The sequence below is a fragment of the Ranitomeya imitator genome, chromosome 5 (assembly GCF_032444005.1).
Source record: "Ranitomeya imitator isolate aRanImi1 chromosome 5, aRanImi1.pri, whole genome shotgun sequence".
Taxonomy (NCBI): domain Eukaryota; kingdom Metazoa; phylum Chordata; class Amphibia; order Anura; family Dendrobatidae; genus Ranitomeya; species Ranitomeya imitator.
The window spans coordinates 82,281,554-82,394,034 of record NC_091286.1 but is presented as its reverse complement, the minus strand read 5'-3'; the positions used below and the strand labels follow the sequence as shown (position 1 = coordinate 82,394,034).

The 112,481-nt window shown below is 45.3% G+C and overlaps 3 protein-coding genes across 3 annotated transcripts; 1 reads left to right on the top strand and 2 right to left on the bottom strand.

Annotated features, from left to right (window-relative positions):
• Nucleotides 1-2,113: 2,113 nt before the first annotated feature.
• On the bottom strand, nt 2,114-31,013 carry FAM161A (FAM161 centrosomal protein A). The gene is made up of 6 exons (XM_069768882.1): nt 30,756-31,013; nt 24,690-24,928; nt 22,395-23,555; nt 20,157-20,256; nt 3,582-3,736; nt 2,114-2,448 (listed from the first exon to the last, which is right to left on the bottom strand). The coding sequence occupies exons 1-6, from the start codon at nt 30,900-30,902 to the stop codon at nt 2,316-2,318; spliced, it is 1,935 nt and encodes a 644-aa protein (XP_069624983.1). The 5' UTR covers nt 30,903-31,013; the 3' UTR covers nt 2,114-2,315.
• Nucleotides 31,014-31,236: 223 nt separating this feature from the next.
• Nucleotides 31,237-80,386, top strand: ERLEC1 (endoplasmic reticulum lectin 1). Its single transcript, XM_069768881.1, has 14 exons — nt 31,237-31,540; nt 43,549-43,653; nt 52,431-52,511; nt 53,244-53,321; nt 60,230-60,290; nt 61,917-61,957; nt 62,342-62,565; nt 62,685-62,811; nt 74,834-74,992; nt 76,815-76,874; nt 76,992-77,116; nt 78,909-78,986; nt 79,071-79,146; nt 80,182-80,386. Exons 1-14 carry the CDS (start codon nt 31,388-31,390, stop codon nt 80,251-80,253), a joined length of 1,440 nt encoding a protein of 479 aa, XP_069624982.1. The 5' UTR covers nt 31,237-31,387; the 3' UTR covers nt 80,254-80,386.
• A 20,617-nt stretch (nt 80,387-101,003) lies between these two features.
• Nucleotides 101,004-103,884, bottom strand: GPR75 (G protein-coupled receptor 75). The gene is made up of 2 exons (XM_069768880.1): nt 103,758-103,884; nt 101,004-103,480 (listed from the first exon to the last, which is right to left on the bottom strand). The coding sequence occupies exon 2, from the start codon at nt 103,217-103,219 to the stop codon at nt 101,606-101,608; it is 1,614 nt and encodes a 537-aa protein (XP_069624981.1). The 5' UTR covers nt 103,220-103,480; nt 103,758-103,884; the 3' UTR covers nt 101,004-101,605.
• Between the last annotated feature and the right edge of the window lie 8,597 nt (nt 103,885-112,481).

Genomic DNA, 112,481 nt, shown 5'->3' with positions numbered 1-112,481 from the left:
TTATAAAATCAGGAACTAAGGCAAGGTATGTGGCCCGTCATCTTCACCATTAGAAGTAATCCGGGGAACAGGGAGAGCTAGGGCGCCCCTAGGGTTAAGGACAGGGAAGGAGTCCCTAGTCCCGGGACATCTAACAACAGAGTCGTAACAGACTGAACAAAAGCCGTCATTCTGTGCTGAAATGCATAGCGCCTTTAACCCCTTTACTACCCGGTAATTTTCAGTTTTTGTTTTTTCCTCCCCTACTTCTAACAGCCTTACCTTCTTTTTATTTGTATGGCTATATACCTATATGAGGCTTGTTTCTTGCAGGACTAGTTGTACTTTTGAGTGACACAGTTCATTTCACCATATAGTGTTCTGGGAAAGGGGAAAAAAGTTACAAGTGCGTTAAAATTAAAAAAAAAAAAATGTAATTCCACAATAGTTTTGGGGTATTTTATTTACCATGTTCACTATACGGTAAAACTGACCTGGCAATATGATTCACCAGGTAAATAAGAGTACGCAGATATCAAACTTGTATAGGTTTTTGTTTATTCAGGTGGTGAAAAAAAAATTCAGAAATTTTATAAAGAAAATAATTTTGCTTTTTTTTGCCGTTTTCCGAGACCCATAATGTCTTAATTTTTGGGGATATGGGGCTGGGTGAGTGCTTATTTGTTACGTCTTGAACTGACATTTTTAGTGACACCATTTGGGGTAGATATGATGTTTAGATCACCTCTTATTGCATTTTACTGTAATGTTGAGGTTGTCAAAAAAAGTAATTCTGTTTTTTTCTTATTATGCTGTTTACTGATCGGATTCATTTAATTTTTATTTTCATAGATTGGACATTTCTGCACACAGATATACCAAATCTGTTTTTACTTTTTTGAATTGTTTTATTTTAAATTGGTCAAAAGGGAGGTGATTTGAACCTTTGTGGGGTTTTTTCATATTTTTAAAAACATTTCCTGAAAGATTCTGGAGTGCCCGTGATAGTCGCCCCTGACTTGAAAATCTCTGGTGAGTTTTTGAAGAAGGCATTGCAACCGACAAACCCAAGAATACTAGTTACACCATATGGAATGGGCTAAGATCCCTGAGGAACGTTTTCAGAAGCTGGTGTCTGGCTGTACATCATGTTGGCAGCAGGTCATAACAACCAGAGATGCTCTACTAAGTACTAAATACGCTTGTGATGAAGGGGGATGAGTGATTCTGAGACTGCAGCATCTGCATAGTTTGACATTTTACATTTGGAGAAACCACTTGTTTTGTTCGTTGTTTGTAAATTTTGCTAATAGATTTAATTTGCCATATGGGTTGAATTATTTTGATGCAATCCCTATGGCCAGCTGATATTTTTCTATTCAAGAGAATGCAGCCATTTTGCTCATTCCAGTCAATTCAGAACAAAGTAGATTACCAGACTGCTGTGTGGCTTCATCCAGATATTCAACATGGGATTTAATCCTGTTTACTGGTCATGATTAGTGTTGAGCGATACCGTCCGATACTTGAAAGTATCGGTATCGGATAGTATCGGCCGATACCCGAAAAATATCGGATATCGCCGATACCGATATCCGATACCAATACAAGTCAATGGGACATCAAGTATCGGAAGGTATTCTCATGGTTCCCAGGGTCTGAAGGAGAGGAAACTCTCCTTCAGGCCCTGGGATCCATAGGGATGTGTAAAATAAAGAATTAAAATAAAAAATATTGATATGCTCACCTCTCCGGCGGCCCCTGGACTTCACACTGCTAACAGGGAGGCTTCTTTGTTTAAAAAGCGCGCCTTTCGGACCTGTGAATGACGTCCCGGCTTCTGATTGGTCGCGTGCCGCCCATGTGACCGGCACGCGACCAATCAGAGGCCGCGACGTCATTCGCAGGTCCTCAATTCCTATAATTAGCAGTTTTGTGAATGAGAATGACGTCGCGGCTTCTGATTGGCCGCGTGCCGGTCACATGGGCGGCACGCGACCAATCAGAAGCCGGAACGTCATTCACTGGTCCGAAAGGCGCGCTTTTTAAACAAAGAAGCCTCCCGGATAGCAGCGTGAAGTCCAGGGGCCGCCGGAGAGGTGAGCATATCAATATTTTTTATTTTAATTCTTTATTTTCCACATCCCTATTGATTCGATACCGATACCCGATATCACAAAAATATCGGATCTCGGTATCGGAATTCCGATACCGCAAATATCGGCCGATACCCGATACTTGCGGTATCGGAATGCTCAACACTAGTCATGATTAAATGCTTATGGAGTGATCATACACACAATTTGGTAACAGGCTCTGCACCAGATACGTTGTATCTAGTTCTCTTCAACATGGTCTTCATCGGTACTGTACTCTCCATACGTCTCTTCCCCAGAATGATTTCTCTGGATCTCATCATCTTCGCCATATTCTTGTAAATCTGCTATTTCCAATGTTCCTTCAGAGCTCCTTTAAAGATAAAGAGGCAGAACCTATTAATAAAGTAAAAGATCTTTGCCATTTCCTATTTCCTTTGTATCCATGTCTTAAGGTACTGTCACACTAGACGATATCGCTAGCGATCCGTGACGTTGCAGCGTCCTCGCTAGCGATATCGTCCAGTGTGACAGGCAGCAGCAATCAGGCCCCTGCTGTGCTGTTGCTGGTCGGGGAAGAAAGTCCAGAACTTTATTTCGTCGCTGGACTCCCCGTAGACATCGCTGAATCGGCGTGTGTGACACCGATTCAGCGATGTCTTCACTGGTAACCAGGGTAAACATCGGGTAACTAAGCGCAGGGCCGCGCTTAGTAACCTGATGTTTACCCTGGTTACCATCCTAAAAAGTAAAAAAACAAACAGTACATACTTACCTACAGCCGTCTGTCCTCCAGCGCTGTGCTCTGCTCTCCTCCTGCTCTGGCTGTGAGCGTCGGTCAGCCGGAAAGCAGAGCGGTGACGTCACCGCTCTGCTTTCTGGCTGCCCGGCGCTCACAGCCAGACCAGAGAAGCAGAGCGCCGAGGACAGACAGCGATAGGTAAGTATGTAGCGTTTGTTTTTTTACTTTTTAGGATGGTAACCAGGGTAAACATCGGGTTACTAAGCGCGGCCCTGCGCTTAGTTACCCGATGTTTACCCTGGTTACTGGGGACCTCGGGATCGTTGGTCGCTGGAGAGCTGTCTGTGTGACAGCTCTCCAGCGACCAAACAGCGACGCTGCAGCGATCCGGATCGTTGTCGGTATCGCTGCAGCGTCGCTATGTGTGACGGTACCTTTATGCATATAGCTCTTTGATGGACATGGAGCTGCTTAACCTGTCAATTAATTCAGTATACAATAAAACATAGTGAAAGTCTATCAGCAGAATACAAACTGTATTTTGTAACTATACAATGAATGGGGTTGTGCACATGGATGTAAGCGGAGTAGTAATAGAGAGGTACATCGGGCTTCTACTGATCCAATGACTTTTATTTCCGAGTCATGGGGAGGTACTGAATGGCAAAATCAGAGTTCTACCATGCAAACATTGCTCTGTATTAAGGAGATTTATGGCCTCTATGCAGGCAACTGTAGACAGGACTTTTCCTAAGAAGTATTACCTCTCTTCATCATCTACCCTGAGCATGTCCTCCTTCGAATGCTCAAGGCCTCGGAGAGCTGCATTTTGCCCTTTCACTGAGACAAAATCATCACATAAACCGAGATTTCTAAGCACAGTAGAGTAATGTTTCTCAGCACACAGACGAGCATTTTTCTGTAAAATAAAAAAAAGGTATGTGATCGAAACTGCTTGAAAACCATTAACGATATCCAAATCCATAAATCAATGTCTCCAACAGTACTGGCTGTTCTACAGAGTTTATCCTATTGAAGAGGAACTCCCAGTTTTTTTTTCTATCCCTGCATTGCCCACCAGGTTGACTATTACACTCGGCACTTCTCTCATCCTTGCATCCATGTAATTCAGCCTTCTCTTCATGGTTCTTGCTTTCAGTCTGAATGTTATTCCTATAGGCTCTGTTACTGACCCCACCATTCATCAGCACAGCATCACATGGACAGCTAGAGCTAGTCCTATCTCTGCATGGTGTGGGGACAGTGTGATTATCAACACTTCGATATTCTCCTTAATCAAAGTAATATATAAGTCAGGGAAGCTAAACTGGCATTTTCTATATTATACATGTGTGGCAAGAGCTGTGCAGTCATGATCAGTAACATTGATAGGGGCGGCTTCTGTCTTCCCCCTGTGGTACTGTCTATGCAATTTCATAGTATAGTAAGCTCTAGTTACTGTGATGGTGATCTCCTTCAGATAACAAAGACAAGTAATTCCCAAGGATGCACCATAAGATCACTTGACCTAACTGTCAAGAAGTATACCATTAAAATCACAGAATCGATAAGCATGTTAATGATAACCAGATGGTGACAAAAAATAAAAACACATTTTTCTAAATATCTCAATTTATTCAGTATCGAGTATGCACAGAAAAACGCTTACTTATGTGCCTTAGCATGCTATTAATTAGGTTATTAATGGTTGTCTGAGGAGTTTTCAAGGTGGCCTGTGCCGTCTTGTTCAAAATCAGCTGAATGGACACTTTTGAGAAATGGCTGTACCACCGATTGAACAACCAAATCAACGTAACGCAGACCTGTTAGTGTATCTAGAATGAAGACTAGAGGGGTCTGGCTAGAGTACATTATGTGCCTGTAATGCTGATGGATAGGACCCACTGCGCAGGCTGGGCTTACAATGGGGGGCATGACTAAGTGGCTACCTGGACTTCACTAGCGCCTCTGATGGTGAGGATACACTTGGGCCATTGGATAGCCACCAGGCTACTCCAGGGCAGTTTCTGGACCTGCAGCAGATGACCCACTGGTCAAAGCATGTATTCGAGGTACTGAGGGGTGAGACAGAAGCGTAATCAAACGGTCTGGGGTCGGAGCAGGCAGCACAGGTTCAGGATATGTAGCCAAGGTCTGAAGCAGAGAGAATAGGCAGGATGACAAGACAAGCTGGGTCAATAACGGGAGGAATAAACAACAAAACAACTTGACTGGGAACTAGATGCTATCAGTAAACCGGAACATAATCTCAGGCAAGATGTGGAGGGCGGAGCTGTCTGATATAGCACCTGTTTATTGGTGACTGGCTGGGGAATCCAAACCCTCCAGGACACAGCAGGGCTACATTTCTGCAGGATCTGTCCGCTCCCCATTATATCCATGTAGATACAGCAGGGATATGCAGTAGAGTTGGAAGTGCTGCATGGACTCAACGCGGTGGCCAGACACGAGGATAAGTAGAGTGCCGGACGCAGTGAGTAGCACAATGGCGAGAACGCATGCGAGTTTCTGTGACAGTACCCCTTCTTTTTTGGCCAGACCGACAGAGACTCTTCTCAAGAATGGCAGGGGTGCAGATGTGCTTTGCAGACTCCCAAGAATACTTTTCAGAGCCAAAGTTCTTCACTTCAAACACATCCAAGAGAACTACAGGGACAGGAGGCAGAAGGGACCCAGAAGGCTTGATTCTGTAGGATTTGAGTATGCCCACATGGCGTAGCAGCTTAGATTTTTGTCCCCCGACAGACTTCTCCTCCTAGCCGAAGAAACAAAAATTTTACCAGGAGGAATGTCTCAATGAAGGACAGGAGTCTCTAGCTGGCTAGAAGATGTGTTATGGTTTCACCTCCGAATTAGTTATATCCAGGGATCGGAACAAGACACAAGTCTCAGGAAGGGACAGAGAAAACACCCAACCACGGAGTGGCGTGGAAAGGCCCGAAACAACAGAAGGAGGAATCTTGCGCATGACCTTGACAAGACATTTTGTAGCTCAATACAATCCCCACTGAAGCACCTGGCCTGTGGACTGTCGATGCAACCATGGTGTTGAGGAGAGCCATAAGATCAAATACTTAATTAACCTCAAGACATAAGAGGTTGAGAGAAGCAACCCATAATGTGTATTGTTTGATCTTACATAAGTTTTTTTAGATGAAAGTAATACACTAAAGATGGCTGCCATTTCCTGTATCAGAGAGCCATGTGGCTGCCTGGCTGGTATCCAAGATGACACCCACCCTGATGACCTCATGGATCCACCCACAGTGATGCCCACCTTGATGACCTCATGGACCAACCCACCCTGATGACCTCATGGATCCTCCCATGGACTTGCTCACTGCCCAACCCACTAACCAATGGAATGCATCCGATCACTCCCATTTTAAAGCTAACCGAGCCCCCCTTACAGGGGATATGTAACCATGTGTTCTGACTGAATAAAGTTCCTTTTTCCCTTGGATCTGGGCCATAGATTGATCATGGAGAGTTTACATATGACTGTGTGTTGTTATATGTTTATTTCTTTGGTGCGCACCTGATCAATATCCATTAGGCCAGGAGTAGGCAACTTAAGTGAAGTGAACATTTTATTATTATTTGTTCAACCTAACAAATTTGGCTGCCCAACGTGGGCCCAGCAGAGGAAGAGCCCTGAGGACCGGCGACTGGAATGGCAAGACGTGCTGAATACCCCGAACCTGGAGACTGATCACCTCCTTATCAGAACACGGTAAGTCTGCTGATTTTTATAATCTGTAGTCTTTACCTTGTGTCCTTCGGGGTATCCTGTGCAGATTGCCTGACCGTGTCCGGTTTTCTTGGTATCTGTAAGACGGCAGAAGGGTCTCTCCGCTGCTGGTCATTTAATTGCAAGAACCGTCACATGTTTTAGTTGCCTACTGCCTGTTACATGTTGTGAAGAGGGGAGATGACTGGTAGTTAAGGGAAGCAAGTGTTAAAACAGGAAAAGCAAGTTTTAGAGAAGGAGAAGCAAGTGTTAAAACAGGAAAAGCAAGTTTTAGAGAAGGAGAAGCAAGTGTTAAAACAGGAAAAGCAAGTTTTAGAGAAGGAGAAGCAAGTGTTAGAACAGGAAAAGCAAGTTTTTAGAAAAGAAAAGCAAGCAAGTGTAAGAAAAAAAAATAAATTTAATTTTTGTCTGTGGTACAGTACATGGTTGTCGCCTGTGATAAGATTTTCAGTTCTGTATAAGAGAGACTTTGAGTGAGGGACCTTGAGTGAATTGACTTGGCCTAGGGGGGCCCGGTAAAACTTGGAGTGAGATGACTCAGTTCGGCGCCTAATAAATTGTGTAGCGGCTCATTAAAACTTGGAGTGAGATGACTCAGTTTGAGCCAAATAAATAAATTTATAGTTTTTTTGCCTCGTGACATCGAGTGAGTTGACTCTGCACAGGGACTGGTAAGTTAGGGAGCAATTTGACTAAGTAGGGAATAATTGGTTTGTAAAGTACGGAACACGGAAGTCAGACAGGGACCACGTGACAAGAAGGAATAGGAACTGAGTACTGCAGACTCAGTTCTCTTTAGAATCTCAGGTTTGAGTCATCTCCCCCGTCTTATTGTTTGTTTGGTGTTTGTTATCTTGATAGAGATATAGATATCTATAGAAAGATGGAGAAATTAATGCAGTTCTGCCGTATTGGCACTAAGCCAAATTCAGATGGCAAGATAGACCCGTGTACATTAGTAACGACTCGTGAAGGGAAGAGTCATGTTAAACAATGTAAAAAGCTTATGAAGTTGTGTGGAATGCCAGAAGGGGGGAGGTTACGGCCCCTGGAGTGGAAGATTGTCTTGAAAGAAAGGAAAGGTATCCTAGAAGATTGTTGTCTATTGCTAGGGCAGGGGAAAAAGTCTCTGAAGGTTTGTATAAAGAAAATTGGGTAAAAAAAAAAAAAAAAAAAAAAAGAATAAAAAAGAAAAGAGTTTTGAGTTGTGTATTACAAAAATATATCCTGTGAGCGGCCACCGCCGTATAATGGTAGCCCAGAGCCATGTGCTTACTCTGATAGCAGCCATTTTGTGGATGGTAAATTTGTTAATGCTGGTAGCAGCCATTTTGTGGATGGTAAAATTTGTTAATGCTGGTAGCGGCCATTTTGTGGATGGTAAATTTGTTAATGCTGGTAGCAGCCATTTTGTGGATGGTAAAATTTGTTAATGCTGGTAGTGGCCATTTTGTGGATGGCAAATGTAATTCTGACGGCGGCCATTTTGTGGATGGCAAAAGTGTTAATTCTAATGGTGGCCATTTTGTGGATAACAAATGTAATTCTGATGGCGGCCATTTTGTGGATGGCAAAAGTGTTAATTCTAATGGTGGCCATTTTGTGGATGGCAAATGTAATTCTGGCGGCGGCCATTTTGTGGATGGCAAAAGTGTTAATTCTAATGGTGGCCATTTTGTGGATGGCAAATGTAATTCTGGCGGCGGCCATTTTGTGGATGGCAAAAGTGTTAATTCTAATGGTGGCCATTTTGTGGATGGCAAATGTAATTCTGGCAGTAGCCATTTTGTGGATGGCAAATGTGCTGCTCCTGGTGGTGAACATCTTAGACTAAGGCTAAACACCACATCACCAAATCTTTGTTACCCAGTAATGACCACTAACGGCCAATACTATTTTCCTTTGGGAAGTGAACAGGCTTTACCCATGTTTTCTGTCTCAGTGGTTTCCAATGGGGCACCGACCCTTTCCCCTATCTAGCAATCCTCCCGCCTGGATCATCCTCGGCACCGACCCTTTCTACTGTCACTTCCACTGCCAATTTAGCCGCACACCCACACAAGATGCTCCAAGCAACGGCCTCTCCTCCCAACGCTTCCACTACAACAGCACTCTCACACAGTCTACCTAACCCTATACCCGGTACCTCACAGGCTCTCTTGCAGCCAAGTGCTGTATGGGACGGTGGCAACTGTATCAAGGGAGGATCAATCTGGGAGGGGGATGCCAATAGCACAGGAAGCACAAAGGGGAGGGAATGTTGGCAACTTGTTTTCAAAAAAGAACTTCCTGAGGGACCCTTGTTAGTGGTGGGAAAGGGTGACATAATGACAATGGAAAGACGCTATTGTTAATGCTGCCAATTCTCGGTTAGAGCATAATGAAGGTGTAGCTAAATCTATAGTGTAAGCAGGAGGGGCGACTATTCAAGCTGACAGTCAAATCATTGTTGAGTCACGTGGTCAGATAGCTGTTGGGGACATAGTGGTGACTAAAGCTGGTAATCTTCCGTGTAGAATGATCATACACTCTGTGACCCATACTTTTGACCCTATTCATCCAGACGTTAGTGCTCAACAACTTCGTGCAGCAATAACTCGCATTTTAGAGTATGCGAATATTAGTGAGCAAATTGAGACCTCGACAATTCCGGTGCCATCTCTACTCCCGCCTCAGGTGTCACCACCAACAGTGCCAATGCTCATGTCTGAGGAGCCCACCCTCTACGTCAAGTTTACACCCCAGCAAGCTGCTACTCTGTTGTACCAAGCTCCAGATCCAGAAAAACAGCCGATGCCTTTCTACAGAAGCATGCTTCAAATCCAAAGTACTTACCCAGCTACGTGGCAAGATCTAATTTCCCTGGCAAATCTTAAAGCAGTCGATGCATATTGGCCTGTTATGGATATCGTGTTCAATGATGACGCACTTGCCAGTGACAAGACATGGTGTTGAGTTCTGCCAAGAACCCAAGACATGGGCCTCGGATGAGCTGGCTGACCTATCACTTATTGTCGCCAAAGGATTCCAGATGCCTCAAAGCTGATGCAGCCATTGTACGAAGACCTCAAGACGTCAGCGTTTCCACTATGTACCAAATCCGTGGAAGCTTTCTACGCTCTTAAACAGGCCATACAGTCTGCACCAGCTTTTGGAATCCCAAATTCTGATATCATCTGAGGACATCCAGTTCTCTTAATGGCTCCACACGACATAATTGCTATTCCTGCAACCCTAAACATCTGTTGGTGCAGCGTCATATGAGACTAGAATATTCGCTGTTGGTTCCGGATAATGTCACTCTTGTCCGCTGCAGCATCCTCAAACTGTCCATGCTGCTTCCTCTTTCCAGGGGGGATGTGGATGATGATGCTGATGCTCTCGGAGAAGATGCCTCTACACACTCAAAGGAGGATCATGACTGTCTTGAACAAATGCAGGAAGAAGTAGCATCCAAGAAAAACGTGTCTGAAGACCCATTCCCACATGCTGACCTGACGTTCTTCACTGATGGTTCCAGATTTGCAGATGAAACGGGAAGGTTCCATACGGGATATGCCATGGTTACACATGACCAGGTCATCTCAGATGGATCACTACCACCGCACATGTCTGCACAAGAAGCGGAACTTAAAGCTTTGACGTTGGCTTGTCAGGAAGCAACGGAGAAGGTGGTCAACCTCTACACGGATTCAAGATATGCTTTCGGAGTGGCTCATGACTTCGGCAGTATCTGGGCAGCCAGAGGATACCTAACGTCCAGTGGAACTCCTGTAAAACATGCTGCTACCATACAAGAACTTGTGGCCGCTCTTGATCTACTTTCGGAGGTTGCAGTGATCAAGATCAAAGCGCACGGAAGATTGGATTCTCCAGAAGCAAGGAGGAACTTCTTTGCTGACAAAACAGCAAAAACCTATGCTGCGGATCCATTGGGAAAGAGAAAGCAGCGGTGTACGTGTCACAAAACACTGAAGAAGGGACTAAAGGCTCTCTTATGAGGATTATCCATCTACATCAAGACAAGACATCGGATGATGAAAAGAAGCCATGGCAAGAAGGAGGAGCTAAAAAAGGATGAAGATGGAGTCTGGAGGGTGAACAAAAAGCTCTGTCTACCCCGTAATCTGTACTCCACGGAGACAGAATGGGCACACGGTATCGCCCAGAGGCAGGAATCAGATGATTGACCTGATTTGGAAGACTTACATGGCACTTGGGATCTCTACTGTCACCCAAAAATACTGCAATTCCTGCCTTGTGTGTGCAACATGCAATCCAGCACCGCCCCAGAAAGTTACTTAGAAACATTGGCTAAACCACTCTATCCCTTTCGGAGGATTCAGATTGATCACATTCAAATGCCAAAAGTAGGGAAGTACGAGTATGTACTGGTAGTGACTGACATGTTCTCAGGATGGCCCGAAGCCTATCCAGTAACAAACATGACTGCCAGAGTGACTGTTAAGAGACTGATGACTGAAGTAGTATGCAGATATGGGGTCCCAGAGGTAATTGAGAGTGACCAAGTACCCACATTCATTGCAGCACTGACTAAGGAACTATGGACATTGGTGGGAGCTGATTTGGGTTTACATACTCCATATCACCCACAGAGCGGTGGGAAAGTAGAAACACTGAATAGCACCTTGAAAAATAAAATACTGAAAGCCAGTTAGGAGGTCAGACATGGACAGACATTTTGCCGATTGCCTTATACTCAGTCAGAAACACTCCAAGGGGTCCCACCAAACTCACACCACACGAGATTCTTTTTGGGGGGGCCTCCAAGGTTGGGTCAATATTTTCCACAACAACTAGCCTTAGGAAGTGATACTCTTGTATATTATGTAATTGTCCTTACTAAAAGAACTGTCAGTAACACGTGTACAAGTTTTATCATCCATTCCAGATCCAGATTCCAGTGAAGGTACCCATGATTTCCAACCTGGTGACTACGTGCTGGTAAAGAAGTTCATCAGAAAGACATCCCTGGAGTCGAGATTTGAGGGTTCCTACCAAGTGCTCCTGACTACTCCTACTTCAGTCAGGATTGCTGAGCGCCTCCTGGATCCATCACACACATTGTAAACCTGTTAGACAGTTAGGGACAGAATAGGATCTGACCTGCTTGTCAAAGTCCAGCTACAAAGGGAGGTTTTCCACAAGGGAAAACTTGTCTCAAACTGGTGAAAACTCCAATTTCCTCTCCCAGGCGAGACGGTCAGATCTAGGATGTGTTACATCAGGGTGAGTCACATATGTATTTTATGTAACCATGGAGACGGGAGATTGGAGAGTAATAGATCCAGCAGGTAGGAAAGTCCCGAGGACACGGGTAGCGCTCCGATATACCTCCTGATATATAAATGATTGGTCACACATTCTCTGGTGTCTATAGCATCCGTATTGTCATGAAGCCTCTGATGTCATAGTGACACTTAACACTGGTCGGTTAGGGAACCACCGTGGGATCAAGATAAAAAAAGGGTTAATAAAGTATTTAGGGGGGACTGTTGAGGAGAGCCATAAGATCAAATACTTAATTAACCTCAAGACATAAGAGGTTGAGAGAAGCAACCCATAATGTGTATTGTTTGATCTTACATAAGTTTTTTTTAGATGAAAGTAAGACACTAAAGATGGCTGCCATTTCCTGTATCAGAGAGCCATGTGGCTGCCTGGCTGGTATCCAAGATGACACCCACCCTGATGACCTCATGGATCCACCCACAGTGATGCCCACCTTGATGACCTCATGGACCAACCCACCCTGATGACCTCATGGATCCTCCCATGGACTTGCTCACTGCCCAACCCACTAACCAATGGAATGCATCCGATCACTCCCATTTTAAAGCTAACCGAGCCCCCCTTACAGGGAATATGTAACCATGTGTTCTGACTGAATAAAGTTCCTTTTTCCCTTGGAGCTGGGCCATAGATTGATCATGGAGAGTTTACATATGACTGTGTGTTGTTATATGTTTATTTCTTTGGTGCGCACCTGATCAATATCCATTAGGCCAGGAGTAGGCAACTTAAGTGAAGTGAACATTTTATTATTATTTGTTCAACCTAACAATGGGAGATCTAGAAGAACCGAATTTACAGGTACAACGTAGAAAGAAGTTTTTTGAAATGCTGAGTTCCAATCTGCAGGGTAATTTGCAACGTGATATAATGACTAGGTTCTGACAGGAGTTGTCCTTCAATAGAGGCAATAGAGAGGGGATAATTCAGCTGTTTTGTAGGGAGTTAAAATTGACAGACCAGATCCAGATAAATGAAGTTGCACAAGGAACTGGAATCCAGATAAGCAGCCGCAGAGAGGGACCTCTCCTGCTAGGCAGGGTAACTTCAATCATCAGTTTTGGAGAGCAATCACTCTTACCTAGTGTCAAAGCTCTGACCAACCATAGTAGTGGAGGTTCTCTGGGCCTTACACATAATGGCCTTTGCCACCACAGTACATAAACATGTTGTCATGATACCTTCACTGTCACTCTTGTACAGTGAGTTTGGCTTGCTCTACCTGCATTGGCTCTATAGCAGGAGGTGGAGTTTGTAGCAGCAAGGGGTACTAAAAGGTTGGAACCAACCTGGGAGGTTCCCTGAAAACAGAAGGCACTTGAGCCTGTTCCAAAGCATGATCATGGAAACGGAGATCAATCCTAGTAGCGAGGTGTATAAGGGAATCCAGAGAGGATGATAGATCTCATCCTTAATTTAACTGGACAGACCCTGCCAGAACTTCACCACCAAGGCCTCTTCATTCCAGGCTAGCTCTGCTGCCAGGGTTCAGAAGAGTACAGCATACTAAGCCATGGTATCCGTGCCATGTCTTAGAGTCAATAGGGACAAGGCGGAAGATGAGGTGCTGTCAGGTTCCTTGAATACTTCCCAAAACATCTCCAAGAATCTCCGAGAGTTGCGAGTCTTAGGACCACCATGCTCCCAAATGGGGTTTGCCAAAGCCAGGGCTCTTCCGGACTGCAGAGCGACCATGAGTGAAATCTTGGCATGGTCTGAAGGAAAAAGATGACCATGGAGAGTGAAGTGGATCTGGCACAGGTTTATGAAGCTGCAGCTTTTTTGGGGGTTTCCATCAAAGTGGGACAAAAGTGGAAGCTGAAGATAAATTGCTCCACCAGACACTGGAACTTCAGGCAGTACTCCTGAAGACGGACCTGTTGTGGTTGAGGTGCAGGAAAGGGTGGACACAAAAGTGGACAAATAATGCAGCTGAGTTGCCATCACATTAATTGCCTGCATCAGCTGGTCTTATCAATCACGTTGAGAACGAATTTCCTCGTACAGTACTTTTACACTAGACTTGGGTTCCCTAGGTCCCGATTTGTCAGAGGGGCCCATGGCCTGAGATTACCGTAATGCTGGTGGGTGTGGACAAATGGTGCTGATAGCTGAGCTTACACTGGAGGGATGTGAATAAGTGCCTGTCCTTCACTAGCGCCTCTGATTGTGAGGATAGGCTTGTGCCACAGGATAGCCACCAGGTGCTACTCCAGGGCACTTTCTGGACCTATAAACCGAAAAAAACTTTACGGTAATGGATCAATCATATGACTGAAGGTTATAACACGTCAAATATGAAAGTCCACACCAATATGAGTCCACACCAAACGGGAGTAAGCATTAAATATATAATTTATTAGAAAAAACGTATTCTTTAATTAAATCGTACAAAGGAGACAACAGTAAAAAGTGAGCAGTAACAGCTGAAAAGATCAGCGCATCAGATGTTACAAAAAATGCGCTGCAAGACAGCACAAAAAATATCACTGCTGCAAAGCCCGCAAAACCTGAAGCGTCGGTGCCATAGATATAACCAGCATAATATCAGTGAAACCTCATAGAGAGTGACAGATAAAAAACTAACTAATAATGATCACACTGAATATCCAGTGTACTGGATTGCTGCACCATAAGATATAATACAAGGTAGACCTAATAAAAGTTATGCCGAGCCTGGCTAAGTACTAGTGCCTTGCGACATCGTGGCAGCAGGGAGCGGGCGTGCAAGCAGGAAAACGGGGAGCCTCGACGCGCGTTTCACCGCCTTGGCTTCATCGAGGCTCCCCGTTTTAGTACTTAGCCAGGCTTGATCCATTACCGTAAAGTTTTTTTCGGTTTATATGTATTGGCTCACGGGGGATGCCCTCTGGTAGCTCTGAGGATTTCTTTGTAGGTTCATCACTTTCTGGACCTGCAGCAGCTGACCCACTGGTCAGAGCAGGTTTGCGAGGTACTGAGGGGCGAGACAGAAGTATTGTCAGACGGTCCGGGGTGGAGGCAGGCAGCACAGGTTCAGAATATGTAGCCAAAGTCAGGAATGGAGAGAACAAATAGGACGTGAAGACAAGCCGGGTCAGTAACAGGAGATATAAGCAAAACACTTTGACTGGGAACTAGATGCTAACAGCAAACTGGAACCTTATCTCAGACACGGTGTGGATGGCGGTGCTGCCTGATACAGCACCTGCTGGTTGGTAATTTGCTGGGAATTCCAAACCCTGCATGACACAGCAGGGTTAAATTCCTGCAGTACCTGGCCATGCCCCATTATAGACTTGTGGAACATAAGGGATATGCAGCAGAGTTGGACGTGCTTAATTCGACTTAGCGCAGCTGTCAGACATGAGGATAAGTAGAGTGGTGAATCTCACGGCAACGGGAATGCATGTGAGTTACTGCCATGACAGCACCCCACACCATTATCCTGGGAGTAGGACCAGTGTGATGTTTACTCGTTAAGGCTTCTTCATGGTGTCGTCTATGTGGGCTACTCAAATTCTAAGAATGGCACATAGTGATCCATTCGATCCATTCTGTACTGCAAGTAAAATTAGGTGTCACAAACCAATCCTAAGGTGTCAATCTGTGGCTACAAAAGAAGGCGTATACACGACACTGTGCTGTTAGCCAGACAGCCAGCTCCAGGTGTTCCATTGACCTCAAGCCACTGCTCTCAAAGGCCAACATAGTATATGGTGGCTATAGAGGCTTGAATGGAGGTCTATCCTCTTCAAAGATGAATCCCACTTTTGTCTTATACACTAAAAAAAGCCAGCAACCACTTTGCCAACACCATCAAATGACTTTCACAAGGGAACATAAAAGTGTCACAGGAACAGTTTTTGAACATGAAACTCTAGGCTGCATGTTGCTCGTGATACTGTGAGCATCGTGTTGGTGTAAATGTGCTACTATGCCAGCAGTGGATTTTGATGATTTGCATGCCCAAAGGAATATACTGTAAGTGCATGTATTTCTTTGCGTGGCGCTCAATGCCTAATAAATCACGATGTTTTGAAAATGTTGTTTCTATTTTTTCATCATTTTCAAATCATTAATATGTCTATCTATCCTGTGATTTTCTCACTCCCACCATCCTTCTTGATGTTGCAATTTCATTGTTCAGAGAATAAGGGTATGTTCACACGTTCCTGATTTCCATCCTTTTTTTTTCAGGACTGTTTTTTAAAAAACTGCAGCTCTTGGCAGAAAACGCAGGTCCTTTTTTTGGTCCTTTTTTGATGCGTTTTTTGATCCTTTTTTTGATCCTTTTTTTTATGCAGTTTTCTATGCAGAGTCTGTGTGTTTTCTAGGAAGTTTTTTAGGGTTAAAATGGCTGAAAATACCCTAACCCTACCCCTAACCCTACCCCTAACCCTAACCCTACCCCTAACCCTATTCTAACCTTAGTGGAAAAAAAAAAAAATTCTTAATTTTTTTTTATTGTCCCTACCTATGGGGGTGACAAAGGGGGGGGGGTGTCATTTACTATTTTTTTTTATTTTGATCACTGAGATAGATTATATCTCAGTGATCAAAATGCACTTTGGAACGAATCTGCCGGCCGGCAGATTCGGCGGGCGCACTGCGCATGCGCCCGCCATTTTGCAAGATGGCGGCGCCCAGGGAGAAGACGGACGGACGGACGGACACCGGGTAAGTATAAGGGGGGGAGATTAGGGCACGGGGGGGGGGGGGAGGGCATCGGAGCACTGGGGGGGGCATCGGAGCACGGGGCGGTGGGATTGGAGCACGGGGGGGCGGGATCGGAGCACGGGGGGGCAGCCACACTCCGCCCACGCACTTCCGCCCGCTTCCCCGCACTTCCTGCTGCAGCAGTTCTGCACCACAAACCGCAGTAAAACCCGCAGATATTTTTTTCATCTGCGGGTTTTACTGCGGGTTTGACCTCACAATGGAGGTCAATGGGTGCAGAACCGCTGCGGCTCCGAAAAAAGAAGTGACATGGTACTTCTTTTTTCCCGCAGCTATTCAGCGCGGCTTTTTTTTTTATTTTCCGCATTGTCGGCACAGCAGTTCCTGTTTTCCATAGGGTACAATGTAATGTACCCTGCATGGAAAACAGCTGCGGACCCGCAGCGGGAAAATCGCGGCAATTCCGCATGAAAAAAAGGATCGTGTGAACATGGCCTAAGAGATAGGAATAAAAAAAACAAAAACAGACAAACCTGGAGTGACAATTTCAGAACAAGGCACGTGATGAAAGATAGTTTACAGTTGTTCAACCTTCTCATTTATTAAAAAACATGACTGAAAAATACCCCTGGAGCATAAGCTTCTCAGGCTCAATCCTCATCATTCATTGTCAAAGTCCATGCCAAAATAAAAATATAGCTCACAGTACCTTTTATTTTTCTCCTCCTTCCAGAATAACATTACAAAAACCACACTCGGGGGGTACTTATTCCTTGTGGAGATTCAGCTAGTGTACAAAGTCTTTAAAAATATGCAAACAAGCTCTGGTCCAACAGAAAGAAAACTATCCCTCTAGTGCAGTGGTCCCCAACCTTTCTGATCTTGAGAGCCACATTAAGCTTAGAGAGAGGGTCGCGAGCCACATCCAGCTCCCCCCCCTTTTCATAGTGGCAACCAAAGTCCTCATTACAGGTATAATGATAACCAAAGCTTTTCCACAGAAATCACTCCAGAGCCGTACACTGAGATCCAGGGGTTCCCACAATACCCCCATTCAGTATTCTCTTAACACACTGTCACATCCAGCTTTGAGCACCTCCTCTAACAGGTAGTACCAACCTCCAGCGTACCTAAAACATCTCGAAACCCCTAAGACCAGTAAATGTACATCCAGATCTGCAATTCTGTGCAGGGCTACTCACAAAAATTCACCATTTTGAGATGTGGTCTTGATACCTGTTTGCTAGAACTATACCTAATGCATCAAGCTGGCAGACAGTCACAAGCCACAATTCATGGGGCCGAGAGCCATATGTGGCTCCCGAGCTACAGGTTGGGGAGCCCTGCTCTAGTGCAACCTTTAGATAGATAGCATAAAAGAAAATATCCACCTCATAAAACAGATCTAGGAATATGAGCTAAACTCGACACCCAGGGCAAAAGCTCCAAAACAGCATCCTACAGATGGGTATCTGGTAAGCTAAAATCCTTAATTGTGTTTAAAAGCTCATTTTTTGGTCATGGCAGGAGGTACAGTGCCTTGCGAAAGTATTCGGCCCCCTGGAACGGTTCAACCTTTTCCCACATATCATGCTTCAAACACTAAGATACCAAATGTAAATTTTTGGTGAAGAATCAATAACAAGTGGAACACAATTGTGAAGTTGAATGAAATTCATAGGTTATTTTAAATTTTTGTGGAAATTCAAAAACTGAAAAGTGGGGCGTGCAATATTATTCGGCACCTTTAACTTAATAGTTTGTTGCGCCACCTGTTGCTGCGATTACAGCTGCAAGTCGCTTGGGGTATGTCTCTATCAGTTTTGTACATCGAGAGACTGAAATTCTTGCCCATTCTTCCCTGGCAAACAGCTCGAGCTCAGTGAGGTTTGATGGAGATCGTTTGTGAACTGCACTTTTCAGCTCTTTCCAGAGATTCTCGATTGGATTGAGGTCTGGACTTTGACTTGGCCATTCTAACACCTGGATACATTTATATGTGAACCATTCCATTGTAGATTTTGCTTTATGTTTGGGATCATTGTCTTGTTGGAAGACAAATCTCTGTCCCAGTCTCAGGTCTTCTGCAGACTCCAACAGGTTTTCTTCAAGAATGGTCCTGTATTTGGCTCCATCCATCTTCCCATCAATTTTAACCATCTTCCCTGTCCCTGCTGAAGAAAAGCAGGCCCAAACCATGATGCTGCCACCACCATGTTTGACAGTGGAGATGGTGTGTTCAGGGTGATGAGCTGTGTTGCCTTTACGCCAAACATATCGTTTGGCATTGTTGCCAAAAAGTTCGATTTTGGTTTCATCTGACCAGAGCACCTTCTTCCACATATTTGGTGTGTCTCCCAGATGGCTTGCTTCAAACATTAAACAACACTTTTTATGGATATCTTTGAGAAATGGCTTTCTTCTTGCCACTCTACCATAAAGGCCAGATTGGTGCAGTGTACGACTAATTGTTGTCTTATGGACAGACTGTCCCACCTCAGCTGTAGATCTCTGCAGTACATCCAGAGTGATCATGGTCCTCTTGGCTGCATCTCTGATCAGTCTTCTCCTTGTTTGAGATGAAAGTTTAGAGGGACGGCCGGGTCTTGGTAGATTTGCAGTGGTATGATGCTCCTTCCATTTCAATATGATCGCTTGCACAGTGCTCCTTGGGATGTTTAAAGTTTTGGAAATCATTTTGTATCTAAATCCAGCTTTAAACTTCTCCACAACAGTATCACGGACCTGCCTTTTGTGTTCCTTGGTCTTCATGATGATCTCTGTGCTTCAAACAGAACCCTGAGACTGTCACAGAGCAGGTGCATTTATACGGAGACTTGATTACACACAGGTGGATTATATTTATCATCATTAGGCATTTAGGACAACATTGGATCATTCAGAATCTACAATGAACTTCTGGAGTGAGTTTGCTGCGCTGAAAGTAAAGGGGCCGAATAATATTGCACGCCCCACTTTTCAGTTTTTGAATTTCCACCAATATTTTAAATAATCAATAAATTTCCTTCAGCTTCACAATTGTGTTCCACATATTGTTGATTCTTCACCAAAAATTTACATTTGGTATCTTTATATTTGAAGCATGATATGTGGGAAAAGGTTGAAAAGTTCCAGGGGGCCGAGTACTCTCGCAAGGCACTGTATCTGACTAGTGAGGCGGATGAGGCTTACATCATATTTTCAGAAGCCTTACCTTAGGCCTTTGTGGTATTTGGGAGTCTTACCCCATTAATAGACACAACAATGAGATAACTACTGAAAAGTAATCCTTACAAAACAGCGTTAACCTATTTTAAGGCTCAGTGGCCAGAGTAAAAACTGCAAGATTTCAAGATTATTTCAATGGATAGCGACATGGGAAAAAATATGTTTAACATGAATACTTGATTTAAACAACAGTTAATGTTCTCATGACAAATGCCCTTTACCTTGAGTAATGATCAAATACAAGTAACACCCTTAAAACATTCACTTTTAAAGATCTTGTTCTGTGTTTCCGTTTTTGATTTTCTTAGGATGACAAGCAAACCCTCCCTGATAGACAAGTATATCTAAAAAAGGACAAAGTACAAACCTGAGAGGCCCTCTCCAATAAGAGCGGTGTCAGGGAGACCCTTTCTTTCATTGCACCCAGCTCTTCCATGTACTCTTTTGTTTGCCGTTTTTCACTTTTCCTGTTGTATTAATGTAAAGATAGCAATGATTAATATTCACACTTCATCATAATTGTCAGTGGTTTCATTGTATCTCAGAGGATCTGTCACTTAGGTTCTTCTTTACACATTTTTCTGACCTTCAGTGGTATTTTCAGAAGCAGCAACTGTGAGATTTCTGATGGTATTGTTATGTCCCCCATATGCATAAAAGTTCTCCAAACCCACTGAGTTTAGCGGCACCAGACGGCCATCTGTTTTATATGGGGCTTCTACTCTGACAGATTATGTTGGGTGAGAGTCAGATCAGTCTGGTTAAATTTACATATCCCATTCTTTTGTTTTTAGGGGCGATAAGCTGCTGCTTATCAGCGGGCTTAGCAGCCGGTTCTACCTTATTTCTTATGAAAACACATGAATGCTTGCCAAAAATGTATGGGTATGGTTGAGTCAGAAGACCTCCATGTCACAGCTATCTCCTGTGTAGAGGTACCTTTCCTTTTATCTACTCAATATGTTTTTGCTAAGTAGAGGTAAGGCTACTTTCACACTAGCGTCGGCCCGTCGCAGTGCGTCGGGCCGACGCATCCTGTGATTGCGCCACACAACGCTGCCCCATTGTGAGTTGCGGGGAGGAGGGGGTGGAGTTCCGGCCGCGCATGCGCGGTCGGAAATGGCAGACACAACGCACCAAAAAAACGTTACAACCAACTTTTTTTGTCCCGACGGTTGTTGCACGACGGTTGCGATGTGTGGCAATGCGTCGCTAATACAAGCCTATGGAGAAAAAACGCATCCTGCAAACAACTTTGCAGGATGCGTTTTTTCTGCAAAACGACGCATTGCGACGTGTGTCGTACGACGCTAGTGTGAAAGGAGCCTTAGATGGAAAAGAGTATGATTTTAGAATCAGACTACACAGGGTTTATTGTCATCTGTTACCAGGGTGACCTATGGGTCTGCATTGATGCTGCAGACACAAAACAATAGGATTTTTTTTATCTATTTATGAAGTTGCCTAGTTTTCAGCATTGAAACAATAGCAGAAATGGCCGCAAAGGCATACCTATCAAGGTTATAGAACGTTTCATTCTAAAATAATAAACTTTACAGAAAAAAAGGGAAATCCAAAGTTAATTATAGTGACAGATTTAATTTTCTAATTTAGTCCATCTTTCCAGATAACTCCGTGGTCTAGAAAACGAGGCATAAAACTACATATTCTAAACTAGGAAATTTTACCTCAATTCTTTTAATTTACTATGTGTCTTTTGGGTTTGGTCTGGGTGAATAGCTCTAGCTTTCCTACTTATATGTTTCTTCAAGGTTTTCTCTTTCTCCCTCCTTCTTGTTTGACTCTTTTTCTTGTCTTCTTCCTGTTTTAATTTGCCTTCAAGAGACTTCCTGGGTGGGGACACAAAAGTACTGAAATGTTTGGAATCTCCAAGGTCGAGTTCTGTTAGAGCCACAGAGGGAGAGGAATCTTAGGCCCCTTTCACACATCAGTTTTTGGCCGTCAGTCACAATCCGTTGGCTCGACGGATCCGTCACAGATTACGAAAAACTGATGCGACGGATCCATTTTTTGGATGGATCCAACTAGCGGTTCTGGCTAATTGGATCAGAGCATGCTCAGTTAAAAAAAAAACGGAATCCGTCGCTGGATTCCATCATTTGATGGATCTGTCACTGTCTGTTTTTTCGACGTTCACAAAAAACGCTACTTTGTCCGTTGTCTCCGGCCGCCAGACAAACAATTGTCAACGGATCTGGTGAACGTCGGATGAAACGTGAGGCCATCCATCGCTAATACAAGTCTATGAGAAAAAAAACGTATCCGGCGAAAAAACTGATGTGTGAAAGGGGTCTAAGAGGGATGGAAGAGATCCTTATGTCTAATCTAAGGCTATTCTATCAAAGGGAGGGCAATGGGTGTGTATTCTAAAGATGCATGGAATTGGAAGTTTGGTCTGAATGAATGACCTATGGCAAGTTTCAGCCATGTGAGAGATTTAAGGCTTATCGGATTTATGTTATGGACAATTGTTTGATCCCATTTTGCATGGTGTCCTGTCAAATCACTTGTAAAACATAGATCTGGATTTATATATATTGATTCAATGCATCTCTTAATTATCTTATAAGAATGTGTCCATTACCTAATAGCCTGCTCTCTCCTTTTAGAAGATTCTGTGGACCTTGGAGTGACAACTGTATCATCTTCAAGAGGTAATAATCCTGCAGAACTTTTCCACAATTGGTTCCTAGGAGACTTATATGGCCAACGAGACTCCTTGAGGATTTCTTCATCAGCTTCAATGTCTTTCAGGATTTTACCCTTGTTTGATGCCAAATTTGAGGTACGTAATTGAAAGGGATCACAAATGGTTACATGCTTTGTGTCTTTATTTTTTAAGAAGCGTTTTTCGTGATTTTCATGTAGAACCCTAAAATTGGGTATCTGCGTATTGATTTTTGGTTTATGACTTTCTTTCGTTTTAGGTTGTTGACATCTACTTTTTGGACTAGTCCGACAGGCTAGTGTGCTGGTAGGATAGGAAGAGCTGTGCAGAAGTTCTTGGGATCTCATCTGTATCCTAATCTGCCTATACAGTTCTTCTTCTTTTAGCCTTTCATTAACCGATGTTCCATAGATGGATTTTGGAACCGGCTTTGCTTTGAAATGCTTGAAGGTATGGACTGAATCTGGAAGATCCTCAAGCTGCATCTCCTTTTTCTGTTTCTTGCGCTCCTCTCGTTCAGTAAATAAGAAAGGTCTCTGAGATGCTTGAAGTATCTCCTTGCTTCTATCTTTCACAAAATTGCGTCTTTCCTCATTTCTTTCCACTATCTCGTGGTACAGAGGGAGGTAAACTGAAGCAGGCACAGGGTTTGCTCGAAATTTCTTTTGGCATTCTGCTTCTTCCTCGAGTCTCTTCTTCAACAAATTGTTCTCCATCTCAATTTCTGATTTTGACTTGACATTCATCTCCTTTTTCTTCGACTCCCGAATTGTCATATCAAATGGTTGTGGGATAGTTACTTTGTGTGACCATTCTTTACATTTACTTTTTTTAACCTTTTGTTTCGACTGATGTATTACAAAATCTGTTTTCTTGATGTAATCTTCAACTGTAAATCCATTCCACATTTGGCCAATTTTCTCTGCAACAGATATAGAGTCATTTGTGTCACTGTCATCTTCTCCTTCAGACAGTTCATCCAGGGACGACTCTGACAAGCCAGATGAGCTGACGTTGTGCTTCAGAAAGCAGCATTCACATTCGGTGGGCTCAGAAGACTTCTGCTCCCACTCTGACCTATAAATTAAGAAAACATATTAAAAACATCTTACTGGGCAAAGATGTAATATGAGAAAAGCTTACTAGATGACTAATAAAATACTAATTTCCCACGGCTGCCGTTTACTCTGCGCTACATCTAATTGTGCCCATACAAGTTACGTGAAAGCCAATCCTACAATAGGGAGCGTTTAGTCACTGTACTTTCAAAAAACTTGATCTCATTTGACAGATATTGCGATAAATAGACAATCTGCAAATCACTTTGCTTAAAAATCATGTTTTCTTTCCACCGAAAAATTACTCCAAAGTGCCAGCTACTGAGGGTTTTCCTTCTCTCTAAGTTCTGGCCCCCTACCTATTATCAAGTGTAATCCGTCTGTAGCAGCAGAGACATTGAGATGGATTACAGGGGGTCAGGATGGGTCTACCTCTTTCTGCCTCAGATCTCCAATCTGTTAAACTGCAAACAGACAATACAGTGAGGTGGGATTTCAGTTCAGGTCAACCAAGCCATTGGACAACGGCAGTTGCAATGCATGCTGGGAAAGGAAATGTCAGCAACTATAGTGCTTACAAAATGCTGGCGAGGAGGAACTGCCCGAAGTAGGTGGCTAATTACAGAGCATGAGAATCTGCACATATAATGGACTTATTAGACTACTGTGGAGGCCCATATTACATGGTTAACTTTCAGGATAGTCCTGGTAGTGAATCTCAAGAATGGAGTCATTATTTTAGGCAATAGTAAGGAGCAATCTAAGTTCTTCGATCTCATAAAATGTTGGCACAATGCTAGCATAGAGTTGTCCAAGGACTGCAGCACCTTTGCAGGCCTTCCTTGAACAGCAGTGCTCCAGGCCGCTTACAGCACAGCTCTGTTAGGCTATGTTCACTAGTTGTTTTCTTTGCTACTTTTTTCTTCAGTCAAAACCTGAACTCTTGGCAGTAAAAATATGCAGATAAAAAGTTGCTGCTTTTTTGCTGCATTATTCAGGATCCCAAAGTTCAGCTTTTCTTCCACCATACATGAACAATGAAAAGTGTTAGGCGAGCAATGAGAAAAATATGTGAAACAATTTTTGGAAAAAATGTAATGCAGCCCCCAACCACTCTATAAATGATTACACGCGCCTTATGACACCTACTCACCAGTAATCTGCGTTGGCTGAAGGTTGTGTGTTCTGGACTCCGTGTAGATGTAGTTTATGGTCGTACATCTTCTCCAGCTGTCCCATATTTACTACATGGGCGTTTTTTAATCTCTCAAGCTGCATGTAATACTCCCTGTCTGAGTGATGGAGTTTTGAGATGTCCAGCATCCAATCTTTGCAGGTCACCATTTTGCAGGATTGCTCTTCGTCAGAATCAGAATCGGAGTCAAAATCATCCTGTCAAATGTGACAAAGCAAATGTTTGTATACGGCCATTAGTGATGAATGAAGGACTAAAATAGCTGAAAAAGGGAAAAAGAAGCTGAAACTCATTAGCTTCGTATGTGGTAGAATGGGGTTACAGGTGCCTATAGTATGGGGTCAAATATCCTTATAAAAGCGTTATTGCTCATATGTAAGGTCTTATACAATTGTTGGGATACATGCTGTGGACGGATGAAATCCTATTTTACAACCTCTATGAGGTTCTAGATGACCCACCATAGGGGATGGAGAGTACTTTATGTTCAACCTAGGGCAGAGCAAAACATGTGGGTAAAGATATCATGGACCTGGATACATAAGGGGCTCTCACTCATTTGAGGGCTGCCACCCACCCTCTCCCTACCAGTCACTGCATAGCAGCTTCGAGGTTTTACTAAAAACCAAAGGGTAAAGATGGGCCAATTTGGTTCCCAACATGGTGCCTTTTATGCAAGTGTGAATGTACAGGCCTCCATTGTAGTTGCCTGTTCACCTCTCTCATGAAATAACTTTTTAGGTTCCCCAGAGTCTATGCAATAGGAAATAAGATGGTGGTTGATTAAATAATAGGGAGTTCAAGAGGTCCTGACTATTTGCTCACATGCTATTTGCTGGTAGGAGGTGGTGTTCTGTGGAGGTAGGAGTGGGGCAATGCTGTGGGCCCCAGGCTGGTAGGAGGTGGTGTTCTGCAGAGCTAGGAGTGGGGCGATGCTGTGAGCCCCAGGCTGGTAGGAGGTGGTGTTCTGCGGAGGTAGGAGTGGGGCAATGCTGTGGGCCTCAGGCTGGTAGGAGGTGGTGTTCTGCTGAGGTAGGAGTGGGGCGATGCTGTGGGCCCTGGGCTGGTAGGAGGTGGTGTTCTGTGGAGGTAGGAGTGGGGTAATGCTGTGGGCCCCAGGCTGGTAGGATGTGGTGTTCTGCTGAGGTAGGAGTGGGGCGATGCTGTGGGCCCCAGGCTGGTAGGAGGTGGTGTTCTGCGGAGGTTGGAGTGGGGCGATGCTGTGGGCCCCAGGCTGGTAGGAGGTGGTGTTCTGCGGAGGCAGGAATGGGGCGATGCTGTGGGCCCCAGGCTGGTAGGAGGTGGTGTTCTGCGGAGGTTGGAGTGGGGCGATGCTGTGGGCCTCAGGCTGGTAGGAGGTGGTGTTCTGCTGAGGTAGGAGTGGGGCGATGCTGTGGGCCCTGGGCTGGTAGGAGGTGGTGTTCTGTGGAGGTAGGAGTGGGGCAATGCTGTGGGCCCCAGGCTGGTAGGAGGTGGTGTTCTGCTGAGGTAGGAGTGGGGCGATGCTGTGGGCCCCAGGCTGGTAGGAGGTGGTGTTCTGCGGAGGTTGGAGTGGGGCGATGCTGTGGGCCCCAGGCTGGTAGGAGGTGGTGTTCTGCGGAGGCAGGAATGGGGCGATGCTGTGGGCCTCAGGCTGGTAGGAGGTGGTGTTCTGCGGAGGTTGGAGTGGGGCGATGCTGTGGGCCCCAGGCTGGTAGGAGGTGGTGTTCTGCAGAGCTAGGAGTGGGGCGGTGCTGTGGAACCCAGGCTGGTAGGAGGTGGTGTTCGACGGAGGTAGGAGTGGGGCAATGCTGTGGGCCCCAGGCTGGTAGGAGGTGGTGTTCTGCTGAGGTAGGAGTGGGGCGATGCTGTGGGCCCCAGGCTGGTAGGAGGTGGTGTTCTGCGGAGGCAGGAGTGGGGCGATGCTGTGGGCCTCAGGCTGGTAGGAGGTGGTGTTCGGTGTTGGTAGGAGTGGGGCGATGCTATGGGCCCTGGGCTGGTAGGAGGTGGTGTTTTGTGGTTCAGGGGCTCCGCCGACATTTTATGACAGCCCGGAGCCCCTGCACTTTCCATGCTTTTCAATGCTGTGGACTTCAGGTAAATGCCCGCCGAAGGCAGCACACGTGCAATTGAGATCTTGGCAGATGAGATCTTAGTGCCGAGATCTCAATCTGCACATGTACATCTGAACATTTTCCTAAAGTCCACCGCATTGAAAAGCGTGCAAAGTGAAGGGGCTCCGGGCTGTCATAAAATGTTGGCAAAGCCCCTGCACTACTGAACTACCCCTCCTACGAGCCAGGGACCTGCAGCATCGCCCCACTCCTGCCGCCCCCGGAAGTTTCCTGCAGCAGCAACCCAGGGACAGTACTCCACCGCAGCTGGTAAGCTACATAAGGATTATAAGACACACCCCATTTCCCCCCCCAAAATTTTTTGGGGAAAAGTGCGTCTTATAATCTAAAAAATACAGTATTCCACAACTTTCACGTGCAGTTGTTCACAGATTGGTGACCTCTGACCATCTTTCTGCTTCTCTAACATGCCATTTTTGTACAGTCATGTGACGTGGTTTAACATTGACCCTCCGGCTGTATTTTGTTAGTAGCATTTACATTTCCAGCCTCTTGTTAACCCTGTCCCAACTTTTTTGATTTGAGTTGCTGCCATCAATTACCAAATGAGTTACTGATACATTTTTCCAAATCAAAAGGAAAAGTGTCCATCTTTCAACTTCTGATCTGTGTTTTATGTTCGGTTGTGAATAAAATATGGTACATGAGACTTCTAAATTATTGGATTCTTGTCTTTGTTACATTTGACACAGCGCCCCAACTTGGGAATTGGGGTTGTATGAATGTCCCTCCTGTTAACACATCAGTGGTCACTTGCCTGTGTAATCATACAATTGTAATAGCAAATATGGACTAAAGGGTGTAATTCTGCTTCTGACCATTCACCTGGTCGTTTGGTCAACCATCATATTCCACTTATGGTAGGTGATAATTAGTGGATTGGCGAGGGTCTGACCGCTGAGATCCCCACTGACTGTTACAATATGGATATGTCCCTGCTATGAATGGAGCAACGCTCACACATGTGGCCGGACCCTCCATTGAAAGATGTATTCGGTTATCTCCACATTTCTATAGATAATGGAGCAGCGCACGTACACAACCGCCGCACCAGTTCTGGCCATCAGTGAGTGTTCCACAACTTGACTCTCGTCAACGTGGTAACCAGGAATTGTATTGTGGTATTGTATGACCAGCCATCAATATAATAAATAGGGTATTCACATAACGCTGCATGAACCGGTCACCAGACAGTGTGTGCACAAGTACAGATACAAAGTGCTATTACGTGCTTGGAGGGTGGGTAATCATATTATACGGAGGTCCTCATTTTGAAGTAAATTTTGTATGGGCAAAAGGGACAAAGTTAGATAAGTGAGGTCATGCGATAGGCCTGTCTAAAGAAATGTGTTTTTAGGTCATGCTTAAAACTGTGGGTATTGGGATTTACCGTATTTTTCGGACTATAAGACGCACTTTTCCCCCAAAAAAATTGTGAGGAAAATGGGGGGTGCGTCTTATAGTTGGAATGCAGGCTTACTGGTTGGTTGTGGCAGTAGTGTGGCGGCAGCAGAGGTGCGGGGATGATGAGGCGCGGTGAGTGGTATGGCATGAGCAGAGTCCCTTCCACAGGTGAGGTGACGCCACGGCCCGATATTCAAGGCGAGTAGCAGAGCCGGGTGAATCACGGCTTTCTCGGTGGCGGCGAAATGGATCATGCGCACTGGCGCAATGGGTCCGTTAGGCTTTAATGACAGGGTGGATATGTCAGTGTTTTTGCATTGAATAAACCTGGCAGATGTTCAGGTATATGTAAGTATGTTCGGTCCTAGGTTTCTGTTATAGGACATTTGGATTAGTGGGAATCGGTTGGGACCCCTTTTTTGAGCACGAAAAAGTATGATATGTAAAGAAGGTAAGAAAACCCCTTTGTGGTTTGATTAGTCAGAAGCGGGCTTAATATCCCTGTTCAAGTGCTATCTCAATTGTTCAATGATATTATTATGTGCAATGATATTGTTTTTAATTTGTGCAATTTTAATGTTTTGTATTTCTTAGGCTACTTTCACACTAGCGTTTTTTTTAAATCCATCACAATGCGTTGTTTTGCAGAAAAAACGCATCCTGCAAAAGTGCTTGCAGGATGCGTTTTTTCCCCATACACTTCTATTGACGACGCATTTGCGACGGATTTGCACACTTCGCATCCGTCTTGCGACGAATGCGTTGTGCTTCGGCGGACCGTCGGGAGAAAAAAACCCTACATGTAACGTTTTTTTCTCCCGACGGACCGCTTTTTCCGACCGCGCATGCACGGCCGGAACTCCGCCCCCACCTCCCCGCACCTTACAATGGGGCAGCGGATGCGCCGGAAAAATGCATCCGCTGCCTCCATTGTGCAATGCAGCAAACGCTAGCGTCGGAATCTCTCCCCGACGCATTGCGACGGGGAGATTCCGACGCTAGTGTGAAAGGAGCCTTAGTGTGTGGGAGAAGTTTGCCGCGGGGGTGGGGGGGGAGTGGGGGGGGGAGGGTATTGTGGCCGGTATATCTCTCCCTCCGTCATTTCCACAAACATACTGACCCGTAGAAACGCAAGCACAGCGCGAAACGGCCGTTGTTTGTTCCTGCTCACAGCAGCTCCTTTTCTCACCCTCCCGACCATGGAATTTTAATGAAGATTGAGTAAAAATTGGGATTTCAAGATCAGTGAGTGCCTTCTCTGCTTTTCCGTATATGACAATGACTTTGTTCAATTTTTCTGAAGACCACCCGTGATCGTTATGTGAGGCTGAGGCACCTGGGTTCTAGAGTGGCAACACCTCATTTTTTCCAGGCAGTACCGTTTAGTTTTTTTGGCTTTTTGGTATTCACCTGTGGAAGGGACTCTGCTCACGCCATACCGCTCACCGCACCTCATCATCCTCAGGAAGATGGCCGCGTCCACCGAGAAACCAGTGATTAACCCGGCTCTGCTGCTCGCCTTGGATACCGGGCCGCGGCGTCACCTCACCTGAGGAGGTGACCGCACCTCTGCCGCCTCCACTCCACTGCCGCAACCCCTCACATGGATGCCAGGCGGGCGGCGTCGCCCACCTAAGCAGGAAGGGACCCTGTTCAGGTGCACGCCGTACCGACCACTGCACCTCAGCGTCACCTCACCTCTGCCGCCACCATGCCTCCTATGACCCTGCTCTGCCACCGCCAGCCCTCAGGTAGGATACCTTAAATTCGGACAATAAGACGGACCCCATCTGATAAAAAAATATAAATACGGTACTCGAATTGTCTTGGGTAGTGCATTCCAAAGAATTGGCACAGCACATAAAAAGTCTTGGAGACGGGAGTGAGAGGTTCGGATTATTGAAGTCTTCGGTCATTAGCAGAACGGAGGGGCACGGGGAGGAGATGTTGGAGGGTGCTGAACTATGGACAGCTTGTTGGTCAGAGAAATAAGTTTATATTGGACTCTGTACCGGATGGGTAACCAGTGCAACAACTGGCACAGGGTGGAGGCATCGGTGTAGAGGTTGGAAAGGAATATGACCCTGGCTGTTGCATTCAGGACAGATTGGAGAAGGGAGAGTTTGGAGAGGAGAGAGGAGAGAGAGAGAGAGAGAGAGGTATTTTGGCCGATTCCGTCACTGTGCGTTTTTTTCCGGCGCTAATACAACTCTATGGGAAAAAAATGGATCCGGCGTAAAAAAAAAGGATCAGTTTTTTACAAAAATTGCCGGATTGTGCCTGAAACAAAAAACCTGATGTGTGAAAGCAGCATTTCCTCCGTTTTTTGCCGGATCCGTCCAAAATTATTTTTCCGGCGGCCGGAAAAAACGCACAGCGATGGATCCAGTGAAAAACATAGGAAACGTGAAGTGAAATGATGGATCCGGCGACCCTTTCCGTTTTAGTAAAGAAATCCTGCATTTTCCATTCTCTCTCTCAGCCCCGGCGGGCACCACTTCCTCACCAGTCCCGGCTCCTCGGTGCGGCCCCGCAGCTTCTCCTCCTCCTCCTCCTGCCTCTCGTACAGAGTGCGGGGACCTCTGGTGCGGGGGTTCACAGGGGTGCGGACACACGATGCGGCCAGCACCGCGTCCTGGTGAGAGCTCGCCATCACAACCGCACGGAGAGTCGCTGCACTGTTACCTAGCAACCGCTGACGCTACGGGGTGAGAGAGGGGACAGAAAGCGGAAAAGAAGATCAGCGGCTTGGAGACAAAAGCCTCAGCAGATGGCGATAATCCGATCACACCATCTGCTGGAGGAGCCTGAGCTGACGGCGACAGACCGCGGGGATGAGCGGAGACGCACGGGAGCCTCCATACACTGCGCTGCTGGAAGCTGCATCCTCCACAGTGTGTACACACCTACATGCGGAGCGCTAGACACATGGAAATGTTATGTGTAATAACGATGGAGGACTAATAAAGTTTATTAAAAAAAAAACCATCTCCTGCCCCGGAAGTGCAGAGCTGTGGCCGCTGCGGGCCGGCTCCACTGATGCCGGAAGAGACGTGGCGTCCCCGCTGTGTGCGCTGTGCCGCTATATGATTGGCTGTGGGCAGTGTCCGGAGAGCGGTGCCCGCAGCTGGGGAGAGGATGCACCGGGGAGAGCGGGCTGTCCGTGCGTGTGCCCCGGCCCTGCTGCTCCTGTACGGGCTGCTCAGGGAGTGCAGCGGGGGCAGGACACTGCCAGCAATCAGCGATGACATCCCATTCCGCCTCAACTGGCCGGGGCCGGACTTCTCTCTGGTCAGTCACCCGGGAACAACGCACTGTGCTGGGGCAGGCGGCTGCTGAGGGTGGGCTCCGACAGCGCAGGGGGTGGGCTCCGACAGCACGGGGGGCGGGCTCCGACAGCGCGGGGGGTGGGCTCCGACAGCGCGGGGGGTGGGCTCCGACAGCGCGGGGGGTGGGCTCCGACAGCGCGGGGGGTGGGCTCCGACAGCGCGGGGGGTGGGCTCCGACAGCACGGGGGGTGGGCTCCGACAGCGCAGGGGGGTGGGCTCCGACAGCACGGGGGGTGGGCTCCGACAGCGCGGGGGGTGGGCTCCGACAGCGCAGGGGGGTGGGCTCCGACAGCGCAAGGGGTGGGCTCCGACAGCGCGGGGGGTGGGCTCCGACAGCGCGGGGGGTGGGCTCCGACAGCACGGGGGGCGGGCTCCGACAGCGCGGGGGGTGGGCTCCGACAGCGCGGGGGGTGGGCTCCGACAGCGCGGGGGGTGGGCTCCGACAGCACGGGGGGTGGGCTCCGACAGCGCAGGGGGGTGGGCTCCGACAGCACGGGGGGTGGGCTCCGACAGCGCGGGGGGTGGGCTCCGACAGCGCAGGGGGGTGGGCTCCGACAGCGCAAGGGGTGGGCTCCGACAGCGCAGGGGGTGGGCTCCGACAGCACGGGGGGTGGGCTCCGACAGCGCAAGGGGTGGGCTCCGACAGCGCGGGGGGTGGGCTCCGACAGCACGGGGGGTGGGCTCCGACAGCGCAAGGGGTGGGCTCCGACAGCGCGGGGGGTGGGCTCCGACAGCGCGGGGGGTGGGCTCCGACAGCACGGGGGGTGGGCTCCGACAGCGCAGGGGGGTGGGCTCCGACAGCGCAGGGGGGTGGGCTCCGACAGCGCAAGGGGTGGGCTCCGACAGCGCGGGGGGTGGGCTCCGACAGCGCAGGGGGGTGGGCTCCGACAGCGCAGGGGGGTGGGCTCCGACAGCGCGGGGGGTGGGCTCCGACAGCGCAGGGGGTGGGCTCCGACAGCGCAGGGGGGTGGGCTCCGACAGCGCAGGGGGGTGGGCTCCGACAGCGCAAGGGGTGGGCTCCGACAGCGCAGGGGGTGGGCTCCGACAGCGCAGGGGGTGGGCTCCGACAGCGCAGGGGGTGGGCTCCGACAGCGCAAGGGGTGGGCTCCGACAGCGCAGGGGGTGGGCTCTGACAGCGCAAGGGGTGGGCTCCGACAGCACTGGGGGCGGGCTCCGACAGCGCTGGGGGCGGGCTCCGACAGCACAGGTGGAGTTTTCAGGGCTACGTGATATTACTGGTACAATACGAGGTTCCTGTTCTAAGTCTACACATGGCAGTATTGGGCAGGGTATAGTGATATCAGGGTCAGAGAGAGGGGTACAGACCCCTCAGCACATACATGATGCACCGGTGCTCAGGAAGGATATAATGGAACTAGAGAGAGTACAAAGGAGGGCAACAAAATTAATAAAGGGGATGGGAGAACTACATTACCCAGATAGATTAGCGAAATTAGGATTATTTAGTCTAGAAAAAAGACGACTGAGGGGCGATCTAATAACCATGTATAAGTATATAAGGGGACAATACAAATATCTCGCTGAGGATCTGTTTATACCAAGGAAGGTGACGGGCACAAGGGGGCATTCTTTGCGTCTGGAGGAGAGAAGGTTTTTCCACCAACATAGAAGAGGATTCTTTACTGTTAGGGCGGTGAGAATCTGGAATTGCTTGCCTGAGGAGGTGGTGATGGCGAACTCAGTCGAGGGGTTCAAGAGAGGCCTGGATGTCTTCCTGGAGCAGAACAATATTGTATCATACAATTATTAGGTTCTGTAGAAGGACGTAGATCTGGGTATTTATTATGATGGAATATAGGCTGAACTGGATGGACAAATGTCTTTTTTCGGCCTTACTAACTATGTTACTATGTTACTATGATGGCACAGCGTCTGCTTCTGGAGATGCAGATGTTGGGGGATCTGTTTGTGAATTGTGTATCTATACAGGACTGTGCAAAAGGTTTAGGTAATTGTGGAAATAATCCTGTGCAGTGAGGGTATGTGCCCACTGTCAGGAACTGCTGTGGGTGGGACGCTGCATATTTATACAGTGTCAAACCAGCAGCGGCCAGATGATACAGCATAGTGAATAGGATTTAACCCCTTCCCGACCTTTGACGCAGCGTATGTCATGAAAACCTGTGCCAATCCGACCTGTGACGCAGCATATGCGTCATGGTGGGATTGCGTCCGTGCAGGCCAGGTGAAAGGGTTAACTCCAATTTCACCCGACCTGCAGGGACAAGGGGAGTGGTACTACAGCCCGTGGAGTTGGTTTGCCCCCCCCCCCCCCCCCCCCGGGGCTACGATCGCTCTGATTGGTTGTTTCACTTTTAACAGCCAATCTGTAATATTCCACCTATGAAAATTGGTGAAATATTACAATCCAGCCATGGCCGATGCTGCAATAGCATCGGCCATGGCTGGAGACCCCGTTCTGGCCCCCCCCCACCGACTGACGGCGGCGATCTGCAGCCGCCGTCAGTGTTCCGTACCCCTCCGTCCTGTCCTAAGCACCTTCCTCTCCCCTCCAGCCCCCCCCCCCGCTGTCCGATCGCACCCCCCAATACTTACCTAGTCCCGGTGTCCTCGGTCTTCTCGCATGGGTGCCACCATCTTGAACAGATGGCGGGCGCATGCGTAGTGCGCCCGTCGAATCTGCCGGCAGGCAGATTCGTTCCCTGTACATTTTGATCGCTGTGATAGAACCTATCACAGCGATCAAAATGAAAAAATAGTAAATAAACCCCCCCCAATTATCCCCCCATAGGTAGGGAACATAATAAAATACAGAAAATATATTTATTTTTTTTTTTTCGGTTAGGGATAGGGTTGCACTTAGGGATAGGGTTGCACTTAGGGATAGGGTTGCACTTAGGGATAGGGTTGCACTTAGGGATAGGGTTGCACTTAGGGATAGGGTTGCACTTAGGGATAGGGTTGCACTTAGGGATAGGGTTGCACTTAGGGATAGGGTTAGAATTGGGTTAGAATTAGGCTATGTGCACACGGTGCGGATTTGGCTGCGGATCCGCAGCGGATTGGTCGCTGCGGATTCGTAGCAGTTTTCCATCGCGTTTACAGTACCACGTAAAACTATGGAAAACCAAATCCGCTGTGCCCATGGTGCGGAAAATACAGCGCGGAAACGCTGCGTTGTATTTTCCGCAGCATGTCAATTCTTTGTGCGGATTCCGCAGCGTTTTACACCTGCTCCATAATAGGAATCCGCAGGTGAAATCCACACAAAAAACACTGGAAATCCGCAGGTAAAGCGCAGTGCGTTTTACCTGCAGATTTTACAAAGACGGTGTGGAAGAATCCGCACACAAATCCGCAACGTGGGCACATAGCCTTAGGGTTAGGGCTGGAATTAGAGTTCGGGTTGGAATTAGGGTTAAGGCTAGGGTTAGGGGTGTGTTGGTGTTAGGGTTGTGGTTAGGATTGGGATTAGGGTTAGGGGTGTGTTGGTGGTAGAATTGAGGGGTTTCAACTGTTTAGGCACATCAGGGGGTCTCCAAACGCGACATGGCACCACCATTGATTCCAGCCAATCTTGCGTTTGAAAACGTCAAATGGTGCTCCCTCCCTTCCGAGCCCCCACGTGTGCCCAAACAGTGGTTTACCCCCACATAAGGGGTATCGGCGTACTCAGGAGAAACTGGACAACAACTTTTGGGGTCCAATTTCTCCTGTTACCCTTGGGAAAATAAAAAATTGCGGGCTAAAAATTATTTTTGAGGAAAGAAAAATGATTTTTTATTTTCACGGCTCTGCGTTATAAACTTCTGTAAAGCACCTGGGGGTTTAAAGTGCTCACTATGCATCTAGATAAGTTCCTTGGGGGGGGGGTCTAGTTTCCAAAATGGGGTCACTTGTGGGGGAGCTCCAATGTTTAGGCACACAGGGGCTCTCCAAACGCGACATGGTGTCCGCTAACGATAGGAGCTAATTTTCCATTCAAAAAGTCAAATGGCGCGCCTTCCCTTCCGAGCCCTGCTGTGCGCCCAAACAGTGGTTTACCCCCACATATGAGGTACCGGTGTACTCAGGACAAGTTGTACAACAACTTTCATGGTCCAGTTTCTCCTTTTACCCTTGGGAAATAAAAAAAATTGTTGCTTAAAGATCATTTGTGTGACTAAAAAGTTAAATGTTCATTTTTTCCTTCCATGTTGCTTCTGCTGCTGTGAAGCACCTGAAGGGTTAATAAACTTCTTGAATGTGGTTGAGGGGTGCAGTTTTTAGAATGGTGTCACTTTTGGGTATTTTCAGCCATATAGACCCCTCAAACTGACTTCAAATGTGAGGTGATCCCTAAAAAAAATGGTTTTGTAAATTTCGTTGTAAAAATGAGAAATCGCTGGTCAAATTTTAACCCTTATAACTTCCTAACAAAAAAAAATTTTGCTTCCAAAATTGTGCTGATGTAAAGTAGACATGTGGGAAATGTTATTTATTAACTATTTTGTGTCACATAACTTTCTGGTTTAACAGAATAAAAATTCAAAATGTGAAAATTGTGAAATTTTCTAAATTTTCGCCAAATTTCCGTTTTTTTTTCACAAATAAACGCAGAAATTATCGACCTAAATTTACCACTAACATGAAGCCCAATATGTCACAAAAAACAGTCTCAGAATCGCTAGGATCCGTTGAAGCGTTCCTGAGTTATTACTTCATAAAGGGACACTGGTCAGAATTGCAAAAAATGGCCAGGTCATTAAGGACAAAATAGGCTGGGTCATGAAGGGGTGCCTCCACTGTGCCTCCAGAGACCTCTGCAGAGACATGCAGCGCGTCTCTCCAGACTGCAGCAAGTCTATTTATCTTTCCGAGACGTTAGTCTCCACAAGAGAAATTTCACCGATAGAAATGTATGAGATACAGTTCAGTGAACACATGCGGATTTACCTGCGTTCGGTAGACGGCAGCAATTTGAACATATACTGCAGAGTGCTGCTACTTCCGGACTCTGGGCAACTGGCCTAAGAGAACTATGAAAAGCAGAGGGTTAATAGTTTGTCTCAATTTAACAAAATGAACAAAAGAGAAGTCTATATGAAACCAGTCTTTGGTGTGACTGCACTTTGCCTTCAAAACGGCGTCCGTTCTAGGTAACTTGCACTCTTCCTCTGGATAACGTCGGGTTGTATAAATCCTTCTAGCAATTCATCTAATCCAACACAGACTGGATGATGTTGAGATTCCGGCTCTGTGGGGCCTTACATAAGGCTATGTTCACACAGGGTTTTCTGCAGTAAAACCTGATCTCTCGGCAGTAAATATGCTGCAGCCAAAACGTAGATTTTTTTTTGTGTATTATTGCGGCTTTTCTTACTGCGGTTTTTCGGGTCCCAAAGTTCAGCTTTGCTTCCACCTTGCAAGCATGAATAATACAAGGTGTTGGACCACCAAGGCAAGACATATGTGAGACCATGAAAGATTTTAGAAAGAAACGGTAATATGATCAAATTATTTAGGGGAAAAAGTGTTTGTCTGAAAAAAAATGTCTGTTCTGAACAAAGAAGCACAGCTGTTTACGAAGATTGAGTTCATGCAAAAGTACACATTTACCAATGTAAACACAGTGGGAGAAACAGAATTGGTTGGCATCGTTTACCTTATCACGTCGCTAATTTAATTATTACCAATTTAATTAAACTGTAATTGGAGCCAGGAAAAATAAAATCACAAAAATAAATGGGTGTCACATACTCCTGTACCTGCAATTCATTTCACCAAAAACGCAGCAAAACCTGAGGGCAGCGGGATTTTTTTGCTGTGGCTTTGCACTTATTGCTTTCTGTGGGTGAATACAACGCTGAAAGAAGTGACATGCTACAGTTTTCAAAAACGCAGAAGTTTTCCAATTCAGGCAGAATAAAAAGCGTGTGAATGAGGTTTCTGAAATCTCATAGCTTTTGCTGGTACTGTAACAATCATCTTTAATTTCCTTTTAAAAAAAAAACAAAAAAAAACGCAGCAAAAAAACACACCAGGTAAACAGATTTCTCATCGCTTCCAGGACCTTTTTATTCTTTCTTTCTTCAAAATCCGTTTTCTTACTTTGCAGCATTTTTTCCACATCTACAAAAACCTTTGCCCCATTTTGCCTATATCCTAATAACAGGTCTGGATCGCCCCGTTGGGCAATGCCGATTTTTAGATGTGACCCATGTATAAGTGATCATCTTCTATCTTCCCTATATTTTATAATGATTGCCTTTACATAGTGATGCCAAGCACTGATCTGCTGTGTCATGAGGGAGAGTGGGATCATAATCGTTATCCCCTCAATCAAGGACTGAGATCTGTCCATATATTATTCCCTTGTGTATCCCAGAGACATGTAGAAAAGATATCTGTAAAGAAATATTTTTTGAAGTGTGGCATCATCCAATATAAAATCCTATTCTTATTTTTTTATACCCACGTTAAAAGCAGCAAATTGGTATATCATTTCAATAAGTTATTTCTCCCTTTCCCTCCCCCACCAAAAATCTTTGGTTTCTTAACAAAATTTACAAACTTTCTGTTTTCACTAAACCAAAGAGGATCAAATGAAAGGGCTCAACACAAATAATGTAACAAGTGGTTTCTCCAAATTCAAAGCAGAATATCATTATTACTGACTTCTGCAGTCTCAGAATGATTCACCCCCTTCATGATGAGCAACTAAAGTACTTAGAGTGTTTGGCTGTTATGACCTGTTGCACACGTGATGCAGACACCAGTTTCTGGCAATGTTCCTGAATGATCTTAGCTCATTCCACATGGGGAATGGCCTTCAACTCACTAATATTCTTGGATTTCTGTGCTGCAACCGCCTTCTCCAAACCCCACCAAAGATTTTGTATGTGGTTCAAGTCAGGTGACTGTGAGGACGGTCGCTCCAGAGTCCTCCAGGACTATTTCTAAAATTTTTAATTTGAGGTATGGTAGGATCATTGTCTTGTTGGCAGCTCCTATAATGCCCAAGCTTCAGCTTCCTCACAGATGCCAGTGACAGATGTAGGAAATTAGTCCCTGAGCATCGTTGAGGCACCGCCGCGCTGCTCTGTAGGCATGGCTGAGGCACTGCCGCGCTGCTCTGTGGGCATGGCTGAGGCACCGCCACGCTGCTCTGTGGGCATGGCCGAGGCGCTGCTCTGTGGGCATGGCCGAGGCGCTGCTCTGTGGGCATGGCCGAGGCGCTGCTCTGTGGGCATGGCCGAGGCGCTGCTCTGTGGGCATGGCCGAGGCGCTGCTCTGTGGGCATGGCCGAGGCGCTGCTCTGTGGGCATGGCCGAGGCGCTGCTCTGTGGGCATGGCCGAGGCGCTGCTCTGTGGGCATGGCCGAGGCGCTGCTCTGTGGGCATGGCCGAGGCGCAGCTCTGTGGGCATGGCCGAGGCGCAGGCGTCACTGAGCCCATTTGACACAACATTTCTTGTGCTTTTGGGTCAGTAGAGGTGAATCTTACTGTGCAAATTGAAACCTAATTGTCTGCTCTCACCAATTCCTTGTGCAGTCACACAAGATTTTTTGACCACATGGCTGCTCAGGAATTTGGTGACAGCTACCGGTCTGCGATCTCCAGGCAGTGTAGGCACCGATTCTTTAACATTGAACTTGTGAACTATGCTTCCAATAGTATCTATAATGATCTCTTAAAGGGCTTGTTCAGTACTATAATATTGATAGCCTATCCTTCGGATAGGTCTTAAGGGGACTCTGTCACCTTAATTTGGAGGGAACAATTTTCAGCCATAGAGGCGGGGGTTTCGGATGTTTGATTCACCCTTTCCTTACCCACTGCCTGCAATATTGGATTGAAGTTCATTCTCTGTCCTCCGTAGTATATGCCTGCACAAGGCAATCTTGCAATCCAATATTGCAGCCAGCGGGTAAGGAAAGGGTGAATCAAACACCCGAAAACCCGGCCTCCATGACTGAAGATTGTTCCCTCCAAATTCAGGTGACAGAGTCCCTTTAAATACCAGATTGGTGAGGGTGCGACATCCGGCTTCGCCCATGCCCGACTTGATCAGTGGTTTCCAGTGCCATTGGTGTTCGGATGTGCTGAGTGCTGAATGAATATGGGGCTATTCCACTACTAAGCACATCTGGCCACTGCCGATACTAGGACCAGGTGATCGTCAGGTGTGCTGTCACACCCCCAGTGATTTGGTATTGATAAGTATAAGCTATCGCTATCAAATTTCTGAGCAATCCCTTTAACCTTTTACATGACAGCCAAAGAATGTTAATGACCTGGAGGCCATTGCCCATGAGGCTAGGCTCCTCAGGAATGCTGCCAGATGCTGGTTTCTTGCTATCCGTCAAATTTGCAACAGGTCACAACAGCCAGGCGTGCTCTACGGAGGACTAAAGCTGCGTGTTATGATGGGGATGAATAATTCTGAGACTGTAGCTGTCACTAAGAGAAACCACTTGTATCAGTTGTGTTTATCTATTAAATTTGTTCTCGTTTGACAGCATTACTGCAGTTTGCAATAAACCAATGTAAATGTTGCCAATAATCCTAATCTGCTCTGGGGAGTGAGTAATTTTGATTGCAACTGTTTATATTGTATTTCGTAGGAAATAAAAAAAAAAAACCCTGATTCTGCTGACACATTTTAGATCCATGTGATAGTTTTTGTGTAGTTTTTTTTTTTTTTACTCAATTCTTTACAAGTGGTGTCTGGGTATATAGAATATAGATTACAGGTCCCATTGTGTGGGCTTCTCAGATAGGAAAGACAGACGTAACAAGAGTGGTGGCCTAGTGTCTCTGACATTATGGATGATGTTCTGTACATTCAGTCCCAGGGGATGATGTCAAATGCATAAAAAAAAATCTGCAAAACTATTAGAGCTTCATAGTTGTCATCTCATCACCCACCGCAGATTTAGATAACATAAAATGCTGCATATTTCTGGTGCACATGTGACTGTATGAAATGGCCAAAGGTCCACGGTGTTCCAATAGCTATCCTGTATATGGTAATTATATAGAGCCGCCCTATAGCCCAGAAATACTCCATGCAAAATGTGGAGTAGCCAGCGTGGCCACCACTGGTAAATTGCAGCAGTAGTCATTACTAGAGCTGAGCGAATATGTTTTGAATTGGTCACCAAATCTGAATTTGCCATATTTGTACCCTATTCTTGCCAAATATGTTTGATGATCGGTTCCGAACATATTCTATCATGCACAAACAATATTTGCCGTTGATCATAATCGGAACCGAATTTTGAAAAATTTACTCAACTCCAGTCAATACCATAGGCTAAGGAGGATATGCAAAGAGAGGGACACAGGGTGGAGAGCTGGGCAAATATAAAAAATGGTACACTTTTGATACATGAATTTATTTGGAAAATTATTATATTTCCACTATCCATAATGTTATTGACTCTGACTTTAGGATCATTCACGTGTCACTTTTTCTCATACAAGTTCTGCCTATAATTTTCTCAGATAGCACTCTTACCTGTGATAGTATACCAGGCTGTGGTGCCTGGAAAATCCTGATGATATATAATAAAAATAATAAATTTTTATTTATATAGAGCCAACATCTTCCGCAGCATTTTACATTATAGAGGGGACTTGTACAGACAATAGACATTACAGCATAACAATAAACGCAGATACCAGGAGGAATGAGGGCCCTGCTCGCAAGCTTACAATCTATAGGAAAAAGGGAGACACGAGAGGTGGATGGTAACAATTGCTTTAGTTATTCGGACCAGCCATAGTGTAAGGCTCGGGTGTTCATGTAAAGCTGCATGAACCAGTTAACTGCCTAAGTATGTAGCAGAACAGACACAGAGGGCTAATAACTGCATAAAGTGTATGAGAACATGATGCGAGGAACCTGTTTATGGTTTAAGTTTTTTGAATGGGCCACACAGGGATAGTTAGGTTAAAGCATTGAGGCGGTAGGCCAATCTGAACAAATACATTTTTAAGGCACGCTTAAAATTGGGGATTAATCGTATTAACCTGGGTAGTGCATTCCAAAGAATCGGCGCAGCATGTGAAAAGTCTTGGAGATGGGAGTGGGAGGTTCTGATTATTGAGGATGCTAACCTCAGGTCATTAGCAGAACGGAGGGCACGGGTAGGGTGGTAGACTGAGACCAGAGAGGAGATGTAGGGTGGAGCTGAGCCATGGAGTGCTTTGTGGATGAGGGTAGTAGTTTTGTACTAGATTCTGGAGTGGATGGGTAGCCAGTGTAATGACTGGCACAAGGTAGAGGCATCGGTGTAACGGTTGGTGAGGAATATGATCCTGACTGCAGCATTCAGGACAGATTGGAGCAGGGAGAGTTTGGTAACAGGGAGGCCGATTAGTAGAGAGTTACAATAGTCCAGACGAGAATGAATAAGAGCAACAGTGAGAGTTGCAGAGTCGAACGTAAGAAAAGGGCGAATTCTAGAAATGTTTTTGAGATGCAGATAACAAGAGCGAGCCAGTGATCGGATGTGGGGGGTGAATGAAAGCTCGTATGTCCGATGTTGATCCGAGTGTAGGATCAAACTTGGCAAAGAAAGTCTGAGTCCATGAAAAAGTCAGATCGCACTCTGATCCCATCTGTTTTCCATGGACTGATGGAGAAATACTGAGGAAAAGGTCTCATTCACATGTCTGTTCTTCACCTACGTGTCCTTTAAGTGATATTCATGGATAGAACACAAATTTACTACAACCTATGGGGTTGACAAACGGGTTTTTTCGGGACTGTGCAATAATCATATACTTGTCATTTTTTTTTACTGACATCACAGTTGAAAAGTCTCATACAAGTCTATGGGTCTGTGAAAGACACGAATCCATGTGCTGTCTGTGATTGACACTGTAATGGAGAGGAGAAGCTTTGTGATTTATCCATTGGAAAAACTGACGAAACTCTGATCCAGGACACAATGACCTTTTTTTTTTTTTTTTTTTTTTTTTTTTTGCGTATGTGGAAATTCATTGACATCTGAATGTGGCAAAACACTGATGAAACTTGCGTGTGCATGAGCCCTTAGTGATGACCTTTAGTGGAGGAGACACTTTGTAACAGGACAGGTTAATTACTATGAGCGATGCAAATGGTCACCACTTATGATCTACTAGATAGTCCTAGGTCCACACCCTGTTGGAGGGGGACACGTCATTTCTCTAGCGGGTGTATGAATTGGGCGCATGCGGTGCTTTAAATATACAGCTCTTGCAAAATGTTCAGTTTGTCGGATTTTTCTCTTTATAGATATATTTTTGACTAAAATGTAAATTGTTCATTTATTCCATAAACTTCTGACATGTCTCTGAATTTCCAAGCAATACATTTTGTATATTTTTTCTGCTAAAGAAAAATGGTCAAAATAAAAAAAAAAAAAAAACCCCACTGCTTTCTGACCTCAAATAATGCAAAGAAAACAAGTTCATAATCATTTAGAAACAAGAATACTAATGTTTTAACTCAGTAAGAGTTCAGAAATCAATATTTTGTGGAATAACCATGATTTTTAGTCACAGCTTTCAAGCGTCTTGGCATGCTTTAACACCAGTCTTTAACACCGCTTCTGGCGCAAAAATGTGAGCAGTTCTTCTTTGTTTGATGGCTTGTGACTATCCATCATCCTCTTGATTACATTCCAGAGGTTTTCAATGGGGTTCAGGTCTGGAGATTGGGCTGCCCATGACAGGGTTTTGATGTGGTCGTCTCTTAATTTTTGCCAGAGCTGTATACGGTAATTAAAGCCTTGGTGATAATTTGGTGTAGTTTATTGGAGTAAGGGTCATTTTGCTTTGCAACACTGAGAATCCCTATCCTTCAGATATCAGGTGTAGGGATGTGAAATCCAGCATCTACCTTGGATGCGGGTCATTGACCGACGGCGGCTCGTCACTCGCTGTATAATACTAATGTCACAGCATTGATCTCGCCATCTTGTATGGGATGTAAATATAATTATTGTTCTTGCAGCCGACTACAGGGATACCGTACAAAGAAGACAATTACATTATTATGACTACGGCCGACAAAGAGATATACAAGTGTCTACTTCCAATTACTGCCGGGGATCACCAGGTATTACTTATTACTGGTTATCCTAATATGCTGTGCTTTTATTAATAAATTACATTTATCTCATCTATATGGACATATATCTTTAGCAATGAGCCACAGGCTGAACTGCTAAGTATAGAAAGATTTTCTCTGCCTAAAGATCTAAACTGTATTCTTCTTCTTTACAGGCATATTGTATTGGTACATAGAGATACCTCGCTATATACCAGTACATAGAGATACCTCGCTATATACCAGTACTAGGGTTGAGCGACTTTTACTTTTTTAAGGTCGAGTCGGGTTTTGCGAAACCCGACTTTCTCAGAAGTCGAGTCGAGTGAAATCAGCCGATTATCGCGAAAAGTCGGGGATCGACCGAAACACGAAACCTAATGCAAGTCAATGGAAAATTGTAATCAGTACTGCGAGATTTTCTCGCAGGCTTGCAAAACCGACATACGGACATACAATGGATCCATGTGCTCAAAAAATCATAAAAACATATGTACTGTGTGTGTGTATATGTATGTATGTATATGTGTATAAATAATATATATATATATATATATATATATATATATATATATATATATATATATATATTTTTTTTTTTTTTCAGCACGATATAGCAGAAAAGCCGGTAATTCAATTGCCGGCTTTTCATTTCTCCTTCCTAAACCCGACATGATATGAGACATGGTTTACATACAGTAAACCATGTCATATTCCCATTTTTTTTGCATATTGCACACTACTAATGTTAGTAGTGTGTATGTGCAAAATTTGGGCGCTGTAGCTATTAAATTTAAAGGTTAAATCGCGGAAAAAATTGGCGTGGGCTCCCGTGCAATTTTCTCCGCCAGAGTGGTAAAGCCAGTGACTGAGGGCAGATATTAATAGCCTAGAGAGGGTCCACGGTTATTGGCCCCCCCTGGCTAAAAACATCTGCCCCCAGCCACCCCAGAAAAGGCACATCCGGAAGATGCGCCTATTCTGGCACTTGGCCACTCTCTTCTCACTCCCGTGTAGGGGTGGGATATGGGGTAATGAAGGGTTAATGTCATCTTGCTATTGTATGACACCTATCCATTATTAATCCAATAGTATGAAATGGTTAAAAACACACACACACACACACACACACACACACACACACACACACACACACACACTATTGCAAAGTATTTTAATGAAATAAACACACAGGTTGTTGTAATATTTTATTCCATTCTCAATCCACCTGAAGACCCTCAACCTGTAACAAATTAAAAATAATAAGCCAACAATATCCCATACCTTCCGATGATCTGTCATGTCCCACGATGTAATATATATATATATATATATATATATATATATATATATATATATATATATATATATATATATATATATATATATTCGCTGAACGCGTCATAAGAAACCCGACTTTGGTGCGAAGATCGCCGACTTTGCCAAAAGTCGGCGACTTTTGAAATTGTCCGATCCGTTTCGCTCAACCCTAACCAGTACATTTCTATATAGCTGTATAAGTATGTAAAATAAGTCGTTTTTTTTTCTCTCCCTATAAAATTACTAAAAATCAATGAACAATTATAATAATCACATTTTTAAATACACTTTTGTGATGCATGTTTTTATAATCTGCAAATAACATGGACATATTTCATATCCCCGTCTTCGTAACCACTGATACACTACAGTGAACAGATAATATATGGTGATCCGTAAATGGCATTAATAAATGGTGTGATTGTTTATTTTCTTCTTCAATAAACACGTAAAAAGTTTATACAAATGTAACGCTTACAGATGTTGTTGGCAAAACAGCACTAAAAATTACAGATGGTCTTGTATAAAAAAAAAAAAAAAAGTTAGGACTCTTACAACTACAAAAGAATGAACAAGAAAAAAAAATCTTCTGGTCATCTAAACACGTGCATTACAAAAATGTCACTGTGTCTATGATGTGTATATACGTCTCTTAAATGCTTGTGTACATGTTTGTACTATGTATATGTAATGTCAGTATAATGTATTAATATGTGTATTTCTCCTACGCCTCATTGGTGGACACAGGACCATGGGTGTTATGCTGCTGCCACTAGGAGGACACTAAGTTAACACAGAATAACTCCACCCCTGCAGTATACACCCTCTCACTGGGCAATATTCAACCAGTTCTTGCTTAGTGTCTGTAGGAGGCACTTGGGTCTGTTTCAGACCCCAACGTTTTTATTTTCCTTTTTGATTTTCTGTAAATTTTTATTTTTTAATTAACGGAGTGAAGGGGGCGACGGATCCTTTCAAAGGTCCGCTCTCCCCCGAACCATCAACAGGCGAGCACGGCGAGTATACCTCCCCGTATCCTCTCCTGCGACAAATGGGGCGTGCCTAATCTACGCCAGGGCGACTGTTCCTATACGGTTCCAATCTCCCCCCTCTAAGATGGCGAGCACATAGAGTTCTGGCTCTTATGTGCCCCTCCTGGGCTCCACCACATTTCAAGGCCCTCACCTGATGGCGTCATGTTGTCCCCACGATAGCCGTAAGTCCCCTGTGGCAGGCACAGATGAAGATGAATGGAGGGTCCTCTCCACCCCCCTGCAAAGGGAGGAAGGATTGAGCGCATACCCTCGTAACGGAGGCTGCATTACTACTCGGTGGCGGTGAGTAGTCCCCTTCCTCTCGCTGCCTGCGTGGGAAGGTGCGGTTCTGGTCCCCGGGGAGAGCGGTCAGTCGACGCTGTGTCGCGGCCTGCCGGCCCGCTCCGGAAATTTAGTCCCCGGCTTTTCAGCCAGACTAGGACGCAAGGTTAATTCCCCGCCCACCGCCGGAGCCCCGCCCACTATCCAGGCACTTCTCGTTTGGAACGAGTAGCGCTCTACAAATCTCGGGGGCCATCTTGGGACTTCACTTCTGTGGGGAAAACCGGACGAATACCCTGACCTGACTGCTCCGATCTTCTCCTATTCTTCCCTGGGGACACAGGCACAGGACCGGGGACACAGGGTAAGCTGTACAGCAGAGCTTAACCCTTTCCCTGCCAGCGCATACCCTGCATATCTGGCCCTTGTCTCTAAAAGCACACTATGTCTCACCCTAAAGAGGCCAAAAAGGGTTAACAAAAAAGCACACTGTATTTTTTATATCATGTGCCACTTGTCATACTGCCTTGCCTCGAGCTCACAAATCTGGCCTGTGTGCAGTCGCCTCTCGCCGCCATCAACGCCGCCTCTGACCCTGCGGAGCCTAGTCCCCCTGAGTGGGCCGCTTCCCTGTCACGTTTTATGACTTCACTGGCCAAGGCAATAGATTCCCTCCGGGGTCCCTCTCTAAGTCAGAACACCTTGTTGTCTACCACAGAGGACTCTGGCGACAGTACGGATCCGTTCACCAGCAGGGGGTGCTCCCTGTCACTAAGGGCTCAGGGTGCCAAAAAACGGACCCATGTCGCGTCCCCTGTTCACGGCCATGCTTGTGCTTCAGCCTCCGCAAGTTCAATGTCTCGTTCCCCTCCTCCTGAGAACCACAATGCACATGACTCTGAATATGAGTCCGATGCATCTTTAGTTCAGGATTCCTCGACTTCTGAAGAGACGCTTGATTCTCTTATTGAGGCGGTCAACAAGACCCTTAAGGTGGACGAGGAATCAGTTTCCACTCAGGAACACGTGATGTCTTTCAAAAAGTCAAAACGTGTCCAAAGGGTATTTGTCACTCATCCTGAATTTAAGGGCATTGTCCAGAAACACAGGGACCGGCCCGATAAACGCTTCACGGGTCAAAAGCTGATTGAGTCCAAATACCCCTTCGCTCAGGAACTAAGGAAGGACTGGCTGCAGTCTCCTTCAATGGACCCTGCAGTAGCGCATCTCGCCTCCAAGACGCTCCTTTCCTTGTCTGACGGTTCTTCAGTCAAAAATCCCTCTGACCGCCAAATTGACTACCTGGCTCGATCTGTCTTTGAGGCAACAGGGGCGTCGCTCTTTCAATTTTTCGCTGCTACTTGGGTGGCTAAGGCTATGGTCGCTTGGGCTGAGGTTCTGACCACAACCATCCACGACAGTTATCTCCCCTCCCCCCCCCAGAGGTGATCAACCTGGCCAACCAGATCGCTCAAGCCGGGGACTTCTTAGTTAATGCCTCAATAGACACGGTTACTTGCGCTGCACAAGCAGCCGCAAATGCAGTCTCTATCAGAAGAGCCCTGTGGCTCAGAGATTGGAGCGCAGATTTGGCTTCCAAAAAAAAAAAAATCTTTGATATCTCTGCCATACCAAGCGGGTCGCTTATTTGGAGACCAAATTATCTCTGACGTCACTGGAGGAAAGAGTAAATTTCTTCCCCAACAAAAGCCTACCCGGCCGTTTCGGTATCAACAACCTCGATTTCGGACCTTTCGCATCCTCCAGATCAGGACGAGCTTTGCGTGGAGACAGAGGCTCCCAGGTCTCATACAGACCTAACCGGAGCTGGAAACCCAGACCGAGGTCATCTGTATCTAAGCGACCTAGATCCCTTAGACCTTCCACTCAATGTCTCGTTGCAACATCCGGGGGACATCGACCAAGTAGGCGGCCGTTTACTTTTGTTCCACCAAGCCTGACTCTCGGTCGTCTACGACGAGTGGGTCAGAGAACTGGTTTCCTCCAGATACAAAGTAGTTTTTTCCATTCCCCCCCACTCCCCCCCTCCACGGTTCTTTCAGTCATGTCCCCCCGAAACAAAGACAATTGCTTTTCTCCAGGCCATAAGAGCTCTACAAAGGGACGGAGTCATTCCGATTCCCCTAGACCAAGGGGTTTTACCCGAACCTATTCGGGTCCCAAAGAAGGACGGATCACTACGACAGATACTGGACCCAAAGCTTCTGAACCGCTTCGTGAAAATTTGCCGCTTCAGAATGGAATCCCTCCGCTCTGTCATCGCATCCATGGAAAAAGCATCCATAGACATCAAGAATGCTTACCTCCACATCCCAATTTTCCCCACTCATCAACAGTTCCTTTGCTTCGCCTTTCGCGATGAACACTTCCAGTTTGTGGCCTTACCTTTTGGCCTTGCCACCGCTCCCAGAGTTTCCACCAAAGTCATGGCAGCCGTCATGGCTATCCTTCATGCTCGGCGAGTGGTGGTACTTCTGTACCTGGACGACTTGCTGATAAAAGGCCCGTCATCCAGCCTGCGAGGAGTCCATCGACATCACGGTGGATACTCTTTCTCGCCTGGGTTGGAAGATAAACTTCAAAAAATCTTCCCCGGTTCCAGCTCAGCGGATTTCCTTCTGGGGAATGACCCTGGACACTTTCTGCGGCTTGGTCATTCTCCCTCCAGGAAAGGCCTCGGCCTTGCAGCAGGGAGCACGGCGTCTCTCCCGACCAGTCTCTCACTCCATTCGGTTCAGCATGCGCATTCTCTGCAAAATGGAAGCGGTTACGTTCGCGCAGTTCCATCTCCGTCCCTTACAACATACGCTGCTATTGACTTGGAACGGGAACCCGTATTTTCTTGACCGTCGCTACCGTCTGTCTTGGCAGGTCAGGCAGACCCTCAGGTGGTGGACGCTGAAATCCTATCTTTCTCCCAGTGTGCTGGCTGGTGGTGACCACCGATGCCAGCCTTTTGGGCTGGGGTACAGTCTTCAGCCACCACACAGCTCAGGGGCGGTGGTCCACTCTAGAGTCGCGCCTCCCCATCAATATCCTGGAAATACGAGCGATCAGACTAGTTTTGCTCAGTTTTCACCATCTCCTCGCAGGTCGACCCATCAGGATCCAGTCCGACAACGCCACAGCGGTGGCGTACATCAACAGCCAAGGGGAAACCCGCAGCAAGATGACCATGCTCGAATTCACCCACATCTTCCGCTGGGCCGAGCGCAACCATTCGCCGATCTCGGCGATCCACATACCAGGTGTGGAGAATTGGGTGGTGGACGTCCTCAGATTTGCCATCGCTGGGGGAACCTGGATGTGGACCTCATGGCCTCAAAGCTCAACAACAAGGTCCCCCAGTTCATTACCCGATCACTCGATCCACGTGCCATCGGAGCAGATGCCTTGGTTCTACCGTGGCATCATTTCCGCCTTCCGTACATTTTTCTTCCTCTCCCCCTGTTACCGAGGGTCATCAAGAAGATCAGGACAGAGGGGGTACCAGTACTCTTAATTGCGCCAGACTGGCCATGCCGGGCATGGTATGCTGTACTTGTTCAGCTGGTCGCCGACGTTCCCTGGCGGCTTCCAGATCGCACGGATCTTCTCTCACAGGGCCCGATTTACCACCAGAACTCCGGGGCCCTGTCTTTGATGGCGTGGCTGTTGAATCCTGGATTCTAGCCCAAGCTGGATTCTCCCCTGAGGTGTCCTCCACCATGATTAGTGCTAGAAAGCCCGTGTCCATGCGCATTTATCACCGTACCTGGCGAGTGGTGCAACGCCCGTGGACGATCCCCTCTGGTATTTTCCATCCCTTCCATATTGGAATTTCTCCAATCGGGACTAGAATCTGGTCGCGCACTAAGCTCCCTCACGGGACAGGTGTCAGCACTGTCAGTCCTTTTTCAACTAAAAATTGCCTCCAGATTACCGGTTAAGACGTTCATTCAGGGAGTTTCTCGTGTGGTGCCTTCCTATAAAATGCCTTTGGATCCATGGGATCTTAATTTGGTCTTTGGAGCTCTTCAGGGGGCCCCTTTCGAGCCACTGCAGGACGTCTCTCTAACCTTCCTTTCCTGGAAGGTAGTTTTTCTAGTGGCTATTACGTCGATCGGGCGTGTCTCGGAATTGGCGGCTCTCTCCTGCCAATACCCGTTCCTGATTTTTCACCCGGATAAGGCACTCTTGAGGACTTCTCCCGCTTTTCTACCCAAGGTCGTTTCCTCCTTTCACCTCAATGAAGAGACTATTCTGCCTTCGTTCTGTCCGGCACCAGTCCATCGCTTTGAGACAGCTCTGCACACTCTTGAGGTGGTTAGGGCTTTTCGACGGTACATCTCACGGACAGCCCCCTTCCGCAAGTCAGATGTTCTGTTTGTGCTTCCTGGGGGACAATGGAACGGCTTACCCGCTTCCAAGGCCACTCTAGCCAAGTGGATCCGATCGGCTATTCAGGAATCCTATCATGTCAAGGGTGCTCCTATCCCAGCAGGGATGAAGGCCCACTCTACTCGGTCAGTGAGCACCTCTTGGGCCATTTGGCACCAGGCGTCAGTACAACAGGTCTGCAAAGCTGCGACCTGGTCCAGCTTCCATGCTTTTACAAAACATTATCACATTCATTCTTTTTCCTTGGCAGGCGCAGTCGGCAGTAGTACCTTAGCTATAAATCTATGGTACATGGTGTAATAACAGCTATGTTGTTCCCCACCCAGGGTCTGCTTTAGGACATCCCATGGTCCTGTGTCCCCCAAATAGGCATAGGAGAAATAGGGATTTTTGTGTACTCACCGTAAAATCCTTTTCTCCAAGCCAATCATTGGGGGACACAGCACCCACCCTGTTAGCTTTTTGGCTTGTTGTTACTACTTTGGTTTTGACATAGTTTTATTGTCTTTTGTTTAATACTCCTACTGCTTTTCTACCGAACTGGTTGAATATTGCCCAGTGAGAGGGTGTATACTGCAGTGGAGGAGTTACTCTTTCTGTGTTAACTTGGTGTCCTCCTAGTAGCAGCAGCCTAACACCCATGTTCCTGTGTCCCCCAATGATTGGCTCGGAGAAAAGGATTTTACGGTGAGTACGCAAAAATCCCTATTTTACATATGAGTGTCTAATGTGACTGTGCATGGCAGAGGAGGCCTCGGGGCTTTTCACGGTCAGTGTCCTCCCCTGAGGGACATGAGACATCTTAGAAATTAATTGAAGTTGTCTAGGATACTTAAGCGACGTCTACATTTTGACATTTACAGTGGGATCTTATGTATGACATATTTGACAGTTCTCATTGACTGACTGACCTGTTATCATTATGGAATCTGCACTGTATCTGCGGATGGAATCCGTCATTAAATATTAAACTTCGGTTTAATGCATAGACAGCAGTGCCGCCTCTAAGGCTGTATGCATGTCACATACAGTCCTTTTGTTGGCAATCTACATCTCGAAGAAAAAGTGATCTTCTCATATAATGTGACAAAGTATAATGTAGGGTTTTTTTTGGAAGTGGAAATAAATGAGTTGTCCATGTCTGGGGACATTTTGTAATTTTTTTTTTTTTTTTCTTCAATGCATATATTTGGGACTAAAAAACACTTTTTTGCAATTTGGTTTCTTTAACAATTTATACCGTTTGACTTTTATAGGATCCTTTGTGGTCTATGATCATAAGTCATGTGAGAGGAACTTGGTAAAACAAAAAGATAACAGATAAGAGTTACAAACTTTCTCTTGTCATTACGAGCTCATTGATGGATATATTTTGTGTAAAAGTAAATAAATTGACCACAAAAATGGACAACCTCCTTACTAGTCAGTGGAGATGCTGCTAGAACATGACACGTCCTTATGCCTTAACAGGGCTCTTACAAAGAGGTTGTGCCTAGCAGGAAACCCTTTAAGGCTTAATTTGAGGCAGCTATGTGCCTCATTTCTTTCTGCAGAGGATCTGCTGTCAGAAGTGATCAATATGCCGATGATATTGTTCTATGTTTTAGTTTTGATTTGTCTAAAGGGCTTAATGACCTCTATATACAACAAATCAAATATGGTAGGAAATCTTCTGACTTGACTTCTACAGAAACAATACCATGATCTTTATTTCCAGAAGTATTAAACAATAGTCATTGTTATTTTCAGGAAGAAGAAGGAGAATATAAGGGACCGTCTCCTGGAGAACTTTTAGATCCTCTCTTCAAGCAAACCAGCTGTTCATACAGGGTAACTTGCATTTACTGTTTAAAGGGGCTTTACCAACAGAGATATTTATTACTTAACCAACGGATAGGTGATAAATGTCTGATCTCTGGGCACTATGGTGGTCCATTCATTGTCTGTGAGACAGCCAGAGATGGTGGATCGCTATGACAGTCACGAGAGAGCAGGTTTCCTCTAATGGTAATTTTGACTTGGGCCGCCAATTGCACATCATTGTGGCAGTTGATCTGTGTGCATAGAGTAACATGTTATTGGCACCATATCCTGATTACCCGAGGCGATGTATGATGCTTGCAGGTCAATTTAAAACTAATTGCACCCGAGGAACGAGAGCTTTGCTCGTCCTGTTTAGATGGACCGACAGTCAGGATCACGCGTTCTTACGAAATTTCGTTCCTCGATTATTAGCCTGCCTACATGGGTCTCTAGTGGAAACCTCTGCTATGTGAGTAAACGGTATCTGGATAGAACTTGATCAAAACACATTACAGATAAGAAAATGATTGTACTTCTCTTATACTCCACTTTATTTCAGGTTACTTGAGTATGTAAACTGTAATAAACTTACGGATTACTGAACAATGTATATTAGAAATTATTCTTCCCTTTTTAGTTAAAACTGTAAGTTCCTTATCTGGAACTGTAGAATTTTTTTTAAAGGGTTTTACAATAAGACAAGTAGTTTAATAAGAGAAACTTACTCAACTCATTGTTCCTCTACAAATTATGTTTTAGATTGAGTCGTACTGGACATACGAGGTCTGCCATGGAAAACACATTCGGCAGTACCATGAGGAGAAAGAAGCAGGGCAGGTATGTACATTGTGGATGGATGCAGGACTGGTATACGTTTTAGTTATGGTATGTATATTAGGGTTATGTGTTATCTGCCTTCATGGAACATGGTAGTTTTCGATGATGCACCTCACCCCATATTATGGTCATATCTCAGTCTTTACTAATAACATGTAATGTTTAGGAACATGTAAAAGATTTGAAATAAAAAAAACTTTATTGATAAAGTATAACCCATGATCCAGTGGGAGTCCTAAAATAGGCCACATGCCATAGTGTTGGTATCTGTCCAGGTCACACAGTGATAATCCAGGCACCCAGCTTCTAGTGAGAGCACTCTGATAACTACCGTAAGTGTAGCGATCCCTACTCCTGTGTATCCACAGGGCAAGATTTAGTCATCTGGAACAAAGCTGGTTCCAATTGGGTTACGGCAAGCAGGAAGAATGTATGCAGTACCTGTTTATTCAATGGAGTTCTTTGTTCTTATTGGAATGCGCACATTGTAGATTCAGACTGAAGACCGCAAATCCACGAAGGAACACGCATAGAAACAAGGAGTAAAGAAACACGTGTGAAATAAACCAGAATGTTTTGAATCTGAGGAGTCCTCAAAGTTGCCCCCATTTTTCTCAGACCGCCTAATGCCCTCTTGGCATTCTTTCAAGCGGCTTCATCACGTCATCACCTCGCATGTCTTCCAACAGCCTTGAATGCGTTCCCACAAGTGCTGAGCACGCTTGGCTGCTTTGTCTTCATTTCACTGTTGAACTTATCCCAATTCATCTCAGTTGGGTTGAGGGCTGTGGATTGAGGAAGCCATATCATCTGACACAGCATTCCATCCCACTCAGTCATATAGCCCCCTCATAGCCAGGTGTTTTGTTTTGGGCCATTGTCCTGTTAGAACACAAATGATGGTCCCACCAAGTGCAAGTCAGATGGGAGTAATGTATAGTAGCTGTATACTGTAGTAGCCATGCTGGTAAAGTGAGTCTTGAATTTGGAATAAATCACTGACCATGTCACCAGCAAAGCACACCATCATCACTTTTCCCCTCCATGCTTCATGGTGGGCACCACACGTGTAGAAACCATTTACTCAGCTTTTTTGTATCTTGCAGATATGGTGGTTGGTACCAAAAATCTCTAAATTTTCACTCCTGAAACCACAGTTGAGATTTCAGCTAATCTAATGTCCAGTTTGTGGTCCTCAATAGTGGCTTTTTTTGCAGCAGTTTGTCCGTAAAGGCCTGTTTGTCACAGTCTACTCTTTAAAATTGATGTTGAGATGTCTGCTCCTTTTTTCATAGTTTCATAGATTTTAAGGTTGAAAGTAGACATAAGTACATAGAGTTCAGTTTATAGCCTAACGTGGTTATCCAAGTGCGGTCTGATTTCTTCATCGCTTCTTTGGTGGACACATGTAACCGTGGGTGTATGCTGCTGTCACTAGGAGGCTGACACTAGGCAAAATAGTTGACTCCTCTCGAGCAGTGTACACCCACCGACAGACACAAAGCTTGGCAGTTTTAACTTGGTGTCAGTAGACCTGGATCTGATTCCAGATCCATCATTTTTCCTCAGGTCACCTTGTTGTGTTTTTATTAATTCTTTCCCTTTGTTTTTCAGATTCTTCTCTTCAGGGTAAAAGGTGTAATTCCTTACCGTGTTTTCTCAAAAATAAGCGACACCAATAGCAGTGTGGTGCTGTACCCTCTCTGGTCTGCGGGGCAGGATTTTACTCCTTGACACTTCAAGCATGTCTCAAGGCTATTTGTGGCTGCAGGTCTTTGCCTGTTCCCAGGCCCTCTTCTAGGAGTGGCCCGGAAGGAAGACAGTTGTCTCTTAAGTGACCCTCCCCCCTCATGGTCGTCAAAGTCTTCCCCCAGATCACTCCGTTTCATTCAAACATGCAAAACACCCTCCCCTGGTGCTTGCAAACTACAAGGAATTTGAGGGAATCTTTACCAAACAGTGGGAGCACCCAGAAAAGCACTTCTCAGATAGAAGGCAGTTATATATGTTTTATCTTTTTGCTTCTGATCTCCTCGGCAAATAGTCAAAATCCTCTGCCGTGGACCCGCCAGTCTCACATCTGTTCCTGACGGTTAATCCCTAAAACACTCCATTGACAGACAGATCAAGGCTCTGACCAAGTCCGCCTTTGAGACCTCTGTCCCGCTTTTGCTTCCACATGGGCAGGAAGTCTGTTTCTGTCTGGGCAAGGCTCCTTCAGCAGTGCATCTTATCAGTGGCCTCTCCGACTGAACTGGCTGTTCCTGCGGACCAGATTGCCCACACAGGTAAATATTTGCTCACTGCGTCTCTTGACGCTGCCAGATGTTCTGCCTGTGTTTTTAGCAATATTGTAACCATACGCAGAATTCTCTGCCGCAAGGTCTGGAATGCAGACCCAGTATCCGAAAAGTTGCTTGCCAATCTCCCCATCCCAGAATTATGCCTTATTGGGTCCAAACTGGATCAGCTCATCTCGGATGCCACTGGCGCTAAGACCACCTCTCTTCCCCAGCATAAGGCTAAATGTCTATTCACCAGTAGACGTTTGCTTCAATTTCGCCCCTTTCATCATTTCTCCTCCTCTTGTTACCTCTGCTCAGTGAGACTAGTCTCATGATTAAGGCTGTCAGTTTTTCTATTCAGGTGTCGGGTGATGTCAAGTTTTTATGTCCTCGTATAGTTTCAATAAAGTTTTTTCATTTTTATATCGGCTTCACTGGTTTCATTGCTGGAGGATCCCCTTCCTTTTTTTTTTTCTTTTCACATGGCTGACGTCTGAGACTGAGACAACTCCTTGCGAGTTGACTGCTGAACAAGGTGCTTCTACTATGGTTGAGCTGACAATCTCCTTCCCCTTTCCCTTTGTTCCTCTTTTGCTTTGACTACCAATTCATAGCCCTCCCCTTCAATCTGGCCTCTGCCCCCAAAGTGTTCACAAAGATTATGGCGGCTGTCATGGCCATTCTTCTTCCAAGGGGATAATAATTGTCCCCTACCTGGACAACCTCCTGGTCAAGGGACCGTCCTTCCGAGACTGTTCCAAAAGTCTCCAGGTCACCCTGGACACTCTTGCCTGTCTAGACTGGGTAGTCAACACGGAGAAATCTTCTCTGATCCCGGGTCAGCACCTAGTTTTCCTAGGCATGCTGTTCAATACTGCTCGTTCAAGTCCTTCTTGCAGAGGAAAAGATCTCGGCACTTTGCCAGGGGATTCGTTTGAGTCACCCACACACACACTGTCTTCGACTCTGCATGAGAGTTCTAGGTAAGATGATTGCCGTGATGGAAGCCTTATCTTTCACACAGTTCCATACTCTCCCCTCCCAACTGGCCCTCCTGTCATCCTGGGACAAAAGGATCTAGTCTTTGAATCGTCCCATACTTCTGCCTCTCCATGTGAGGCAGTCTGTCACCCCTCTATTTGGTGCGAGAGATCATTCCTCTCCACTAGCAAGTTACAGTATCATGATGGATGCCAGTCTCCACTAATGGTGATCGTTCTTCCTTCGTCAGACAGTCCAGGGCCGCTGGAACTCTCAGGAAACCTCTCTTCCCATCAACCTTCTGGAAATTGGATCCACCTGCCTCTCTCTCTTCTCCACTGGCAGGACCTTCTAGCGGGCCCACCAATTTGTGTTCATTCCGACAATGACACGGCCGTGGTATACATAAACCACCAGGGCGGGACACGCAGCGAGTCAATCATGTTAAAGGCCTTGCAGATCCTGGCTTGGGTCAAGCCGCACGTTCCAGCAATATCAGCAGTGCACATTCCAGGAGTGGACAATTGGGCGACCGACTTCCTAAGCCATCATGGCCTCTCCTTGGGCAGGTGATCCTTCAACCCTTTTATGTTCAAACAGATCTGTCAAAGATGGGACACTCCCGATGTCAATCTGATGGCATCTCGGATGAATCACAAGGTTCCTCATTTCGTGGCCAGGTCTTACAACCCCTGGCAGTCCTGGTCTTTCCTTGGTCGCAGTTTCAACTTCAGTACCTATGAAGAATATTGGACATATAATTCCATGTCAATCATTTGTATCCTATTTGGCATGGGATTACAAAAACCCATTCAGTGTGCAGTTGTCACAGAACACCAAGCTGGGGAGGTCGAGAGTCAAAGTGCTGTGAGTGACAAAACTTGCGGTGAGTGACAGAACAGCTCAGAGCAGAACAACATGCTTGCTGCCATGTGGAGACCATGCAGTGAAAATTGCTTTAAGGCAGATATGATTAAATAGCTTTTAGGGTCTCAATCTGTTCTAGAACCTAGGGTTATGGAGATACATAGAACAACTACTAGAAGCCAAGTAGTAAAGCTGCATATGGTCTTACCTAGAGTAGAGCAAATTTGTTCGGAATCGGTCGCCGAATCTGAATTTGCCATATTCGTGCCATATTGGTACTCTGTGTCCCGAATGTATGTTTGATGTTCGGTTCCGAACATATTTGATAGTTTCTACTCCCATTGATTCTAATGACGCTTGCTTGTGTTCAACAATATTACAAAATCAATATTCGCCCCCGATTTGTATTCGGAACCAAGACCGAACAAATTTGCTCAACTCTAGTCTTAACGTGTAGCAGGAGCCTGGCTGGATCCAGTGGGACCATAATCGCCACCCTTGGACCGTCCAGAAAGAAGTAATGATCTTTCATAGTTTTTGGAGTTTTGCAGGTGCAGAGGTAAGGGAATAGGATTTAGGTTCAGCCCTGAGAGCAGGAGGAGGGGAGTGATACACAGCAGTTAAATGCTCATGTAGAGCTTGGCCTAGTGCTTTTTCTCTGGGGAGGTCACGACAACATATTGTGTGAGAAGTCCAGGAACAGACGAGGCCACAAGCCTCCCCTGTGATAGCCCCTCCCCTGCAAGTCAGGCCTTTCATCTATTGGTAACTGACCCATATATTCTGCTTATATCTTTTGTCCTACTACTATTGTGTTTACATATATGACTATTATATATGTTTAACCATTGTGTATATAGTGTATTGTCTAGTATGTCCTTAAGGCGATTAAAGGGAACCTGTCACCCCCCCCCCTCAGGCATTTGTAACTAAAAGAGCCACCTTGTGCAGCACAAATGCTGCATTCTGACAAGGTGGCTCTTAGAGTTATGATGGCTGCACACGCTGAAATAAACGTTTATAAAATGTGCTCCCTCATACCCTGAAATGTTCCCGGAGGCGAGTCTTTCCCTCCTAATCAGACGCAGCACAGCCGTCACTCCGGATCTGTGCGCGCCGGGTGCCACCTCCTCTTGCTGCATTATCGTCCCCTATTATTGTACCTTAGTACGCTCAAGAGTCCGGTATCTGCACTCTCAATCCTGTTTCAAGGAAATTTGGCCTCTCATCCCCAGGTCAAGACCTTCAGTCAGGGTGTCGATCACCTAGTGCCACCATATCGTCCCCCAGTGGATCCATGGGACCTTAACCTTGAATTGAGCGTTCTTCAGGGTCTCCCTTCGAACCCATTCAAGACATCACGTCTTTCCTCGAAGGTGGCCTTTTTGGTTGCGATCACTCCCATCAGACGGGTCACAGAATTGGCAGCTCTTGCCACTTTGCTTTCCACGTTTTACACCAGGACAATGTGGTTTTATGAACAGTGCCTTAATTCTTTCCTAAGGGAGTCTTCCCGTTCCACATCAACAAGGATATTGTCCTTCCTTCTTCCCGTCTCCTGTCCATCCCTTGGAAAGGTCTCCACAAGCTGGACCTAGTCAGTCTTGCGTCTCTACATCTCAAGGACAGCATCCTTCAGACCTTTGTATGCCTTTTTTTTCATTCCAGAGGGTAGGTGACTGCCTGCCTCCAAGTCTTCTATCGCCTGCTGGATCCATTTGGCTATACTGGAAGCTTATCGAGTTAAGGATAAACTGCCCCTGGGAGTGATTAGTTAGACAGCATGAAAATAACCAAGTTTGCAATATACTTTTTTTTTCTTAATCTGCTGCCATTCTCGTGCTGAGAGCGTTTTTATATTAGATGGTGTACAGCTGGCTGCTATGGGGCTCGGCCACAAGTGTCTGCCCAGTAGCTACATTCCAGGAGTCTGGTTAATTCCTACTATACCAGTCAGTTCTCTCCAGCCCATGATTTCTATGCAACAGTCAGGTGCTCATTTCAATCACCCCCCCCCCCTCTGCTCCTGACAGGCTGCTGTTTTTAGTCCTGTGTAACGTCCCCCAAATGCCTTGTGATCACTATATGTAAATATAGTAAAAATAATGTAGAACCAGAACAAACCACTGATGGCTAAATGTGTTACAGAAGAAATTGTGTTGAGCTTTATAATTCGAATACTACAGTTCTGGTCCTCACTAGAACTGTCACTCAAGGAAGAAATCCCACCTTAATAGAAACCAGGAAGTGAAAGAGGCTGGAAGGCTGTGTGCTGCTCAAGAGACCAACTTGTGAATAACCCTTTAAACAGAACATCTCTAATAGTGATGGGTGAACGTGCTCGGATAAGGTGTTGTCCAAGCACACTCGTGTTCTATTCGAGTATCTTCGGTGTGCTCGAATACTATGTTCGAGTCACCGTGGTTGCATGTCGTGCGTCTGTTCAAAAACCACAACACATTGCATGGATTGCCTAGCCCCTACGTGAGTATAATCTAACCTCTTTTTCTCCTCTTTCAGGATACATTGGGGGCTTATCTACACCATTACAGTATGCTGTAGATAAGCCCCTGATGCCGGTGGGCTTAGCTCATCTTCGATTTTGGGGCTGACAGGTTCCCTTTAACCCAATTGGTTATTTATTCGATATATATAATCTGTGTATTTTACTGGGTAATTAGAGGAACAAACTCTGACTACAGAATGCTTTGTGCTAAGCTATATTTTTGAAAGGAAACTTTACACGTAGACATGTATTTTGTTCTTCTTTCTCAGCAAACCAATATTCAAGAGTATTTCCTGGGGAACATGGTGAAAAAAAGCTCATCTGACACAGGTTTGTTAACAATGGTGCATGCATAGCTTTTATTACATTTAGGGCTCTGTGTTCAAGGATCTTTGTTGGAGGTTTCTACCTTGAGGATTTTCTGATACCTCTGGCAGAAGACTCCGTTGTATGGGCGTAAGTCACGCCTTGACTTCACTTGTAAGGAGAAACATATGCTGTATGGTGGCCACTGTTTTGGAGTGGGTCTCTGTGTAGGTAAACATGTTCTATTGCTCTTTTCTATAAACTAAAAATTTATACCTACCTGTTTGAGCCCGACATAGGCCATAAGGACATATTTGGCCTTTTTCAGGTGAATACAGCCAAGCTGATACATTTGTCGTATCCGCCAAGGGCTCTCAGCGTATATTCCAAGCATAGTACTTTTAGTTTGTTTCCACGTTCAGTTTTGGCAGCACTGCCGACTTTTGTACGTGCTCTGATTCTGGATGTGTTCATTGAACACAGGTGGAATCACAGCATCCTATACATAGACTGTGATATTTATCTTGCGGAGACTGAGCATCTCCGCAAGATAAATAGACATGTTGCAGTCTAGAAAGATGCGCCACATGTCTGTTTACGCCGGAGGCGTCCCTGCACACATAATGGAGATGGGATTTCATAAAATCCCATCCACTATGCTGTAACATTTGGCCGCTGCGGATTGGACGCGGCGGCTGTACGCAGCGTCCAATCCGCAGCGAATACTGACCTTGGAAACATACCCTTAAAGTGGTGTTCTCAAGTTTGAAAGTTATCCCTTATCCATGGGTTAGGGTGTAAGTTCCCGATCGCTGTGGATTTAACCACTGCGACCCCCATTGATTTCATGAACCGGAAATCTGAAGAGCCTCGTGTGAGTATATTGATAGTTGATCATGCGCACCATCTCTCCATTCATTCTTGATAGGACCACCAGAGATGGCTGAGCACTGGTTATTGGCACTCCCATAAGAATTACGGTAATTTAGCGACAGTGCTCATGATTCGGCAACAGTTCCATTCACATGGATCTTTTCAGAACCCTGGTTATTTGGGATCAGTCAGGATTCCAGCTCGGCCTTTATTCACATTGAGGTCATTTTTGACACATAAGATTTTAATACTAGAAGTAAGGATCTTCCCAATTTTGTACATCTTGGCGCTGGTGGGATGGCTTTTATGCTTTTTTCAATCAAAATATGTTTAATTAGTGCTTAAGTACTATTAATTTTTACAGTCTTATATCTGAGTATATGTTCATTTTGTTTCTATCTCCGGGTTTGTCTGTTCTGTTTCGTGGCCAGTGTGAACATGCTCCTACACGTTTCTTGTATACAAACTTATACTCCAGTTCCTTTCCTTCTGTTTTGCTTTGAGAATGAATTTGGCAGCAGTGCTCATAATCGGCAACAGTTCCATTCACATGGGTCTCTTCAGAGCCCTGGATACTTGGAATCAGCGGGGATTCCAGCAGTGAGACCCCCAATGATTGGAAACTTATTCGCCATTCCACAGATAGGGTATAACTTGAGAATACCTCTTTAACACACTGCACAGATCCTAATTTATAGTTTTTGTTTTTAAAATTGCAAGCATGATACTTGCATTAATGTTGCCCTGATAAAAAAAAATTCCAATGTGTTCTTACAGGTGAGAAGCAGGAAGAGGAAAAAACGAAAATCCCTAAAGTCGTAAGTCAGGAGAGGACATTATTCTCTTTACCTTGCAGTAATTTTAGAATAGTTTATGGTGCTTTTCCCAGAGAGCAGGCTGCCACTTATGGTGGCTTGTATTCTGCCCTTTTTTTAATGAAGCAGACTGTCTTTCAGGTTGGCAGGGATGTCTCAAGATGACACGCTGTTGCCCCTCGGTTGAAACAATCAGTGTGGGTCTCGGGAACCTAACTTCCACTGATGACCACTACGATACAGGGAATATGATTTATCAATGTTTCATGTTTGTTTTCCCAGGAAAATATATTACCATTATTGGGGAACTATGTTAACACTTTACACAAAATTTGCTCCAAATTTTGGAATAAAATTTTACTGTGGAATATCTTTGCCTTCTTTAAGATCCCAAGCAAAAACATTGAAGGACAGATGACGCCATATTTCCCTATCGAAATGGGGAATGGTACACCATGCAGTTTGAAACAGAACCAACCCCGGATCTCGACAGTAATGTACATCTGTCACCCAGAGGCCAAACATGAGATCCTGTCTGTAGCTGAAGTCACCACATGTGAATATGAGGTGGTGATACTGACTCCTCTTCTCTGTACTCATCCAAACTACAGGTAAGTAGTTACCTAGATGTCCACCCAGCTTAACATTGGAACATGATTTCTTGGTGCTAACTATATTTTTCAACAGTTCCAGGAAAACATTACAACGTGATTATCTCTATTTTACACAGGTTTAAGACCTCTCCTATAAATGATATTTTTTGCCAGTCAATGCCAGGGTCACCGCTAAGACCACAAAGCCTGGAGAAACTTGAACAGCAGCGGGAGATAAGACCACCATTCAAGCCCAATAAAGAGGTAACCTAATAAATGTTATACATGTGTTTAGTTGGCCATACCTATGAGCCATGTTGACCAAATTCCTGGCTCCCCCATAGACATGAGCTCTTATCGAGTGATTTCTAACAGCTCCTTCACATTCAAGCTGACAAGTATCAGAGTCTCCCTCAATACTAGCCGTTGTTGTGATCAAGAACATCCATGGCATGATTAAAGAAGAATCCTCGCTTTGATCTGGTCACTGTATTTTTGTGATACCTTAATTGAGGACTCGAGGGCCCTTTGTGCAGCCAGCCCAGGGAGCCTAGCGAAGACCAGAGGACAGTCTGTACACTAAACCTCCTGGTTAGGGTACACCAGGGGAGGATTGCTAAGGTATAACACACAAAATTCTGCTTCATTTTTTGGTGCTTCTGCCCTGTGTCAGATTTATATATTCTTCAGCCACTTTTTTGTGCCTCTGTAGACTGTGCCTGGGACTGGCTTACAGAAAAGCAGTCTGGCTTAAAATGCACCACAATTTTGGGGCAGAATATTAGTGTAAAGGTAGCCCAGAACTGACATAAAGAAGAGAAAAATAGTTTAGGAAGATGTGTAAGATTTATCATACAGCATTAGCCATTGTAATATAGTTGTTACATCTTCTGCTTGGCGGACTTCGTTGTAACCAAAATTTAAGACTATGTTAGTACATTCCCCCAAAAAAGAGTAGCCCTAATAGTAGCCTGTACCGATGAGACATTGTATTTATTCTATTAATTTTCAGAATTATGGGAATACATTGTAAATACAAAATGTACATAAAATATACTAATCCATTGTTGGTTAGTACTTATACCTTATGTCTTGTCCCTTCTTGAATCTTTTTCCACCAGATGATGGATGATAAAATCAGCCATCATGTGACTTTAACAGACCTGGCTGGAATGGAGCTCCACCAGTGGCTGATAACCTGTTAAATCCCGCTGTCGAGATTTAACTCACGCCGACAGTGGGGTTTGTCATCCCTATCGGCGCGTTCATGACGTGATCAGGGGCGCCAATGGTTTATCATGACATTTGAGGGCTGCTGATAACCCCCGCGCCTGTCATTATGATCTTTCTGTGAAAGCCAGCCCATAGCTGGCGTTCATAGGAGATTGTGGTTTTCCTTGTACATAGCAGTGCTGATACACTGCTATGTATAGCACAAGCGATCAGATGATCACCGCTTCACCTTCAGACTCCTCACAGCCCTCACTCAACTCTTCTTGGCGCCGCCTCCTCAGCGCTGTTTTGAAATGAGCCAGCGCCTGCGCTCTTTTCTCCTGCCTTGGGCAGGCGCAGTGAGCGCAGCCCGTCTGTCCTCATATGCAGTCCAGCTGACTGCGCCTGTGCGGACGCCCTGCCTGTGAATCCCAGCCCCGTAGTGTCTTCTTATTTATTCATACTACGGGCTGGGATTCATAGGCAGTGCGTCCGCACAGGCGCAGTCAGCTGGACTGCATATGAGGACAGACGGGTAGCGCTCACTGCGCCTGCCCCAGGCAGGAGAAAAGAGCGCAGGCGCCGGCTCATTTCAAAACAGCACTGAGGAGGCGGCTTGAGTGACGGCTGTGTGGCGTCTGCAGCAGGGGGGAAAGGCCTGCCTCCTTGACTGAAGAAAAGGTATTTAGGACAGATTACAAAACTGATTATTTTGGCAGTTACAGCACCCAGAACTAAAAGAGCCACCTTGTCCAGAATGCAGCATTACTGCTGCACAAGGTGGCTTTTAGTTAAAAACGCCTGGGGGGGGGGGGGGGGGGACAGGTTCCCTTTAAATGGATTACGATACTGTAAGAATCTGCAAAGGCTGAAGTAAGGGCTAATGGGGGAATGTCAGCGATTTGAGCTTTTTAGAGGGACTAAACAAGGCTATCGCCGCTTCCCTTTGCACTTGCAGTTGAACCTTTAGCTTGTATTATTAGAAGACACTAATGGTCACAATTGACAGATTTGGGACCTTTTTGGGCCTGATCATAAACTGGTCTAAATCCCCTCTTCTACTTTTGGATCCCAGGAGTAGTAGTTTTTAAGGAGAGTTTGTCCAATATTCCAGTAGTTCAGAAAGTTATTAAGATGAGGAACATAGTTTGTGTATATGGGAAAAACTACCTCTGTCAGCCTTGGGTAGAGTAAACCTCATTAAGATGTGCTTAATTCCACGCATTCTGTACGCTGTGCATAACTCACTTATCTGAATTCCTAAAGGTACCTTCACACTGAGCGACTTTAGAACGATAACGATAGCGATCCGTGACGTTGCAGCATCCTGGATAGCGATATCGTTGTGTTTGACACGCAGCAGCGATCAGGATCCTGCTGTGACATCGCTGGTCGGAGCTAGAAGGCCAGAACTTTATTTCATCGCTGGATCACCCGCTGACATCGCTGAATCGGCGTGTGTGACGCCGATCCAGCGATGTCTTCACTTGTAACCAGGGTAAACATCGCGTTGCTAAGCGCAGGGCCGCGCTTGGTAACCTGATATTTACCCTGGTTACCATTGTAAATGAAAAAAAAAAAAACACTACATACTCACATTCCGGTGCCTGTCACGTCCCCGGTGTCTGCTTCCCTGCACTCCTCCTGCATCCTGTGTCAGCGCCGGCCGGCCGTAAAGCAGAGCACAGCGGTGACGTCACCGCTCTGCTTTACAGCCGGCGCTTACACAGGATGCAGGAGGAGTGCAGGGAAGCGGACGCCGGGGACGTGACAGGCACCGGAATGTGAGTATGTGTGTTTTTTTTTTTTTTTACATTTACAATGGTAACCAGGGTAAACATCGGGTTACTAAGCGCGGCCCTGCGCTTAGTAACCCGATGTTTACCCTGGTTACCCGGGGACTTCGGCATCGTTGGTCGCTGGAGAGCTGTCTGTATGACCGCTCTCCAGCGACCACACAAGGACTTTCCAACGATCACGGCCAGGTCGTATCGCTGGTCGTGATCATTGGAAAGTTGCTGAGTGTGACGGTACTGGTGTAGGAAAATGCACAACATCTTTAGAGTCTTGGTGTGGAAAAGAGAGACCCCCAGATTAAAACTGCAATTGCCCCACAATCTGGGGGGTAGGTAATGTTGTCTCATATATGGGGTACTACTTACATGTATTTTCTTGGACAATAAGACGCACCTAAGTTTTAGAGGAGGAAAATAGAAAAAAAATGTAAGCAAAAAATGTGGTCATAGCCCACTGTTACAGGGGGGATCTGCTGTTGACACTGTATAGGGGTAATGCCCCCCCCCAATTCTGTGCTAATAATCATCCATTCTGGTATATGTATGTCCCTATCAGGTAGATATGCCCCCAGGTATACTTGGCCCCCCTCCCCATCCCTGGTATAAATGGCCCCTTATCCCCATCCCGGTATACATGGCCCCTTATCCAAATCCTGGTATACATGGCCCCTCATCCCCATCCTGGTATACATGGCCCCTCATCCCCATCCTGGTATACATGGCCACTTATCCCCATCCTGGTATACATAGCCCCTTATCCCCATCCTGGTACACATGGCCCCTCATCCCCATCCTGGTACACATGGCCTCTTATCCCCATCCTGGTACACATGGCCTCTTATCCCCATCCTGGTACACATGGCCCCTCATCCCCATTCTGGTAAACATGGCCCCTTATCCCCATCCTGGTACACATGGCCACTCATCCCCATCCTGGTACACATGGCCTCTTATCCCCATCCTGGTACACATGGCCTCTTATCCCCATCCTGGTACACATGGCCCCTCATCCCCATTCTGGTAAACATGGCCCCTTATCCCCATCCTGGTACACATGGCCCCTCATCCCCATCCTGGTACACATGGCCTCTTATCCCCATCCTGGTACACATGGCCTCTTATCCCCATCCTGGTACACATGGCCCCTCATCCCCATTCTGGTAAACATGGCCCCTTATCCCCATCCTGGTACACATGGCCCCTCATCCCCATTCTGGTACACATGGCCCCTTATCCCCATCCTGGTACACATGGCCCCTTATCCCCATCCTGGTACACATGGCCCCTTATCCCTGTCCTGGTACACATGGCCCCTTATCCCTGTCCTGGTATACATGGCCACTTATCCCCGTCCTGGTATACATGGCCACTTATCCCCATCCTGGTACACATGGCCCCTCATCCCCATCCTGGTACACATTGCTCCTCATCCCCCCATCCTTGTATGCATGGCCTCCTCATCCCCATCCTGGTATACATGGCCCCCATTACGCTGCACACACAAAATATACGATTTCACTTACCTTCCCTCCACTCCCTCACAGCGCGGCGTTTTGTGCTGATGCCAGCAGCTGATTTCAGCGTGTAAGCAGCGCGTGACGTCACTGCCATGCACCCTCACACGCCAGGGTCAGCTTGCAGAATAATCACTGCTCCCCACACCCCATCCACAGCCGGACTATAAGTGTATAAAGTACATCTGGACTATGCGATGTACCCCCATTTAACTCTTAAATTTGCAAGGAAAAAAATATGTTTTATAGTCCGAATAATACGTTAGCTTTCCAATTTCGGCACTTCTGAGGCTGGGCACTGGAGGAGGCCCAGGAAGCAGGATCGACAGTGTTAAAGTACTTGGGGGCATGGGGGAGAGGGATTTACTGGAGATACTGGAATTACACAAATTTGTAGGTATCACAAGTATATACCCCAACCGGTCACTGGTCCATAAAATTTGAAGGACATGTAAAAGACTGTTTGGGAAGACAGACTGCTCAAAGTATTTGCCTATTTGGAATAACTTTAATTTAGAAGAGTTGCAGAGATTGGAGGGATTTGGAGAATGGAGAGGTGCTGGAATCTTTGGGGCTGCTTTCAATAAACATGACGCAGAGAAGGTCTCCACTATTTCTCCTTCGCCTCATTGGGGGACACATACCGTGGGTGTATGCTGCTGCCACTAGGAGGCTGACACTAAGTAATATAAAAAAACTTAGCTCCTCCCCTGCAGTATACACCCTCATGCTGGCTCTCGGCTAACCATTTCTTGCTTAGTGTCCGTAGGAGGCACACGGCGGGTCTGCTATTCAGACCCAAAACTCTTTCTTATTTTACATTTTTGATTTTATTTTTTCCACGGACGAATGGGGCGATGGAACCTTGAAAGGATCCGATCTCTCCTAACCATCAACAGGCGAGCATGGAGAGTGTCGCCTCTCCGTATCCTCTCCTGCGACGTGGGATGCCACTGCCTGGGCTGATTCTTAGGGGCGACGGGCCCCTTCAAGGGCACCGATCTCCCCGCACCATCAACAGACGAGCATATAGAGTGTCGCCTCCACGTATCCTCTCCTGGAGCCAGGCCTAATGCCGGACAACTGGCCCTGTCCACCCGGGGGCTAGAACTCCGTGGATATACAGAGGCCCCTCTCTTTGGTGTCCGAGCAGCCCCCACTGTCCCACCACTGTTAAAGCGGATGGCATAAGGAGGCGGCTGGTTCCTCTCCACCTCCCTAACAAAGGGATGATGGATTGAGGTATATCCCTCTATCCCTGCACCTGCAGCAGAACAGAAACTCAGTCATCCACGGCAGCTCCATGCCGGGACGCGCACTGATGGTGAGTGGATCCAGTCAGCGGTGGGCCTCTGCAGCGGGATATTCACATGCTCACAGGCAGCCTCAGGCTTCCCTGTGGCCCACCTCCCTGAGGCAACGCTCCCTCCGGTTGAAAAAACTTAGCCCCCGACTTCAGCCGATGTGTAGGCCGCACCCCGGAAGCTGCACCTGCACTATGGTGCCCTAAGGTGGCTCTACCCGCCTTTCTGGTGCTTCTCGCTGGAACGGAAGCGCTCAGTTTTTTCTCGGCCACTACAACGCCCCTCACTTCTACCACTGGTATCGCTCCTGCCGGCTGCAGAAATTTAGGCCCCGGCTTGGGTCTATTCATGGAAGTCTCGAGGCTCCACCCACATCGTGCCTGTGGCTCTGCCCCCTGAATTGGCGCTTCTCACTCTCTGCGAGATTTTATCACCTTTGCAACTCCCGGTGGCCATCTTGGTCCACCCGGCCAACTCACACAGGGGCGACAACTTTGCAATAAAGGGGCACAACAACTCTGTATAGATCTTAAAGGCACATGACCAGTATTCCCTGGTCTTAAAGGCACATAACCAGTATTCCCTGGTCTAAAAGTTAAATGACCAGTATTCCCTGGTCTTAAAGGCACATGACCAGTATTCCCTGGTCTTAAAGGCATATAACCAGTATTCCCTGGTCTAAAAGTTAAATGACCAGTATTCCCTGGTCTTAAAGGCACATGACCAGTATTCCCTGGTCCTAAAGGCACATGACCAGTATTCCCTGGTCTTAAAGGCACATAACCAGTATTCCCTGGTCTTAAAGGCACATGACCAGCATTGTTTCTCCCTGCCATGTCCTGCTATTTTACTGTGAAGCCATAAATCAATAAAGAACGGACCTTTTGTACGGACGGTGAGTGTTCTTCTTTTCCTTCATGCCTTTTACCATTTGAGACAGTTTTTTTTCCTCTGAATGAGCACCCATAGTCCGGAGTGGCTGAAGCACGCTTTACAGCTACAGGGAGGTGAAATTGGTGTAACAGGCTGATTGTGCGCACTTCTATTTTCTACATTGTTTTTGTTTTTACTGATCCGAAGACTGCCATCCACCCCTGATCCCAGTTTATCCCAGAGTACCTAGTTCCCTCAGTGGACTTCGTCACTGACCGCAATCCATGGTTTCTCTGACCAAGAGATTCCTCTGTGGCTCGGAGTGCTCGCAGTACCGATATACATTGTCCCTCTCCTACATGGGAGCCGACGGATAGCAGGGGCCGTAAGTATTCTAGAAACGTACAGGCGTCTAGAAAACGGAAGTTTTCATTTCCTGATCTCTCTCCCCAATGATTTGCTGAGAACAAGACTCTGAATATGGATCGGACATTGCCTTTGATCTGGACTTGCCAGAGCTTCAGAAAAGGATGAAGTCGCCTATTTTTATAATCTCTGTACATTGACGAGGACTCCGGTTCTGCTCTAGACTACGCAGTGTCCCTCATAAGGAGACTAAACTCCCTTGTAGAGCATTTGAGATTCAGTCTGGATAAGCGATTCACTGGACAGAAGCCTCTACGTGGGATGCCAGCCTGGTCTGATTTTTAAGGGCGACGGGTCCTTTAAAGGGCACTGATCTCCCCACACCATCAACAGACGAGCACACTGGGAGTGTCCCCTCCATGTATCCTCTTCTGCATCCAGGCCTAACGCCAGACAACCTTTCCTGGCCACCCGGAGACCTGAACTCTGTGGATGTACAGAGGCACCCTTTTTGGTGTCCAACCACTCCCCTCTGCATCACCACTATTTAACAGATGATGCAAAAAGGCAAACGATCCCTCTCTACTTCCCTGATAAGAGGAAGAGCGGTGATGGCAAGAAACGATGACCTGCTGGATGCAGCCGTGCATTCTGCCACTTGGGAGATTAACCAGTTAGAATCTCCTGTGGCATACCTACCAGTATCCCTGCCCGATGTATCATGAATTAAAAATACCACGGACTGTCAGATAGCAAATCTGGTCTTGCGCTTTGGGTTCACCGCTCTACCCTCCCTAGCCGCCGCATGGATTGCTAGAGCAATGGTCTCCTGGCTGGAGACCTTAACTACTTTGATTCACACCAGTAACCTTTTCCCGAAGACAGTACAAGTGGCCAATCAAATCTTTTGAGCGGAAGACTAACGAAGGATCGTATGTTTTTTACAGACCCAACCAGCAGTGGAAGGGTTGTCCAGGACAGTCTAGATCTAAGAGATCTTGGTTCCAAAAAGGAGAACGAAAAGGCCGATCTTGGACCTCAAACTGCTAACAACCTTTGACAAGGTCCTCCTTCTTCGGATGGAGTTCCTCCGCTCAGCCATTACTTCAACAGAAAAAGGTGGAGTTTCTGGCATCCATCGATATTCGGGATGCTTACCCTCACATTCCTATTTTTCCTCTCTTCAAACATTCCTTCGCTTTTCCATTCGTGAACAGCATTTTCAAGTCCTGACCTTGTCCTTTGGCCTTGCTACCGCACCCAGAGTGTTCGCAAGTGTCATGGCGGCTGTCATGTTCTTCTTGCACCCTAGAGGCGTGGTCATCCTGCCCTGTTTGGTTGACTGTCTAGCCGCTCTTCCAGGACTACGCTGAGTCGTCTATATCACTTGCGATACCCTCTCACCTGGGCTGGCAGCTAAACTTAGACGAGTTCTCCTCATTTCCAGCCCAGCAGATATCCTTTTTGAGGATGATCCTGCACACTTCCAGAAGGATGGTAATTCTCCCTCGAGAAAAGGTCATGGCCCTTCAACAGGGAGCTCGCGCACTTGATCACTCATCCCCTCATTTCATTCGATTTGCTAGGAGGGTTCTCTGAGGGAAAATGGTGATGACGATGGAAGCAGTTTCCTTCGCTCCGCTCGTTTTTAGCAAGTTAAACAGACTTTCAGACGGTAGTTTCGGAGCTCCTTCTTCATCCAGGGCCTTTCTCCCAGTTCAATGGTTATTAGTAACTACCAATGCCAGTCTTCTTCTCTCGATCATTGCTCTGGAGATCCGAACGGTAGTCCTACAGCAGTTCCACTGCCCTCTGGCGGGTCACCCAATCTGAATTCAATTGGATAATGCCACGGCTGTGCCATACGTCAATCATCTAGCAGGTACCCACGGTCAGGCGCCATGGCCGAGGTACCTCACATTCTCTGATGGGCCGATATCTATCTATCGGTGATCTCGGCAGTACATTTCCCAGGAGTAGAACTCTGGGCGGCTAACATATTCAGCTGTCAGGGTTCCGCCTCAAGTGAGTGGGAACTTCACCTGAAAGTCTTCCATCAGATCTGCCTTCACTGGAGCTCTCCAGTTGTAGATCGGATGGCGACCAGACTGGACGCCAGTGTACTAGAGTTGGTGGTTCGGCCTCGAGATCCAAGAGCCATCGCACTGCATTCTCTGGTTCTTCCGTAGTACCAGTTTCCATAACTCCCTTTCCACTACTTCTGAAAGCCTTTCGGAAGCAGAAAGAGCCCCAGTAATCCTCAGGGATCCGCACTGACCACGTCAGTTTTTTGTTTGCAGACCTAGTGTCTTTCCGCCGGTGACCAGGAAAATTACCCACATGGAAAATTACCCACATGGAAAATTGCCAATTGCAGCATCACAAAGTTTCAGATCTATGATATTTCAGGTGCAAGGTGTTCACATGATATGTGAAAAGTGCCCACAGACATGAATACCCACAGGAAAATAGTAGAGAGTTATAGGTGAGATGCTCTGCAGAACAGAGAATAGCATGGAGCTATAGGCTAAATGCTCTGCAGGACAGGGGGATAGTATGCAGGTATATATATCACCTTTCTGCTGTTTTCTGGGTTTGCAGGACCAACTATCTCTACCAGCAGCAGTGATACTTTTGTGAGCACTGATAGCAGTGATGGCTCCTCTGGATCACACTGCTGCTGGTTCTGCATGTGCTGCTGTTTTGGGCTGGTGGGAGAAGTAGGGCAGAATCAGTGAGAGATGAGAGCAGACTAGATCTATCTATTGCTGATGACAGACTGCTGCAAACCACAGATAATCATTTTTGCAGTTTTGCACTAGGTCAACTGTAAATCACAAGTTGATCACATATTATGTGAACATCCTCACCATGCACCTGAAATATCATAGATCTGAAACTTTGTGATGCTGCAATTGGCAATTTTCCACGTGGGTAATTTTCCGTGTGGGCAAATTTCCGTGTGGGCAAGTTTCCGTGTGGGCATTTTTCATGTGGGCATTTTTCAAGGAACCGTCTCGAGGACGGCATCCTTCCGAAGGTCTGATGCTTTATTTGGGCTTCCTGACTGTAAGAGGAAGGCTTCCTGACGATTACAGGAAGGGTTTAGTCGTTTCATCGGCCATGTTAGCCTGGTAGATTCTTTTCACCATCCGGGAGTCCTTCCGTGTTAGATGTCAGCCTATCTCCCTGTCTATCGAGGGTTCTAGGCACCAGGCGTCGGCAATGCACGCCTGCAAGCTTGTGGATTCATCCAGTCCGCATGTATTCTTGAAGCACGATAATTCCCACACTTCCACAGATGTGAGTCTGGGCAGGCGGACTCTGCAGGCCGCGGTGGCGCACTTGTAAGTAGCGGTTACACAGGGCCTGATCTGATGTTGTCCCCACTCAGTGACTGCTTTGGGACGTCCCACGGTCTGTGTCCCCCAATGAGGCGAAGGAGAAATAGGGATTTTTGTGTACTCAACGTAAAATCCTTCTCCGAGCTATTCATTGGGGGACACAGCTCCCACCCTATTATTAGCTTGTGCTTGTCTTATATTTTGACATGCTATACTCTCATATATAATGTGACATGCTATACGCTCATATGTTATTGATCTCCTACTGCTTTTGTACCGAACTGGTTAGCTGAGAGCCAGCAGGAGGGTGTATACTGCAGGGGAGGAGCGAACTTTTTGTATCACTTTAGGCTACTTTCACACTTGCGTCGTTTGCTGTCCGTCGCAATGCGTCGTTTCGGGAAAAAACGCATCCTGCAAATGTGCCCGCAGGATGCGTTTTTTCCCATAGACGTGTATTGCCGACGGATCGCGACGTATGGCCATACGTCGCGTCCTTCGTGCACTGGATGCGTTGTGTTTTGGCGGACCGTTGTCGGGTCCGCCATTTCCTACCACGCATGCGTGGCCGGAAGTACACCTCCTCCTCCCCGGGATTTTAGAATGGGCAGCAGATGCGTTGAAAAACTGCATCCGCTGCCCACGTTGTGCCGAATTGTCACAACGTCCATCAGTACATCGCGCTGACGCTTAGCGACGGCTGCGTACTGACGCAAGTGTGAAAGTAGCGTTAGTGTCAACCTCCTTGTGGCAGCAGCGTACACCCACGGTCTGTGTCCCCCCAATGAATGGCTCGGAGAAAAGGATTTTACGGTGAGCACACAAAAATCCCTATTTCTAATTCATAGTTTATGGGATTACCGAGGTATTGTATAGAATGGGCCTAAAGACATCCGGAAGAAAATGCGGACCTGATGCACATGTTGTGGACATGCCCGAGATTGGCGGGGCCTTGGAGGGGGATGAGTTGGTAGATTATTAGCAGAAGTGTTTAATATTCAAACCAAGCCAAGCGTGAAAACCTGTGTTAGGATTTTACAGAGGAGGTGGAAGGATCTCCTGAAATAGTTAGCTATTTCTAAAAATACTTCACCAGACTAGAAAATCTTTTTTTTTTTTTTTTTTTTTTTTTTTTACAAATTTCAGAACTTTTTTTTCACCACTTTAAAATAAAAAAATATATACATTTGCTCTCTGCACACTCATAATAACTTAGGGAATCATATTGCCAGGTCAGTTTTTTTTTTTTTTTCCAATTACACTGCAGTTGGAATTTTTTCCCGTTTGCCAGTATAGTATGTGGTCAAATGGATTGGATCACTCAAAAGTACAAATCGTACCGCCAGAAAAAAAACAAGCTCCCATAAGGCTAAGGGTACAAAAAATAAAAAAGTTATGGCTCTTGGAAGAACGGGAGGAGAAAAATGGAAAATCCGTGTCATGAAGGGGTTAAAAAATAATAATAAACCTTTAAAAAAAAAAAAATAATCCACAACTTTATTAACAATAAATGTGAATATTTTGTATAACATTTTCTTGCTCACATAGTAAATTAAAAAAAAATCCTAATCCTTTAGGAGCATAATAAAAACCTGAAGAATTAATTTAACTCTTTATTTAATGTAAAATGGGAACAGTATAATCAAGTAAATTAAAGCTATTGTTGCTGAAATGCAGAGGGGGAAGAATGATGTTCTGCAAGTAATTTATTTATTTTTTTAAACCTGAGATCTTTCATGCTCGTTAAATGCTATATGAAGGTGTTTTTGTACCCTGATTTCAGTAACTAATATTACATTTTATTTGTCACTGTGTGACTGTATGTTGAACATCTAGATGTGACTTTTCAATCTTTGCTCTTGTCTCTCTATTTCTAGGAAGAGCAGCAAGGCTTGAAGGACAAGTTCTCCACCATCCATAAGCCGGTGACGGTGGGCTCCCAGCAGCACGTCACTGTGGGGACCACACACATCTCCAAACTCACTGATGAGCAGTTGATCAAAGAGTTTCTCACCGGTTCATACTGTTTTCACGGTGTAAGTCCTTCATAAGCTTCAGTATGGAGAAAGTTACTCTAATGCTTAGAAATGTCAAAATTATGAAAATAATTGAAAACTGTTTCTTAGTTTTAGGCTGTGAGCACACCTCATTCTTCCCTACTCAATCCAATCCCAGGTCTCAGACATATGTAACCGGGATCGCCAACAAAACAATGATCTTTAATGATGTGACATGCACTGCTACATTACAGCCAATCATAAGACAGAAGAAATTGAAAACCATTCAATTAAATACACCTAGGGTTCCGGTTTCGGGTACCGGGGGCTGTGTCGGTGCAGGTTCAGTCACTGCTCTGAGTAAGCAGACTGTCAGCTGTAACCATGCCCCCGACCCAGACTAACACTTGCTCTGCATTGGGTCCGTCTGTCAGTCAGGGCCGGGGGCGCGATTACAGCCGCCGCTCTGTTTACACACCCCATGGTGCTACATCGATGTGTGTTTGTTGCTTTTGTGAAGTTTATTTAAAAAAAAAAAAAAAAAAAATCATGTTACTTTTACACTGCACATTTTTTATTGTTATGGCAAAGTCAAGGGCCAGGGATCTATTTTATAATCATTTTTAGTAAGAAGGTTTTTCTTAGAATTATTAGCCTTTTTGTAAATTTTACAGTTTATAGATTCGCCAGTGCGTTCATCCTTTTAGCTGTTCTGAATTGAATATTTGGCCCTGGGCCTAAGCAGAGATCTTAAAAATGACAAGCACCATTTTACAGGATGATTCACTCGCTACTTTTACCTGAAAAATTGCTTTAGCTTCTAAAAGACAATCTATCGTACTGCTATTTGGACTGCACATACTTTGGTTTATGAGAAAATGATGTTTTAAAGCAGATGTAAAAAAAAAAAATTGTCATTGTTCGCATCCAAGCACGCCTGCATGGTGCCGTTCCTTATTGTTGCCTGTATTCTGCGGGAGGTCTGGGGTCATAGCCTGAATTTCTCACTGTATGTTCCTGTAATGTTTGTGGCTTGTTCCTGTACACTCGACCTTCCAAATGGCCCCAAAGGAAAAAAATTCAGCAGGGTTGGATCTGGCGATCTTCTTGGCCACAGTCCGTTGTCATCAAATAAGGCCTCAATACACGATTTGGACTGCTTTAGAAACTTGCTTTGGCACCTCCTCAAGGACTAAGCTTTCACAACGAAGACATGCTCCTGCAAACTATCTGAACATTGTTAACAAATGAAGAAGCAATTTTGGCGGAGTGAAATACAAGCACCACATAGAAACTACTGAGGCGTAGAAAGGCGTGCAGCAAGTCTATCTCGTAGTGGAGACGACCGGTGGGGCTACAAGTTAGCGAGACCACTTGGCGCGAGGATGTTTCTCGTCTCTAACGTTCTTTGGACTCTCGCTTCTCATGACCCCAATTATGTACAGCGCAAATTTCAGGACATTTATACTAATAATAATAATAATAATAATCTTTATTTTTTAAAAAATAACACACATTATCATCGCTGTCCCCGATGGGACTCACAATCTAAATTCCCTATCAGTATGTCTTTGAAATGTGGGAGGAAACCGGAGTGCCCAGAGGAAACCCACGCAAACACGGAGAGAACATACAAACTCTTTGCAGATTAGAACCCAGGACTCCAGCGCTGCAAGACTGCAATGCTGACCACTGAGCCACCATGCTGCCCACCGTGCTTCTGTATTAAAAGTTGCATCACATTTTTGGAGTAAAGTAGTGAGAGAATCACCCTTTACTACAATTATGTAAAACTAGAATCTTTATTGGGTATAATATGTTTTTCTACATTATTTATAAGTTTTGTTTTTTCTTTTTGCAGGGTGTTGGCTGGTGGAAATATGAATTCTGTTATGGAAAATATGTCCATCAGTATCATGAGGTAAATATGTGTATGGATTTTTCCCACTAGATAGAAGTGTGTGCATAAGGCACTAGTCTCTGACAATTACGTTATGGTTGATTTAATACATTTCTTTTGTGATTTTTTCATTTGCAGGATAAGGACACCGGCAAAACGACCCTTGTTGTTGGTACTTGGAAAGAAGAACAACATTTAGATTGGGCCAAGAAAAACGTTGCAAGGTTGTACCATCCCCCTGATGAGGGCGTGCAGACTGTGAGGCAAGTCTTCTGTTCCTCAGCCTGTGTTTCCCTCTAATCCAGGGATGCACAACCTGGACCTGGGGCCCACATGATGCCTTTCTGTGCGGCGCTCACCTATGTAGTCACAGACCACTAAATCCATGGTCTCTTCTTTGGATTGTGAACAGATGAGAAGAGGACCTTTATCCTCCTGATAGACGGAAGTCTTAAATGGAATCCGCACTAGAGGAGCGAACCCCAACTGGAAAGTTCGGGGTTTGTACCAGACACCTAATGTCCGCTGCTGAATTCCGAACATGGACTTCTGTCGGAAGTCGGTTGTAGTGTTCGGATGGAGATTGATACTGTGGGGGTACTCTGCTTACATTGGCAGCCCCCTAGCCCTTATCACCATTTTGCAGGACCAAACTTCAGTTCCCCGTTGACTTCTATGGGGTTCAGGTACGGTTCTGGTACCTGAACCAATCTTTGGACTAAGTTCGGTTGAATCTGAATACCCACGGGTCCGCTGATCCGTAATCAGCACCTCTTAGATAATTTTGTAATGAGGTTTAGGTTTGCTTTTTTTTTTTATTGCGGCCAGTGGGTTTGAATTGATCTGGCAATGTGGCCCTCGGACGCCTGCTCTTATCTATATAGGCAGAGTTACTGTCACATCGCCACTACAGCTGCAACAGGCGAGAATAGTGCAGCAGCCTGAAGACGCTTGTATATGGGCCCATAATCGGTGTATACATTTGTCTAGAAATGCCTGTTTCTGATTATTGTCCATGTAAACATGCCCAGCGATGTTATCTCATCTTATCTCTCACACAGGCATTGTCCGCAGGGAAACCCTCTTATTCACCCCAAATGTTCTGGTGAAAACACTGCAGGCAATGTAGGGATTTTTGGAACAATCGTTTATCCCCATACAGTTTTCACAGTGCTGAGGATTGCTGTAAATTGTTGATTTGTGCTGGTTCCTGGAAGACTTTTTATGGGTCTTCCTGAAACAAGCACATAGGAAAACATGGTAAGCATACAATGAATGCAAATGTGAACAGAATCCGAAAAATAAGAGTAATACTGGGTTTCCCCAAATGTTACAGTTTATTGGTATTAATTAGGGCAATGGGATAATCATTTTGCGCTGTATTAACAATCCGTGCGCTCACCCCTTTTGGTATGTTGGTAATGCGCACTAATCGGCCCTCCCAGACATTACCCGGACTCCTGTGCCAACATGGGGGAGAGGGTATATAAACCCCGCTCAGACGTGGACATTTCATGGAGGGTCAGGGGCATTACCAGGAGAGATGAGAACCTCTTACACGTCTCCAGAAATGTTGGCAACTATGATAATAGATAAGTGTGCTGTTGATTTCTCGCCAAGGTATTAAAACATGAATAAAACTTATAATATGGATTTATATTTAACAGAAAAAGGGAAAATGAATGCAGGAAACGATAATTCAATAATGTTGATCTTGGGTGGTCATAGCGACATTAACAATAGACTTTCGGCCCATCATAAGGCAGTAGTCAAGGCCAGGAGGACACTTTCCAACGTCTCGTAGCCACCTGTCAGATTTGTTCTTTAATTTTTTAAAAAGGCCTGATAAAACTTTAATCTGGGATCTGATTGGCTATGGGCACTGGGGCCACATCCTTTGCACCAGATTTAATAAAACCTATCCTAATGTCTGACACTTCTAGTTTTGTTTTTCGGAGGATCTAGTTGATATTCCGTGTAGCTTATTTTTATTATTATTTTCGGACAAATGTTGCTTGTCCTTGGAGGAAAATATAAACTAAACTTCTATTACAGAATGGTGTCGCATTTCTATGGCGGTGGCGATAACTGCGAACTGACAAATAAACCTAGGCAGGTGATCGTAAAGCTAAAGTGAGTATTCCCTGTACTTATACTACTGCAAGTCATGTTGGAAATCTGGCAATACTCAACTATCCTTGTTGTCCTGACTATTAGGTGTAAAGAATCCGAGTCTCCACACGCTGTCACCGTTTATATGCTCGAGCCACAGACTTGTCAGTACATACTTGGAGTAAGTATACATCCCTTTGTTTTTAATGTGTTTTAAATGTTCACTGTACATTCAGACTTTGATAATGGGGCCCCTGGAGTTGGATACTGGTGGGCCCTTGGCACCCCAGTCCAAAACTGCTCGCTGTCTGTCCCCTGCCTGTTGTCAAGTGTAATCCATCTCAATCAGCAGAGATGAGAAGATGCATTACAGGAAGCTTTGCAGAGATTGGTCTCTGTGCTCCTGCTCTCCTGTCTGTCAAACTGCATACAGGCCAACATAAATGCGGCATTTCAGGGCAGGCAAACCATTGGCCAGTGCTAGGCACAATGCACCCTGGGAATGAGAGAATAGACGTTTCAGCCCCTATAGTACAGGTAGAATGATAATGAGGAGGAATCGCCTACTCAAAGAGGAGTTGAGAGCAAATTATAGGGCATCTGTGTAGTCTTTGCTTGTTGTATATGTGCAGCAAGAACATGATTTTCCACAGATTCTGTGTGAAAGGACTGGTATACTTTAAGAAATGTGGCTCTTTTGTGTCCAGCATCATATATTTATCCACTTTACGCTGTACATCTCAATATTGAGTCTTGTACAAGAATGTCGGTCTCGTGCCTGCAACGCAACATCATCCTGTCTATGCAAGCTTTATAAATGCAAGTTTATGTCCATAGCATATCAGCCTTGTACCCTTGCCCTCTGTACCCCAAGGAACCCTTGTGCCTGACATCACCAGTCACCCTCAACAGAGCTCAAAGGAGCACAACTAGGGCCGTAGGTAGGAGAAATTCATGTTGGCCTTTATCCGAGATGTTATCTCTACGCATGTATTGCTATTTCCAGAAAGTACATAAGGCTCTATAACAATATATTTTTTAACCATTTATCTCAATAAATGCATGAGACCGGTTTCAAATTTGGAGGATAAAATATAGTTCTAGTAATGAACATCAAAAATTGTCACACCTGGAAAATATGACCACGGCGGGATTGTACACTGTGATGTCAGAGCGTGTTACATGGAAATAATGAATGTGTCGTTCTCCTATCCAGGTGGAATCCCCAGTGATATGTAAGATTCTGGATACCGCTGATGAAAATGGACTCCTCTCAATTCCCACTTGAAGCACAGAAGGAAGATGATTGTTGTGCTGAGACCTGTAATCAGTCCGCGGGATCAAGTGTACAAAATGTCAGAGATGATTTGTGTATATGTATGTGTGTATATATTGGAGAATACAGATTTTGAATACAATAATCTTTCTGTATCTTTATGAAACCTTTTTTCTTTTTTTTTGCCATGGCATGATTAGGTGATACATCAGAACCCCAGTCTATCAGTTCTTTAAGTGAAAAACATTTTATAAAAAATATGAGCACAGTATAAGGGATATCATACTGAAATCATTCATTAACTGTCCGCTTGGTAGTGATTAAAAAGTGACCCCGATAATGGTGTTCGTAACAAAAATCCATTACAACTTACCAAAAGAGAAGCCCCTCTTATAAAATATAACCTTTATTATTAAATCTATGATAAAATAGAGAAAACCCCACCTCAGTGACAAATGCCTATATATACCGTAGATATAGATCTGGGTATTTATTATGATGGAATATAGGCTGAACTGGATGGACAAATGTCTTTTTTCGGCCTTACTAACTATGTTACTATGTTACTATGTTACCGGGCTGAGAGATAATAGGGAAGAAAAATCAGTGAAATACCATATATTCTCAAACTGACTATGGTTATTCATTTGGTTTATTAATGCCATACAGTATTGTTGCTGGAATATCTATTAGAGTCATTATATGTCAGCACCTATTTAATCCCTGAAAATTGAGAAGGTGGGATTCTTTCTATAGTGAAGTGCTATTATGGTACCTAGATATTTATCTATAACCCTAATTGTATCCGTTATGAGTGATCTAGATTGAATGCACTGTCGCTTCTATTTTACATATGTACAGTACAGACCAAAAGTTTGGACACACCTAATTTAAAGATTTTTCTGTATTTTCAAGACTATGAAAATTGTACATTCATACTGAAGGCATCAAAACTATGAATTAACACATGTGGAATTATATACTTTACAAAAGTATGAAACAACTGAAATTATGTCTTATATTCTAGGTTCTTCAAAGTAGCCACCTTTTGCTTTAACCCCTTCATGACCCAGCCTATTTTGACCTTAAAGACCTTGCCGTTTTTTGCAATTCTGACCAGTGTCCCTTCATGAGGTAATAACTCAGGAACGCTTCAATGGATCCTAGCGGTTCTGAGATTGTTTTTTCGTGACATATTGGGCTTCATGTTAGTGGTAAATTTAGGTCAATAAATTCTGTGTTTATTTGTGATAAAAACGGAAATTTGGCGAAAATTTTGAAAATTTCGCAATTTTCACATTTTGAATTTTTATTCTGTTAAACCAGAGAGTTATGTGACACAAAATAGTTAATAAATAACATTTCCCACACGTCTACTTTACATCAGCACAATTTTGGAAACAAAATTTTTTTTTGCTAGGAAGTTATAAGGGTTAAAATTTGACCAGCGATTTCTCATTTTTACAACGAAATTTACAAAACCATTTTTTTTAGGGACCACCTCACATTTGAAGTCAGTTTGAGGGGTCTATATGGCTGAAAATACCCAAAAGTGACACCATTCTAAAAACTGCACCCCTCAAGGTGCACAAAACCACATTCAAGAAGTTTATTAACCCTTCAGGTGCTTCACAGCAGCAGAAGCAACATGGAAGGAAAAAATGAACATTTAACTTTTTAGTCACAAAAATGATTTTTCAGCAACAATTTTTTTATTTTCCCAATGGTAAAAGGAGAAACTGAACCACGTACGTTGTTGTCCAATTTGTCCTGAGTACGCCGATACCTCATATGTGGGGGTAAACCACTGTTCGGGCGCACGGCAGGGCTTGGAAGGGAAGGAGCGCCATTTGACTTTTTGAATGAAAAATTGGCTGCACTCTTTAGCGGACACCATGTCACATTTGGAGAGCCCCCGTGTGCCTAAAAATTGGAGCTCCCCCACAAGTGACCCCATTTTGGAAACTAGACGCCCCAAGGAACTTATCTAGATGCATAGTGAGCCCTTTAAACCCCCAGGTGCTTCACAAATTGATCCGTAAAAATGAAAAAGTACTTTTTTTTCACAAAAAAATTCTTTTAGCCTCAATTTTTTCATTTTCACATGGACAACAGGATAAAATGGATCCTAAAATTTGTTTGGCAATTTCTCCTGAGTACACCGATACTTCACATGTGGGGGTAAACCACTGTTTGGGCACATGGTAAGGCTCGGAAGGGAAGGAGCGCCATTTGACTTTTTGAATGAAAAATTATCTCCATCGATAGCGGACACCATGTCGCGTTTGGAGAGACCCTGTGTGCTTAAACATTGGAGCTCCCCCACAAGTGACCCCATTTTGGAAACTGGACCCCCCAAGGAACTTATCTAGATGCCTAGTGAGCACTTTAAACCCTCAGGTGCTTCACAAATTGATCCGTAAAAATGAAAAAGTACTTTTTTTTCACAAAAAATTTATTTTCGCCTCAATTTTTTCATTTTCACATGGGCAATAGGATAAAATGGATCCTAAAATTTGTTGAGCAATTTCTCCCGAGTACGCCGATACCTCATATGTGGGGGTAAACCACTGTTTGGGCACACGGCAGGGCTCGGAAGGGAAGGCGCGCCTTTTAACTTTTTGAATGGAAAATTAGCTCCAATTGTTAGCGGACACCATGTCGCATTTGGAGAGCCCCTGTGTGCCTATGCAATGGAGCTCCCCCACAAGTGACCCCATTTTGGAAACTAGACCCCCCAAGGAACTTATCTAGATGCATACTGAGCACTTTAAACCCCCAGGTGCTTCACAGAAGTTTATAATGCAGAGCCATGAAAATAAAAAATAATTTTTCTTTTCTCAAAAATGATTTTTTAGCCTGGAATTTCCTATTTTGCCAATGGTAATAGGAGAAATTGGACCACAAATGTTGTTGTCCAGTTTGTCCTGAGTATGCAGATACCCCATATGTGGGGGTAAACCACTGTTTGGGCGCACGGCAGGGCTCAGAAGGGAAGGCACGCCATTTGGCTTTTTAAATGGAAAATTAGCTCCAATCATTAGCGGACACCATGTCGCGTTTGGAGAGCCCCTGTGTGCCTAAACATTGGAGATCCCCCACAAATTACCCCATTTTGGAAACTAGACCCCCAAAGGAACTAATCTAGATGTGTAGTGAGCACTTTGAACCCTCAAGTGCTTCACAGAAGTTTATAACGCAGAGCCATGAAAATAAAAAAAAAAAATTATTTTCTCAAAAATGAATTTTAGCCCGCAATTTTTTATTTTCCCAAGGGTAACAGGAGAAATTTGACCCCAAAAGTTGTTGTCCAGTTTCTCCTGAGTACGCTGATACCCCATATGTGGGGGTAAACCACTGTTTAGGCACATGCTGGGGCTCGGAAGTGAAGTAGTGACGTTTTGAAATGCAGACTTTGATGGAATGCTCTGCGGGCGTCACGTTGCGTTTGCAGAGCCCCTGATGTGGCTAAACAGTAGAAACCCCCCACAAGTGACCCCATTTTGGAAACTAGACCCCGAAAGGAACTTATCTAGATGTGAGGTGAGCACTTTGAACCCCCAAGTGCTTCACAGAAGTTCATAACACAGAGCAGTGAAAATAATAAATACGTTTTCTTTCCTCAAAAATAATTTTTTAGCCCAGAATTTTTTATTTTCCCAAGGGTTACAGGAGAAATTGGACCACAAAAGTTGTTGTCCAGTTTCTCCTGAGTACGCTGATACCCCATGTGTGGGGGTAAACCACTGTTTGGGCACACGTGGGGGCTCAGAAGGGAAGTAGTGACTTTTGAAATGCAGACTTTGATGGAATGGTCTGCGGGCGTCACATTGCGTTTGCAGAGCCCCTGGTGTGCCTAAACAGTAGAAACCCCCCACAAGTGACCCCATTTTGGAAACTAGACCCCCAAAGGAACTTATCTAGATGTGTGGTGAGCACTTTCAACCCCCAAGTGCTTTACAGAAGTTTATAACGCAGAGCCGTGAAAATAATAAATACGTTTTCTTTCCTCAAAAATAATTTTTTAGCCCAGAATTTTTTATTTTCCTAAGGGTTACAGGAGAAATTGGACCACAAAAGTTGTTGTCCAGTTTCTCCTGAGTACGCTGATGCCCCATGTGTGGGGGTAAACCACTGTTTGGGCACACGTGGGGGCTCAGAAGGGAAGTAGTGACTTTTGAAATGCAGACTTTGATGGAATGGTCTGCGGGCGTCATGTTGCGTTTGCAGAGCCCCTGGTGTGCCTAAACAGTAGAAACCCCCCACAAGTGACCCCATTTTGGAAACTAGACCCCCCAAGGAACTTATCTAGATATGTGGTGAGCACTTTGAACCCCCAAGTGCTTCACAGACGTTTACAACGCAGAGCCGTGAAAATAAAAAATCATTTTTCTTTCCTCAAAAATGATGTTTTAGCAAGCAATTTTTTATTTTCTCAAGGGTAACAGGAGAAGTTGGACCCCAGTAATTGTTGCGCAGTTTGTCCTGAGTATGCTGGTACCCCATATGTGGGGGTAAACCACTGTTTGGGCACACGTCGGGGTTCGGAAGTGAGGGAGCACCATTTGAATTTTTGAATACAAGATTGGCTGGAATCAATGGTGGCGCCATGTTGCGTTTGGAGACCCCCTGAAGTGCCTAAACAGTGGAAACCCCTCAATTCTACCTCCAACACACCCCTAACCCTTATCCCAACTGTAGCCGTAACCCTAATCACAACCCTAACCCCAACACACCCCTAACCACAACCCTAACCCCAACACACCCCTAACCCTAACCACAACCCTAATTCCAACCCAACTCTAAGGCTATGTGCCAACGTTGCGGATTCGTATGAGATTTTTCAGCATCATTTTTGAAAAATCCGCGGGTAAAAGGCACTGCGTTTTACCTGTGGATTTACCGTGGATTTCCAGTGTTTTTTGTGCGGATTTCACCTGTGGATTCCTATTGAGGAACAGGTGTAAAACGCTGCGGAATCCGCACAAAGAATTGGCATGCTGCGGAAAATACAACGCAGCGTTCCCGCGCGGTATTTTCTGCACCATGGGCACAGCGGATTTGGTTTTCCATATGTTTACATGGTACTGTAAACCTGATGGAACACTGCTGCGAATCCGCAGCGGCCAATCCGCACCGTGTGCACATGGCCTAATTCTAAAGGTATGTGCACACGCTGCGGAAAACGCTGCGGATCCGCAGCAGTTTCCCATGAGTGTACAGTTCAATGTGAACCTATGGGAACCAAAAATCGCTGTACACATGCTGCGGAAAAACTGCACGGAAACGCAGCGGTTTACATTCCGCAGCATGTCACTTCTTTCTGCGGATTCCGCAGCGGTTTTAGAACTGCTCCAATAGAAAATCGCAGTTGTAAAACCGCAGTGAAATGCGCAGAAAAACCGCGGTAAATCCACGATAAATCGGCAGCGGTTTAGCACTGTGGATTTTTCAAATCCGCTGCGGAAAAATCCGCATAGGACCAGAATACGTGTGCACATACCGAAACCCTAACCCTAGCCCTAACCCTACCCTAACCCTAACCCTAACCCTAGCCCTAACCCTACCCCTACCCCTAACCCTAGCCCTAACCCTACCCCTAACCCTACCCCTAACCCTACCCCTAACCCTACCCCTAACCCTAACCCTAGTTCTTACCCCAACCTTAGTGAAAAAAAAAAAAATTCTTTATTTTTTTTATTGTCCCTATCTATGGGGGTGACAAAGGGGGGGGTCATTTACTATTTTTTTTATTTTGATCACTGAGATAGGATATATCTCAGTGATCAAAATTCACTCTGGAACGAATCTGCCGGCCGGCAGATTCGGCGGGCGCACTGCACATGCGCCCGCCATTTTGGAAGATGGCGGCGCCCAGGAAAGAAGACGGACGGACCTCGGGCGGCCAGGTAAGTATAAGGGGGGGAGATCAGGGCACGGGGGGGGCGTCGGAGCACGGGGGGGTGGATCGGATCATGGGGGGGGGTGGATCGGAACACGGGAGGGAGGATTGGAGCACGGGGAAGGATTGGAGCACGGGGTGAGGGATCGCTGTGCGGGGGGGGTGGATCGGAGCACGGGGGGGGGGGTCGCTGTGTGCGGGGGGGGGATCGGAGTGCGGGGGGGTTTGATTGCAGCACAGGGGGTGTGATTGGTGCACGGGGAAGCGGACAGGAGGACGGGGGAGCGGAGCACAGGACGGAGGGGAGCGGACCACAGATCGGGGGGGTGGGGGGGCGATCGGAGGGGTGGGGTGGGTGCACATAAGTGTTTCCAGCCATGGCCGATGATATTGCAGCATCGGCCATGGCTGGATTGTAATATTTCACCAGTTTTTTAGGTGAAATATTACAAATCGCTCTGATTGGCAGTTTCACTTTCAACAGCCAATCAGAGCGATCGTAGCCACGAGGGGGTGAAGCCACCCCCCCTGGGCTAAACTACCACTCCCCCTGTCCCTGCAGATCGGGTGAAATGGGAGTTAACCCTTTCACCCGGCCTGCAGGGACGCGATCTTTCCATGACGCATATGCTGCGTCATGGGTCGGAATGGCACCGACTTTCATGACGCAGCGTATGCGTCAAAGGTCGGGAAGGGGTTAATGACTGCTTTGCACACTCTTGGCATTCTCTTGATGAGCTTCAAAAGGTAGTCACCGGAAATGGTTTTCACTTCACAGGTGTGCCCTGTCAGGTTTAATAAGTGGGATTTCTTGCCTTATAAATGGGGTTGGGACCATCAGTTGTGTTGAGCAGAAGTCTGGTGGATACACAGCTGATAGTCCTACTGTTAGCTGCTTTTTTCTTGCCATAATACAAATTCTAAGTAAAGAAAAACGAGTGGCCATCATTACTTTAAGAAATGAAGGTCAGTCAGTCCGAAAAATTGGGTAAATTTGAAAGTGTCCCCAAGTGCAGTGGCAAAAACATCAAGCGCTACAAAGAAACTGGCTCACATGAGGACCGCCCCAGGAAAGGAAGACCAAGAGTCACCTCTGCTTCTGAGGATAATTTTATCCGAGTCACCAGCCTCAGAAATCGGAGGTTAACAGCAGCTCAGATTATAGACCAGGTCAATGCCACACACAGTTCTAGCAGCAGACACATCTCTACAACAACTGTTAAGAGGAGACTTTATACAGCAGGCCTTCATGGTAAAATAGCTGCTAGGAAACCACTGCTAAGGACAGGCAACAAGCAGAAGAGACTTGTTTGGGCTAAAGAACACAAGGAATGGACATTAGACCAGTGGAAATCTGTGCTTTGGTCTGATGAGTCCAAATTTGAGATCTTTGGTTCCAACCACTGTCTTTGTGCGATGCAGAAAAGGTGAACGGATGGACTCTCCCACCATGAAGCATGGAGGAGGAGGTGTGGGGGTGCTTTGCTGGTGACACTGTTGGGGATTTATTCAAAATTGAAGGCATACTGAACCAGCATGGCTACCACAGCATCTTGCAGTGGCATGCTATTCCATCCGGTTTGCGTTTAGTTGGACCATCATTTATTTTTCAACAGGACAATGACCCCAAACACACCTCCAGGCTGTGTAAGGGCTATTTGACCAAGAACGAGAGTTATGGGGTGCATAGTCACCAGACCTGAACCCAATCGAGATGGTTTGGGGTGAGCTGGACCGCAGAGTGAAGGCAAAAGGGCCAACAAGTGCTAAGCATCTCTGGGAACTCCTTCAAAATTGTTGGAAGACCATTCCCGGTGACTACGTATTGAAGCTCATCAAGAGAATGCCAAGAGTGTGCAAAGCAGTCATCAAAGCAAAAGGTGGCTACTTTGAAGAACCTAGAATATAAGACATATTTTCAGTTGTTTCACACTATTTTGTTAAGTATATAATTCCACATGTGTTAATTCATAGTTTTGATGCCTTCAGTGTAAATGTACAATTTTCATAGTCATGAAAATACAGAAAAATCTTTAAATGAGAAGGTGTGTCCAAACTTTTGATCTATACTGTAAATCTTACCCTTTTACTAGTTATTTTGTGCACATTGTTATCAATCTAGTAGTGCATCATATAGTCAATACAGGCCGTCTGGCCCTCTGTTTCTTACCTTCGGTCTTATAGGGTTTAATAGGAGTGCGGGGACAGCCATCGCACGAGCGGGGTGCCAGTCTTGTGTTTCTTAGACACATACACACACACACATACACATACACACACACACACACACACACACACACACACACACACACACACACACACACACACACACACACACACACACACACCCCGTATTTTCAGGTGTATAAGACGACTGACCCCCAACTTTTCCAGGTAAAATATAAAATCTTCTCAAAAGTCGGGGGTTGTCTTATAGGGTGGGTGCGGAGCAATTTGCGGTCGACGTATATAGTGGGGGGGAGTGGTCCCGATGACGAGGGTTATGCAAAAAAGAGAGAGAGCGGTGCTGTGAAAAACACTCCTCTTTCACTCATCTGGCTCACCCTTGTATCCCATTATCTCCTTCTCTGCTTCTGCTTCACTTATATCTTCCCGGTGAGGCGCCCCCTCACCTTGTCATTGGGGTCGCTCCCCCCACAATATGCGGCGACCGCAGATTACTCCGCACCTGCCCTATAAGACGACACCTGGCGCATAAGACGATACCCGACTTTTGAGAAGATTTTCAGGGGTTAAAAAGTAGTCTTATACGCCAGAAAATACAGTGTATGTATATATATATATATATATATATATATATATATATATTCACAGATTTTTCTTCCCTATTATCTCTCAGCCCAGTATATTTAGGCATTTTTCACTGAGGGGGGGTTTTCTCTATTTTATCATAGATTTAATAATAAAGGTTATATTTTATAAGAGGGGCTTCTCTTTTGGTAAGCTGTTATATTTTCACCCCTGCGCATATATTGGTTTGTAAGAAAAATCTAGTAACACCATATAATATCTTAAAGGGGGTGTCCGGTATAAAACGACAAGTCAGCAGTCACATAGCGCGCACTATGCCCTGTAAGGATTCTCGGGTGTCAGCGTCGTTCATGTGACCGCAAGTAGGCGATATGCATAGTCTCGGCCACAATCCAACTAGACTGTTTCCAAGGTTGCACAATATATTTGCACCGAAAACCTGATTCTGGCCAGGACTATGCTTATCGCGTACCTGCAATCACTTGTCTGCAGCTCCTTTCGCTGTCACCCGACAATAGTGACAGTGAAAATCTCCATACAACAGCCATGCATTCTATTATATGTTGGGAATTTCCACAGTTGGTGTATAGTAAGTTAGTTCTGCACTTAAAAAAATATGCAGAATGATTTGGGGGCAGAAACCCTGATTCCAGCATTATATCACTTACTGGCCTACTTGTCTCAATTTTGATAAAATCCCTGCTTTATCTTCTGCGGATCTAGCGGTTCTCTGAATAAGGCCGGTTTCACACGTCAGTGGCTCCGGTACGTGAGGTGACAGTTTCCCCACGTACCGGAGATACTGACTCACGTAGACACATTAAAATCAATGTGTCTCTGCACATGTCAGCGTGTTTTCACGGACCGTGTGTCCGTTTGGATAACACGGAGACATGTCAGTGTTCGTGGGAGCGCACGGATCACACGGACCCATTAAAGTCAATGGGTCCGTGTAAAACATGTACCGCACACGGATGTTGTCCGTGTTTTACTCTGACCCATTAAAGTCAATGGGTCCGTGTAAAACACGTACCGCACACGGATGTTGTCCGTGTGCAGTCCGTGTTTTACACTGATCCATTAAAGTCAATGGGTCCGTGTAAAACACGTACCGCACACAGATGTTGTCCGTGTGCAGTCCGTGTGCCGTGCAGGAGACAGCGCTATTGTAAGCGCTGTCCCTTCCCCGCGTGTGGTGCTGAAGCCCCATTCATTTTTTCTTCTCCAGCACCGTAGGGGTGGAGCCGCATATTCATTACTGTAATAAGTGGCACCACGTGACCGCTCATACAGGAAGAGCTGCGACGCTGAAAGGATGTAAGCGCCGAGGGAGCAGGGTAAGTATTTTAATGCCAGCGGGGAAGCGCACAGGGAGTGGGAGGGGGCCGATTACAGGCAACTTTATTTGAAAAACAAAAATAAATTAAAAGAAAAAAAAAAAGATTATTACTGATGTTCAACGTAAGCACACGGATAATTCCGGTACCGATTTTTCCGGTACTGGAATTATCTGGACGTGTGAGACTGGCCTAATGATGTATATATCTCGCTGCCACCACTGATTGGCTGCTTTCTGTGTATCCTGTTCATAGGCAGAAAGCTGCCAATCAGTGGTGGAGGCGGGATTACCCAGAGCTTATGAATATGGAGGACTACATGGCAGCAGGTTTACTAGTTCTCTAGTAATCATCTCCTTCTGATAAAAGTGAAAAAATAAACCAAATTTTAAATATTAGTAATAGAAAAAAAATCATTAAGGAAGGGACTGTTAACACTGTGAGAAAAAAATTCAAATGATATGCCAAAAGGACTGTCGGTAAAAATTTGCCACCATTTCTCAAAATACATTTTGGCGCTACATCACTCCACAGCCGGGCAGTGACATATCGCAGGGCCCATGTTCAGCTTTGTGCAATTTGTGTGCGCTTCTCCCCGGGATTATTGGCTGCTTGATGGCTTTTCCTTGCCGCTCTCAGGCTTCACTATTTATCATTATTATTTATTATTAGTATTATTATCTTTGCTCTGATCGGAGCACAGACCAGTGTGATGATGGTAGATGGTGAAGCTGCAGAAATGCAGGGAATATTCTTCTAATAAAGCAGCACTATGTCCCTTGGAGCAGCGTTCTCAGTCTCTCTGCCTGCATATTAGAAACTTGCGTCTTGCAGAGGGATCAGCGAAAAGACGCACCATCCACAAAAAGGCAGCGCATTTCAATTGAAAAATAGGTACATAAAACAAAGGTTTTTAGATAGATATGCAAATTGCCTCTTCTGAGAAAAAGAGGACTTAAACTCTATAGCGCCACCTGTTGGAAGTAGCGATCCTACAAGTCACAATCAACCCTTTAACGAGTCGTGCGATATGACTTAGGATAAAAGCCAAATTAGTATCTCAATTCGCAGACACGGTGTTTCGGGCTGTTGGCCCTCGTCAGTGCGAAGCATGAGAACTGATTTGGCTAGGTGAGAGGCTCTGGGCTGGGGTCTAAGGGGTATCGTTTCTCCTTGTGGAGAGTGTTATACCATCTCTGGCTTGTCAAGGTAAGGAGGCTCCTCTGGGAAATATAATATGCAAATTGCCTCTTCTGAGAAAAAGAGGACTTAAGGTACCGTCACACTCAGCGACGCTGCAGCGATATAGACAACGAGCCGATCGCTGCAGCGTCGCTGTAGAGACTTCAAACACAGCAACTCCAGAACGATGCAGGAGCGATCCAGTGACGTAACGGCGACTCACTTATCATTGTAGCTGGTTGTTGGCTCCATGTAAAACGTTGTTGGCGTCGTTGCTTTTGATGTCAAACATGACGACACACGCCGACCTGACGACCAAATAAAGTTCTGGACTTCTAGCTCCGACCAACGATGGCACAGCGGGATCCAGATCGCTGCTGCGTGTCAAACACAACGAGATCGTTATCCAGGACGCTGCAACGTCACAGATTGTTGTCGTTCTCGTTGCAAAGTTGCCGAGTGTGAAGGTACCTTTAAACTCTATAGCGCCACCTGTTGGAAGTAGAGACTACTCTTATTTGTAGTAAGTCCTGTTTGAAAGTACTTGGGAATGTGAATCATTCATTATATATTTATGCACTGCATTTTTGCCTATTTTTCTTTATATGTAAAGACAATGAAATCTCTTGTGCTGTTTATTTAAGGTCGATTTACATAATTTTAAACTCTTCCTAGGACCAATTTTTTTTTTTTTTAATTAGGTCCAGATACACAAGACCATGGAATTTTAAGAGTGTGTACTTAATCTTGCTTATGAGCTGATGTTTGGGTACAGTTGGGCTGAACCCATGCACCTTACAAGGTCTACCAATACAAATCTGAATTACTTTTATCTGTATGACCACCTACTATACAGTGTTAAGAGAATGGCCAATATCCATGAAGACCATAAAGTCCTTACCTCACCGGGTATCTTGTGCACTATCATACACAACACAACCAAGCTATCCTTGTGATCATGGGCAGTCTTGTATGCTGACCTAATCGCAGAAAGACAGGAGAGTCTGGGAATATAAACTGATGATGACCTTTGACACTCTTAATGCAGGAATGAATGTGTCACATGGATTTATGTCTTTTTACATCAACTAAGGAACTTGCCCCTCAGACCGTGAAGGGTCATTACAACAGAGACCCTAATCACAGGACAATAAAACAATCCTTATCTAAGAATTGGCCCAATATTTATGGACGTAACTGTTTATCACCCATGGTAATTCTGCTTCATGTCACCTGGCTTATCCATGGTTTTTTTTTTTCCCTTTTTTTTTTTTTCCTATACTATGTTGTGCATAAATATGTGATTCTTCAGAATTTGTTTTAGTCTTTGCCTGATGAAGAGACCTGTGTAGTCTCGAAAGCTTGCAATTTGTTACCATCTTTTCAGTTAGCCATTAAAAGGTATCAACCACTGAGGACTCTCAATTCTAAATATTTTTCTTATACAGCCAGGCAGTGATGTTCTCTTTAAATTCACCAATATTGGCTGGATCTGCCAATTCTCTGATATGTGTATAGTGGATTCCCAACAGATTCTGCCGTTGGAATATCAAAAGCAGATGCATTTAAAGGGCGCTGAGATAAGCTTTGAGTTTGGGAACAGTTCTCGAGAACACTGGAACAATAAACTGAGCAGAGTTTTCCTTTGCATGGTGGCATCGGGAGAGATGGCTGTCGGCTGAACAATCCATTGTCCAACCGCTATCTAATGTGTATGGTTTTTTTTTATATTATGAACATAGGAGGATGCAGTGATCAACAGATGTCCACCATAATCAAAAAAAAAAAAAAATATATATATATATAATTAGCTGAAGAGCCCGGTGTTGCCTGGGCATAGTAAATATCTGTGGTTAGTTATAGCACGTCACTTCTCTTATTTTCCCATCACTCCTCTCATTTTCCCAATCACATCTTTAATTTTCCCCCTCACATCTCTCATTTTCTCCCTCACACCTCTCATTTTCTCCCTCACTCCTCATTCCCGCCTAACACTTGTCATTTCGACCTCACATCTGTCATTTTCCGATCACTACACTATTTTCCCTCACTCCTCTCATTTTGCACTCACACCTTTTCATTTTCACCTCACACCTCTCATTTTCACCTCAGTATATACATGTTTGTCATCTCCCTTATATATAGTATACACCTGTATGCCATCTCCTGTATATAGTATATACCTGTATATAGTATATACCTGTATGTCATCTCCCCTGTATATAGTATATACCTGCTGTGTGTCATCTCCCCTGTATATAGTATATACCTGTATGTCATCTCCTCCTATATATAGTAAATACCTGTATGTCATCTCATATATATAGTATATACCTGTATGTCATCTCCTCATATATATAGTATATACCTGTATGTCATCTCCTCCTGTATATAGTATATACAGTTAGGTCGATATATATTTGGACAGACAACATTTTTCTAATTTTGGTTATAGACATTACCACAATTAATTTTAAACAAAACAATTCAGATGCAGTTGGAGCTCAGACTTTCAGCTTTCATTTGAGGGTATCCACATTAAAATTGGATGAAGGGTTTAGGAGTTTCAGCTCCTTAACATGTGCCTCCCTGTTTTTAAAGGGACCAAAAGTAATTGGACAATAGACTCCAAGGCTATTTCATGGACTGGTGTGGGCAATCCCTTTGTTATGTCATTCTCAATTAAGCAGATAAAAGGTCTGGAGTTGATTTGAGGTGTGGTGCTTTCATTTGGAAGGTTTTGCTGTGAAGTAAACATGCAGTCAAATGAGCTCTCCATGCAGGTGAAACAAGCCATCCTTAAGCTGCGAAAACAGAAAAAAACCCATGCGAGAAATTGATACAATATTAGGAGTGGCAAAATCTACAGTTTGGTACATCCTGAGAAAGAAAGAAAGCACTGGTGAACTCATCAATGCAAAAAGACCTGGGCGCCCACGGAAGACAACAGTGGTGGATGATCGCAGAATAATCTCCATGGTGAAGAGAAACCCCTTCACAACAGCCAACCAAGTGAACAACACTCTCCAGGAGGTCGGCGTATCAATATCCAAATCTACCGTAAAGAGAAGACTGCATGAAAGTAAATACAGAGGGTTCACTGCACGGTGCAAGCCACTCATAAGCATCAAGAATAAAAGGGCTAGACTGGAATTTGCAAAAAAACATCTAAAAAAGCCAGCACAGTTCTGGAAGAACATTCTTTGGACAGATGAAACCAAGATCAAATTCTACCAGAGTGATGGAAAGAGAAATGTATGGAGAAGGCGTGGTACAGCTCATGATCCAAAGCATACCACATCATCTGTAAAACACGGCGGAGGCAGTGTGATGGCTTGGGCATGCATGGCTGCCAGTGGCACTGGGTCACTAGTGTTTATTGATGATGTGACACAGGACAGAAGCAGCCGAATGAATTCTGAGGTATTCAGAGCCGCCATACTGTGTGCTCAGATCCAGCCAAATGCAGCCAAACTGATTGGTCGTCGTTTCATACTACAGATGGACAATGACCCAAAACATAAAGCCAAAGCAACCCAGGAGTTTATTAAAGCAAAGAAGTGGAATATTCTTGAATGGCCAAGTCAGCCACCTGATCTCAACCCAATTGAGCATGCATTTCACTTGTTAAAGACTAAACTTCAAACAGAAAGACCCACAAACAAACAGCAACTGAAAACCACCACAGTGAAGGCCTGGCAGAGCATCAAAAAGGAGGAAACACAGCGTCTGGTGATGTCCATGAGTTCAAGACTTCAGGCAGTCATTGCCCACAAAGGGTTTTCAACCAAGTACTAAAAATGAACATTTTATTTAAAATTATTGAATCTGTCCAATTACTTTTGGTCCCTTTAAAAACAGGGTGGCACATGTTAAGGAGCTGAAACTCCTAAAACCTTCATCCAATTTTAATGTGGATACCCTCAAATGAAAGCTGAAAGTCTGAACTTCAACTGCATCTGAATTGTTTTGTTTAAAATTCATTGTGGTAATGTCTATAACCAAAATTAGAAAAATGTTGTCTCTGTCCAAATATATATGGACCTAACTGTACCTGTGTGTCATCTCCCCTGTATATAGTATATATCTGTGTCATCTCCTGTATATAGTATATACCTGTATGTCATCTTCTATATATAGCATATACCTGTATGTCATCTCCTCCTGTATATAGCATATACCTGTAGTAATCTGCTCCTGTATATAGTATATACCTGTGTGTCATCTCCTCCTGTATATAGTATGTACCTGTATGTCATCTCCTCCTCTATATAGTATATACCTGTGTGTCATCTCTCCTGTATATAGTATATATCTGTGTGTCATCTCCCCTGTATATAGTATATACCTGTGTGATCTCCTGTATTAGACCTCGTTAACACGTTATTTGCTCAGTATTTTTACCTCAGTATTTGTAAGATAAATTGGCAGCCTGATAAATCCCCAGCCAACAGGAAGCCCTCCCCCTGGCAGTATATATTAGCTCACACATACACATAATAGACAGGTCATGTGACTGACTGCTGTATTTCCTATATGGTACATTTGTTGCTCTTGTAGTTTGTCTGCTTATTAATCAGATTTTTATTTTTGAAGGCGAATACCAGACTTGTGTGTGTTTTAGGGTGAGTTTCGTCTGTCAAGTTGTGTGTGTTGAGTTTTGTGTGGCAACATGCGTGCAGCAACTTTTTGTGTGTCGAGTTGCATGTGACAGGTTAGTGTAGCAAGTTGTGTGCAGCAAGTTTTGCGCATGGCGAGTTTTGCACGTGGTGAGTTTTATGTCTGGTGCCTTTTGAGTATGTGCAAGTTTTGTGTGGGGCAACTTTTGCATGTGTTGCAAATTTTGTGCATGTGGCAATTTTTCCGCGTGTGCAAGTTTTGCGTGTGGCGAGTTTTCCATGAGGTGAGTTTTGCACTTGTGGCGAGTTTTGTGTGAGCCTAGTTTTTGCATGTGGCGAGTTTTGCGCGTGGTGAGTTTTGAGCGGCGACTTTTGTGTTTCGACTTTTATGTGGCGAGGTTGGTGTATGTGTGGTGAAATGTGTGCTGAGGGTGGTATATGTGTTCAAGCACGTGGTAGTGTGTGGCGCATTTTGTGTGTGTGTGTTCATATCCCCATGTGTGTGTGCCATCGCTCTCATTCTTTAAGTCCCCCTTGTTCACATCTGGCAGCTGTCAATTTGCCTCCAACACTTTTCCTTTCACTTTTCCCCATTATGTAGATAGGGGCAAAATTGTTTGGTGAATTGGAAAGCGCGGGGTTAAAATTTCACCTCACAACGTAGCCTATGATGCTCTCAGGGTCCAGACGTGTGACTGTGCAAAAATTTGTGGCTGTAGCTGCGACGGTGCAGATGCCAATCCCGGACATACACACACATTCATATATATATTCATTCTTTGTGCATGAAATATGAAGCCTAGTAGTCCTAAATCGGAGACCTCTTTCCCCTGGAGAATGTCAACCCTCTACTCAATTTGAGGTCTTCTGAAGCGTGTTGGAGCTTAGAAGGCCAGTTACACACTTTCATCATTCACAGTCTGAGTTCAGACCACAATGTCTTGATCGGTTTCCTCAAAACCAAACTCAACAGCCTCGTTAGGCCAATTGCCAAACTCATCATTGGGATACGTTCTCAAACCGTGAATGTTGGACATGTGAAACCAGCCTATGTTGTGACGGCATGGTGGCTCAGTGTAGCTTTACAGCACTGGTGATCTTGGTTCAAATCCCACCAAGGACAACCTCTGCAAGGACGGGTGTGAAAAAACAACAACACAAAGACATACTGGTTGGAGGTTTAGATTGTGAGCTCCGGTGATGACAGTGATGATGATTGTTTTCATTGCTTTTCACAATCATTGGTGCTATATAAGAGAGTTAAGGTACCTTCACACATAACGATATTGTTAACGATATCGTTGCTATTTGTGACGTAGCAACGATATCGTTAATGAAATCGTTATGTGTGACAGCGACCAACGATCAGGCCCCTGCTGGGAGATCGTTGGTCGCTGAATAAAGTCCAGAACTTTATTTCGTCGCTGGATCGGCGTGTGTGACACCGATCCAGCGATGTCTTCACTGGTAACCAGGGTAAACATCGGGTAACTAAGCGCAGGGCCGCACTTAGTAACCCGATGTTTACCCTGGTTACCATGCTAAAAGTAAAAAAAAAACAAACACTAGATACTTACCTACCGCTGTCTGTCCTCCAGCGCTGTGCTCTGCTCTCCTCCTGTACTGGCTGTGAGCCGGAAAACAGAGCGGTGACGTCACCGCTCTGCTTTCCGGCTCACAGCCAGTACAGGAGGAGAGCAGAGAAGCAGAGAAGCAGAGCGCAGCGCTGGAGGACAGACCCGAGTTACCCGATGTTTACCCTGGTTACCGGCATCGTTGGTCGCTGGAGAGCGGTCTGTGTGACAGCTCTCCAGCGACCAAACAGCGACGCTGCAGCGATCCGGATCGTTGTCGGTATCGCTGCAGCGTCGCTTAATGTGAAGGGGCCTTTAAGTAAAAATAAAATGACCATGTGAGATTCCTCAGTTAAGGTACCGTCACATTAAGCGACGCTGCAGCGATATAGGCAGCGATGCCGATCGCTGCAGCATCGCTGTTTCGTCGCTGGAGAGCTGTCACACAGACAGCTCTCCAGCGACCAACGATGCCGAAGTCCCCTGGTAACCAGGGTAAACATCGGGTTACTAATCCGATGTTTACCCTGGTTACCATTGTAAATGTAACAAAAAACAAACACTACATACTTACATTCCGGTGTCTGTCCCCCGGCCTCAGCTTCCCTGCACTGTCTCAGCGCCGGCCGGCCGTAAAGCAGAGCGGTGACATCACCGCTGTGCTTTACGGCCGGCCGGCGCTCACAGTCAGTGCGGGAAGCTGACGGCGAGGGGACAGACACCGAGGCCAATCATCTGTGCCTTTATAGCCTTTTTACTAGGCACTGCTCCTAATAGCCAGATTCCTACTCCACACTGATGAGGGGCAAAAACCCCGAAACAGCTGTCTGTGGATGGATACCATGCTTGGCATAGGTGGCTTTCCTTCATAGGATGCTGCCCTTCCCGTGGTTGTTCCTTCCCGGGGAAAGGCCTGGCTATTCACTGCTTGCGTCGAGAAACACGTGATGGTGTCTCCGCAGCTTCTTTACATGCATCTGCATATTTCCCATAAGGGATGGGGGCAGTGTTCTGGAATCACTGCGTTGAGAAACACGTGATGGTGTCTCCGCGGTGTTGGATGTTTTGGTCTCCCCGAGGCCAATCATCTGTGCCTTTACAGGGTAAACATAGGGTTAGTAAGCGCGGCCCTGCGCTTAGTAACCCGATGTTTACCCTGGTTACCAATGAAGACATCGCTGAATCGGCGTCACACACGCCGATTCAGCGATGTCTGCGGGAGATCCAGCGACGAAATAAAGTTCTGGCCTTTCTGCTCCGACCAACGATGTCACAGCAGGATCCTGATCGCTGCTGCGTGTCAAACACAACGATATCGCTATCCAGGACGCTGCAACGTCACGGATCGCTAGCGATATCGTTGTTAAGTCGCTCAGTGTGAAGGTACCTTTAGGCTGTGTTCACAGGTCCTATAATCATCCATTAGAACAGATCCAGCAGCAATCCGTTGGGTAAACGTTATGCAGACCACAACTTTTTTTTGCCCGTTTAAAAAAAACTGATTTCAACTGGATTTTTTTTTTTTTAAACATTGAAGTCTTGTTTTCTTCTGTTTGAAACTGATCCACTGAGCAAAAAAACAGATCCCTTTTCAAATGAAATAAAATTCCATAGACTTCAATGTAAAAAAAAAACCTGATTTTTTTTTTTAAGCTTGACAAAAAAGTTGTCTGGACAACTACTGGCTACTGGATGCTACGGATCATAAGTGCACGTGTGAACACTTACTTAGATACACAGGATATGTCTAAATGTAGAAGGCTGGTTGCGGTTTAACTGTTGATGGAGGCTCCATATCATGGCATGATATATTCTAGCTTCACATTCTCAGTGTTTGCATTTGCTTTTGTCTGTTTTAATAACTTAATTTTCCTAATGCAAACAATGGCTAAAATTTTTAAATGAGTTTATACCACCTTTTGCCATAAACTGCCCCAACAGTTATAAGGAGTGACTGCAATTTCCAAATATGAAGCCTACCTGGACACACATAACCTGTAGAAAAGATCTGGCTGCGCCCATCATCTACTACAATTGCCTTTTGTGCACATACCAGTCTCATATGTCCCGGAACTGTCCTCTTCTTCAATGGGCGGTTCCTCTTCATCAGCATTCTGTCAGCACACTAGTTGCCGTAACATGACTTTCTCTGTCTTTTTTTCCATCAGCTCCCAGCATGCACTGTAACTGGCTTGTTTGCACAGAGTTGAAGCCTATATCTGTTCTGCCTACATACAGTTTGTAAGGAAGAGCAAAGCCAAATCCCACCCCCCCACCAAACACTGAAAGGACAGGGTAGAAGAGCTCGCGTGATTTTCGGAGGGTGAAAAACCATTTACTGACTCGTTATAATTTTGCCTAATAACTTTGATTGGATTTCCCCAAGAGTAATCCCAAAAATCTTGGCCTCAAGTATTGAACATTATCACTGACCCACTGTATGGCCAAACCCCCACAATATATAGTGTTGCCCCCACTTTCTGAGCTTTAGGTACAGTTTTGTCACTTTGAGTGCTGGAACAAATAATGGTGATCCAAAACTCACCTGATTTTTATACTTACCATTCTAAGCAGAAAGTCAGACTACAACATACCAGCTACTAAAAAATGTTTAAAGAAAATTCCCTACATGTTAGCTCTTACATTGAATCGTTGTCAGACAGGAGATTATATGATTCCTGAGATCAAAGGTAAGTAACTTTCTAAATGGTCTCCATTAAAAATGTTGTACTATTTTGCGGCCTCAGTTTCTAAATGTCCATTATCTAGTCGAGAGATGTACAAAAAAAGAATACTAATCCTCCAGAGCTCCTGATAGATCTGATACCTGCTCCCTTCTCTCTGTGATAAAGACAGCAGGAGACAAAGAGAGGGGGTTATACACAGATTTGCAGTGGAGAGGGGAGAAAGTATTTCAGGGATGGCAGACAAAACAGGGTATAGACAAAGAGGAAAGCAAATTAAAACGATATAAGTGCCATATTGGAGATGTTCTGATACGAGAAAGCAAGTGAAGACAATAGCATCCTTGATACACACAGAGCTGACATCCAGCCTATATTACTGAGAAAGACACTCCCATAAGAGGAAAAATCTGAAACCTGGATCAGTCTGCAAACCGCATATCGGGAGATCTAGAAAAGGAATAAATGAAAATTGCTGACTAAAACATAGGGCAATTTTATTAACTAAATGTAACCACTAATTTGTAAAAAATCATTTGTTCATGTCAAGGGTGTCTATAGCCAATAAGGATGTAACTGAGCAGAAATCCAATATTGCTGGTGAGTTAGCATAATATGTGCAAAAAAGAATTGCTGGAGTGTTACTTTAATTACTACATTTGTTGCTACGAGTCGCATAAAAAGACGGCTGATTAATTTGCAGTATTGCATCTGTTTAATCATGAGCAAGATAACAGAATACAATTTGTTTTTGTTTTTTTCACAATGATGAGACTGCCGCAAATATTTAAAATCATTACTATCTTCTTACAAAACTTGCCCCCAAAATGTTTGCTCACAATTAAACATATTTTACATCTAGTACAAAAATACATATTAATAATAAAAAACTCATTTGCCCCATTCTATCTATCAAACGCCAAAGGTCACTTTCCCAAATGTCTGTTCACCACATACTCCAAAAAACCATCCGGAATGACGCCCCAACTCCCTGATAACGTAGAAGATCCAGGGATAATCAAATGTATATGTTGTATGACGAGGACTAAAATCGCATCCAATAACAGTGCTCAGATCATAGACTTATAAAAATGAGAAGTGGTCGGGTTGGAGGATCCCCATATGCCAACTAAAGAATACAAAAGAGTAGTTCTTCTTGTTATCGGGAAGTGTTAATAACGTTTTATGAAAAATATCTTTTCGTACATTAGTCCTAATACTTAGGAAACTGTAATTTGTAAACCTAAATCTTTATGGCAAGTTTAATAAGATGCATATTCCAGTAGGCTGGCCGTCAGACGGATGGCACGGGTATCTGCTTGGCAGAAGTGGTCTCACACTCTTGCATTAAGTCATTTGTGGTGTGATAATGCATGGCGATATAGGATTTGGCAAATCCGAACGTGGAGTTAACGGGTTGCAGGCTGTTGGGGGTACTTATTTCTTGGGAGGGGCTACTGTTATAGATACTGTAGTAGGGCTCTATGCGGGTATTAATCGGAGTAGAGCTGCTTTGGGCGTAGTGCTGGTGCCCCCCTGACCCCTTAGGGCTCAGGATGCTGTCTTTTGAATGGCTTGGGCCGCACGCTTGGTCGACAAACTTTTTCTGGGGTTTTGGCGACAACATATAAGCAGAATTGGTTTCATGGTGAGACGACTTATTTCGGTTTACTTCCAAGCTGCCTTTGCCCATGGCACGCAGTCTCGTTTTTTGTTTGCAGCATAGAAAGCCAAGGGCGACATACTGGATGCACCACAGCACTCTCCTCCTCAAGCCGGCGCTGTTACGGGAGTAGATAAATGGGTTCAGTCCGGACTTCAAAAAGATGAGTGTGAACCCACAAAGCTCAAACTGGTACAGGATGAAGCTGCTGCTGTTCGTCAACACATCTTGCACCAAAGAAATGCCCAGCGGTAGGCAGCAGATGAGGACAGAGAGCACGATGACTACACAAGTCACCACGGCTTTGGAGTCTTTGGCGGTGGACAGGTTGACAGCCGACACCAGTTGTAGCCTGCTGGCCGGCACTGGCATTTGGCTCAGTTTTTTTGTGTAGGCGTGAGTCTGGACGTGCTGAAGTTTATTGTAGTTCTGGTTCCTGTATAACGCTGGGACAGCACACTGCACCCCGTCCACGCCGGGGGCGATGAAGGGTTGAGGCCTTGTAGTGTCCACGGTGATGATGGGACACTTCCTCACCTGGGCATTTTTTCTCAATGCCTGGGCAATCATGATGTAAGAGGCCGACACCACAGCAACACAGAAGGTAAAATCGATCACATACAAATACAGGATAATTTTCCCCTCTCCGCTAATCAAGCTGTACATAGGCAGGCAGATCCGCGATTTTCGTGTCCTCAGTGTAGCCAATGTGGCAAGGGTAAAGCTGGTGGTCCACAGGAGAACCGTGAGCATTAAAGTGCAGGGGAAAGAGGCCGTCCGGTTGGGCTGCTGCCCCAGAACCATCCGCAGTCGGTGAAGCGCGATCACGGCTACCGTTTTTAAAGACATAATAATAAATCCAGAACTGGTGAGATGAAAAGTAAAGCAAAAAGCGTCAGGAACGTTACTGCCGGTGTCAAAAAACAAGACGAAAGCAAACATGGGAGCAGAAATGCAACAGATGAACAGGTCGCAGAAGGACAGGTTCAGGATCATGAAGTCAAAGTTTGTCCGAAACTTCCTAAAGGCGGGATCGAAAAAAGATAAAAACACCACTAAGTTCCCATAGGATCCCAGGCAGAAGATAATGACCAGCAGGAAGGTGCAGGTGACCAGCGTGGCGGTGTGGATGATCTGCTGGATGTCCCTCAGCGTCCCGTTACCGACGTGAGACACTGAGGTGCTGTTGACGTAATCATATCGGGTCTGGTCTGCAAACTCTGTCATTCTGTCTGATAAATTCATGATTAATACTGACGGGGTCCAGGAGGGCGCCGGTGCGGGTGTAGCCCCGGAGGAGACGGTCCCCTCTCCCAGGAAAGTGCATGAAGGAGGCAGCGTCTTCTAGGAGCCTCACTGCAGGCCAGGATGGATGGCGATGGGCAGGAGCCGGCCGGGCACGGACACACGCAGGATGCACGGAGCCATGGCACGAGTATATACCGTATACCGCTCCTCCTCACATGCAATGCTCCAGCTGCTGATGCTGCGGGATTTCCATGCCACCTACAACACAAGACTCCATTTTATCACAACATCACAACAACAACCCCCATCATCAGCACCAGGCTGTGGTCAGTCCTCCCCTGCATCACATGCCCCCTCCTCCACCACCATCAGCACCACCATCAGCAGCAGCAGCAGCAGCCTCCCTCTGGCCGCAGGGCCCATTACCATCAGCAGCCAAATAGCTGCACTCATCCATGAGGGCATGAGGCTCTGCAGGGATGCTGGCAGAACATGGCGCTCTATGGGCGATACGTCATGCGGGCAGCCTTCATACCTTGCGGTAGCGCCGTTGTCCGCCGCTGGATGACACGAACCGGAGACCGGAGGACCGGGCACTACATTGCCCGCTGCAGCCAGCGCAGCCCCGCTCCCCACTAACAACCAATTGCCAATGTCAGGGCACTCTGCCAATAGCTGGCCGCGTCTCATCGGCATCCAGGGATGAGGGCTATGAGAGGAGGTCGCTGATTGGTTGGAAGAAGGCAGAGCTGTTGATGGTAAGGAGATAGCGCTATAGACACAATGGCCCCTACTGTTATACGATCCGGGGGTCCTATGTGTATCTTATAGAGAGGTGACAGGTCAGCAGTGTCAGTCACAGCTATGTATATGCATCACTGTCACATTTCAATGACCATCATCTTATCGATTATATATACTGTAAGAGGAGATGATGGTCATCAATACATTGAAATGTGACAATGATGTATAGAAATTCCTGCTCAATATTACAATTGCAACACCAAGAATTGATAAGTCGTGGAATTATGTAAATCACAGGATCGGTAGACATGGTAATAATGATGAAAAAAGGGAGAAACTAAATATTGAAAATATCTTGATTTATTCAGTATCGAATATAATCGCCACACGCAGAGACTGGTATGGTGGCAGCTCACTTAGCAATTACCGATTGATGGCGTCCCAGATGTGCTCGATTGGAGACAGGTCCGGAGACGCTGCAGGCCACGGTAGCAAGTTTGGGTCCTGAGGGCTGCTCACAGTGTCACAAGTAACGTGTCGTGGCGTGTGTGGAAAAGCGGCACATGGGACACTGTGGAGAAATGGCCGTACCACTGGATCCAAGACCAAGTGAATGGAACACCGAGCCCTTATGCTGCCGTCACACTGGCAGTATCTGGTCAGTATTTTACCTCAGTATTTGTAAGCCAAAACCAGGAGTGGAACAATCAGAGGAAAAGTATAATAGAAACATACGCATCACTTCTGTATTTATCACCCACTCCTGGTTTTGGCTTACAAATACTGATGTAAAATACTGACCAAATACTGAACGTGTGACGGCAGCCTTAGTGTACGTGGGATGAAGGCTAGAGAGGTGTAGCCAGGGCCTGTCTGCCCGTGGGCCGCCTTGTCAACTACGTTGTTAAGAGAATCCATGCTCTCAAGACACCGATACTGTTAAGAGTCGTGCCGGAGCACAAAATGGCAAACTCCATCACTTACCCCAGTAGGCGATGGGTGTCAGAAATATTGAACACTGGGGAGAGGAAAAAGGAACCAGAATGCACAAAGGAAAAAACTTTATTGACACAGTAGTTAAAACACGTTTCTGTACCCAGGTGTTATGTTATGCTTGACCCATGCTATATATAATACTACTAGATTGTGGCACGATTCTAACGCATTGGGTATTCTAGAATATGCATGTCCCTGTAATATATGGACAATGATGATTCCAGAATTCGCGGCAGACTGTGCCCGTTGCTGATTGGTCGAGGCAACCTTTATGACATCATCGTCGCCATGGCAACCATTATGACATCATCGTCGCTGTGCCCGTTGCTGATTGGTCGAGGCCTGGCGGCCTCGACCAATCAGACGCGCGATTTCTACGTCGATGCTGTGCCGGTCTCTGATTGGTCGAGGCCTGGCGGCCTCGACCAATCAGAGAGCAGGGATTTCCAGGACAGACAGACGGAAAAACCCTTAGACAATTATATATATAGAAGATACGGGATTGTTTCGTGTACAATTTTGCACTTGCATTTGCGCTTCTATGTGTTTTATTCCTATAGAGCTGGTGTATATTTATTGACTTGTATAGAAGCAGGGTGAATGTGCGGTTCTGATTTCACTGTTTTTAGTATGTTTTAACTACTGTGTCAGTAAAGTCTTTTCCTCTTTATTTTCATACTGGTGGTGTGCATTCTATATAAGTGGTTTCTTTTTCCTCTCCCCTGTGTTCATGATCAGCCGACCACTTGTTTGCACCCCCACACTCATTTAATTGAATCATTGGTAGTGAAACAGAGATATATTATTATCATTAGAAATATTGGTCTTGTAGTAAATCTTCCCTTCCTCCATCCAGGGTAATAATAGTAATATATCCCATCTAGTGCTTGGGGACGGGGACAACACGGGCCTGTGTGATTTCAAATGCCAGGACTGAATATCAGCATCAATCCGTACCTGGGTCCAGCCACCATACGCAATGCCACCCACACCATAATCCCAGAAGTAGGACCAGTGGGACGTTTCCTTGTAAAGGCCTCTTCATGGAGTTGCCCACATGGTCTCCAGACCAATTGTTGGCTCTCATTGCTGGCAGACAAAAGCAGGACTCATAACTCAAACCTGGATTCCAGTCTCCATTGCGGTCTTGCTCTGCACCATGATAGTCTTTGAGAGTGGTGGTGTGTGGTCAGTGGAGCACCTATAGCTGGAAATCGTGTTGTCCAAATTCCTTTTGATGGTTTGTGTAGACACTATTTGAAGCCTTAGGCTTGGTGCATGACGCCGAACTGTAGATCCAGTGGTATTCCCATGGTTTTAGGAGCCAATATTTTAACTTGACGACCCTAGGCCACATGTTGCGCATGCTACTGTGAGCAGCCTGCATGGCCTAAATGTGATAGCAAGGCCTGCAGCATCTCAGTACTTGTTTCCTATTGGTTGGCAATTGCAAAGGGAGCTGCCAGCAGCGGATCTTGTTGATTTTCATGGACGAATTAATTCAGTGCTGCAGTACATTCCTCAGACAACTGTTATTAACAAGTCAAGGGGTGTAAGTGCGTGTATTTTTGCGTGTCTTTTTCTCAGAAGAGGCAATTTGCATATTATATTTTTGCGTGTGGAATTCATACCTGATATTGAATAATTTGAGATGCTTTGAATATTAACATGTCTATCATTCCTGGGATTTACAGAATTTCATGACTTTTCCGTTTTGGTGTTTCAACTTCAATGTTAAAAGGGTCATCCACTACTAGAACAAACCCTTCTCGATCTGAATGTGTTCCCCCGTTAAAATAAAAACACCTATACTCACCTCTCATGCCGGTGCCGTTCCAGCGGTGTTGGCATTCACATTTCTATGGCTCAAGTGAGATCTGTGACTGGCCAAAATCCAGGACAGTGACACCAGAGCTGATTTGGTGTAGGGCTCACTTGACATAACAACCTCACGTGAACCACGGGAATGAGAGTGCCGACACCTCTGGAACAATGCCGGCATAGCAGGTGAGTGTAAGTCTTTTTATTTTAACGTGGTTAAGCATTCAGATCGAGAAGGGGTTGTTCTTTTAGTGGGTAATGCCTTTAAGGAGTGTGTATACAAATATGAACATGGGTGGTAGCCTCGGTGATAAATGCCTAGTCACGTGGGGTCTCACACCTGGGACCCCTATGATCATTAAACAGGGGTCTTCAGTTCTTCCCAAACATCATATTTCTCTCTAGTAACAATGGAGTGAGGAGTCTGAAGAGCGCAGTGGACAAATATATGCCAAACTGATCCAATGTTTGTCGATGTGGTTGAATGGACTAGCCATGATTGCGAGGTAATTCAGGCTCCTCCCTGTGGTCATGCAGTGAAAAGCAGCATGAAGTTCAGGAACCCCACTTTAATGAATACCAGCCGAATGCACACACGTCCCGACTAGTGACTAGATGATGCTTGGAGATTCAAAACAAAAGCTGAGCTGAGTTCTGATCTACCACTGCCTGAACCGTTGGACCGTATTTTGACTATCCTTTTGTCTTGTCCTTTCGCTATCTCCTGGTATTTTGACCCCGAACTGTGACATGACTTACGTCTGTCATTCCCCTTGATATTCCACATGCTTTCTTGGTACTGACCCCAAAACTCCTGACTTCTCTTCTCTGGCTCACGGTCCATCTGTGAAGTGACATGTTGCATTCTCACAGCTCCCCCACAGAGCCAAACTTTTACCTTCAGTAGTGAACAGTAGCACAGCCAAAGCTTGTAGTTTGATTCTGGATACAGCTGGCAGTTGACCGCGAGGTTTGCTACAGGCAGTCCCAGCCCCTTTGCCTTGGGACGTCTTCCCAATCCTGTTACCCTAGGGTCCCGGTGGTCTGAAGTGTTTCCCGTGAAAAAATTATTGTTCAAAGCAGGAACCAACACCTGAATACTTCAGCTAGGGATAATGGAATTGTACTCAGACTGTTTCTGTTTTCTTGTTTGTTGGAACTGGGTGCATGATTAAGAAGGGATCCAATGTAACACAAAGCAAAGGAACTGGAGGCACTCTTAACGATCCAATCTCAAACTGCATCTACTTCTTCTGCCCCTCACCATTAGGGTAAAATTACGCAGAATGTAAATAATGCACACATGATTTTGTCCACATTACCATGGTGCAGAGTAACCCCACAGAGGTTTTTCAGCATAGTACTCCCACAGATATGGGTGCAGAATACATACAGAGGTTTTTCGGCATAGTACTCCCACATATATGGGTGCAGAGTACACACGGCGGATTTTTGTCACAGTACTATCACAGACATGGGTGCATAAGTGTAAGGCTAGTTTCACACTAGCGTTTTGAGGAGCTGCGAACTTCCTCCGTGAAGCCCCGCCCTCAGTCACACCTCTGCCGCTAGCTCCACCTACATCTGCATGCAGCCTGCGTACCTATCTTTAACATTAGGTACGCAGGTCGTGCGGCTGTATGCGGATGCTTCAGCATGCGTCGTTTTGACGACGCGAAGAAAAAAAGAAATTGCTACCAGCTGCGTCCTACGCCGGTCACCACATCTTCAAAACGACGCATGCGGAATCATCCGCATATAGCCGCACGACCTGCGTACCTAATGTTAAAGATAGGTACGCAGGCAGATTTAGGCAGAGGTGCGGCCGAGGGCGGGGCTTCACGGAGGAAGACCGCAGCTCCTCAAAACGCTAATGTGAAACTGGCCTAAGAAAAATGTGTTTTTACACATAGTACTATCACAGACATGGATGCATAATAGAAGTAAAATTTGTTTTGCCGCACAGTATTATCAGAGAGGTGGGTGTATAAGATTAGAAAATTTTGTTTAGACGCACATGAGTCCCACCGACACAGTTGAAGATTAGAACAACTTTTGGATACTCACAGTACTATCACAGACATGGGTGCAGAGTACACAGTGTTTTTGGAAAAGTAGAAAACACACAGAGGCCTAGAAAAGTTATTTATTTGGCCTACAAATGGCAACGACGCTGATGTGATTTATTTATTTACAACACTACTAGAAAACATATAGCGGCTTAAAGGAACAGTACTTCCACAGGTGAAGGGTGCAGAGTACACACAGCGGCTTAAAGGAACGGTACTCCCACAGGTGGGGGGTGCAAAGTACACACAGCAGATTAAAAGCACAGCACGCTCAGAGGTGGGGTTGCAGAATACACAAAGTAGCTTAAAGGCATAGCACCCTCATAAGCAAGGTTACAGAGTGCACACAGCATCATAATGGCATAGCACTCTTACAGGTGGGGTTGCTGAGGATACACAGTGGCTTAAAAGGCACAGCACTCTGACAGGTGAGGTTGCAGAGTACACAGTGATTTTTGGCACAGCAACATAATGGCATAGCACTCTTACACGTGTGGTTGCAGGGGACACACAGAGGCTTAAAGGAAAGGCACTGTACTCTCAGACTGGGGTCAAGGCCAACAACAAATAAAGTGACATTATATAAGACCAGATATAGATGCTCAATAATATGTCGTATTGTCACTTAAAAATAGAACTCATAGAGGGCCAATCATCGAACAACAAACAAAACCCAAAAGAACAAAAGATGATCAAAAAGGCCAAAGGTATAGTATAAAAATCTACAACTTTATTAAATACAATCATATTTATGTAAAAACCAGAGAGAAAAAGAGGGTAAGACCACAGTGCACAAAAACAACAAGAACGGGATGGGTGAACCGCGGCTGTCAATCACATATGCACAATGTACAGGTAGCCAAATACATAATATAATAGTATAAGATCAATGGCTCCGTTACCCCTATGCATGGCAAAAATGGAGACACTGTGTCAATCAATAGGAATGGCTAGAATACAGACGCGGGCAGAGTTATAGTAACATATTGAGATATACCTTAATCAAATAAAGCCCAAGCGCCCGTAATAGCCAAACAGGAGTGCGGGAGGAAGCCAGCGGTCACCACATCACCCCGACGCGCGTTTCGGCGGAGCCTTCGTCGGGGGCATGGTGACAATAGAATGTGTGCCATTTTACGCATGGATCCCATTCTCTCCCAATATCTACCCAACAGGCCCGCCATTACTACATGGCGAGACCGCTGACTTGCAGCAGTCCGGCAATCATAATTGGGATAATCAGTTCCTGGATCTTAAAACGTTATTTGTCAAAAGAACCAAAATATGGTGGAATCGGGCCTTCCTTGAAAAATACAAATCCCGCCAGATAATCCCTAGGGGTCTACGTATTAAAGTAATTCCTGCATTTCCAGGTGAGGATGATGCTTTTGTCTCGAGTTGGGAGGAGGCGTGTACTAGTTGTTCCACCACTTTTATTCAGCTTTTGATTGATTTGAATTCCAAATCAATCACGAAATTGGACTTGCTAATTGATACTACTCTGACCGAGTTTAAATCTAAATTCCCTAATGAAATGTTTAAAAACTTTGAATCACAATTGGAAAAGACACTGGATACTCTGGTCAAAAAAATAAATGAGTCTCAAACTCAAAAATTTAATCGAGACACGAAAGATTTCCAGAGTAACAATGTCTTCTTTTGGAAAACAGCATCATCTAGGTCTACGTATGCGTACCAAACGCACTCCTTCAATCTCATCTGTATCTTCAATTAGTGAACATTCTGATTCGGCTTCTTCTTCTTACACTACTCGGTCAGGAGTTAATTATAAAAGGACACGCGAACACAACTACCATCCATATAGAAGGAATGATCGTGGTTCACCTGATGGCCCCAAAAGAGATAATAAGGTAATTAACCTCAGCCACTACAATTTCTCCACCACTGAATTAGCCTTAGGCTAGGTTCAGATTGCGTTAGAGCAATCCGTTTAGCGCTAAGCGCTAGCGGGTTGCGCTAACGCAATGTGATTTTCGGGGTCGCGTTTAACGTCCCCGCTCTCGCAGATCCCTGATCTGCGAGAGCGGGGAACGGACCTCGGGCGCGCCGCGGACGCTGCAAGCAGCGTCCGCGGCGCGCTACAAAACACCGGCACATCGCTAGCGCGTGCCGAAAATGGCACGCGCTAGCGATGCGCGTTCCCATTGCCTTGAATGGGCGCGCTAACGGACGCGTTGCACGGCGTTAATTTCGCCGTGCAACGCTGTCCGTTAAACGCGATCCCATAACGCAATGGGAACCCATTAAGCAAGGGTCTCACCTTTTCTCCAGCCTCCAGATTCGACACATTTCTGGCCATCAAAGATTTACATATCTTTGCCAGATCTTTACTTTTCAAAAAGCATTTTCATGAGGGTAACCTGCATAATTTATTTCCCACAGAGGAGGAACAATCTACCCTGAGAATATTGGAGGAACTCTACGCTGAACATCATACACCTATTAATGGTAAGATACCTCCATCGATACGACCTCGTTCCAAGAAGTTTCCCCCTCTTTCCACACGTGCCAACGTGGACCTATTCGTCCAGATTGTCACAAGGGACTTAATGGAAATTCCTAGATCTATTGTCAATGACAATTTATCACGTCGTGAGCGTGACTGTTTAAAATCACTTCAACAACTACCAGACGTTGAATTCAAACCAGCCGATAAGGGTGGCAACATAGTCGTATGGCCGCGATCTATGTACGAAAAAGAAGTTTATCAACAGCTCAACGATAGGGTGTGTTATAAAAAATTGACATACAATCCCCTATCGACATTTAAAACCCAGCTGCAACTCATTTTGGACCGGGCTGTAAAGACGGAGGTGATCACAAAAGAATTGGCAACCGCTCTGGTCATTACTGAACCGGTCATTCCCACCCTCTACCTATTGCCCAAAATTCATAAGAATAATGTTACCCCACCCGGTCGACCTATAGTCTCTGGAGGGAGGAACTTCTTGGAACATGTCGGTCGGTGGATTGATTCTATCTTGCAACCATGCATGGAGAGCCTCCCATCAATCCTTAAAGATACGGGTGCCTTCCTCAAATTAATTGATGGCATTACAATTGACCCTGAGGCCGTCATGGTCGTGGCGGATGTTGAATCCCTTTACACCAGCATTAGACACCCTGACGGCCTCAGGGCCACTAAATACTATCTCAATATGTCCAATTTTCCTATTTCTTTTCAAAATTTTGTTTTGGAATTACTTGAATTTGCTTTAACCCATAATTTTTTTTACGTTTAAGGGGTCCTTCTTCCCGTTCTCTTATTTTGTTCCCCGTGTAATATTCTACATCATCTGTTAGATCATCATTCGGCAATTTTCACTGATGACTACATCTTTATATATGCTTTTCAGATGTAATAAATATGTTAATTGCATGATCCTCATTTGTATATATAAGCCGATGTATTTACATTATTTCTATGTCTATGCCATATTCTTTGTGTTTTCCCCGGTTTTTACCTTGGTATTCTTCTGTCACCTTCGAACTGTCTGTGTGCGCATGCGCGCTCTGCCAGCCGCATCCCTCGGCTTTCTGCGTCTCAATGGTGACGTGGTCTCCGCCGCGCCTACCTAGCGCTGCGGCCCCGCCTCTCTTTGACGTGG

What these genes read in the sequence shown, in the direction of transcription:
- ERLEC1 (XM_069768881.1), top strand. Translation starts at nt 31,388, where the DNA reads ATGCACCGGGGAGAGCGGGCTGTCCGTGCGTGTGCCCCGGCCCTGCTG. An exon ending in CATTCAAGCCCAATAAAGAG is followed by an intron (nt 62,812 to 74,833) that starts GTAACCTAATAA and finishes CTCTATTTCTAG; the next exon opens with GAAGAGCAGCAAGGCTTGAA. An exon ending in CAGGTGATCGTAAAGCTAAA is followed by an intron (nt 78,987 to 79,070) that starts GTGAGTATTCCC and finishes CCTGACTATTAG; the next exon opens with GTGTAAAGAATCCGAGTCTC.
- FAM161A (XM_069768882.1), bottom strand. Translation starts at nt 30,902, where the DNA reads ATGGCGAGCTCTCACCAGGACGCGGTGCTGGCCGCATCGTGTGTCCGC. An exon ending in TATTGGAGAGGGCCTCTCAG is followed by an intron (nt 3,737 to 20,156) that starts GTTTGTACTTTG and finishes TTTATTTTACAG; the next exon opens with AAAAATGCTCGTCTGTGTGC. An exon ending in AGGGTAGATGATGAAGAGAG is followed by an intron (nt 2,449 to 3,581) that starts GTAATACTTCTT and finishes TTATCTTTAAAG; the next exon opens with GAGCTCTGAAGGAACATTGG.
- GPR75 (XM_069768880.1), bottom strand. Translation starts at nt 103,219, where the DNA reads ATGAATTTATCAGACAGAATGACAGAGTTTGCAGACCAGACCCGATAT.